The sequence below is a fragment of the Oryx dammah genome, unplaced genomic scaffold (genome assembly GCF_014754425.2).
Source record: "Oryx dammah isolate SB20612 unplaced genomic scaffold, SCBI_Odam_1.1 HiC_scaffold_18, whole genome shotgun sequence".
NCBI classification, from domain to species: domain Eukaryota; kingdom Metazoa; phylum Chordata; class Mammalia; order Artiodactyla; family Bovidae; genus Oryx; species Oryx dammah.
This window is the reverse complement of record NW_024070202.1, coordinates 93,893,699-94,037,877: the sequence shown is the minus strand read 5'-3', so window position 1 is coordinate 94,037,877 and position 144,179 is coordinate 93,893,699. Positions and strand designations below refer to the sequence as shown.

The 144,179-nt window shown below is 41.3% G+C and overlaps 1 protein-coding gene across 4 annotated transcripts; it reads left to right on the top strand.

Moving 5' to 3' along the window:
* Positions 1 to 24,880: 24,880 nt before the first annotated feature.
* Positions 24,881 to 124,914, top strand: UBE2H (ubiquitin conjugating enzyme E2 H). 4 transcript variants are annotated; one of them, XM_040259624.1, is made up of 8 exons: positions 74,758 to 74,772; positions 74,869 to 74,953; positions 80,502 to 80,578; positions 81,348 to 81,422; positions 98,806 to 98,845; positions 100,123 to 100,175; positions 116,329 to 116,457; positions 120,590 to 124,914. In XM_040259624.1, exons 2-8 carry the CDS (start codon positions 74,916 to 74,918, stop codon positions 120,712 to 120,714), a joined length of 537 nt encoding a protein of 178 aa, XP_040115558.1. In that variant the 5' UTR covers positions 74,758 to 74,772; positions 74,869 to 74,915; the 3' UTR covers positions 120,715 to 124,914. The 4 variants fall into 4 exon arrangements, with proteins under 4 accessions (XP_040115556.1, XP_040115558.1, XP_040115557.1 ...); XM_040259622.1 differs by lacking the exons at positions 74,758 to 74,772; positions 74,869 to 74,953 and adding an exon at positions 24,881 to 25,379; XM_040259623.1 differs by lacking the exon at positions 74,758 to 74,772 and having other exon boundaries at positions 74,831 to 74,953.
* Positions 124,915 to 144,179: the final 19,265 nt, after the last annotated feature.

The window sequence follows — 144,179 nt, the reverse complement described above, 5'->3', positions numbered from 1 at the left end:
ATTGCCTGTCGAATTCAGAACTCAATGCAATCTTGTACTCACCAGCCATGTTACAAGCCTTAAACATCAAGGTCTATTTGGGATTCTCTTTTACTGACAGAGAACTCCTGCTTTTCAGAGCTTGACAGCAGCTTGTCTCCTAGACTGGGGAACAAGTTTGTCTGAGACAGAATGTTTGTATAGGAATTTTATATCATATGTGGCCAAGTCTTTGCCAGCTTGTGAACATCAGTTCCATGGTCAGTCAATAGACTTGACCTTCCTGATTCCAGGCAGTTAATAGCCAGTGTCAATAATTTAGCAAATTATTTAGCAAAACTTGAGAACAGTTCCATCTGAGGAAAGCACTGGAAGGCCATTCATGTGCTTGGACAAGTTTTTCGTTTGTTCGTGTGTTTATGTAAGTGTGTTGGAGGGGGCGTTGTTTTGTTTTTGTTGCGCTTTGTTTTGGACTTGCTCCATCAAAACCTTGGCTTCAGGGTGTTAATAAAACAGAACAAATATTAATACTAAACAGTTGAATCAGCAGTGCCCCAGAAACCAAGGTGCCATGGGATGGAATGTTTCCACCTGTGTTGACAAAGAACATAGTAAGCCCAAATGACCACAGCAAGCAGAGTTTTCATTCCAGGAGGTACACAGCCTAAGGAGGGCTCCTTGGCACATTCTTCTTGGCACCTGGGACTCAAGACCTCCACCCTCCCCCTGGAAACAGAGAAGGGCTCCAGAGGCACTTAGTTATCTCAATAACAGGCAAACTGTTATCCCTCAGTGAGAGAAATTTAATTCTGGTGATTTGTGTGTGAGAGCTCAAGGGATACCAATCAAAACCCAGCTGGTTTGAGAGAGTAAGGTATCTAGTAACCAATAAAAAAGTTGGTTATTTCTCCAAAACAAGTCATACCAAAAGTATTTATAGACTCTTTTCTTTTTTCCTTGACTTAATTACTGATCTGGTAGATGCTAAAGCGATGCTAAAGCAGCTGCACTCAGGTTAGACGTGAGGTTGTTGTACCTGGGTGACACCAGGTGGGTGGTTGGGGGTGGAAGCACCAGGGCACCAGCTGGGGGAAGTGGAGGGCTGTTGTGGAAAGGGGCCCATGGGAAACCCGTGCCTGGTGGGGACAATGTGTATCTGCCACACACAGAATCTAAGGAAGGGGATTTCTCTGCTGGTCCAGTGGTTGAGGCTTCACTTTCCAATGGGTGCAAGTTCAGTCCTTGGTCGGGAAGCTAGACATGCCTTTTGGCCAAAAATCCAAAACATAAAACAAATGCAGTGTTGTAATAAATTCAATAAAGGCTTTAAAAATTGTCCCTATCAAAAAAAAATCTTAAAAAAAAAAGAATCCAGCAAGGAGTGCACAGAGCAGAATGGGGAAATGAAGAGGATGGGGGGGAAATGAAGAGGATGGGGGGGAAAAAAAGAGGGGGGGGGGGGGGTCATTGGTGGATTGAATGACTCCCCTCTCTGCTACAGAAATCCCCAAGGGCTTCCTTAGATGGTAAGGAAGTTGAGAAAAATTCTCCGTGTAAACCTGAGCAGTGGCCTCCTGAGAGAACTGGGGAAAAGGGCCTGGTAAAATAAAAAAGAAGGTGAAGGACTCCATCTAAGCATCAGTTAACAACTAATTATTGAGCACATGATTATAAAGGCCAGTGACTCTGCTGGGCACCAAGAACAGATTGTAAGAGAGATCTGGTTACACCCTCATGGAGCTTCCTGTACTGTGAGAGAGCTGGACATCAGTTAATTAATTCCACAGAGACAGTCATGAACTTTGACATTCCACAAATACTAGTCTCCTGGTACTGGCCACTTGCCACCAGCTGCTTTCTTCAACTATGACCAAAGACAGATTCAGCTCAAATGCAACATTCTGAAGATCTCACAGGATATCTCCTTTCTCCTCTCAGCACCCCAGAGAGGCAAACTGTTCATGAACAAAATTAAGCTCATTTGGGATGGAGACGGATGTCAATTATTGGTATAAATGTTATTGCTGGTGGCTGTAAACCAGCCACTTTATTTCTGAAAATCAAGACTCTCCCTGGTGGCTTAGATGGTAAAGAATCTGCCTGTGATGCAAGAGATCCGGGTTTGATCCCTGGGTTGAGAAGATACCCTGGAGAAGGGAATGGCAACCCACTCCAGTGTTCTTGCCTGGGAAATCCCATGGACAGAGGAGCCTATCGGGCTGCAGTCCACAGGATCACAAAAAGCTGGATACTACTGAGCAACTAACACACACACACACAGAGTTTTGCCCAGGGGCTCCACTTTATTTGAAATGTAACTTGAGAAATTCTTAGAAATTAGTTGTATGCATAAGCATGCAGTGCTAATTACAGTTTGTTGTTGCTGTTGTTCGGTGGCTAAGTCATGTCCAACTCTTTGTGACCCCATGAACTGCAGCACGCCAGGCTTCCCTGTCTATCTTCCCAAACATCTCCCAGAGTTTGCTCAAACTCTCATCCATTGAGTCAGTGATGCCATCCAACTATCTCATCCTCTGTTGACCCCTTCTCCTCCTGTCCTCTATCTTTCCCAGCATCAGGGTCTTTTCCAATGAGTTGGCTCTTCACATCAGGTAGCCAAAGTATTGCAGCTTCAGCTTCCAATGAATATTCAGGGTTGACTTCCCTTGGGATTAACTGGTTTGATCTCCTTGATCTCCTTGTTGTAATAATAATAACAACAATAACAAAGCATACAAGTGCCCAGGAACCTCTCAACAGTTAAATGCATCCACATGATGGAATAGTTTGCAACAGCTAAAAACAACCGGAGCTGGTAGTCATGAACGAAGTGAAGTCACTCATTTGTGCCTGACTCTTTGCGACCCCATGGATAGTAGCCTGCACCAAGCTCCTCTGTCCATGGGATTTTCAAGGCAAGAGTACTGGAGTGGGTTGCCATTTCCTTCTCCAGAGAATCTTCCCAACCCAGGGATCGAACCCAGGTCTCTCACATTGTAGACAGACGCTTTACTGTCTGAGCCACCAGGGAAGTAGTCATGAACTAGTAAGTGAAAAAAAAACTGATGCAAACTCTTATATACAATATAATTCAACTATGTAAAAATATGTGAACATAGAAATGAAAATATGGCAAATATTAAGGAAGTTTGCTCTGGGAAGTGAGATTACAGATGACTGCTATTTTTTTCCCCCACGTGTTCTAACCTTTGCCCACTGGGAGGAAATGACTTTTAAAATCAGAAAAGAGTTATTACCAATGAAAAAGAATAATTTCAGGCCTATAAGAAGCTGTAGTTGAATTTGGAAGAAACACAAGCTGGAATCAAGATTGCCGGGAGAAATATCAATAACCTCAGATATGCAGATGACACCACCCTTATGGCAGAAAGTGAGGAGTAGCTAAAAAGCCTCTTGATGAAAGTGAAAGAGGAGAGTGAAAAAGTTGGCTTAAAGCTCAACATTCAGAAAACGAAGATCATGGCATCTGGTCCCATCACTTCATGGGAAATAGATGGGGAAACAGTAGAAACAGTGTCAGACTTTATTTTGGGGGGCTCCAAAATCACTGCAGATGGTGATTGCAGCCATGAAATTAAAGGACACTTACTCCTTGCAAGCAAAGTTATGACCAGCCTAGATAGCATATTCAAAAGCAGAGACATTACTTTGCCGACTAAGGTCCGTCTAGTCAAGGCTATGGTTTTTCCTGTGGTCATGTATGGATGTGAGAGTTGGACTGTGAAGAAGGCTGAGCACCGAAGAATTGATGCTTTTGAACTGTGGTGTTGGAGAAGACTCTTGAGAGTCCCTTGGACTGCAAGGAGATCCAACCAGTCCATTCTGAAGGAGATCAACCCTGGGATTTCTTTGGAAGGAATGATGTTAAAGCTGAAGCTCCAGTACTTTGGCCACCTCATGCGAAGAGTTGACTCTTTGGAAAAGACTCTGATGCTGGGAGGGATTGGGGGCAGGAGGAGAAGGGGACAACCCAGGATGAGATGGCTGGATGGCATCACTGACTCGATGGACGTGAGTCTGAGTGAACTCCGGGAGATGGTGATGGACAGGGAGGCCTGGCGTGCTGCGGTTCATGGGGTCACAAAGAGTCGGACACGACTGAGCGACTGAACTGAACTGAACTGAAGTTTTTCTTAGTTTTCCTGCTGCCTCCCTCTTTGCTTTGTTTCCATCTGAGGAACTAAGGGCCTGCAAGGTAGGGGTGAGTATTTGGTTTAGTAAGTTTTGAGGGGCCTCCTGGCACCCCTGGAAAACAGCCACTACCCAGGGCTTGGCTATCCTCTGAGGGAGGAGAGCAGGTGGCTCCACACCCCACTGGTGGGGGAAGGAGGAGAGGGAAGGGGGGGGGGGAAGGAGGGGGACGGGGGGGGACGGGGCGGGGGGGGGGGGGGGGGGGGAGGGGGGCGGGGCAGCTGGGGCTGGGCAATGAAGTGTCTGGGGTGGGAGAGGCAGAGACTGTTCTGGGGACTTTGCCTAGCACCTTCGTGGCTCAGCCGGTAAAGAATCTGCTTGCAATACGGGAGACCTGGGTTTGATCCCTGGGTTGGGAAGATCTGCTGGAGAAGGGAAAGGCTACCCACTCCAGTATTCTATCCTGGAGAATTCCATGGACTGTATAGTCCATGGGGTCCCAAAGAATTGGACATGACTGAGCGACTTTCACTTTACTTCACTTCCTTACACTAAAGACAAGCATTCCCAGCAGCTACTGACTGTGTTCATTTTCTTCCTTTTCAAGGTGAGAAAGGAACATTTGTGAGTTTGAGGTAAAACCTAGAAATCAGGAATGAAACAAGGGAAGTATCAAGTATGATAGATAAATTCTAGCTGAGTCTGGGCTGGGGGAACTGTTGTACCCAACTGGAGAAAATGTTAGTCTCTCTGTCGTGTCCAACTCTTTGCAACCCCACGGAGCCCGCTAGGTTCCTCTTTTTCATGGAATTCTCCAGGTAAGGATATTGGAATGGGTAGCCATTCCTTTCTCCAGGGGATCTGCCTGCAGTGCAGGAGACCTCGGTTCGATCCCTGGATCAGGAAGATCCCCTGGAGAAAGGAATGGCTACCCACTTCAGTATCCTTACCTGGAGAATTCCATGGGCAGAGTAGCCTGGCAGGCTGCAGTCCATGGGGTCACAAAGTGTCGGAAACGACTGAGCGACTAATAATTTCACTCACATGGTAAGCACTGGTAAACCAGTAACCAGCCTTCTCAGTGGAAGAGGCCAGGCTGGTGATTCTGAGACCTTCAGTGTGTTTCAGAAGCTCCTGGGTACTGGATGAGGGAGCTTTATCCCCTGTTTATGCACTGGTGGAAAATCCTGGGTGAGGAGACACTTTAGACAATGCAGCACATACTGGGATCCTTCCACAGTGCAGGAGTGTTTCCTGTCTTTAATCAGTGCCAGTGAATACCAGAAGGTTTTCTTTTCAGGAGTTCAAAATTCAAGCAGCCCAGGGATGAACTGGGCTGCAAACAAAGGCACAGCCAACCTCTGAGGGGAGGAGGAGGAGAAAGGTGAGCACCAGAGCCTCCTGGGGAAAAGACGCTGGCCTCAGGGGACCAGAAAGTCTACCATTAACTTCAAGGGAGGTGGAGCCAGAGCCTCTATTTGTGTCCAGAGATGCAAATAAGGAAGGAAGGGAAGAGAGATCTCTTAGAGCTGGAGTGGAAAGGCTTGAGGGGGAAACTCCAGACAGCCTTCCCTCCTTCCTCTTGCAGGTCCTCCAGTTCTACCCACCCCACTCCATCACCCTTTTCCAAATCACCTCTCTGTGCAGGTTAATCGGGTTTGTTTCCCCAGAGGGGATCATAGGAAGACACAGGTTGTCTTCATTTTGTGTCACTGCCTCTCTGATTCATTCAGCAATTATTCCTCTGACCTGCTTCTTATATATCAATAATACCCAAACATTTTCAATTAGCAGGCCACTTCAGGAAAGGCAAAATAGCCCCTATGGAAGTGTGATTTATCTCAGTGCTGCCCAGATTTTTCTGCGTCACAGCACATGTCTTGGTAAACTTTAATATTTATATGACAGGAAGGATAAATTGATTGTGTAAGGCTGGAAGCTGTCACCAGGAGCCAGCTGCTCCAGGGTTGCATGAGTTCATCTCCTCTACATGCCTGTAAACCACATCTTGGCACACTATTGGGAACCCCCAGTCTAACACTTGGAGCCTGGCCACTAAAAAATAAAATCTCTAGAATTAATAAATGGAAGACACGTCTGTCAGAGACACAATGACCTAAACTATATGTCTTAGGTATTGGGTATATGTGTGCTCAGTTGTGTCCAACTCTTTGCAACTCCATGAACTGTAGCCCACCAGGCTCCTCTGCCCGTGAGATTCTCCAGAGAAGGATACTGGAATGGATTGCCATTTCCTACTCCAGGGGAATCTTCCCAATCTTGGGATCATACCCAAGTCTTCTGAGTCTCTTGCATTGGCAGGCAGATTCTTCAGTGCTGCGCCACCTGGGCACACATTTTCAATTTATGCCCAAAAGAAAATAAGGACATTTTAATAGGATGCTGAAGTCCCCACCTGTAGGCTACGCCTGGACTGTGTTGGGAGAGCCCTGGTGGTCTAGATGTCTGTTCTAACCTGGGGGGAGAACTAAGGGCTTATCATCATTACTGTAATATCCATAGCAATATCCTTTTAACCACTACTGGTTCTAAACCAAAAGAGAACAAATCTTAGGAATGTGAAAAATTGAAATGAAAATATAACTTTCTTTCTGATAAAGCTAGATTGGAAAAAATGTGGCTGATCCCTCCATTCAAACGGGCTTCCTACTTTTTCCACTCAGATTTAAGCTTACCCACACAAGTCTTCAGCCAAGCAGCTGGATCACCACAGGGCAAACAACCCCCCATCCTTCCTGCCAGGATTGGCTGCTTACCCCATGGAGTGCGGGAGGTCTTGAGAATTCAAGTTATTTTTCCAATACCATTCCCTCCCAGAGAAACCAGCAGAAGTTTCTATTTAATGGGGCAGGATAGGAATGCAGGGTGATGAAAACAGCCCAAAGAGCCCTTTGAGGGTTTATAAACCCTTTACCCTCAAGTACATGCTTAGTGTGGCTTGGCTTCCTGGAAAACAAAGGTTGGGCAGAGCTGAAGGGTTAATGTTTCAGTGCAGAGGTTGTCAGCCCTGAGCAGCAAGAGTGAGGAAGAGAGGTGAGGCCGGAAAGGAAGGGAAGCAAACACAAGGTCATGCGTTATCAAACTGGCAGCAGCCTCACAAGAAAATACCCTGAGCGGCTCACTCCCTCACTTGGGGACAGCTCAGGGATAGGAAGAGTCATTTGGGGAGAAAAAAGCAGGGCAACCAATGGCCAGCCCCTCCTAGTCTCCTCTCCTTTTCTGGTCCAAGTTTACCCCTTGGCTGTTAACTCCCCTCATTTGGGTGGTATAAGCCCTCCGAGCAGCAGCTGGGCAGCCAGAGGTCCTGGTGGCCAGCTGGGTTGGACTTGGACGCTGTCCCCTGGCTCCTTCGGGGCGGCTGAGGTCACACCTGACCAGACAGCAGCTGTGACTGCAGGGCCACAGAAAGAAGCCAGCACTTCTCTGGCTGCAAGGCAGGGCAAGAGGAGACTGAAGGGGAAAAAAGATGGGGCTTAGTCAGTCTGGGAAGGTATATAAACTGGGTCCAGACGGTCCCTTAGGAAAATTCGTTTTGGGCCCCTGATTGTGAATTCTTTCAGGCCCCTGATGCTCTGGGCAGTCAGATGTCTTTTGACGGCAACTTTGGTAAGCACCGGCTGAAACAAAAAGCTGTGCTCTCTCTTCATGATGAAATGATGCAACTGTCTGCAAGGACCCAGAGCCTTGCACATTTGAGCCCACAACAACACAGGAGCCTGGACCGTGGGTCCAACTGCTGACCAGGTAGCCAAAAACATGGCATTGGTATGGCATCATTTCTTTTTAAAGTGGAAGGAGAATCTGCTTTATTGTGTCATCAGAATACGATGATTTTTTTTAGAGGACAATTGCTTTACAGATGCTGTGTTGGTTTCTGCCATAGAGTAGTGTGAATCTGCCAGAACTATACATATGTCCCCCTCTCTCTTGAACCTTCCTCTTCCTCTCCACCATCCCACCCCTCTAGGTTGTTACAGACCCTTAGGTGGAGCTCCTCCTGGTATACAGCAACTTCTCACTGAGTTTAGTTGTCCAGTCATTCCAACTCTTTGCGACCCCGTGGACTGTAGCCCACCAGGCTCCTCTGTCCATGGGATTCTCCAGGCAAGAATACTGGAGTGGGGTGCCATTTCCTTCTCCAGAGGATCTTCCTGACCCAGGGATCAAACTTGCATCTCTCGAATTAGCAGGCAGATTCTTTACCATCTCAGCCACCTGGGCTTCCCAACTACCCATTCGCTATCTATTTTACATATGGGTACAGCATCATTTTAAGTTACTTATTTATTTCAAGCTGTGTATGGTTTATTGTTTTTTTAGATAGAATTCTCATAGTTTAAAATTAATTCTTTTAAAATATACAGTTCAGTTGTTTTAGATCATTCACAAGATTGTGCAACCAGCAACACAATTAATTTTAGAACATTATCATTAACCCCAAAGAAATCCCAAACCCATCAGCCATCCCTTTCCATTTCCCATTCCCCCCAGGAAATCACTAATTGACTTTCTTTCTTTGTGAATTTGCCTATTTTGGACGTCTCATATGAGTAGAATCATACAGTTTGTGGCCTGTTGTGACTGGCTTCTTTATTGAGTCTGTTTTCAGTGTTCATGCATGTTGTGGCATGTATCAGAACTTCAGTACGTTTAATGCCTGATTAATAGTCCATCATGGGCTTCCCAGGTGGTGCAGTGGTAAAGAACCACCTGCCAATGCAGGAGACATAAGAGACACAGGTTTGATCCCTGGGTCAGGAAGATCCCCTGGAGGAGGGCATGGCAACCCACTCCAGTATTCTTGTCTGGAGAGTTCCATGGACAGAGGAGCCTGGCAGGCTCCAGGGAATCATCTCGACCCAGGGATCAAAACTTCGTCTCTTATATCTCCTGCAAGCTTTTTGTGTTTTAATTTCTCTTGGATACATACCTGAAAATGGAACTCCTGGGTCATACACTAACTACATGTTTAATTTTTTGAGGAACTGCCAGACTGTTTTCCAAGTGGTTGCACCATTTTACTTTCCTACTGGCAATCTTCTAATTTCTACATATCCTCACCAACACTTATTGTCTGTCTTCTTTATTATAGCCATCCAAGTGGGTGAGAAGTGTTTGCTGTTGTTGTTCAGTTGCTAAGTCATGTCCGATTCTTTGCAACCCCATGGACTGCACCACACTAGGCTCTTCTGTCCTCTACTATCTCCTGGACTATGCTCAAAATCACGTCCATTTAGTTGGTGTTGCTACCTAACCATCTCATCCTCTGCTGCCCTTTTTTCCTTTTGTCTTCAATATTTTCCAGCATTAGGTCTTTTCCAGTGAGTTGGCTCTTCATATCAAGTGGCCAAAGTATTGGAACTTCAGCTTCAGCATCAGTCCTTCCAATGAATATTCAGAGTTAATTTCCTTTAGGATTGACTGGTTTGATCTCCTTGCAGTCTAAGGGACTCTCAAGAGTCTTCTCCAGCACTACAATTCAAAATCATCAATTCTTTGGTGCTCAGCCTTCTTTATGGTCCAACTCTCACATGTGTACACAACTACTGGAAAAACCATAGCTTTGACTATAGGAAACTTTGTAGGCAAAGTGGTTTCTCTGCTTTTTAATATGCTGTCTAGGTTTGTCATAGCTTTCCTTCCAAGGAGCAAGTGTCTTTTAATTTCAAGGCTGCAATCACCATCTGCAGTGATTTTGGAGCTCAAGAAAATAAAATCTGTCACTGCTTCCATTTTTTCCCCTTCTATTTGCTATGAAGTGATGGGACCAGATGCCATGATCTTTGGTTTTTGAATGTTGAGTTTTAAGCCAGCTTTCTTCACTCTCCTCTTCCACCCTCATCAAGAGGGTCTTTAGTTCCTTTTCAATTTCTGCCATCAGAATGGTATCATCTGCATATCTGAAGTTGTTGATATTTCTCCTGGAAATCTTGATTCCAGCTTGTGATTCATCCAGGGTGGCATTTCACATGATGTAATCTGCATATATGTTAAATAAGCAGGGTGGCAATATACAGCCTTGACATACTCCTTTCCCAATTTTGAACCAGTCTGTTTTTCCATGTCTGGTTCTAAGTGTTGCTTCTTGACCCGCATACAGGTTTCTTCAGTTCAGTTCAGTTCAGTCACTCAGTCATCTATGACTCTTTGTGTCCCCATGGACTGCAGCACGCAAGGCCTCCCCGTCCATCACCAACTCCTAGAGTTTACTCAAACTCATGTTCATTGAGTTGGTGATGCCCTCCAACCATCTCACCCTCTGTCGTCCCCTCTCCTCCCACCTTCAATCTTTCCCATCGTCAGGGTCTTTAAAATGAGCCAGTTCTTCACATCAGGTGGCCAAAGTACTGGGGTTCCAGCTTCAGCATCAGTCCTTCCAAGGAATATTCAGGACCGATTTCCTTTAGGATGGACTGGTTGAATCTCCTTGCAGTCCAAGGGACTCTCAAGAGTCTTCTCCAACTCCACAGTTCTAAACCATCAATTCTTCGGTGTTCAGCTTTCTTTACGGTCCAACTCTTACATCCATACTTGACCACTGGAAAAACCATAGCCTTGACTAGACAGACATTTGTTGGCAAAGTAATGTCTCTGCTTTTCAATATGCTATCCAGGTTGGTCATAACTTTTCTTCCTAGGAGCAAGTGTCTTTTAATTTCATGGCTGCAGTCACCCTCTGCAGTGATTTTGGAGCCCCCTAAAATAAAGTCTGTCACTATTTCCACTGTTTCCCCATCTATTTGCCATGAAGTGATGGGACCAGATACCATGATCTTACTTTTCTGAATGTTGAGTTTTAAGCCAGCTTTCTTCACTCTCCTCTTTCACCCTCATCAAGAGGCTCTTTAGTTCTTCTTTGCTTTCTGCCATAAGGGTGATGTCATCTGCATATCTGAGGTTATTGATATTTCTCCTGGCAATCTTCATTCCAGCTTGTGCTTCATCCAGCCCAGTGCTTCTCATGATGTACTCTGCATAAAAGTTAAATAAGCAGGGTGACAATATACAGACTTAATGAACTCATTTTCCTATTTGGAACCAGTCTGTTGTTCCGTGTCCAGTCCTAACTGTTGCTTCCTGACCTGCATACAGATTTCTCAAGAGACAGGTCAGGTGATCTGATATTCCCATCTCTTGAAGAATTTTCCAGTTTGTTGTGATCCACACAGTCAAAGACTTTGGCATAGTCAATAAAGCAGAAGTAGATGTTTTTCTGGAATTCTCTTACTTTTTTGATGATCCAACAGATATTGACAATTTGGTCTCTGGTTCCTCTGCCTTTTCTAAAGCCAGCTCGAACATCAGGAAGTTCACGGTTCACATGCTGTTGAAGTCTGGCTTGGAGAATTTTGAGCATTACTTTACTAGCGTGTGAGATGAGTGCAGTTGTGCGGTAGTTTGAACTTTTCTTTGGCATTGCCTTTCTTTGGAATTGGAATGAAAACTGACCTTTTCCCGTCCTGTGGCCCCTGCTGAGTTTTCCAAATTTTCTGACATACTGACGTATTCCAGGTCTCTTAGGAGACAGGTAAAGTGGTCTGGTATTCCCACCTTTTTAAGAATTTTCTAGTTTGTTGTGATCCACACAGTCAAAGGCTTTAATGTAGTCAATGAAACAGAGGTAGATGCTTTTCTGGAATTCCCTTACTTTCTCTATGATCCAATGAATGCTGGCAATTTGATCTCTGGTTCCTCTGCCTTTTCTAAGCCCAGCTAGTACATCTGGAAATTCTTGGTTCACATATTGGTGAAGCCTAGTTTGAAGGATTTTGAGCATTACCTTACTAGCATGTGAAGTGAGCGCAATTGTGCAGTAGTTTAAACATTCTTTGGCATTGCCCTTCTTTGGGATTGGGATGAAAACTGACCTTTTCCAGTCCTGTGGCCACTGCTGAGTTTTCCAAATTGGCTGACATATTGAATGCAGCACTTCAACAGCATTATCTTTTAGGCTTTTAGATGACTCAGCTGGAATTCCATGGTAGCTCAGTCAGTAAAGAATTGGCCTGCAATGCAGGAGACATGAGACCCAGTTTCAGTATCTGGGTTGGGAAGATTCCCTTAAGAAGGAAACACCAACCCACTCCAATATTCTTGCCTGGGAAATCCCATGGACAGAGGAGCCTGGTGGTTTACAGTCCATGGGGCCACAAAGAGTCAGTTATGACCTACTGATTAAACCACAGCCACCACCAATTCCACCCTTATGCAAAATTTAAGAAAGGCATTTACATAGATTTTGTCAGATATGTGTTTGCAAATTCTTTCTCCACTCTCTGGATTCTCCTTCTGCTGTCTTGATATGTCCTTTGAAGTACAAAACTTTGAAATTAAAAAATATTTTGAGGCACATCTTTTTATTACTTTATGTATGCATATACCAATGTGTACTGTTTAAAAAAACTCAATTATAATTGACATAAGATTATATTCACTTCAGATGTACAACATAGTGATTTGATATATGTACATATTTCAATATGATCATTTTTAACCAAGAAAAATGTTGATTGAATTAAAGCTATCATCATAAAGTTTGGTAACATTCCCCTCACCTCTATCCCCGCACCCACCCCCCACACCACCATCTGCCTTTATGGGCCAGCCAGCTGAGGGCACCCCTTTGCCACATGACCACTGGAATAAGACCCAAGCAACCAGAGTGCCTGGGGAAAACTAAACTGCCTCTTGAGACATTGGGAGAAAGTCAAAGGAGGAAAATTTAGGAAGGAGAAGGAACCAGGAGTTCTATTTTCTCACTTTTTGCTTTTTCTCTGATCAACTCAGCAGATTCTCACATCTCACTTTTCCCTAAGACAATTCCATTTCTCCTCTTGTATAGCAAAAGCGACTTGGCTGGCATTGAGAGGAATAAGAAAAATTTGGTTAAGTCCTTTCAGACTTAAAATTTTAAAGGTCCTGATTCAAAGTATGTGTAACCTTCCTGGTATTAGGCCATTTCCCCCTAGTCTATCAGGGTCCAGCAGATGAATTCCCAAGGTGCCCTGTGACAGCTGGGACTGGAATTCAGAACCTCAGATTTTGAAACCATCTGCTTCAGGGCGGGGTTTCCCAGGTGGCGCAGTGGTAAAGAATCTACCTGCCAATGTGGGAGACATAGGAGATGTGGGTTTGATCCCTGGGTTGGGAAGATCCCCTGGAGGAGAAAATGGCAACCCACTCTGGTATTCTTGCCTGGAAAATTCCATGTACAGCAGAGCCTGGCGGGCTACAATCCATGAAGTTGCAAAGAGTCAGACGTGACTGAGTGACTGAGCACACACACACACACACATACACAGACACACACACACGCCTCTGAACCAGAGCCTCTTCCTCCCTTCCCAGACAGCCAGGTCAGGGCACTGGGTGTGGAAGCCTTGTCTCCACAAGTCCTGCCTTTTAAGTGCAAATGTCTGTTTTCGGCACAAAACATATAAAGAGGCATAAGACAACTCCTGCTCACAGTACAGTAGGGAAGCTGCACCAGAAACAAGTAGCTATGCCAACCATGTGACACCCACAAGTTAGAAGTGCTGGGCACACACAGAACCTGGCCAGCTGCCTGTGATTCCAGCAGATGGTCTCAGATGGGCAGCTGTGTGTGCCCTTGCAGGGGACCTGTGCCTCCCACAGCCCCACACACTGGAGGAAAGGGTAAGCCCCACATTTGGTGGGATAAAAATGGGGAGTTCTGCCCCAGAGAGGGCAAAGTAGGACATTCAGTGAAGAGAAAAGTTGTGGCTCTTTAAGTAAAGCAGAGAACAGAGGATAGGAGAAGTTGAAAGAGGAGGGAAGAGGATGTTTGGTCAACAGTTGTTTCTGCTGTGACCCAGAGCAACAAGGAAGAGTAGGGTTTTGCTTTTTTTTTTTTTATAGTAATATCTTTGTTGCGCTGTAACTCACATACCGTACCATCCACCCAAAGTGTGAAATTCAATGTTGTTTAGTATATTTACAGAGTTTTACAATTATCACCACATGTTTAGAACATTCTCATCACCTTGAAAAGATACCTCTTCCCATCAGCGGTCATTCCCCCCATTCTTCCTATTTCCCCAAATAGGCAACTATCTAATCTACTTTCCATCTCTGTACATAGTTATATTCTAACATCTGATATAAAAGAAATTTTACAATGTTTTTGTGACTGGCTTATTTCTCTTTGCATCATATCTTCGAGGCTCAACCAGGGCGAGTTAGTGTTTCATTTCTCTTCACTGCTGAATAATATCCCATTGTATGGTTATGCCATTTTACTTATTCATTCATCAGTTGATTGACATTTGGGTTATTCTACCATTAAGAATAATGGTGCTTATAAACATTCATGGACAAGATTTATATGAAAGAGTAGGACTTTTCAGTTAGTCCTTATCAATTATTTATTGACTGCCTCTGTGTATATAGCATAGTGATAGCTGTAGGGGTGAGAGAACAGATGTAGGAGGGTTGAAACCCAAATAACTATTTTTAGTTTACTTATTAAAAAAATTTTTTTTTCTACTCTTTGGCCATGTTATGCTGCATGTGGGATCTTATTTCCCTGACTAGAGATCATACCTGCACCCCCTGCAGTGGAAGTGTGGAGTCTTAACCACTGGACCATCATGGAAATCCCCCAAGAACTATAAATATAAATATAATTCCCCAAATGTCTTCTGACTAAAGAGATATAAAATCAAAATACATCATGTGACTCTTCAATGGATTCTGGCTCAAAAAAAAAAAAAAAAAAGCCGTAGAGGGAACAGTTAGGAACATCTGATTATGAACTGAAAATTAGACGATATTAGAGGCAGTGAATAAAAGCATCCCAAAGAAAAGGAAAAGCAAGAAGGCAAAGTGGTTATCTGAGGAGGCTTTATAAGTAGCGGAAGAAAGAAGAGAACCAAAAGCAAGGGAGAGAGAGAAAGGTACATCACATTAAATGCAGAGTTCCAAAGAATAGCTAGGAGAGACAAAAAGGCCTTCTTTAGTGAACAGCGCTTAATAATAGAAGAAAACAACAAAAGAGGAAAGACTAGAGATCTGTTTAGGAAAATCAGAAACATCAAGGGAGGATTCCACCCCAAAATGGGCACAATAAAGGATAAAAATGGTAGAGACCTAGTAGATGCTGAAAAGATCAAGAAAAGATGGAAAGGATACACAGAAGAACTGTATAAAAAAGATCTTAATGAACCAGATTACTATGATAGTGTGGTTAGTCACCCAGAGCCAGATACTCTGGAGTGTGAAGTCAAGTGGGCCTTAAGAAGTACTGCTGTTAATAAAGCTAGCGGATGCGATGAAATTTCAAATCCCTAAAAGGATGATGCCATCAAGGTGTTGCACTCAATATGTCAGCAAATCTGGAAGGCCCAGCAGTGGTCACAGGACTGGAAAAGGTCAATCCTCATCCCAATTCCCAAGAACAGTAGTACCAAAGAATGTGCTAACCATCGAAGCTGCACTCATCTCCACATCCTAGAAAGGTCATGTTTAAAATCTTGCATGTTAGGCTTCAGTATTATGTGAACCAACAACTTCCAGATGTCCGAGCTGGGCTTAGAAAGGGAAGAGTAGCTAAAGTTCAAATTGCCAACATTCTCTGGATTAGAGAGAAAGCAAGGGAGTTTCAGAAAAACATCTATCTTTGTTTCATTGACTACAATAAAGCCTTTGACTGTGTGGATCATGACAAACTGTGGAAAACTCTTAGAGAGATGGGAATACCAGACCATCTTACCCTTCTCCTGAGAAACCTGTATGAGGGTCAAGAAGCAACAGTTAGAACTCTGTATGGAACACATGATTGGTTTAAGATTGAGAAACCAGTACAACAGGGATGTCTGCTGTAACCTTGATTGTTTAACCTATACCCTTAGCACATCATGAGAAATGGCAGGCTCAAAGAGTTACAAGCTGGAATCAAGATAGGCGGGAGAAACATCAACAATCTCAGATACTCAGATATGCAGATGATACCAGTCTAATGGCAGAAAGCGAAGAGGAACTAAAGAGCCTCTTGATGAGGGTGAAGAAGTAAAGTGAAAGAGCCGGCTTAAGAGTACTGAAAAAAACTGAGATCAAGGCATCTGGCCCCACTACTGCATGGCAAATAGAAGGGGAAAAGGTGGACACAATGACAGATTTCCTCTTCTTAGGCTCTAAAATCACTGCACAAGCTGGAATGAAGATTGCCAGGAGAAATATCAATAACCTCAGATATGCAGATGATACCACCCTTATGCCAGAAAGTGAAGAAGAACTAAAGAGCCTCTTGATGAAAGTGAAAGAGGAGAATGAAAAAGTTGGCTTAAAACTCAACATTCAGAAAAGCAAGTTCATGGCATCTGGTCCCATCACTTCATGGCAAATAGATGGGGAAACAGTGGAAACAGTGACAGACATTATTTTGGGGGGCTCCAAAATCACTGCAAGAGAGTGACTGCATCCATGAAATTAAAAGACCCTTGCTCCTTGGAAGAAAAGTTGTTGCTAGATAGCATATTAAAAAGCAGAGACATTACTTTGCCAACAAAGGTCTGTCTAGTCAAGGCTATGGTTTTTCAGTGGTCATGTATGGATGTGAGAGTTGGACTATAAAGAAAGCTGTCCACCGAAGAACTGATGGTCTTAAACTGTGGTGTTGGAGAAGACTCTTGAGAGTCCCTTGGACTGCAAGGAGATCCAACCAGTCCATCCTAAAGGAAATCATTCCTGAATATTCACTGGAAGGACTGATGCTGAAGCTGAAGATCCAGTATTTTGGTCATCTGATGCTAACAGATGATTCATTAGACATCTCTGATGCTGGGAAAGATTGAGGGCAGAAGGAGAAGGAGATGTCAGAGGATGAGATGTTTGGATGGCATCACCAATGCAATGGACATGAACTTGGGCAAACTCTGGGAGATGGTGAGGGACAGGGAGGCCTGGCGTGCTGCAGTCTATGAGTTGCAAAGAATCGTATATGACTGGGTGACTGAACAACAACAACAGAGACTCGTTGCTTATTTTCTTATGTGTGATAATGATATGGTTATTAAGGAAAATGTCCTTGTTTGCAAGGTATGCATGCTGATGTATGCAGGGCTGAAGTGTCATGGTGTCTGAAGATTATTTTCAAAAAGTTTAGCCAAAAAATGTACATATACATACATGCCTGCTGCTGGTGCTGCTGCTGCTAAGTCACATCAGTCATGTCCAACTCTGTGCAACTCCATAGACGGCAGCCTACCAGGCTCCCCCATCCTTGGGGTTCTCCAGGCAAGAACACTGGAGTGGGCTGCCATTTCCTTCTCCCATGCATGAAAATGAAAAGTGAAAATGAAGTCGCTCAGTCGTGTCCGACTCTTAGCGACCCCATGGACTGCAGCCCACCAGGCTCCTCCATCCATGGGATTCTCCAGTCAAGAGTACTGGAGTGGGGTGCCATTGCCTTCTCCATGCAAGTAAAACAAATATGGCAAAATGTTAACAGTTGTTAAATTTGGATGGCGGGTATTTGGGTGGTCATTGTTGTGTTTTCTCATATTTTCAGCATATTTGAACATTTCCAAAATAAAAATCTAAAATAATTACAAAGCAAAAAATCTAAAGCAAGGTGAGATAAAAGTTAGGGGTGTATCTTTTTTAAATTTATTTTTTATGTATTTGGCTGTGTCATGTCTTAATTGCACCAGACCTTCATTGGGGCATGCAGGCCATGTGGGATCTATCATAGTTCCCTGACCAGGGATAGATAGAACCTGCACACCCAGAACCCATGCCTCCTGCACTGGGAGCGTAGAGTCTTAATCCCTGGACCAGCAGGGAAATCCCAGGGGTATATCTTTTTACAAAAGGGGGTCAGAGAAGGCCTCTCTGAAGACAGACATTGACTAAATGCAGGAAGGAGGGAGCTGGCCACAAGGATCCAGGAAAGGGCATTCCAGTAAGAAGGAACAGCTAGCTCAGAGGCCCTGATGTGGAAACAGGCTTGGTGTGACCCTGGACACAAGCACTGAGAGAGGCTGAGGGCGTGTCATCAAGGCAGGAAATGAGGTTGAAAAGGTAGCCTAAATCCAGATTTATAGCGTCACAGAATTGAGATTTTAGTCTACATTTAAGGATGACCTACTAATGAACCTCATGTGAAGAGCTGACTCATTGGAAAAGACTCTGATGCTGAGAGGGATTGGGGGCAGGAGGAGAAGGGGACGACAGAGGATGAGATGGCTGGACGGCATCACTGACTCGATGGACGTGAGTCTGAGTGAACTGTGGGAGTTGGTGATGGACAGGGAGGCCTGGCGTGCTGCGGTTCATGGGGTCACAAAGAGTCAGACACGACTGAGCGACTGAACTGGACTGAGCTGAACTGAACTAATGAACCATGAGTGAGGAGTTCCTTGCGTCAAGTTATATTTTAAAACATCCCTCTGGCTCCTGGGTGGTGAGTGTGGTGGTCAGAAGGAACAAGAGAGGAAGCAGAGAGGCTGATAAGTAGGATTTATTGCAGAGCTTCCCTGATGGCTTAGATGGTAAAGCATCTATCTACAATGTGGGAGACCTGGGTTCAATCCCTGGGTTGGGAAGATCTCCTGGAGAAGGAAATGGCAACCCACTCCAGTATCCTTGCTTGGAAAAATCCCATGGATGGAGGAACCTGGTAGGCTACAGTCTGTGGGTTCGCAAAGAGTTGGACACGACTGGGCGACTTCACTTCACTTCACATAATGGTGTCTCAGATTAGGTGATGGCACAGGGCAAAGGACTTAGTTTTGCCAAGTATGTCCCAGAAGGGGAGTTCTTATGGAGTTTGCTGATGGGTGTGGGAATGAAGGGAAAAACAGTTAAGGGAGACTCCAAGGACAGTCTGAGCCTCTGGCCAAATGGTGGTGCCGTCTGCTGAGATGGGGAACTCTGGACCGGAGTCACAGACTCTTCCTTTACAGAGAAACATTAGTTGGGCTTAGAATGGCCTGGAAGTCTTCATGGTCATGGAGGAAGTGGAATCGGGGTTGGGCCTTCAGAATAAGGAGTTCATCAATGTCAGCAAATGAAGATTTTCATGTGAGTTAAAAAACAGGGTTGCCCAGCTGATCTGAATCCTGGTGCTGACATTTACTGGCTATGTGACTGTGGGCCAATTACTTACCTTCTTTGAACTCGAGGTTCTTCATCCATAAAATAGGCAAAATCACATCTGTCCTTTCAGGTGTTAGGTTGTAACACACCTTGGCACAGTGCCTGGCACAGAGAAGGTGCTCAACATACAGGGTTTCCTGCTACTCTGTAGAGAGCATTAGGAAGGAGTAACTTTGTGAGCATCCGAAGAACTGCTTTAAGCTGCTTATTTTGGTTGTCTTTTTAGCTAGAGTTGTCCTTTCTTCCTTTTATTTATATGATATTTGAACACTGTGTGCCATATGCAGTTCTAGGCATTGCATGAATTGCAGTGAATGAAACAGACAAAATCCCTGCCTTCTTGCAGCTTACATTCTGGTGGAGGGAGAAGACAAACATAACTAAGTAATAGACAGTGTGTAATGTATATATGAGATGGTGCTAAGTCCTAGGGAGAAAACAAAACAGGGAAGGGGAAGAGGAGACGCTGGGGTAGAGCTGGAACTGCAATTTTAAATAGGATGCCCAGAGAAGACTCTGCTGAGAAGGTGACATCTCTGCAAAGCCCTGAATGAGAGAAGGGAGGAAGCCAAGTTTTTAAACTAAATGTAGAATGTTTGAGACCAAAAGTGGCAACTGCAAAGGCCCTGAGACAGGAGCATACTTGGTAAGTCCGAGGAACAGCTACAAGGCCAGTATGGCTAGAAAAGTGTGAGTGAGGGAAGAAGGCAGGAGCAGCTCCTATATGGCATGGGAAGCCTGCAATGGTTTTGGCTTTAGCATGGAGTTAAATGGGAAGTCCTCAGAGGATTTTGAACAGTGGGGATCTGGTTTAGGGTTTTAAAGGATCACTGGCTTCTATCTGTGTGAATTCAGTGGTTAAAGAGAGGAGGCCTGTTGGGAAGCAATTCTAGCAAGGATGAGGTTTCAGTATTAGAAGAAAGGGTTAAGGATTATAAAGTCCACGGCCTTTGACCTTAGCAGCTGAAAGGATGTATTTAGTTGAACCAAATGAAGTTGCTGATATTTGATTGTTCTTGGCCTTAAAAAGTGACCATTTCACATATCCAACTTAATAACGGCCACTTACTGAGAAGGGAAAAACTGTGTGAGGAGGTGGTGGGGAGGGTATCAGCAGTTTAGTTTTGGACATGAAAAGATGTTGAACAGGCAGCCGTATATACATGTCTGGAGCTCAGGAGCGAGGTCCCAATCAGAAATGTACGTTAGGGAGTCAGAGCACAGAGGGCAGTTACAGCTCTGAGACTGGATGAGGTCACATAGGGATTAAACGTAGACAAAGGAGAACAGAGGCCTCTGCTCCCCAGAGGCCTGGGGAGCAGGCCAGGGGCCTCTAGCATTTCCAGATCGGAGAGATGAGGAAGCAGCAAAGGAAACGCGTGAAGCCATGACTGGCAAAACAAGGGCTCCAGACAGGGAACTGGCCTCATTGAATAATGTCGGTGTGAATAATTTCCAGCCTCGCTCTCTCCTTGAGCCTTGGCATTATGGAGTGCTGTGTGTGTGTGTGTGTGTGTGTGTGTGTGTGTGTGTGTAAGAGGGACATGGTAATGTCTTATCCAAGGCTAGATATTTAGAGATTACAGCATCTCTTCTTCTATTTGATTCAGGCAAGGGTAATGCAGGTGCTATTATCCCATTTTACAGATGAGTAAACTGGGACATAAAGATTAGGTTTCTTGCCCAAATTACATCAAGGTATCTGTCTCCACATTCCACATTCTCATTGAATCATGCTTGTTCGGTGCAGTGGCGGGGGTAGGGTGGGGGTGCTGGTGTTTCCCCAAGGGGCCTGCTGTCAGAGGGAGTATGCAGAGAATCCCAAAGGAATCAGCAGTATAGGAGATGCAGTCTTTCCATCCTGGCCACTGCTGGCTATTTGAGCCCTACTGACTGCTTCTTCAGGGACAAGTTGTAACAGGGTTACACGGAGGAGACTTGAAATGAGTTTTAAAATATTTCCTGGCAGCAAGAAAACTGCTGATATTATTGCCCTCTTGAGGGCTCTGGATCTGTGATCTCTGATACGAAGAGCTCCAGACTAAAAATGAGACTATTTCTCAACAGAAATGGTCAAACAGAATCAGAAGGCCTTACTGGGGGACTTTCACATCTGGTGGGGACAGTGATAAATTCACTTTAGTTTTAGGGCCATTGTGTTAGTAGGGACCTTCCGAGATAGAGAAGCTTCTGGGCTAGGCTCTTTTACACACTCCACCGAATGATGGGTTCATCTTACTCTGTCTGAATGTCTAGCTCAAAGCAGTATATTCTCTGCAAACTTGTTTTCTTGCCTTTGAGAAGCTGCTACTTAGATCAGAGGCTCCTTTGGTCAAGCTTGGCCCTGCCCTGGGGAGAGATAAACAGGCCTGAATACATTTCCCAGATTGCAACACTGGCGAGTCAGTCAGGGCTAAACAGCTGTGCCCTCGTAGCGCCACTGGTTGTCCCTGATAAGGAAGAACACGGTTCATTCTAGCGTACTGGCGTGAGTGCACACATATAAACAGATACTCCCAGGCCCTGGTGTTGTTTTAGAGTAAATTATTGACATTCTGAATAGCTGAAACCTTGGGGGGAAAGGTGAGCACAAACTTACTCTGCTCAAGAGGAGCTCCAGGTCCAGAAGCCAAAAAGATGTCAAACCAGGGCTGTCACTTGGCACCACTTTGGAGCCACCTTTTGAACCTACCTGGTCAAGGGCGGGTTCAGAAGCCCTCTGAAGCTCCAGAAAGAGGAGGGAATGGAGAAGTCGGAAAGGGGGCGGTGGATTTATGAAGGAGCAGATGGCAAAATGCCCAGAGAGAAACTCAGTAAAAATGTAAACATACCTTCGCCTCAAAGATGGACCCTATGACATCCTTAAAAAAATACCAGAAAAGAGAATTCCCTGGCGACCCAGTGGTTAGCACTCCATGCTTCCACTGTAGGGGCCACAGTTTTGATCACTGGTTGGGGAACTAAGATCCTGCATGCCATGCATGACCAAATAAATAAATAAATATTAATAAAATTAAAAATACCCCCTGAAAGTGGATACTTTTCTTCTTATATGACTTACAGCATATAAGGAGTGGGGCAATGGGGGGCTGATATTAATAATAGCACCAGTAATATCGTCACACTTATAATCATGAAAAGCAATTTATAGTTTACAAGGGGCTTTCATATTAATCTTTTCCATTGATTCCACCAACCCACTCAAGTGGGTAGGGCATTATGAGCCACATTTTACAGATGAGAAAACTGAGGCTCAGGGAGGATATAAGCAATTAACTGAGGCATAATTATGGTCTGGGGAGGGGCAGGTTTGTCCTAAGTAACCCAGAGCTAAGATGCTTACTAGGAAGGGTGATTCCTTTTCAAGGATTGCTCAGAGGCAAAATGCATTCTTAGGTAGAGCAACCCCACCTTCCCTAGAGAGATCCAGAGCAAGCCTCTCTAATCACTCCCCTGATGATTTTTGCTTAGTACTTAGATCACAGCAGCATAACATCTGTGAAGATTAAAGCATCAGGGAAAATGTCTAGATCCACCCTATGCCGTTCTTTCTCAAATGTTCTAACCTTGACCAGCTCTTAGGGAAAAATACCTTCGGGTCCTCTATAAGCTTGCTAACTTGCTCTCAGGTGGGGAAGGAAACATCCTTATTTACATAGGACATTATGGAAGCACAGGACCCACCTAGAGGGGTTAGGCAGGTGTTTTGATAGTGCTGATGCCTATTGGAATCTTCCAGCAGTGATTCTCAAACTTTGGCCTGCATCAGCATCATCTGGGGAGATTGTTAAAGACTTGGATGTCCAAGCCCCATCCCAGACCTTTGGAATCAAAATTCCCATGGGTGGGCTCTGGACATTTGTGAGCTTAACAAGCTCCCCAGGTGATTCTGAAGCACACCAAAGCTTGGGAATCACTCAGGTGAAGGGGAACAGGGAGCCAGGCGGGGAGGAGAGGGAGCAGCAACGGGAGCCTGGAGAGTCTAAAGGAGACACAGTCGTGAATAATTCCCTGCTCTGGCCTTATCTCCCTTTAACACAGTGGTCAAATAAAGGGGGTTAGAAATCTGGTCATTCAAACACGTGTTCCTTCTGACAGAACTGCTATGTGCAATAGGAAAGAGCAATACAGCCCTTTTAGAAGCAGTTAAAATAGCCTATATTTGTCAGACAGAATAGAGGTGACCAGGAACTGCAGAGAGTGAGAAATAAGAAATGATTGTTTGATGGGTACAGAGTTTCTGTTTAGAGTGATGAAAAAGTTCTGGAAATAAGTAGTAACGATGATTGTAGAACACTGTGAATGTAGTTAATACCACTGAGTTTTACATTTTAAAATGGTTAAAATGGCAAATTTTGTGTTATGTATAATTAACACACACACACGCAACAATAACGGGTCTTTTGGGGGATGAAATGATAGGCGCAAACAACATTCAATTTTAGGTGATCGCTGCTGCTCCAGGTTCACGTGTGTGTGTGTGTGTGTGTGTGTGTGTGTGCATGCATAGGAGGTTACATAAGGGGACCCAACTCACAGCACGTGGTTTGACAGACTACAAGTGTATTCATGGGGACAAGGGAATAGATAAAATAGATGGCAGTGAAAATGTGATATAAATACAGGAGCTGCCTGGAACACTCCTTCCTGCCCTCTTTGCCTGATTGACTCCTGGATTCCCCATCACTTCTTTTGGAGTGCCTTGTAGAGCAGTGTCTCTCAAACTTTAGTGCACAAAGGAATCACCGGGGGACCTTGTTAAACTGCAAATTCTAATTCGGTAGGTCTGAGGTGAAGCTCTAGCCTGCATTTCTAACAAGTTCCCAGGTGATGCTGACAGTCTAGATCTAGACCACATTGGGAGGGCTGTGTAAATTTAAAGTCTTTCTTAGTTCACCATGATATCCTCATGTCCAGCAGTGATTACCACACAATGGGTGATCAATAAATGCTTACTGAATGAATGATGAAGTTATAGGCCTGCTCTAGACGTTTGGAAGGCAGAACAAACTTTGTCCTAAACAGCAGCATATTTGGGGTACTTCTGCTTCTTTCAGTCATTCACTTTGTGAAATCACCACATACTGTGTAGATTAAAGATGTTACAACTAAATTGCCATCATGCTGTCTCAATTCTAATCCTTGAAAAAATGACCCTATACATATGAAGGATAGCAAACCCTGATTTGCAAGCTTGAAGAAGCCTGGCTATTCTCTCCTTTCAAGGTGGGAGCAGAGGGCAGGGGACCTGCTGGTTTAGGAATTTCTAGATTTTGGTAACTGAGTTAATTTCCACCTTGGCTTCCTTAAATCAAATAAACAGACTTTTTAACAGTGTATGTGGGAAGGAGGTTCATTACCCTAAAACACATGAATATGATGATACTGCCATTATTTAACCATTATCGTTTTTGATGATGACAACGACGCTGACAGTTGAGCGATTAAGTGTGTGAGTGAGTTGGGGGAGGGGGAGCAGAAAGCTGGACGGGCAGGAAAAAGAGGAACTACAACTCCCAGAATCCCCTGCTAAACCCACGCCGCCGCCGCGGCACCCCACCCCTTTTGCCAGCTGGGCCCGCCCCGCCGGTGACGTCACAGAGGTGACGTCACGGCGCCCAGAGCGAGGCTGGGGTAGAGAGGCCGATTGAGCAGGAGTCGTCCGCTTGTCGTGGAGGCGGATTGGGAGCCGGCGAGAGGGTGAGCGGGCGAGCAGGCGAGAGAGCTAGAGCAGGCAGGAGGGAGCGACGCACGGCTCAGAGGAGCGCCGGGTCCGGGCCGCGGCGGAACCCACAGCCGGAGAGGGGCAGCCCGAGCCGTGCGCCGCGGGGTCCCCACCCCCACTCGGCCGGACAGTGCCCGGTGTTCCCCCCCGTGCGGGGGGCGGCGGCGGCGGCTGACGGGACCAAACAGGACCGCGGGGGTGTTGCCACCTCCATCGAGGAGCCGGCGCGGCCGCGGGCTCCTCAGAGCCGGGGCCCGGGGCCCGTGACAGGCGGGCTGAGGAAGGGCGAGAGGCGGCGGCGGCGCAGGCGACGGGGAGGCAGCGGCGACACCATGTCATCCCCTAGTCCGGGCAAGAGGCGGATGGACACGGACGTGGTCAAGCTGTATCCTTCGTGGAGCGGGGCGGGGGTGGGGAATTCGGGTTCTACATGGGGGACGATATGGGGATGCCCGGGGCACCCCCTGAAACCTAATCAGGGGCCCAGGGGCACTCCAGCCCACTGTCCAAGGCTTCCTCCCACCCCTCCCTCCTCCCAGTGCCTACGGAGGCTCTTTGGCACCTCCCAGGAGCCGAGATCCTTCTCAGCTCCCCCTTTATCTGCAGCACCCCGAAATGTGCGTTGTTCACGCTCTTTCCGCACCCCCAGCCCCCGTGACTTTTCTCCACGACATTTGGACTCCCAAATGGCCCCCCCCTTTTTTTTTTTTTGCAGTACCAGCCCTCTCTCTTCACCACCAAGCCCACCTTCTTTTTCCTGTTTGCTCGCTCAGAATTTGGGGATTCGAGATAGAAATTCCCTAGAGCGAAGCCTTCTCCTTTTCTTGAGATGCCTCCATTCCCTCCTCTCACAGTGCTTCTTGAACTGGGGTAACTCAAGTGACCTCCTTTATCCCTAATTCCTTTCTATATTAGGAAGAGAGTAGTCTGCTCATTGCCCCCCTCTTGTATTAAAGAGCTCTGAATATTTTAGATCAGCTACCCCTATTAAGCTTTCTGGTCCTTAGAAGAACCTCACTCTTTTCTTCCTACCGACAAAGCCTATCCCACCCATAGTAAGTGGTGAGGACCCCCAGGCCCTCCAGCAAGCCACCCTCCATATTGTGGCTATGACAGCTGAGGGGGAAGGAGAAAAAGAGGATCTCCTTGACCAAATAGCCCCTGCACTAGCCAGTTAAGCAAACTCCCTGTATGAGAATAAGGTGCTCATAACTGCCCTGTTCTTGCCAAGTGACACCCTTTATTTTCCTACTCCCCCCTCCCAACTTTATGTACTTTGGAGGTAGCAGTGGGAAAGCTCTAACTGATAAGAGTCCTTCAGGCAGTGGTTTTGGTTGGAATCCAGACCGATTATTTCATGACCAGCTAGAGAAATTCGCGAAGGTTCCTGTGACAAATCGAGACATTTTTTGAGGGGTAATTTAGAGAGTGATGAGAGTGAGGAGCCCAGGGTTCCGAAAGACTGAATCCCTGGGGAGAGGGGGAACCCGGGGCTGGAGAGTGGTAGTGTGTGAAACGCAGTTTAAAAAGTCCTGTCTCCTGCTTCTGTTTCTCCTTCACCCCCATCCCCCCACCATTTCCCCCTGTTGCTGGGTTTTGTTTATATAACTCAAGTTGTTTGGCTAGATTCTTCAGGTGAATTCCTTCTTTCTTCCTTTTATTGTTACTGTTTTTGATTGGATGTTTTACCAGTTTGTAGAGATCGATGATTATTGTTGAACACTCACTTAAAGAATTCGCTGAAGTTTTTAAAAAGTAGTTTTTTTCATTTGGTTTAGAAGTGGGGGATGGAAGGGAAGTTGCCTGGGCAAGTGATTCTTCTCCACCCCCCCACCCCATAATCTTTTCAGGAATAAGATGTTTTTCTCTTCACTCAGGAAAACTTGATTAGAAATTAGGAACAGTACATGAACGTCTCAGTTTAGGGTTAGAAGTTTAGAATTTGGGGGAGGTGGGAGTGGGAATTAGAGGAGCAAGTAATAAAGTATATATTATGTACCAAATATACGTTTAGGCACAAGTGAAATTGACTCTTTATGAGCTGTTTGTGGCTGTGATTGTTTTGTAAATGTGTGAATGATACCAGTAATGTTGGCTTTTCATAAGGTGGCAGGAAAACTTGTAACTATGGCTGTGTGTACATTTTACCCAAAGCAGTTTCGGGTTTTATTTTTGTTTAGAAACTAGGAAATGACATGGTGGCAGAATCTTGAGTTATTTTTATCTTGAATTGAGACTTACTGTCACACCTAATGCAAATTTCTACCTAATGTTTAATTGGGATGGGGGTGAGAGAGAATTCCAGCTGTCTTTGATCAATGTCAGATTCTCAAATTATATACTTACATATATTTTTTTAGAAGGCTGAGGATAAAGAGGGTGAGGCCTTACTTGACCTGATGCCTTTTCCATACAGTGCCTTTTGTTCATTTAGTAGTTGTGGCATCTAGAATGATTACCGTATTTAGGAGTCGGGGTGTGGGGGGTGGAGAGGGGGAAGAAAACAGACAAAGAACAGCAGGGTGTCTTTCTTTTTTTTCTTCCCCTAAGTGGCTTATTTCATAGCTTATTTTTAGTAGAAGATGAAGAAAGGCAAAGATGCATTGGCCTTCTGTTCTTTCCCCACCTTCCTCCTTTCTGACAAAAGAAAGCAGAGGCGCTTTAAAATTGTACATGTCTGAGATAGGAGGACAACAGTCTCGGGATTTAAAAGCCAGAGGTTATCTGTTTCATGTTTGTTATTTTCTGGTCTGAGTTAAATTTTTTGTATTTCCTTTTGTTGTGCATGTGTGTTGGGGTGGGTGTGTGTGAGATTTTGTGGCCTCGTTTCTCTGTTGAATTCACATTAGTAGGCCCAAATGGAGACAACAGTTTTTGAGCAAGGTATATTTACCATGAAATGTATATTTACCAGGACACTGCTAAAATGTATTGTGTGAAACAGTCGAGGGTTGAAAATGAAAGATGGTGTGGAGGAAGTAGGAAAGGTCTGGAGGAATGTACTTGCTTTTTGCCCCTCAGTGCCCCCTTGATTTCTTTGGTGTGTAGGCTGATAGCTGGTTTTGTTGAAATCTCCTGTTTCAGCCCATTTTTGGATGTCTCCTGAGCATAATTATGCCACCAGGATTTACAGCCTGGCAGGGAATCTATATAGTAGGAAAGTAGTGCGTGGGGGTAGGGAAAGAAGAGGATGTGTAACTAATTGGCCACTGCCTTCCAGCACCTCGTTAGGTCCTTTCAGAGACACCGTCTCTGGTTGTTTGGAGTCGGTGATATTTCTTTTGTGATGGGTTGGTAGGAGGAGAGCTGACTTCCAAGTTATGGAGGGAGTGAGTGTTTTGCACCAATGCACTTAATAGTCTGCTGGGCGATTATGTTCTGAAACTCTGACTCATTCATTGTTTCTCTTCTGATCCTTTGCTGAGGGTTGTGCAAACCTCTCCAGGAGCCTAGAAACTGATGTACATGACTTGGGCCCTGTAGGAATGTGTCCCAATCAAAAAACTTGCAAAAAGCCCAAATCCTGTGGAATGGTGGTTGAATAATAGTGTTGCCATTTGTTTTGCAAAGTGAGGTGGGTGGGTGATACTGTGCTGTTCTCAGCCTGGCAAGCTTTGAGGTTTCTATCTCAAACCGGCTGATTATTTAGTTTGTCTGAGAACTGGGACTCTGGTGACCTTAAAGCGTGATTTGCCCTAAAGGAATATCGGTTTAAGTTCTCCTGGGTGGAGGAACAAACAAGCTCAGATTACACGGGTTTCCTTGTTGGTGGGGGTTACTCGTCTCACCCTGTTGCACAGCCTGGTGATCCTTTTATCTGTGAACCAGTGGCCCCTGCTGAAGGCTGGAACTGCTTGTTTTGGAAAAGCCTATGCAGGCAAAAGGCCGTAGGCACAGCTCCTCACAGCTTATTGGCTGCTCTGTTACTACCCGGAAAAGGAGGAGGGGCGGAGCTACCAAACAGCTGATGGGAATGTGTGACCAGTGTGTTTATATACAAAAGAAGTTGGGGCTGGGGAGGCCTCGTGAGCGGTGTCACAGGAACAAGTGTATTTTCAAGGGGTAAAAAGAGAAGAGGAAAACCTGACCTGTTAAGAGTACAAGAATTATTCAGGGTTAAATCAGAAAAGTGGATCTGATGCTAACGAGAACTTGGCAAGCACTGTGTTTGTTATTGGTGTGAAATTTTGGAACTTAATTTTATAATACCAAGAGTTTTCAAAGAGTCCCTTTTTCAGAGGGAGTGTGGTAGCTTGAAACCGGATAGCCACCACTTTAAATGTATTTAACTGACTCCTGCAGGGATTCAAAAGTATGGTAGAAAGATAAGCTTCCCTTATAAAAACTTTAAGAGCAGTGATCAGAACGGGCCAGTGTCTTATACTAAATTCGTTATCAGCATTAGTGAATCTTATAGAATCCTAGTTGTCTGCCTTAGGGTTTCAGAAGCTTTCAGTAACAGGTTCATCCCCTCAGTCATTTCTGCACCCTTCTCGTGCCAGGCTTGGGGCTAGATGCTGGGGGTTTCGTAGTGAAAAATTTGGTGTGTGCTTATGTAACTAAAACAAAAAAAATCAAAGTACGTGTTGTGTTATAGCAAGTGAGGACTGTATGTATCAACTTTTTTTTTTAATAACTCATATTTACTTTCAGAATTGACTTTTCAAGGAATAGAAAGTTTAAAGTGAATTTTATGTGATGGGATATATGGGAATCTCTCTTCCTGTTATTTAAAAGATTGATGTTAAAAACTGAAAAATATTAAAATGTGCAGTCATTTGTCTTCAACTTGGATGTTCTGCTGTTGGTCCGTAGTTATTCTATCCCTGAGGTAGTAGTGTTTGTTGCTCTTTTATTTGTGCTGAAAGTGTAGACGGTTCTATTATCTTTTAACTAACTACAGCGTCATTGGGAAAGTGTGGTTTGCCTTTTATTTCCTGTGATCTCTGTTTTAGTGAGATGAAAAGATGGAAGGTGGGACAGTTTTATGGTCTTCAAGCTAAAAGTTAAAGCTTTGGCAACTCTCAGTGTTCTGAATTTGTCTTCTCTGCCTAGATTTTGGTGACAAATATAACATACTGGCACTTATTTTGGTTAAGCAGGAACCTACATGAGTAAGCATTCACAGCTTCAGAACATCTGATTCCTGCACTGCAGTTCTAGTAAATTACACACAAGCCTAAAAATTCAGCTTTTAGGGGAAAACAATCTTTGCAGATGTGGCCCGTAAAAATCCCTTATCTGTTTTCGTGTGTGTGTTAAAGGAACCTGAATTTGTTGGTTTTCTAGTATTGTGCGAAAGTTTCCCCAGCACCTTGACCTGTACATATCTACATATATTATAGATATATAATTATATGTAATTTAGTATCTTGTTTCAATCTTACCAGATTTTAATGGTTCCAAGAATCACTGGATTTTTTTGGCATATGATTCAGACCTGTGAAAGTGCTTATAGTGAAATAGCTTTTTAACTGTAGACCTGCAGTGTACATTTTAGTAAAATACTTAAATGAAAAAACTTTTAATTGGATTATACCAGTAGTAAGATAATTGAGGAAAATATAGGTTACAAAAAGGGAAAGAAAACCATCTCCCATAAGCCTATCCTTTAAATACTGGTTCTCAAGCTTCAGTGTGATCTTAACTACTTGGTGGTGGTGGTGGTTTAGTCACTAGGTCGTGTCTGACTCTTGCGACCCCATGGATTGTAGCCTGCCAGGCTCCTCTGTTCATGGGATTCTCCAGGCAAGAATACGAGTGTGTTGCCATTTCCTTCTCCAGGGGATCTTCCTGACCCAGGAATCAAACCCAGGTCTCCTGCACTGCAGGCAGATTCTTTAACAACTGAGCCATGGGGGAAGCCTACTTGGAGGGTTTGTTAAAATGGGTCCCACCCCTGAAATAGTGTGATTCACTCAATCTAGAGTGGGGCCTGTGAACCTGCATTTCTGAGAAGTTCCCAGATGATGGTGATGCTGTTCTGTCTAGCAACCACAGTTTGAGAACCATTGTCCTGAAATGTTAACATAATGTAGTTTTTTCTTATCAGTGCTCCCCCCCCACCCAAGATATGTTATTTTCAATCTGTTGATTATATTGTACATGCTGTGTTTTTGCTTAATATTTTTGCAGCTGTTTTTCCTATTTATAAATATCAGCTATAATAGCTCATGTAATAAGCTATTACAAGAGCTAAACCATGACCTAAAGCATGCCTGTGCCATTGATTTAATTCTTTGCCTTTTTCCTGTGATAAATAAGATTGAAATTAACATGCATAAGGCTTTTCTTAACATTTTTGGATTATTTCTCTTTTCTAGAAATGATATTCTAGATCAGAGAAGGTAAGCTTTTGAATTAAAATATTTAATTAAAAATCTTGGGGTCCCACACTCAGTGGCACTTTGTTATATTGTGTCTTAGTTGGTGTCATTTCAGCACTGAAGCAGCCAGCCTGGCATAGTAATGAACAATGAGTTCTGATGTCTTTGTTTAAACTTTCATGTTTTTTTTTGTGTGTTTGAAAATAGTGATTCTTACATTAGGGATACTTTTTTACTTCTCAAAGTGCCTTCTCTGAGTTGGTAGGTTGCACATAATATATTCATCAGCTGTCTGATTGGTAAGAGCATTAGAGTTTTACTGACTTGATTATTTTTCCTTTTGTTTTTTATTGAGGTGTAATTGACATAAAAGAACTATACATGTTTAAAGTGATAGATTTGGTAGGTTTTCACATAAGTGTCACTCATGAAGCCTATTGCTACAGTCAAGATAGTGAACATACTCATTTTCCCAAAGTTTCTCTCGTCACTGTAGATTATTTTGCATTTTCTAGAATTTTATATGAATGGAATCATATACTGTATATTCTTTTCTGTGTGAATTCTTTCTTCATATTTTTTAGAGCCCCCCCCCCCTTGTTATCATGTAGTTCTTTTTTTTTTAAACCACTGAGTAGTAGTTAATTGTATGGCTGTACCATAATTTGTTTATGCTTTCACCCCTTTGTGGACATTTGGGTTGTTTTCCGTTTGGGGTTATTACAAGTAAAGCTGCTGTGGACATATGCTTCCTTTTCTTTTGGGTAAATATATTGGAGTGGAATAGCTGGATCATGTGGTAGATACAGATTTAACTTTATAATAGGTTGTTTGAATTTAAAAAGTTAAGTGAGGATGGTTGTGGCATTGAACTCTTGTTTCAGTTGTGTGTTTTAAAGGAGTCCCATTAAATAACATAAGCCTAAACACTGATTTCTTTCTTTTTTTTGTTTTTTTTTTAAACACTGATTTCTAACCTAACTCTGTCAAAGCTAGTTCTGTGGCTGCCCTTCCCTTTCCCCTATTCAAAGTTAGTTAAATTTTCGTTGTGAAATATTTTTGTTTTGTGGCCCTTTGAAATGGTACTTCAAGAAATATGGTTACAAATAAATTTTATTTTTGCATTTGCTAATAAGACTGTATTTTTGTGAGATGGTAAACACCCTCTTTGTTGATGGTACCTTTTTCTTGCTTTTTGTAAAGTATTGATAAGAATTTTTTTAACATTAGTTTTACTTAGCACCTCCAGTTTACAAATAATTATGTAGGACTCTGTTAAGGTCTAAATTATCATATGGACTGTGTGTGCGTTTAGTCGCTCAGTGGCGTCCGACTCTTTGTGGCTGCGTGGACTGTAGCCCACCAGGCTCCTCTGTCCATGAACTTTTCCAGGCAAGAATACTGGAGTGGGTTACCATTTCCTACTCCCGAAGACCTTCTTGAGCCAGGGATCCGAGCCAGGGATCCAACCCGCACCTCCTGCATTGGCAAGTGGATTCTTTACCACTAGCGCCACCTGGGAAGCCCCTTCCCATGGACTAAACTCAGATAAAAAGAAACAACAGGAACCCAGTGGCAGAACTGGAAACAGATTCTAAGAGGGTATCCCTTAATATGTTTTCCTGGAATCTTTTTTAAAAAGTTAGTATTTAGCAAAATAGTGGGGTTTTTTGTTTTGCTTTTTTACTTTTGGCATCCTATATAAGTGATTTGATAATTAATAGACATTGCTATAATAATAAATCAGATGTTGCTTTACTATCACATTTTTATACATTACAAACATTTGAATGTATACTAGTTTATATGCATGTTGCTCAAAAAATTAACAGCTACTGACAACTGGAATTTTTAGCTTGGCTAACAAAAATAAAGACAACCTGTTTTATGTTAGAGTCAGTGACAGTTTATTCACTGGGTGGACTTTGGTTCAGTCCTCAAACATGAGGATGGTGCTCTGAGCATATGTGTTAGTATTATTTCCAGATTGCCAAAGTGTAATTTACGTGCAATGTAGAAATCTTTGGAAACACAGGCAAGTCAGTGTATACTTTTGATAGGCTATTGTTACCTTGGTAATTCTCAGGTGGGGTATGAGAAGAATTGTTATATTTTTATGGGGGTGCTGTGGTTATTATTTCTTCTCTGTACCTCATCGGATCCTTGGGAAGCTGGCAGGTTGTTCACAGGCTGGTGCTTGTGGTGGCACTTGCCCATGCCCGAAAGAACCCAAATCCTTAAGACCCAGGTGGTGGGAAGTCCCACGGGGCAGTTACATGCTCATGAGGGGTGAAGGATCCTTTCTGCCTTAACCCTGCCTTTTGGGTATCAAGGGCATCAAGTGGGTGGTTTGAATAGGTGCTTACTGATCTTTTGACCTGTCCGGCAGAGCAGCCAGGAAGGCGTAGGAAAGCCATGTGATTTGGAGAGGCTTGGCTGCTCTTTGTCAGGACAGGCATGACTGGTGGGTCTGTCTTTGGGCTCTCAAAAGATATCTGGGCTGTTGTACTCGAAGGAACCATATTTAGGGATTCAGAATATTATTTAATTGATAGGAAATGGAATGGCTTTTGTTCAACTTCCTGGTTTCCAACTTGTAAACCAATTTTAAAAAGGCATTATGTATCAGAGTAAGAGATCCTCCTTATATGAGAAATTGTTATTAATATTGTAAATTGTGCATTTTGGTTTTAGTATTAGGCAAAATGTTTCTTATTCTGTGTATTATGTTTTTATCATGCATGCTTTTCAAGGCTTCTTGGATGATAAAATCTTAGTTGATTAGTAATATAAACAGAAAATTAGATACAGTGTGTGCCTGGTTCATGTTGCTTCAGAAGCAATTGGGTTACTACTCAGCTTAGTGAATAAAGATTTAGTTGTTTCATTCAGATGGTTCAGTATAACTTTGGTTATCTGAATTTTGCTTTTTGATCAGTTGACTTTCTGTTGTTTAGACAGTTTTGAAGGATTGATTAATTCAGAGATTTGAGTAAACATCTCCCTTGTAGTGTCTGTCTGTAGAAAGTTGACTTGGTTAGAACTGTGTTCATAAGAGATCACTAGGTATAATATCCACTCCAGTACTCTTGCCTGGAAAATCCCATGGACGGAAGAGCCTGGTAGGCTGCAGTCCGTGGGGTCGCTAAGAGTCGGACACAACTGAGCGACTTCCCTTTCACTTTCCAGTTTCATGCATTGGAGAAGGAAATGGCAACCCACTCCAGTGTTCTTGCCTGGAGAATCCCAGGGACGGGGGAGCCTGTGGGCTGCCGTCTATGGGGTCGCACAGAGTCGGACACGACTGAAGCGACTTAGCAGCGGCAGCAGCAGGTATAATATAGTAAGATACATTGTTTTATGGTTTTACAGACTACTGAATGTTTAATACCCTTTTGCTAATCTATTAATCTAAATCTGTAAATAAATTAATGTCTCCTTGGCAACAAAGCTTGAAACTAGGTCATACTTTTTATTTCATTCCAAAGGAAAGAGACTGAATTTGCTTTTTTTCACCAACAAATGGTCACCTTGAGAGTCCTACAAGTGGGATTTGGAACTTGGGCACATTGTTAATGCAGATTAAGGCTCCTACAATGAAATCATCCCATGAATTTCTTGTACATTTTGGGTCTTTATTACAAACTTACATGAAATGGATAAACCCAGAAGGGAAATGCATTTTAAATGCTTGTGGTGTTTTCTTATGAGAGGAGTTTTAACTGTTTATCTTAATTTGGTGACCCATCTCAATGTTGCTTTTGAGTATATTTAAGTAAGTATATTAAAATGTAGAACATAATGTGTATTTGATAACAGAATCACTGATCTTGACAACTCGATTTTGGCATTATTAGCATCTGCTGATTTTACCAATTAATTCATTCAGTTCACCAGAGCCCCCATCTTGATAATAAGAAAAAAACAAACCCTGTATTTTGCTTTTCTATTCATTTGTATCCTCAGAAATTAAAAAACAAAATACTTTTAAGTCAGGTTTATTTTATGAATGGAAGGAGGAGAGGAAGTAGACCTTTAAGTGTGTTCTTTAGTCTAATTACCTGGATTGCTGCCCATTTCTTCTGGTAGTGAAGAAAGGCCACCCTTGAATGCTGTCTTTGATTATCAAAGACGTATATTTGAATATACCTGTATTGAGTCATTCACCTTCTTGTGAACATTTTCTTGCTTTTTTCTTTCTACAGGCTCTTAAAGTAGAATAGACAGATTCTATCAATCTTTGAGTAATTAATGTGGCTTTTCCTTTGTTTGAGTTTTAGCCAAGAGTTTTATGTTAACAGTGACATATCAGGAAGACTATTGGTGACTCAAAAAGACTAAATTCTTTTCATATATTTCATTCTGTATGTCTGTTTTCTATTAGTGGGCCTCTCTTATACTGTGACTAATTTCTAGAAATCAGACAAGAGAGTTGAATTTACTGGCAGGAAAGTACACAAATAAACCTTTGGAGAGAAGGTATTTCCTTAATTAAAAGTAGAAGTAAAGTCAGATTCTTTTTTCTAGAAGTTGGAAAATCAGAGTATGCTTGGCCTATTTCACTTTGTGCAATTTGGCATTTATTTATCAAACTTGAACTTACTTATGCTAAAAACATATAGTAGTAGTTTACAACTTTGATACCCATTCTCCAAAGGTAAAAATAGGCTGTGCCTTAGATTTGCCCTAACTCTGTTCAGTGAAGTGAGACATGGTGGAACTTGTCACCTGAATCTTGAGTTCTTACACTTTAAAGATCTTCATCTCTATTTTCTTTAAGTCCTCAAGGTAGGGAGTCTAGAGGTCTTCTCTCAGCATCCTCCTGTGCTCTTCAGGCAAGGTAAATGGGAGTCTCCTGCCCCTTGGGAGCTTACTCCCAGGATTAAATTTTAGCCCTTTTACGTTTTTTTCTGTTTTGGCCACACCACACAGACATGCAGGACCTTAGTTCCCCAACCAGGGATCAAACCCATGCCCCACTCAGTGAAAGTATGGAATCCTAACCACTGAACCTCCAGGGGGTTCCCCCCTTTGCATCTTGTAACTCAAAGAATGACTAACAAAATACCATATCTACTTGTGCCTTTCTCCATTTTGGGGGTTGATCTGATCTGTGTGCTTAAGCCTTTGAACTGGATTATCTTAATTGACAGATACATGTCTTATCTTTCTGCTTAATGGGAAATAGAAATCTTTTTTATAGAATCAAAAATTAGTGTATGATTTATGCTTTTAAATTGGGGCTTATTATTTGAAAGAATTGGGTAAAATGTAACAATTTTAGTCTGTCAGTTCTGGCTGTTGTAGTTCTCACATGTCATTCTTAGAGTGTTTTGTCAGCTCTGATGAAGTTCTGATGGCATTTTATTATTTGAAGTTAAATTTTAGTAGATGTTACACTTTCATAGATATTTTAACCTGTTTTTCTACTTTGAGTAAACTTGGAATGCAGATAATAGTATTACAAAGCCCTTTTTAAATATGAGAGCTCCTTGTAATTGAAAATTGAAAGTAATAATTGTATTCTTTTTAGGCAATATCATTTGTGGCCTTAGGTAACACTTTGAGAAATACTAATGCTTGGCTGTACTACTTCAGATTTGGAGAGTAAACGCTGGTAGCTTTGTTTTTGTTATTGATAGAAAAAATAGAAGCCAATGTTGATATAAGGAATCTGCTTTTCATCTGTGACTTATAAAATCAGTTTTGCTACTTATAGTCACATTTATTACATGGAAAATAGATTTAAAGCAGTATATAGCCCAATGCCTCAGTTAATCCTATTTATGAATATATCATAAAGAAAAAATTGACTTAAACAGGTTTTAATGTAAATGTTCTGATATCTCTTTACAACAGTAGATTAGATGGCATTGCATCTGGTATTCTTGAGATGTCTAAATTGTATGTGCCCTGTCAATAATTTTAGAAGAAAGTCAGCCTTGTAAAAAAAGTACCTGATTTATGGAAGCTTTTATCCAGATAGAATAGCAGCATGCTGTTCCTTTCAAAATTTTATGTATTTAATTACCTGAATTATATTTCATGTTTTAAAAGGTAAACTTAAGGAATGCGGGTATAATTGAGTAAAAGAATATGCCCAGCCACAATAGGATCCCATAAGAGTTTGAGACAATTCAGTATTTAAGCATCTAAATATTTTTTTTACCTTTGTCCTTTTTTTTTCAGATCATAGTTTAAATTTTGACATAGAGATATTTCTCTTATAATGCCACAAATGCATTACTGAAATACCTTGCATTCTGCAAAATCGTGAAGTGGAAATAATAGTGCTTAGACACCTTTATGTCTTAATACTCTCCAGGTATTGAAGATAAATCTGTTGAAGAAAATTTAGTTGCCAGCATTTTTATTGATATTTAAACTGAGTGTCTGTAGTGATTCAGTTTTGCTTTGTGTTATGGTAATTTTAATTATTAGTCTTAAGACGGTCAAGGATGTACAAACACTTTAGATGCTTAATTTTTTAAAAGTTGGGGTGGTGATTTTAACGGAAGGCTTGGGATGTAAGCTGCCCTTCTTATTTTCTACTGATTTGCCTTAATGTTTTGATAGCTTTTATTTCAAAGATAAACATAATTTTAGATTTACAGAGAAGTTGCAAAGATCAGAGAGTTCTTATGCCCCACCTAATTCTCGTTACCCCTGTTATTTATACTACTGAGGCACGTGTTTCAAAACTAAGAAATCAATGTTGGTATGTTACTATAAACTCCAGGCTTTATTCAGATTTCACCAGTTTTTCCATGAACATGTTTTTTTCTGTTGCGGGTTTTCCGTATTAGTGGTCATGTCTCCTTAGCCTTCTCTGGTCTGTGACAGTTTCTCTTTGTTTTGCATGACCCTGACTGTTTTGGAGCACTGGTCAGGCAGTTTTTGGAGTGCTCAATTCCAGTCTATCTGATTTTTTCCCCCCTCATGATTAGACCTCATAATAGTGAGGTATTAAAATTTAGCCAAACTTCTTGTGGGTTTTGGAAAGAATACTGCAGAGGTGAAGTGCCCTTTTTATCACAAGTGGGGTGTGTATGGGGGGAGTGCCTATGTCCTCGTGGCCTCACTGGTGATGTTAACTTTGATCCACTTGGCTTAGGTTGCACTTGCCAAGTTTCTCCACTGTGAAGTTACTGTTTTTCCCTTCTGTGTTCTATCCTTCAGAAGCTGGTCACCAAGTGTGAAAGTGAAAGTTGCTCAGCCGTGTCTTGCGACTCCATGGAGTATGCAATCCATGGAAATCTCCAGGCCAGAATACTGGAGTGGGCAGTCTTTCCCTTGTCCAGGGGATCTTCCCAACCCAGGGATCGAACTCAGGTCTCCTGCATTGCAGGTTGATTCTTTACCAGCTGAGCCACAAGGGAAGCCCAAGAATACTGGAGCGGGTAGCCTGTCCCTACTCCAGCTGGTCTTCCCGACCCAGGAATTGAACCAGGGTCTCCTGCATTGCAGGTGGATTCTTTACTAAGTGTTAACTGACTGTCAAGGAGGCCAGAGGAGGTAGGCTTCACCTCCCGGAGGGAGTAATTGTTTTTGACTTCTGATTGTAACACAGTAGTGCATTAATCTTAGTTATTAGTGGATTTTGTACAGAACTTACTCTTGAGTGGAGTGTAAATGGTACTGTCTTTTTAAAAAAATAAAATGGGATGTAGATATATGAGAATGTGGTCTTGGAGCACACAGATTTAGTGGGTTTGGTTATTTAGCAATTTGCATGGCAAATTTATCTTTCAGCATTTGGCTGTTTTTAGATCTCGAATAACATGTGGAAATGAAGATAAACTTAGGATGAGTTGCAAAGGTGTTAGTTAAAAACCTTATAGCTCAAGAAATTCTATCATCTTGAGTTTTAGATCAGAAAGAGAACTTGGGTGTGAGATAGTGATAAAATGTTATTACATTCTGTATCTTTCTGTTATTAACTAGTTATATAGTTAACTTATAACAGAAAAAAATATATTATTACCTGTGAATTCTAGCAAAGGGTCCTTATTTTGACCCATTGAAACATTTTATTCTATCTTAAAGGGGTGTATTTTTCACCATTTCGATATCTTTTTCTCTTGTTTTTGGCAGTTCTATTTGTAGTTTCAATGAAAACTTTGATATAATTATAGTTGGCAGTTTTAACCCAGAAATTCAATTATTATGGAAAGATAAACTGCATAGAACTTCTTGAGAATTTTCCAAACAATTCTTCTTTAATTAAGAGAACTTGTTTACTCTGACAGTTTTTGGTGTATTTTATTTTGGCTGTTTTCCTTTTTTTGCTGTTGTTGCTGTTTTCTCCTTTCTCCCTAGGAATAACACTGATTTTCATATGATAAAAGTCTTAAAGTATTTACAGTACATTGTTTTCTTGAGCAGAATACATTTATAGTTGAGGTTATTGGGTAGGTGACTTCTGAAAAAGTGATAATGATAAATTAAAATTTGACCAAACCCATTTGATTTCTAGGCTCAAAAGTTAAGCTAAAGTATTTAGCTCTCAGAGGCTTCCTTGAAGATAGTGAGGAAGAATGGTAGAAACTGAATGTTAATGGTAAATATCTTGCTAGTTATAAATATTATAATATTTGTAGTGGTAATAAATTATTTTAAGACTAGAGAATAGTCAGAATTTATGTTTTCAACTCATGAGGACACCTGGGTTTTGGTATGTAAGTCAGAAGTGTTTGTAGCCAGCTGTTTATTGTTTTAGTAACTCTGGTGGTGCATTTTTAGACCTTTGACCTTAACGCCAGCACCTGCTTGTCATGTCAGTGCTGAAAGTCAGTGGTGTAGCACTTAGTGACGTCTTACTGGTTTGATGACTCTGGGCAGATGTTCAGCTGGTTCTTTCTTTTGTACTCCTTTTATCTTTGCTCACTTTCTTAAGTTTGAGTACCTTGGAAGGCCTTTTTTTTTTTTTTTTTTAAGTTTGTTTGTTTGTTTATTCATTCATTTTGGTCATGCTGAGTGGCTTGTGGGATCTTAGTTTCCTGACCAGGAATTGAACCCTCACCCTTGGCAGTGAAGGTGCAGAGTCCTAACCACTGGACCAGCAGGGAATTCCCAAGAATATTTTTTTAGAGCAGTTTTAGGTTCACAGCAAAATTGAAGGAAAGGGACAAAGATTTCCTGTATCCCCTTGCCCCACTCATAAACAGCCTCCCCTCTTATCAGTATCCCCTTCCAGAGTGGGGCATTTGTTACAGTTGATTCGCCTACACTGACACATCATTATCACCCAGAGTCCAAAGTTTATACTAGGGTGCACTCAGTGTTGTACATCTGTGGGTTTGGACATGTGTATAACAACATGTATCTGTCGCTGTGGAATCATACAGAGTATTTGCACTGTCCTAAAAATTCTCTGCTCTTCCTGTTCACTCTTCCCTTCCCTATCCCAGCCCCTGGCAAGTCCTAATCTTTTTTACAGTCTTAGTTTTATCTTTTCCAGAATCATACAGTAGGTAGGCTTTTCAGATTGGCTTATTTCACTTAACAATTTGCATTTAAGTTTCCTTTGTGTCTTTTTTTGGCCCAATAACCATTTTTTTTTAGAGGTGAATAATAATCTGTTGTCTAGATGTCCCACAGTTTATCCATTCACCTTGGTGAGCCATTTTTTTGTGACCAGAGCTAATAATAACTCTTAATTGTTTTTCCAGATTTGCTTTTGTACTTAAAAAAAACAAACAAACAAAAAACTCTTAGTAGCAAGTAGCTGAATTTTATATAGCTGCCCTGTTCTATCCTCAGTTCTACCTTTCTTATCCCCTGATATTTGTTTTATAATGTGCTACTTCTCATTCTAGTATATTTCACATTTAGTCTGTTAGAAGCCTTGCATTGAGATGTTATGACCCACTTTTTATGAGCTGCACAGATTGGTTGAGAGTGCTGAGATGATAGCATTAAGTCCTTCTAGTGACAGGTCTGGAGCCTATGAGAGTTTCTCATGCTTTCATCCCTTCTAGCACATATTCAGCTTTGCATATGAAGTAGGTGCTCAGGAAACACCTGTTCAATGAATTCTGATAAATAGTATACCACAGGTTTCCACCAAGCCCTGGTTAGATCAGTTTTAGACTAAGCATTGTTTCTATATAGAAACAATATGGAAACCTCACATGAGAGAGGCAGACCTTTACCTGATGAGGACTGAGGTCCTTTTATGTGCAGGTGCCATCTGCCATTTCTGTGCATTGTTCATCTTTCCACATATAATATGTATTTGTGTTCTGAAATGTCCCAAATGGTAATACTTTAGTTTATTAAATGGCATTTTCAGGGGAGTTCTTTTCAAAGATTCTTTGATTGCTGGTTTTATTTAAGATCAAAGGAAATTTTTAAAATTGGGAAAAGAAACAGCTGAAACTTTGGTTATTCCCATTTGTAAAACTGAATACCTTAAACTTATCATATCATTTAGCTTATTAGTACTCTTATTTTGTACTTTATAAACTGTTTCAAGTTCTCCCTTACAAATTAGTAGTTCTAGAGATGACTTTTACTGTCTTAATATTTGATACTGTGAACTTGTTGGTCTGTTCAGGATTTCGTTGAGGACTTTTATTTTGTATTTACTTTTACCTTTTACCTGTACTCTGTGAGGAAAGAAAAGATTTTAAGAAGTGCTTTAACAGCTCATGCATGCTGTAAAAGTTATACGTGGCTTGTTTTTAGTTAGGGAGACTCATGGAAGAAATACTTTGTAATAGTTGGATTTTAAAAGAATACTTTTTACTGAAGTATAGTTGATTTAAAATGTTGTGTTAGTTTCTGTTATACAGCAGAGTGATTCAGTTACATATGTGTGTGTGTGCACTTTTTCATATTCTTTTCCATTATGGTTTATCCCAAGATCCTGAATATAGTTTTCCATGCTCTACATAGAACCTTGTTGTTTATCCATACTATATATTGACATGGTAGTTTGTATCTGCTAATCCCAAACTCCTAATTTGTCCCTCTCTCACACCCTTTCCCCTTTGGTAACCTTGTTCTCTGTGTCTGTTTCTGTTTTGGAAATAAGTTCGTTTGTGTCATATTTTAGATTCCACCTGTTAAGTGATATCATGTATGAGTACATGTATTAGGATCATTTTTCTTTTGTATAATGATCCCTAGGTCCATCCATGTCATTGCAAATGTCATTCCATTCTTTTTTGTGGCTGAGTAGTATTGTATTGGAGAAGGCAATGGCATCCCACTCTAGTACTCTTGCCTGGAAAATCCCATGGATGGGGGAGCCTGGTGGGCTGCCGTCTTCTGGGATCGCACAGAGTCGGACACGACTGAAGCGACTTAGCAGCAGCAGCAGCAGTATTGTATTATGTATGCCATATCTTCTTTATCCATTCATCTGTCACTGGGCGTTTGCTTCCATGTCTTTGTTGTAGTGAGATATTTAAAATCTCATTTTACGAATGCAGAACTTTAATGATATGTTTAAACTGTATATACACATGAGTATACTTTTTTTCTTTCTGTGTGCACGCACAGTCTCTTAGGGAAGAACATATTTTTGCTCCTTAGTTTTTTGGTAAGTTCTTCAATCATTTGAATTCTCTAACACAGAGGTTCCAGAGTTGCCTGCAGGCCCCTGGGGATCCCCAGGATACTTTCAAGGAGATGATAAAGTGAAAACTTGTTTCATAGTTAATTAATTAATTTTATTAGTTTCATTAATTAATTTTTTTGTCTTTTTCTGTTTTTTTTTCAGTAGTGATGTTTTGTACTGATGATGCAAGGCCAAAACCAATAATGGATTAAACTATGAAAGCCTTGGGACTTCTCTAGGGATCCAGTGGGGCGCAGATTCAGTCCCTGGTGGAGAAACTAAGATCTGGGAGGCCACACGCCACCGGCCCCCCACCCTGCCACAAAATACACCATTGGACCCATAGCACACCAAAACCATATTAGTGGTTGTTATATTTTTTGCCACCATACATCTACAGTTTTAAAAAAAAGTCAGTTTCACTTGAACATGCTTTTGATAAGGAGTAACTTATAAAGACAGGTACTTGAAATTTTGACAATTACTCAGAATTTTAACTCTCAAGTACCTGTCTCCTTACTATATTCTGTGTGTTAAAATGGGGAGCACTTTTCCTGCATACTGAAAGTATGGTGGTGGTTTCCAGAAAAAGCACATAGGTGACTTGCCAGCCAAACTAGCTGCCTTTTTTTTTTCTTTTTAATGGAACACCATTTGAACTTGAAAGTGTGACTGGCTGACAAACTGGTTATTCAGACTTGGCTGTGTGGCAGATGTTTTCTCAGAAAGGAACAAAGTGAGCCCATCACTTTAAGCAAAACTGATAATGTATGTTGCCAGTGATGATAATATAAGCTTTAAAGTGAATGTCAGAATTTGGAAAAACTTGTATCTGCACCACATGCTTGACAGTTGTCTAATACTTAGACATTTCTGATGAGATCAGTAGTGATAGTAACGTGATTTTTTTGTTGTTGTGTGATGAAATGTGTCAGTGTTGGGAAGATTTATAGAAGTCAGTAAACCAGTATTTTCTAAATGGCCAGTGCATGATAGAAAGTCATGTGTTGGGTAAAAGATTTGTTTAAAATACAAGGTAGAGCAGTGAATTTTAATGTAACTATGAAAATTTCATTTGTACTATTTCAGATTCCACATTGCAGGTAGCCTTTAGGAATCTACCACTTGTTAAGTTTCGACGTAATACCAGAAGAATGTTCAGAATTTTCTGAAAAATCTGTTAAACTACTCTTCTTCTAACTACATTTGAAACATATTGTACTAAGTTGAATGCAGAAGCAAATTTGAGAATCCAGCTCACTTCTATTAAGCCAGACATTAAAGAGATTTGCTAAATTTTTTTTTTTGAAATTTTTTTCCATAAACATGTTAACATGCATAAGATTTATTAGTACTTTTAAATGAATTATGTTTAAACATTTTTCAATGATAAATGTCAATAGATATATATACCAAAAAAGCTCTTTGGGGTCATCAGTTTTTTTTAATTAAAAAAAATTTTCAGTTCCTTGCCTGTGCTGAGTCTTTGTTGCTGTACACAGGCTTTTTCGAGTTGCGTTACATGGGCTTCTCCTTGTGGTAGTTTCTCTTGTTGCAGAGCATGGGCTCTGGGGTGCACAGACGTTTGTATTTGCATCAGGCAGGCTCAGTAGTTGTGGCACACAGGCTTAGTTGCTCTGTGGCATGTGAAATTTTCTGGGACCAGGGATCAAACTTGTATCCCCTGCTTTGGCAGGCAGATTCTTGACACTGAACCACCAGTGAAGTCCAGGGTCATTAATTTTATAAGTTAAAAGGGTTCTAAGACCACTGCTGCTCTAACAAACGTGTGTCAATAGAGAAGCTGTCATGTTATTATAAAGCCTAGGATGCGCTTTATTTGTACCTAGCGTAGCGTTGGCAAAATAGTAGGTTCTTTAATAACATATTTGAATCAGATTGAATTGAATTATATAGTAAACCATGTAAATACACATTTACCCAAGAAGGAAAATAGGTGTGTGAAGATGGCAAGTGTTTTTATATTAGTAAAGAATGCCAGGTTTACACCATATTTCATAGATTCTAAGGCATTTTTTTCCCTTTAACATCTTTGAGATGTCTTAGAATTGGTTGTGAGTCAGTTTGTCAGCTCTTTTCTTTCTTGGCGTGTCATAGATGTCATGAAATAAGGTAGTGCTTGTGTGGAGATGAGGAAACATTGGATAGCAGTTTACTTCTTGGGCTTCAGGGTATGATGCATTAAATGTTTTTATCAGGCACTGAGTTGACTATGGGCAGTTGACAATGGGTCCATTGTCAGAATATTCCATTCGCAAAGCAAGTATCTTTATTCCAAGGTGGAAGACTATAATCCTGGAATTCAGGCTTTTAAAATAAAATGTAAGACATGTTAATTTTGTTTTTTATATATAAAGCTTTTTGTTTTTCTATTTAATCATAATGTTGGACCACAGTGGTGAGTATTGAGTTATTTCCATTTCTGTTGTAAAGCAGGCTTTGAAAAGTTTTACTGTGTAGTTCTTAGAAAATGAATGAAGGAGAGTAGCAGAATTAAGGTTTTTTTTTAAATTTTTTCTTTTAATTAAAAAATTTTAATCTATTTACTGAAGCTTGAGGAAATTCACAAGTTTACTTTTGGCATCTTTTTTTTTTTTTTTAATCTATATATTGGTTTATTTATTGGCTATGCTGGGTCTTTGTTGCTGCTTGGGCTTTCTCTAGTTGCTGTGAGCAAAGGCTACTGTCTAGTTGCCATGCACAGACTTCTCATTTCTGTGGCTTCTCTTGCTGCAGAGCACAGGGCACTAGAGCGTGGGCGTCCGTAGTTATGGTGCGTGGACTTAGTTGCTCCTCGGCATGTGGAATTTTCCTGGACCAGGGATTGAACCAGTGTCCCCTGCGTTGCAAGGCAGATTCTTAGCCACCACTGGATCACAAGGGAAGCCCTGGCATCTGTTACTCTGAGTCTGAAGACTGTTAATATGTATTCTGCATGATTTCATGAGGACCTGCGAGGTACAGATGCTTGTTTCTTCATCTTTAGAGCATTTGCTGTTCTGTTTAATAATTCTAGTAAAAGATAAATTACTAGGTTCTATTATTAACCTTGTGCCTCTGTTTGTGGTGGTTTCGTTGCTAAGTTGTGTCTGACTCTGCGACCCCATGGACTGCAGCCTGCCAGACTCTTCTGTCCAAGGGCTTTCTCAGGCAAGAATATTGGAGTAGGTTGCCATTTCCTTCTCCAGTGCCTCTGTTTAATTCTGTGTCTATAAATAATGAATAGGACCATGATATGAAGATATAAAGATATTGTAGAAATAGGTATCCTTAAAAATAAGTTTAAAAAGAGAGTTAGAGCCTGGAAAAGTGAGGAATTAAGTCTGTTAGAGAAGGAGGAAGCTGAATGTCATAGAGACTGGAGGTAAATAAGCAAAAAGGCGGCTGTGGGGATGGCAGGTGGTTGGTGGCTTAGATTGATGAAAGGATCAGAGGCTGTACATTTGTCACTGTAAATATGTATATATTAGAGTGCAATTTGTGTGATCAGGATTATATGAGTTGCTATAAGGTGAATAGGCTGAGCTTTTTTTACCTTTTTATCATCTAATGGACACTATGGAACCAGTAGGGCACACCTGATATTTGCTAGAGGTGTGATCTCTCATCCTTAGTCAACCAAAGAAAGACTCTTGGTAAAAAGAATTTACACACATAGGTTGTTGAAATCTGATCGTGAATTGGCAGGATTTTAATGGTGTTAGTAGAAGGGAATGCATGGATTTTATGGCATGTTGCATGAGAATGATTAAGGTAATGTTTTGAAATGCATATACTTTTCCAGATATGTACTACTTTCAAAAAATTACAGTGGCATGACTGTAAGTTTCAGGGACATACTTGGATTTGCATCTGCATTTGGTTTCCTTATCCAAAAAATGAACAAAATACCACATTATAGAATTGCGTGAAGGATTATTTGAAATAATGTTTGTAAATGCGTTTACTATGTATTTGCTTAGTTAACTCAGGAATTGTAGTTGGCTAAGGTGGCGCTAGTGGTAAAGAACACGCCTGCCAATGCAGGAGACATAAGAGATGCAGGTTCGATCCCTGAGTCTGGAAGATTCCCTGGAGAAGCGCATGGTAACCCACTCCAGTATTCTTGCCTGGAGAATCCCACGGACAGAGGAGCCTGGTAGGCTACATTCCCTACGGTTGCACAGAGTCAGACACGACTAAAGTGATGTTGCACTCATGCACACTAGTAAAAGATCTAAAATAATGTATCTGTAACATAGAGTTAGCAGGTTGGCAGATAAGGACAGGATTGATGTTGGCAAGGACCCAGCTTCCTTCTGTTTTTTACCCCCAACCGTCTTTGTGTGTGGCTCACTTCCTTAAGGAGTCTTTCCTGTCATCACATTAATGTTTCATGCAAGAGGAGGAAGAAAGGAGTAAGGTGAAAGGGATATGAACTAGCTAAGACAGCCCTTCCCCTTCCCTCAACTTCTAAGGAGATTTTCTGAGCATCCTTTCCTACAAATTGCACTTCTTATATTCCAGGCACGAAATGTCAACTGACCAACCTTAGCTGCAAGGGAGGCTTGGAAACATTGCTTTTTGACTACCCTTAATAAAGTCAGAATTTTATTAATAAGAAAGAAGGGGAGAAATAGGTATTGGGTTGGGAAACCAGCAGTGTTTGCCACAGTGAATGCTAAGTTGTTTTGTTTTGTTTTCTTTTCTTTCATACATATTTGAGAGCATTATCATTTTAGGCTTGGTTTTCCATGCCTTGAATTTTGGCTCACAAAAATTGGTCTTTTAACCCTTATTCCATGTCTTCTAGGTTCTGCTTTGTTGGGGGACTGGGATTGTATGATAAATTATTTACTTGGGCATTAAAGGAGAAGGAAAACCGTTCACTTGGCACTTTTCATTTATAATTTAGCTGGTATCTTCAAACTTTAACTCAGAGGACCTAATTTGGGAGTTTGGTCAAGGGAGGTTGGTGGAGGAGAGGCAGCGCATTATTGTGAAGGACTCCCTGAAAGGTTCTTGTCCTTGGCTCAGCTGCTTCTTGCTGTGAAATGTACCTTTCGTGTTCTTCTGGGGTATATCTGTTTCCTCACCTATCAAATAAGGAGTTGGCTTAGACATTTTGAGTCTTTGCAACTTGAATATTTTTATTTTATCTGAAGGCATTTTGTATATAACTCTTAATTGTGTATGTATGTATGTATATATATGTAAAGGAAGTGAAAGACCTTCACAGCCATATGTATACCTGGCATTGCCTTCTAGGGACTAGAGAGTTGAAAATAGCTTTATAGCATAAATTTAAAATCTTATTTTGAATCTTACTATTTTTGCAGATATGGGTAGCAAAAATAAGTACGTTTTTGCAGTTTGGTACTTTCTTGGTATGAATTTTTACTAGGGCTTTTAGAAGTATGAAGTAGGAAATCCTGACATCTTCATTTCTAACTCTGAAATATGGTAGTAAAATGTTGCTTCATATTTAGAAACCTGCATTAATGTTAAGTTTATGTAGGAAAAGCCTGTTAAATGCTCTTTCATTTCTGAAAATGGATCCTTGGAGTTAGTTGAAGTATTATGAAAGTGTAATTATTGTTCAGACTGTCTTCAGTGTTAACTCATCACCTATTTACTTGAGAATACAGGTGCTTTGTTTACCATGTTTAGGTCAAATTTTGACCAACTCTCTGAATGAAGCAGCTGTTATCATTATTGTAGATGATGAGACTGAGGCAAGATGTTATGGTCCTTCACTGATAATGGGGAGCAGCCAAGTTAAGAATACACTCTGATTTTGTCCAGTGGGTATGTCTGTTCATCGTATGTTTTAGGAGAGAGAAGCTTGTGGTTACCTCATGTCTTGTTTCAGTTTTGTTTTTTGTGTAGAGTATGTTTTGAGAGGCAGTATGGTATAGTAGATGGGAGAAGGCCTGTGTTAGAATTTCTTGAAATAATGTAATTTCAATCAGTAAATTTCTTTGATTTTTGTTCTCTGATCCTTGGCATTATGAACAATATTTGAGAATGCAGCCATGTTTTAGAACCAGTCCTATCTAATATAAATCAACTCAGATATCTGTACTTGCTTTAAGGGATATTTTCACTGATAGATGAAACCAAGGTATTAAATTATAGATCCTTTTACCAAATTTTGGCTTATTGGAAATGTTGTGGTTGAGAAAATTGGTTGTCAGTTTTATGATTTTTCTGAATTAACTTCTAATCACATAAAAAGAGTCTAAGCTTGTCCACGCTGCCTTAAATTATGACTGATAATACTATGGAACCAATTCTAGGTTGTCAATAATACTTACTGGTTAAAATATACTGGTATGCCTTGAACTTGGCTACATTGTAAATTTTTTTTCTTTCAGCTATACATTTTTATGAATAAAACTACAAAAGCAGGTAAAACTTCATTATATTCTGGTTGTTAATTGATAAGGGTAATTCAGATAGAATTGCATGATGTTGACAGTATTAAGTTTGCACAGCAGATATTGACCGGAAATTTTTCATTGTAGTTTACTATGAAAAATCTCAGATAAACAAGGGTGGGAAGAATATAAATAAATTCTGTATACCTTCCCACTAGATTCAAAATAAGTGTTTTGCCATATTTGCTTAATTATATATTTATAACTAATAAATATATAATTATATATTTAATATAGATATATAACATTTTATAAAAATATATTTATATATAAATATGTAATTATTGGAGAAGGAAATGGCAACCCATTCCAGTGTTCTTGCCTGGAGAATCCCAAGGACGGGGTCGCCTGGTGGGCTGTCTATGGGGTCCGCACAGAGTCGATCACGACTGAAGCAACAGCAGCAATGGGAGCAGCATGTAATTATATATATTTGGTTGAATCATTTTTAAGTTGCAAAAATAATGGCATTTTAGCTTAACTACTTTTAACATACATCTTCAGAGAGTCAGGACTTTTCCTATATAACCATCGAACCATTATCACATCAAATAATTTTAACAATAATTGCACTTAAATCATGTAACTTCCATGGAGGAAATATTCAAGTGATGAGACTGTTTATTCATTTTCAGAGTAAGAAAGATATTTTCTTTTTTCTTTAAATAATTTAACAGTATTAAAAAGACAAAGTACCAAAAGATTACTTTAAAATCAATGCTATCCTAGTAAGGAAAATACTTCTCACACATTCTAATAATTTATAAATTCAGCATTTAATTTAGAATTTAAATTAGCTGTTACAACTGCTTATCTTCTAAACATTTAGCAATTTACATAGAATGAACTTGACATGTACCTATATTCATTGAATTGATTTTTTAAAGCAAAGCAACCAAATGGAGCCTAGATTCATTTTTTACAAAAAGCTGCAAAGGTAGGATACATTTTAGTAAATTTTCAGTTGTGTATGATTTTGGAGTAGATTCTTTGAATTAACTGAAAGTTGAGCAGAAGGAACCCTTTTGATTTGAATATATATTAAAATCTTTAAAAAATAGATTAATCCATTTTTCTGCCCTCAGAAAATGTGGAATGGTAAGTACAGTTGGCCCCTCAAGATTAAAGACCAGAGGCAGCGATGCAGTCATCCTAATAAAAAATAATAGTGACTGCCACAGAGGCCATTGAATCAGTTAAGTGAGACTGTGTACTTAAGGCTTACTGCAATGTCTGATCTGTAAGCATTCAAATTTAAGGAAAAATGTGGAATGTGTATTGATTTGAAGCTGTAAACACCAGGACATTTACAAGATTGCCTTTTTTTTCCTTTTGATGTATTCTATTTATTTGCTCATTTAAGAATGTTTTTGAAATGATGAAATTTTTTGAGCACCACAGCAAATATGAGGAATAAGAGACTGATAGTAAAAGAGAATCTGTTACCCAGTTTTGTCTGATCTTAACATTTTGCCTTACTGCTTCAGAAGGTTGATTGATTGATATCTTGCGGGTTCTTAGTTTTCCTGACCAGGGATTGAACTTGTGCCCTTGCATTGGAAGCACAGAGTCCTAACCATTGGACCGCCAGGTAATTCCCCAGAAAATTTATTTTTAAAAAAGAAATAAGATCTGATCACTTTCACTCCCCCTTGGAATCCTCCTGGATTTCACTTCCCTCTCTCTCTTCATGAAGTAGAGGTAGCAACTTTCTTGAATTATCTTTCCAATCATTTTAAGACTTTCTAATACATGTGTATGTCCATAAATATGTAGCATTATCTTGCATGTTTAAATGATATCAGTACTTACTACTTTTGAGGTTTGATTTTGACAGGAGTAGATCTACTTCATTTGTAACTCATTTTTTTTCCATTATAATATTTATTACAAATCATCATTCTCATGATTGGTACTTTTACTGCTGTTGCAGTGGTCGGGGAGAGGCATGCATCTTTGGTGGTCTCCGCTAACTCATTTGTAAAAGTTGCATGCATTTACTATATTTTACTTATCCATTTTGTTAATGTACATTTAGGTTATTTCCAGTTTTTCACCACTGTATATAGTGCTGTAAAGAACATTCATGAAAATCTTTTTGACCACATACGTTTCTCTAGGACACTGTTTATCAGGCTTTTTTATCGAACACAATAAGAAATGTACTTTACAATGAGATGCATGTATATAAATAAAATGTATATATGTATACATATATATAAAACAGAAACTTTTGTAATAATAATATTTACCCTGAAAAAGTGATTACTCATAAACTCTTGAGATACCTCTCTTAAAAAATGCTAATCAGGCTCTATATTTGACAGATAATGGCTCAGTGTATATAACTTGAAGCAGAATTGCTGCTCTTAATGGCACATCTTCAGCTTTGATAGACATGAAAAAATTGCTCTTGGAAGTGGTTGTACCAAACTTGTCATTTACAGCAGCCTGTGAGACTTCCTGTTTATTCATACCCACACCAGCACTTGTCTAGCTTTCTAACATTTGCCAGTCTACTGGATGTGAAATGGTATCCCAGGGTTTTCTCAGCCTGTTTTCTAATCAAATATTTTGAGTGCCTTTTCTGTCAGACCCTTTGCAAAGCAGTAGAGATGCTACCAAAAGAAGAGACAAGGCTTCTCTGTTCTAGGAGAGAGAGTTGAACTTTGCCAGCCTACGAGTGGCAGAGGCGTACAGAGGAAGGAGCAGCATGCAGCCCACTGGGTACTGTTGTTGCAGTACAGCAAGTTGCATGGTCTTGAAGAAGTTTGACCTTGGTCTTAAAAGATGAGCAGGCATTTTCAGACAGCACATAAAAGTTGAAGGACATTCCAGGTGGAGAAGAGGGAACTAGGCAAAGACATAGAGGTGTAAAACCAATCATTCAAAGAATTGACTGAGTGTTCATGACTGTGGAGAGTCCCAGGATTGGGTGGCCGAGGGAGAGAAGCTGTGGACATGTGGGCAGGCTGAAGGAGCTGAGCACTGCCTGCATTCACAGGCCTCAGTGAAAATTTTAAGCAGGGTATTAAACAGGAGTTGCTTTTTTTTTTTTTTAGTCTATAATGAATTTTTTGTATTTTAAAAGTTAATCTAGTTTTTTGTTTTTAATTTCAGTTTCAGGCTCATTAGCTTGGCTCTTTATTTATTACTGCCTTTTGAAACAGATGATAGAAAGCGATATTTCTCTCCAAACTGGAATTGGTCATTTGCTTTCCAAAATAGAAATATTTGTAGCCTTGCATGTGATGCATTTGCTCTCATCCACGCTGCTTGGTTTTAAGTGGGACAGCAAACGGTCTTCATGGTATTTTCTTTCTATCGTCAAATGGGTATAGGTTTGCATAGAATTGGTAACTTTAGGAATTTGTGGTTCTGGACAATCTTTCATGGTGATATTTTCAGTCTTCGTCTCTTTCGCTGCTTCATAGCAAATACGAGTGTAGTTGAAAGAACTTCCTTAAGAAAGCTTGAGTGTTTTCTCTCAATCAACTATGTGTGTATAAATGATATGAGAGGTCTTTCTGAGGTCCTATCTGCTTTTGGCATCCCTCAGCTGCCAGTTCTTTTTCATAGGAGCATTTGTGAAAGTTGAGGCCTGCCAGCACCTAATTTAAATAGGACAATTTTAGAGACCAGGTTGGAGAGACCAAATGTATTTTGAAATTCTCCATGCCTTAAAAGAATAAACGTTAAACATCTAGCACAGAACGGTTAGCACTCATAATAAATGCCACACTTGCGTTTGTTTTAAGTAGAGGTATGTTCTTTGAGATGCTGGGTCAACACTGACTACTGCATAGATGTTATTTTTAATTTAGGAAAATCAGATGCAAGTAGATACCTAAAATAACTTTTCTAAACTTTACAGTGCAAAGTCTTTGTTGTTTTTCCTAGCTACTTGATACCCTAAAAATACCCATTTCCCTCCATGAGATCTCTAAAAAAGGCTTTTTATTAGTTTAGGACTTAATCCAGGGAGAGCTCTAACTGAAGGACTCATACCTGGTATTAAAAGAACTAGACAGAAGTTTGTGTTGCCCAGTTATCCTGCCTGTGTCTTTCATCTCAAAACCCCCCCAACAGTGTTGATTCTCTCAGCCTCATCCTCCTATCACCCACCCAGCCTGTAACACACGCGTGCACACACACACACAAATACACACAGTTCAATAGGTGAGGGAAGAGAGGGGTGTGGGGGTCCTCAAGATGGGAGCTGGGCCTGTCCTATTTACTTACTGCCTTTAGCAAGTATAATACATGTTAACACCTTGGCAGCAGAAGTAGGCTGGATCAGTTGGATACAAAGTGACTGTTCTAAAATAAACAAAATGAAACAGTGTAATCTTGAATTTGTGGGCAACATGTGAGACTGAGCAAAGGAGACTTTTGCAGATGGTTTGGCCATTAACTGTAAGCATGCTAGGAGTGTTTTAGGCAAGTGGACAGGATGTTCTCTGTGTGTACTGTATAACCTTGAAATCTCACATCTATTTCCATTTCCCCAGGAATGAAATCTAAAACAGAAAAGCTACTTCCCTGTAGTTTTCAAAACAAAAGTCAGGTTAATAATCTGAACTAGACTATTTGCTTAGTGCTGGAGATGATGGCACTGGTCCTGGGTTTGATTCTGGGGGAGGATTTCTCTTTTTAAAAAATTCTGTTAGAACTTGAGCACAGATAAATGGTTTTGGAAGAATGAGAGGAAAGCCCAGGACTTAATCACTGTGCATATTCTGTAGAAAATGGCTGAGAAATATAAACCAAATCTGTTGAGAGCTGTAAAGGCTGAGCTTGTTGATTTCTGTGTTAGATAAAGCCAGTGCTGTATCTGAAGACTGTTTTCCCATTTTTCTTAGATCCATTTGGAATTGGATATATTTAATGGCAGAGGATTTCTGTGTTAAGCCAGTTATAGTGCCCATTGAAACTTTATGTTTAGAGTATGAGAGTCCTTAAAAAAAAAAAAAGCAGAAGTCATTTGAAGAAAAATGAACAGGTGCAGCACTGTAAGCCATTTGAAAATGTAAAGTGCATCTGAGAAAGCCTTCTGAGAGTCAGAATGCTTTATGGATTTCTTGTCTTGTCATTAATAATTGAACTTGGTGTGAAAGATATATTTTAGCTGGATGGACTTACAAGACTGGTAAAAGACAAGGAATTTTTTAAAATTATAGATTATCTTTGCAGTTCCTTTGATCTGTTTCTGTATCTTGAGCTAATGATCGAAAGAAAAATCTGTAGAACTCAGTATTTTTATGGCTTTTGAGATGGGGTACTGCGTGTTAGGGTGGGGGTTGTTCTGGGCAGGGGTCCTGGCCCACTCATCCTGTGCTTCTGCTCTGGCCACAGGTGCATGCAGACTGTTTTACAAAGAGTTAAAGTTCTGCTTCTAACAGATGCCTTTCCAGTGTTTCTTCCTGGTGCTCTGAAAACCATATGTGGGGGGAAGAGAGTCTTGTTCTGTTTAAAGGTTAAGGGCGTTGCCCTCCTGAAAGCACCAGTAGTATTATTTAATATTTATTTTAAGGTTTGAGGCAAGAGATGAAGAAAACTTCTCGACATGTAACAAAATGGAGCCAAGCCATCGTTTGGGTTTTTTTTTTTTTTGGGGGGGGGGGGAGAGGGTGGGGTGGCAGTGTTTTTTCTATGACTCCTTTAAAGCTATAAAAGTTAATGTCATATCCTCAGGAAAAGATGTTGCCTCCCTTAGAGATCTGTTTTAGGAGGGTTGGAAGCTGACTTGTCATTTGGTAACTTAAAGTGATAAAATGTGGGTTTTTGGTTTGTTTTTTTTTGAGTGTTTACTACATGTCAGACATTGTGCCTTTGGCACTTTTGATATCTTAGTCCTCAAAATAACCCCCAGAAGGAAATCCTATTGTCATTTTTCCTGTTACACAGCTGAGAAACCTAGGTTTAGGCTACAGGCTTCCCTGGCTCAGTGGTGAAGAATCTACGTGCAGTGCAGTAGCTGCAGGTTTGATCCTTTGGAGAAGGAAATCGCAACCCACTCCAGTGTTCTTGCCTAGAGAATCCCACAGACAGAGAAGCCTGGTGGGCTATAGTCCATGGGGTCTCAAAAGAGTCGGACATGATTTAGCGACTATACAGCTTATGCCAAGTTAAGTTGCAGAGCTGGATGATAAACCCAGTCTCTTTGACTCTGAGCCACTCAATTCTATAGTTACCGGTATTACCCCAGACCACATGGAGAGATGGATGGTCTTTAGGGAGTGGACTCAGAAAAGATAAGTAGTTTACTGTCATGAGGCTGGTATTGAAACAAGAATTCAAACCTGGGTCAGTTTAAAGGGAACACCCATGTTCTTTCCATTAAGTGTATTGTATTACTTCTTAGAGTACATTATAATATCTGATTATTATTATTATAATATCTGGTTTACTGAGATCTTTTTATTTCTTGTGTTGGCTGCCCTCAGTTTACACAGAGAGTTGCTTAAAAAGTTCATTTGTGAGATGGTAGTTTGGAACTCAGAGTACATTGTCTTCTGGCAACAAGCGTACCTGGTTGTCGTTCCAAGGCCATAGCCCCTTAGGGCAATTGATACATTTCACCTTCTTATGCCTGTGATACCAACCTGGGTTCTAAGATCTTTGAGTTTCAAGAGAGTAAGAGAAGCAGATAGGTATGTGTTCCTGGTTGTTTCCAGGTTCCGTTTGTCCCTTTACAGATTTTATCTCCTTTGGTGTGGGTAACAAACTAAAAAGAATGGGTTTTAGGATAAGTCCAGAGCCTCTGAGGTCAGACCTGGTTCTGACTGTGGCTGCACTAGTCACCGGTTCCACCCACTCTCCACTAGGTGACTGAGATGAGGCTTTTAACAGTCCTCAGGCTGAGTTTCCTCATCTGTAAGATGGATGGGTACCATCACTGTAGCACTGGAATGAGAGACAAACAGGCATTGAGTGCTAAGCATAATGACTGAACCTGAAAGGTGTTCTGGAAATGATGGCAGTGGTGATGGAGATGGTGGTGCTTTATTCTGCTTCTGTTACCGTCTCTTCTGTTACCAAAGATTTTTGTAGCGGTGAATGCTTCTGGAGTAGACTGTGCTGTAACCTCCTGAAATGGATTTAAGGTACAGTTTGGGATTCCGTTTATTTTGTAGTCATGGGAATCAGTAAATTGCTTTGTAATTTAAATACTGTGTTCTTAAATTATGTGTTGTAAATTTTTATATACTTAAAAACCTTGATTTTAACTGAAAATACATTGGTCGATGAAAGGCTTTGATATTAACAACTTCCATGAGCTTTTTAAGTTTTTGCTGCATTTAAAGACATAATGTACTTTTTTCAAATGGAGAAACTGAGGTAGGAAGTAGGGATGGACTCTTGCTGAAGGGCTATTAACTAAAACAGAGATGGGCCAAATAGTAAATACTCTGTAAAGAACCAAATAGTAAATATTTTAGGCTTTGTCAACCATACAGTCTTTTTTTGCAACTCTGCTCAACTCTGCTGTTGCAGCACAGGAGCCGCCATCAGCTATTTATAAGTGGATAGGCTTGGCATGGTAGAGTCAAATTATATTTGTAGTAACAGATGATGGTTCATGGTTTGTGGACACCTGGACTAAACAAAAAATGCTTGGTTCAGTCTCATTTTAAAGCCCTGTCTTGGTCCTACATCTCTCTTTGTAGGTTGATGTAGATTTTTTAAAGGTTGGTTTTCCTGTGGGCTTGATCCTCATTCTTCTTTTCACATAACTTTCCTTACCATAAAATGATTCATGTATACACACACATTGGGCTTCTCTGGTGGCTCAGCAGTAAAGAATATACCAGTGCAGGAGACATGGGTTCGATCCCTGGGTTGGGAAGATATCCTAAGGAAGAAAGTGGCAACCCACTCCAGTGTTCTTCCCTGGGAAATCCATGCACATGCGCGCACACACACCTGCAGCTGAATTGTTTCCCAAACTCTAGATTAGCATAGCTGCCTGCCTTCCAACTTCTCTCCAAGAACAACTATCCCAACAAGCCCCTTAACATTTCTGATACTGATTTTAGTACTGTATTCTTCAAAGTCAGACGGTAGTCTTTTTATGTGTGGTCAGTCATCTGTTTCCAAGTGGGAAACCGGAATGTTCCCTTAACTCCTCCCTCATCCTGTTTATTCTGCCCTCCTTGAAATCTTTACTCCCCCGCTTCTCCCCATCTGTACCACCACTGCTTTATTCAGCCTCCCATCATCTCCCTGGACTATGGCAAAGCACCTCACTTCAGGGCTCCCTGTGTCTAGCCTCTGTCTCTTCCGGTCTGCCTTTCATTTTGCTGCTAGAGTGATCCTGTTTTTAGTATTACATCTGATCATACCACTTCCTGCTTAAAAAGCCTCGGTGGTTCTTCAGTCCCTGTGGTCTAAAGCCTGCCCTTGGTGTAAAGGTCATTTCAGTAGAGAGGTGTTGCCTTCCTCCTGTGAGAGTCTGAGGTGCAGTGCTGCACCCACTTGGAAGTACACCAGCCTTTGGAGAGGACAGTTCCTAGCTTATCTATGTAGTTCCTTTCTCTTCTTTTGGCTAACTTTGTTTATTCTTTTTTTTTTCTTTGAATTTTTATTGTAATGACTAATCTTTTTTTTTCCCCAGGATTTTTTTCCTCGATATTCTCTCAAAAATGATCCAGTCTATGAATTCTTATATCTTTACTAAAAAGTCCTTTGCTGTCAATTTGCACTTCTCAAGTCTTGCATCATCCTCAAACGCCCCATCTCCATATTTGCCTTAGATGCTTTCCTGCCTTCTGCATTATTTTAATAGCACCCTTTGTGTTCCCCCCAGTCAAGCGGTTACCACTTTATAATCAGTTTGTGCTTGTGTATCCAACTCCCACCTCTTTCACGCTGCTCCTTGGAGAATAGATCCTGAATCTTTTATACCTTTGTCCCCCGCTGCTAGAACTGTACCTGGTACACCTGGGCTTGGACATTTTGAAGAATGGTAAGTGTTCATTAATAAAGAGGTAGGGACACATGTATGTTTTTCTTTCCTTTTTGGGGAGTTTTTATTTCTACTCTTCTAAGGGAATTAAAAGCCTAAGGAAAGTGTCAAAAGGAAAGTTTTGGCTAGGGTCTGTGGTACAAAGAATGCTCAGTGAACAGGCCTGGGGCTTAGAACCATCCCCTTGTATGCTCTTCATGGCCTGGCAGCTCACTCCCTAGAGCAGTGGAGCTTCAAGGAGTGTGGGCACACGTCTGATGAATCCCTGCCACCCACTGTCCCCACGCAGTTATCAGTAGGGGCAGGGGATGTTAATATCCTGGTAATTGTTATTTCTCCCACCTGATACTTTCTCCCTGCTCCTTCCATTTCAGAGTTCTTCATGATGATGATTCTATATCCTACTTCCCTTCTTCTGAGAGAGGGGCTCTAGATACAGTGAGGTTCAAATAATGATGTTAGAATCTTAGTATGGATGCATGTGTACTTTCTAATAGAAATGTTGGTATAGATGAGGATTAACAATTCAAAGTAAAATCATATACTTCAGAGATGAGGTTCAGTTCAGTTCAGTTGCTTAGTTGTGTCTGACTCTTTGTGATCCCATGGACTGCAGCATGTCAGGCTTCCCTGTCCATCATCGTCTCCTGGAGCTTACTCACTCACGTCCATCAAGTTGGTGATGCCATCCATCCATCCATCTCATCCTCTATCGTCTCCTTCTCCTCCCACCTTCAATCTTTCCCAGCATCAAGGTCTTTTCCAATGAGTCAGTTCTTTGCATCAGGTGGCCAGAGTATTAGAGTTTCAGCTTCACCATCAGTCCTTTCAATGAATATTCAGGACTGGTTTCCTTTAAGATGGACCGGTTGGATCTCCTTGCAGTCCAAGGGACTCTCAAGAGTCTTCTCCAACACCACAGTTCAAAAGCATCAATTCTTGTGTGGAGAAAAGGGAACCCTCTTACACTGTTGGTGGGAACGCAAACTAGTACAGCCACTATGGAGAACAGTGTGGAGATTCCTTAAAAAACTGGAAATAGAACTGCCATAAGACCCAGCAATCCCACTGCTGGGCATACACATTGAGGAAACCAGAATCGAAAGAGACACATGTACCCCAGTGTTCATCGCAGCACTGTTTATAATAGCCAGGACATGGAAGCAACCTAGATGTCCATCAGCAGATGAATGGATAAGAAAGCTATGGTACATATACACAATGGAATATTACTCAGCCATTAAAAAGAATACATTTGAATCAGTTCTAATGAGGTGGATGAAACTGGAGCCTATTATATGGAGTGAAGTAAGCCAGAAAGAAAAACACCCCACAGTATACTAACGCATATATATGGAATTTAGAAGGAAGGTAACGATAACCTTGTATGCAAGACAGAGATGTAGTGAACAGTCTTTTGGACTCTGTGGGAGAGGGCAAGGGTGGGATGATTTGGGAGAATGGCATTTAAACATGTGAATTATCATATGTGAAACGAATCGCCAGTCCAGGTTTGATGCATGATACAGGTACTTGGGGCTGGTGCACTGGGATGACCCAGAGGGATGGGAAGGGGAGGGAGGAGGGAGTGGGGTTCAGGATGGGGAACACATGTACACCCATGGTGGATTCAAGTCAGTGTATGGCAAAACCAATACAATATTGTAAAGTAAATAATTTAAAAAAATAAAGAAAAAAAGCATCATTTCTTTAATGCTCAGCTTTCTTTATAGTCCAGCGCTCACATCTGTACATGACTACTAGAAAAACCATAGCTTTGACTAAATGAACCTTTGTTGGCAAAATAATGTCGCTGCTTTTTAATACGCTGTCTAGATTAGTCATACAGCTTTTCTTCCAAGGAGCAAGCATCTTTTCAATTTCATGGCTCCAGTCACCATCTGCAGTGATTTTGGAGCCCAAGAAAATAAAGATGAGTTTAATTGGCTTTTATTTGTGAGACATTAACATTCTTGAGTTTTAAGTAATGAACTAAAGAACTTTTGAAACAAAACTTGTCTGTTCGCTAAGGGCTTGCCTGCTGTGGTGAACATCATCCTTTGTCCTTTGTTGTACCCCACCTCTTTGTGGACCCTGATTGCTTAGCTTTGCAGGTGACCTGGGGGCTCTATGGGGCTTCCCTCATTGCTCAGTTGGTAAAGAATCTGCCTGCAATGCAGGAGACCCCAGTTTGATTCCTGGGTTGGGAAGATCCGCTGGAGAAGGGATTGGCTACCCACTCCAGTATTCTTGGGCTTCCCTTGTGGCTCAGCTGGTAAACAGTCCGTCTGCAATTCGGGAGACCTGGGTTGGGAAGATCCCCTGAAGAAGGGAAAAGCTACCCACTCCAATATTCCGGCCTGGAGAATATCATGGACTGTATAGTCCATGGGGTTGCAAAGAGTCGGACACAACTGAACGACTTTCACTTTCACTAGGGGTTCTATAGAAAGGCAGCCTTTCTTGGGAGGAACTCCAGGTTGGCGCCTGGAAGGTGGGTTGGAAAATAGGAAGGAGGTGCATGTTTGTAGTTTCTGCAGTTAAATCAGAAAGGTTCAAACAATTATTTGCTGTCATATTTAGAGTACACTTTGCTCATTTTGAATGTGAGCCTATGCAGATAGTTAGCTGGAGCCTCTAAAGAAAAAAATCTCTTTATTCCTAAGTGACTGCTTAGTAATCTACATAACAAATGAGCCATTTTGCTTCAGAGATGTGAAATAGGCATCTATAAGTGAATAGTTTTTGGAACTAAAGTTGTTAAGACAAAGTTCATCTTTTCACAGTAGGGTTTCCCCAGAAAACCCTCTGAACTCTATTGAAATGCAACTAGTTTGAACTTGGAAAGCATATTCCAATAATAGGCCCATGCAATTAGCCTCTACTATATTGGAGTGAATGCTGGAATTTTTTGTGTATTATCATCATCAATTGGTGTTAGTCCCAGGGCAACCACATAATAGCTATAAAACCTTGATTGAGATGCAGACAAAGGTTTCTGTCTTACTCATAAGCGTGCTTTAGTTCTTGAAACTAAATAAATGTTAGGCTCTTAAAATCTTAATACTTTTTTGGTAACCATCTGTCGATGGTAAGATTAAGAAATGGTGCTTCAGAACAATGTCATTCTTTTGAATTAGACAAAAGTGTTGAGGGACTCTTCATTTAGCGCCATACTCATACGAGACCTTGTGTGGAATTGACACAGTGGTGTGCTGGTGAATGCCGAACAACCACCCATGGGGGGATAAAGCCCTTATTTGTAGCAGTTACTGATTTTTGAGGCATAAGTACTCCACCATGCCTGATTTTAGACTACAGATGGGAGGTCACTGAACTTGAGAAGAGATGCATGTGATCAGCAGTCTTCAGCACACTGCTGCATTCACCTCAGTCACTAAACATTTGGAGTTTTACAGCCTGTACTTTTAATGCTTGTCTCATTCCTGACTTGGCTATTGTCCTTTGCTTTCCAAAAATTAGCATTGGGGATGTATAATGTATTCATACATACAATAAAATTTGGCAATTTCAAGTGTAGATTTGGTGAGTTTTGACAAATGTATAGCTAGCGAGCTAGTGAATTCGCTCAGTCGTGTCCGACTCTTTGCGACCCTGTGGACTGTAGCCTACCAGGCTCCTCAGTCCATGGAATTTTTCAGGCAAGAGTTCTGGAGTGGGTTGCCATAATGTATAACACACCGCAATCTTGTTACCTTCTACCTCTTCTGCATGCAGTTGCCAGATTGATTTTTCCAAAAATCTTGCTTTGCATCCTCCACCCTAATTTTAAAAAATCTTGCTTTGCATCCACCACCCATCTGTGCATAAAACCACCACTGGCCATATACTGTCCATAGGATAAAGGACAGAACTCCATGGCCTTGTGCTCAGCTGTCTTGCCGCTTGGTGGCTTCTCTGGCCTTGGTTATTACGGCTCGACTACGTGAATCTCTTATTCAAAAAAAAACAGAACCAAACAAAACCTGTTCAGCTGATTCCTGGCACAGTTCCTGCATCCATCCTGTTGCTTATATCTGTACTCTGCTTGTAGCACTGCTGTAACTTCACTTTGCCCCTTGACTGTCTTGCCTTTCCGTAAATCTGGCTTAGTCCCCGTTTTCTTCTTATACAATCAAGTCTTGAGTAATTATGCCCTCATCTGACTGAGTGTACAGCTGTTCGGCCTTTTAACTTTGCAGTCTATATTGAAATCTCAGGTTTTTTATGGAGTAATTTGGTCTTGTCTAGCAAACTTGTTAACTGCAATAGGGTAGAAAATGTTGTACAGCTCAAATTTCAGCACATGGCTTTGCTTTAAAAAAAAAAAAAGACTTAATAAATTGTTCTTGTTGACAGTAAAGTTTTCAGTGCCTCTTCAAAATCGGTCACCAGCTCAGTGACACTGTTGGGGTGAATAGTACTGTGCTGTATTATAGATCTCTTAGGGGATGAAAGTTTGATTGTCATAGTGAAAAAAAAAATGTATAAATGGACAGTCAAGTTTCTCTGAACCAGTGTTAGTCATTAAGATGCACATTGGCGCTTTTATCTCTGCCTCACACGTTCATCCAAAGGTGGTTAGCATCATGGACTTAGAACTCTTGGCAAGACTTAAACATTTAAAGTAGGTCCCAAAAGAAAAGCCTTTGTTCCTTTCAACCAGCCTTATTTCACTTTTTCAAGTCCTAGTAAGAAGTCAGTAGGGTGTATCTCATTGATTTCCTTCCTGTTCCAGGAAGCCATATTATGGTATTCTGAAAGAACTTTTGTGTCTTTTTTAGCGACTTTACTATAAGCAATTTGTTTTACTTTCTCTGTTTAAAAAAAAAAAAAAATTGCAGATGTGCTTGTTGAAATCTGACATTGAAAGATAACCTAACAAATATTTAGGACAATTATAGGTGCCTTTCTCCATTTCACAGCCTACCTTGCAGATTTCTTTTCGTCCATCCTTTAAATAATGGAAGTATTCAGGTTCCTCATCATTTGGTAGTTGGCATGCCTTTCTTGGGTGCTTTCATCTATGATTGCTCAAATACAAATGTCTCCAAATTTAAAAAATTTCGTGTCTCTGGAGTTCCAGTCTTGGATAGCCAAATGCCTACTGGACATCTCCAGTTACCTACCCTTCAGAGACTACAGATTCAACATGTCCTCAATGGTACATCGTCTGTAAGTCTTATGCCCACTCTCATGCTGTTGCTTTCTTGCTGAATGGTATCAACCATCCCCAGATAACTGAAGCCTAAAACCTTGGACTCATCCTTGGCATGTCCCTTTTCCCTCACCTTCCTTATCAGTCAGATCTACCTCAAACATTTTCCTTAAATCCTTTTCCTTAACTCTGTTGAAGATAGGCTAACCTCATGCTTTGTTGGGAGAGTTTTTAATTGGGGGGTGAACTAAGAGCAGATTCATTCCCCTGGCCTCAGACTAACCAAACTCGTGAGTCTGAAATTGGAAAGCTAGTATATAATTTTCAGTGTATTCTCTCCTAGACATAGCTAGAAGCCCATACCATAATTAGTATGTTATCCGAGAAGGAGTCAGAACAAAAGTGATGCGATGAATCAAGTATTTAATGGCTTGTCATGATCAAATGATGCTACCGTCCGTCTCATAACAAACAGGGAGATCCTTTGTGACCAAAAAACTCATCCGTGAGCAAAAGGTCCTCCTCTCCTGCCCACTTACTTCAGTGGCCCCTGCCAGCCTTTCTCTTTTCCATTGTTCTTCAGTGCTTGCAGAGTAGACCCTTGTTGTTAAATACCTAGTTTCTTTCTTTCTTTTTTTAAAAAATATTTACTTATTTACTTGGCCTTGCTGGGTCTTAATTGCAGCATGTGAGATCTAGTTCTTAGACCAGTGGTTGAACTGGGCCCCACTGCTTTGGGAGCGAGGAGTTTTAGCCACCGGACCCCCAGGGAAGTCACTGAATACCTCGTTTCTTTACATATATAAGTACATTCTTTCTGGCTCTGCTTGAATCTTGTTTGCAGCAAACCAGGCTTTCTGTTTTAGATGGCTTGTGCCTCTCTCTCATTAGCCATTATGTGTGGATCTTGAGTTGAACTTTGAGGGCCTTTTTATTTCTTACGTTTAGAGAAAACTTCATTGTAGCTGCCAAGAGCAAAAAGCTCATCTCCCCAAGGGCTCAGCTGGCATCATTACCTGCTGAAAACCCCCGCTCCATTCCCCACCCTCCTGTGCTAAAGCATCCTCTGTACTCCTCTGTGGCACCTCTGGGTAACCCTGACCATAACACTCACTCATTTCACTGCTTGGCAGTCGGTTGCCTATTTCCCCACAAGAACTTGAGCTCTCTGAGAGCAGATCCCACTCTGTAGCCATGGTGCCTGGCACTCACTTTATTTACTTTAACCAGTGTTTATTGAGCACCCACCATACTCCAGACAAAGAATAAGGCAGATACTAGGTTCCCTGCCGTCTTGGAACTTACATTTTCTGGAGGTTAGGGAGAATGAGATTAGACAAAATAGTACTATAGTAAGACCTAGAAGGAAACAGACCTTAGGCTGAAGTAAAGAATAGTTGGGGGTCTCTATACTCCAAGTGATGAGAAAGATTAGTGAGGAAGTGGCATTTAAGACACAACATAAAGGATAAGAAGAAGCAAGCTATCTGTAGAAACAGGGAAGTCAAGGCTAGCCAGAAGCAGCCATTGCAGAGGCGCTGAGAAGGGCAAGAGCTTGTATTGCAGGGAAATGAAAGACCAGCATAGCTCGAAAGGGATCAGAATAGGGCATGAATGTGTCGATTATATTATGAGTTCAGATGAGTAAAATAAGACAATGGTTGGTACGGTGATTCACACAGGTTAAGATTTGTTTGCAGCTGGATTCATCATCATTTGTTAGAACTTGTGATTCTAGATGTTCTTTTTGTGTATTCTTTTCTGGAAAGATAATTTTCACAAATAATGATTGGAAGAGAACTGAGAATTTCAGTCTTCTTTCAGAAGAAGTTCCTTTTTATGCCTAAATTTATCTCCCTAGGAACCTGTAATACAGCCAGTTTAGCCTTCTGTATCATTTTTCACTTAGTCTTACTGACCATCATTATTTTCTGCTGGTCCACCTACTATTTCAGCACCAAGTCTTCTCTCCCCTCACATATAATTTGTCATAAAGTTCATTCAGCTCTTAGTAATCTCTTTGAAACTGGCTTCCTCTCTGTCCTCCTGCTCCCTGTCAGCTCCTCCCTGTTCTTGCTGATCAGATCCCAGCTGGCCTTTGCATCACTGGCTCCAGACAGCTCTGCAGCCTCATTGGAGTTAATCTTCCTAAATCAAGACAAGACAGAGCATATTCCACCCTTCTCCAAAAGCTCTGGTCTATATAGACAGTGTTGAGTGGCTAAGAGTACTGACTTGAACTAGGCTGCCTGGGTTTCAGCCCCAGCTCTACAACTTGCTGGCTGCGTGAGCCTGAGAGGGTTACTTAGCCTGTCTTTGTAATAACAACTTGTCTCCCTGGGCTGTTGTGAGGGTTGTAAGTTAGTACAAAAGGCTTAGAATGGTGCTCAGGGCATGGTTAAGTGTTGAAAGGGCTAGCTGTTAATATTTGTGACTGAAGGGGAAGTAGCAATTTCTTAAATTGGGGAGGGGCTGCACGGGCATAGAAATTGGGCTGAATGCTATCTTTGGAACAAATTATAGGTTAATTATCCCCTTATTAGCAATTGCTAACATCAATATTATTAAGGACCTAGGCATATTAAAGGTAAAAAGTCATTAATGTGCTTAACTCTTCTCAAGATTGAAGAGCTGTAATTTCAGCTTTGTAGGTTAGTAACTAAGGTAGATTAGATGAATAGATGTACCTTGTTAAATCTGAGGTTACTGTCTTGGAAGTATTCATGATAATAGCAAATACTGAGCCTTAACCTTAATCCTACGATATATTTACTGCTGCCTCCTTTGTGCATTGAGGGAAATGAAGGCACGGAGAGGTTAAGTGGCCTGCCCAAGACCCGTGTGGCATCTCAAGATTCACACTAATGAGCCCACTCTCTAACCACTAGAATTCCAGACAGTATTATTGTGAGATCTCTATTCCTGGAAAAGAGCCATATTCCTTTGGGGAACTGGAACTCTACAACCCAGGGATGTGGTGAAACTGAGTGGCAGGGATTGGTACGAATTCTCTGCCCTCCTGTCAGTCTCCAGCCCGTGCCTATGCAGCCCTGGATTTTCCTGTCTGAATAATGCTGATGCTGGATATTGTCTCTTGCTGATAAAGTGATCGTAGTGGTTTTAACAGAAAAATTGTTCATTACACTCAGCAGAGTAGTCAGGTATTGCTCCCTGGGCAGTTTCCTTTCTGTCAGCTGGGATATTCGTGAGTCACCTTCCTTGGCTGTCTAGCCAGCATAGACTTGGGGAACACATGCCACCTGATCAAGCCTGAAGAGTGGGGAAGGTAAGTTTTTGAGGGAAGACATTCAAATGCAGATACTCAGATACTCATCTTGATGAGTTTAAGCATCAAGAGACAATCTGTCACAGTTGAAGGACAAATAATGATAGATACATTTGTTTCTTTGTTTGCTTAGTTTTTTAGGGTGGTGATTATTTCTTTGGGGAAAAAAAAATCCTGAAAAGGAAAAATCTTACAGTACTGTATGGCTTCAGTTCAGTTCAGTCGCTCAGTCATGTCTGACTCTTTGTGGCCCCATGAACCTCAGCACACCAGGCCTCCCTGTCATTAACCAACTCCTAGAGTCCACCCAGACCCATGTCCATCGAGTCGGTGATGCCATCCAACCATCTCATCCTCTGTCATCCCCTTTTCCTCCTGCCCTCAATCTTTCCCAGCATCAGGGTCTTTTCAAATGAGTCAGCTCTTTGCATCAGGTGGCCAAAGTATTGGAGTTTCAGCTTCAACATCAGTCCTTCCAATGAACACCTAGAACTGATCTCCTTTAGAATGGACTGGTTGGATCTCCTTGCAGTCCAAGGGACTCTCAAAGAGTCTTCTCCAACAAAAGCAACAATTCTTTGGTGCTCAGCTTTCTTTATAGTCCAACTCTCACATTCATACATGACTATTGGAAAAACCATAGCCTTGACTAGATGGACCTCGGTTGGCAAAGTAATGTCTGCTTTTGAATATGCTGTCTAGGTTGGTCATAACTTTCCTTCCAAAGAGTAAGCCTCTTTTAATTTCATGGCTGAAGTCACCAACTGCAGTGATTTTGGAGCCCCCAAAAATAGTCAGCCACTGTTTCCACTGTTTCCCCATCTATTTGCCATGAAGTGATGGGACCAGATGCCATGAACTTAGTTTTCTGAATGTTGAGCTTTCAGCCAACTTTTTCACTCTCCTCTTTCACTTTCTTCAAGAGGCTCTTTAGTTCTTCACTTTCTGCCGTAAGGGTGGTGTCACCTGCATATCTGAGGTTATTGATATTTGGGTTAGCAGTGAATAATATTTATATGCCCATTATTACGAGATCTTTCTTTTGTTTTCTGTAGTCAGGGGTAAACTGTGTCTTTTAGTAAGTTGGAGACTAACAGTTCTTTAAATGTTGAATATCTTGTTGAGGGATTCAGTTCTGTAATTCTTTTGTGAGAATTCATTATTTTGTATGCTGTAACAGCAAAAGTAGTTTGGTGTAAGGGGAGCTATTTAAAATATCAGAAGCACCCAAGAAATAAGAAGTTAACATTCTACTTGAGGGGATAAGTAAAAATATAAATGATTTAAGTATTTACAGAAATAAGTAAGATACTACTCCAGTCATTTAACTGAGTGATGATGTCAGACTAAACTTGCCTTGTTTTCAGCTTTTTTTGTCCAACATGGTGGATCCTTTTCCTCTGGGTGACCCAGCCAGGGCCGCACAGAGAAAGAGCACTGGCCAATTTGAAGCGAGATGGCAACTAGGGTAGTTTTTAAAGATTAACTTTGTTTCACTTTAAAAGCTTGAGTGCCAGTTCTGGTGAGAGTATCAGGAAAACAGGTTGGCTCATATGACAGTGTTATAAAATGATTGTATGCAACCTTTCTTGAAGGACATTTAGGCACCATCAAAAGTACAGCAAGATTCATGTACTGAGATGTTCATTATAACATTGCAATAGCAAAATACTAGCAACAACCTACTGTTCACTAATGGATGCTTAGTTATTTAATTTATAGTACAGGGATATTTCACAGGCATTTTTTTAAGGGACCTTAGGTCTATATGTACTAATAAAGATGTTCTCTGTGTATAACCCAAAGAAAGGTGTTTATAGAAGAGTTTACACCTGAGTGTACATGATGATGTTAATGTGTGTATATACACACATTAATATAAGCATTAATATAAACAGTAGTAATATCTGGGCAAGTGGGATTAGAGAGAGGAATGGGGACGCTGCTTTATGGCCCCTGTAACATTTTAAAAGACAATTTTTTAAAAGCCTAAAACTCAGTGCTCCACCGTAAGAGATTATTTAGTCGTACTGTAAGGTGTTCCCAGAAAACTCTCGCTCAGTGGCATCTGACCCTATCAATCTTCCTTGTCCCTGTGGTATAAACACGGGAGCGGGAAACCTAATAGTTTTGTCACCTTTTCAGTGCCAGGTTTTCTTACTATATATACACCCACTGTTGTGTATGTCTGGGTTTATTTTTTGTTGTTTTGCTAAATAACTTGATTTTTTTCCACATTGTTTAATTATTCAGGAAGTAATCCTTGTGAGAACCTTGATTTTTTAAAATTTCCTAGCAATGACTCATAGCAGTACAGCCTTTATTCTATCTACTGTTTGTATATATTTAAATGTCAAACTTCTGTTTAAATTATTATTAAGCTAGCTTCCATATCACTTACTTATCATTCCCATGTCTCTTCATTGTACCCAACAACCCATTTCTTAACTATGCACTAACCATTTCTGTTGGTCTCAAGCTAGCAAGCTCACTAGCATGGCAGGAAAGCTTCCTTTCTCAGCTCTGTCACCTGTTACTTATATGGTGCTTTAAATAGCTGCAGCCTCCCTTGTGGTTGTATCGCATTGCATACCTAGTTTACAGTTCAGTTTCACCTCACATCTCTTGACTTTCCAGGGTTTTCTACTGTTCAATCATATTGGGGTTATTTTCTTAGGTAGGTTGTTTCTCTAAAAGCAGCTCCCCCCAACCCACCCCCACCACCATTTTAAAGTTTCTTTTGCTTATTTTCAGTATGGACTTTTTTTTAAAGCAACAGTCCAGTTTCTGTTGAAATTTTTTATCTGAGTTTTTTTCATTGTAATTATGTATAACGGTAATAAATGAAGGCAGCTTGTAACAGCTACTTGATCATATCAAATAGGACATTTGCTTACTCAGTACCCTTTTATATACTATAGTTTTTAAGCAGAATTTCAGTCGAGAAGACAATGCTATTTTCTATATCACTTTAGATTACTTTTTAATCCTTTTCTTCCCCCATACTTTATGCAGGCCTTTATTAAATTTCCAACAGAGCTATTACCTCTCATAAGTCTTCCAAATGGGTAATGGAGACTGGGCTCAACTGAATGAAGGCACATTCATTTGTTTTGGAATGCAGAGTTCTCTACATGGTGGATTGCACTTTAATTTAGCATCCTATCCAGTGTATTTATCTGTAGTTCTGCCTTTTTCAGTGTAAAATCTTGACAATGATCTTGAACCTGTTACTTACTCCTTTGTACATATATTGCTTTAAAAAGCCTGAGTCTGTGCTGCTCTCTTCCAACTTAACAATTTTTATGAAATCAAGGTTGTTGTTAACACTTGACACCCGCTTTGCCCAGTGAACGTGGTGGAGAAGTAAAGGGAATGGCGGGTGTTGGTCATTCATGTTCTGGGAAAGAACCATGGGATGAGGATGAGGAGGCCCTGAGACTAGAGCTGTAGAGCAGTGATTTGTAAGAGCAAGCAGTTGTTATCTTCCCCTCTTTCATCTGGGTTTATAGGCATTTGTTTTCATTTTAAAGAGCTTGCTTTAAGAAATTTTCCTTGAGATTATTGAAGTCATAAAATTATGATGGGGAAAAATGGTCTCCAGAGACAGAAGCTCGTAATTAGCCAGTGCCTAGAGGGAAGGAAGAAGAGCCATGGCCTGGGTTGCACACCTAGGTCTTTCCATCTGTAGCTCCATGACCTCAAGATGTGTTGACTGTTCTTTTGTTCTTTTTAAGAGGATGACTGACTGTATATTGATACCTAAGATCTTCTCCTTCTCATTTCTATGATCCATTGTTTTTCATTTGTCCATAATCTTCATCTCCTGAATGGGTCCACTGCTCAGTATTTATTAATTTTTGCACATCACTTTGCAGTTGTAATATACTATATGTCATTTGTAGAGTGCAGAGAAAATATTTCCTTTAAAATGTCACTGCTTACTGTGAATGAATATGCCTTGATTATCAAACACATAACTTAATTTTATTTTCATTGATTGACATTGTAGCTATATGTCAGGTGTTAGGGTAAAAACTGCTCTGCTACATTTAAAACCAACAGAGGAAGTAGGTTGTCAAGGATTTTCTGAGAAGAAAAGAATGCTGGAAATATGAATACAAATACACTGCATAGATATGCCGTAGATCCATATTAGCTTCTCACTGAGAAGTTGCTTAATGATGTGCATTGCCCTGCACTGTGGATGGCTTGGTGAAGTAGCGTGCATGACAGAAGAGAGGGTAGTGTGTTTTAAATAGATGTTTCTGTTAAGATTTTGCAGATGACCACTCATGTTTCTTGATCATCTCTGGGGAAATTACACATTGCCTGTGACTCTGACGTTTTCAGGTACTGCTGTCATCTGTCAGGTTGAGATTCACGTGTTTCTTTCCAAGCCTGCTAAATTGGACATTTGACCAGCTGATTTAGTTCTTTGACAGTGAGTGTCCCCTTTTCACAGAAGTAGAGTGTAGTTAAATATATATATAGTCTTCTGATTTTAAAAAAAATGATAAATATTGGATATTAAAAGAAATAATTTCATTCAGATGTTCAGGTGTACACAAAACTAAAGGTTTAATGAATGCCCATTACCCAAATTGCAATTTTGTTAATTATCAGCATTTTCTCCCACATCTGTTTCTCTTCTTTCTGAAATATGTTAAGGCAAATCCCAGACATTGTTACCTGTATCTATCAGTAGGCCCCTCTTAAAAATACTAATATTTTCTTAAATAACCGTAAGAACATTATCACACTAGGACAGTGATTTATTTTTAACATGCTGTGAATCAAGCTGTAACAAACCAAACTATGAAAAATTTTGTGAGTTATTTAAGAGTGATATACTATTAGGTAATACATTATTATTTTGTGTACATGGATTTATACATTTTTAGTTAATAATGAACAATGTGTTGTTGCCATAAAATGGCAAAGCATCAAAATTTGTATATTAAAGTGCTGTTGCAATTTTATCAGTAGCCTTCTAAATATTTTTAGGTGGTTAACCTGAATTTGCACTTTTTAGAAAGTTTCTAGTTTTTAAAGCTTTTTAGAAAATGTAAATCTTATTTCTGTTTTGACATATTTTCTTGGTCTCAAGATGGTATCATTGTTTTTCCGTATTTCCCTTTGCTTTCTCTCACTTCTGCATCTGGGTCATCTCTGACTATTTGACTTTGTAAATCTGCTGTATAAAAAATTTTGTGGAGTTGGAGTGGGGCTTAGATTTCTTATATGTCTTTCTGATACACTTCCTTTTTCTAAAACCCACCTCAAAAAAATTATTTTCCATAACATATGACTCTTAATTCTTCTTTTGAGTTTTTTTCTTTATGTTTGGGAACCTAGTCCATTCTAAAGATCAGTCCTGGGTGTTCTTTGGAAGGAATGATGCTAAAGCTGAAACTCCAGTACTTTGGCCACCTCACGCAAAGAGTTGACTCATTGGAAAAGACTGTGATGCTAGGAGGGATTGGGGGCAGAAGGAGAAGGGGACAACAGAGCATGAGATGGCTGGATGGCATCACTGACTCTATGAACATGAGTTTGAGTGAACTCCGGGAGTTGGTGATGGACAGGGAGGCCTGGCGTGCTGCGATTCATGGGGTCGCAAAGAGTCAGACACGACTGAGTGACTGAACTGAACTGAATTGAGTAGCAGAATAATGCTTCTAGGGAAAAGCTAAGTTATAATGATTTTCCCATTTAAAAAAATAACATTTACTTAGGTCTTGCCAGTGTTTGCTTTGGTGTCTGACATGGAAGCTTTAAGTAAAAGCATAAACTTGAGAAGAAAAAATTACCCACACACAGAAAAACTCCAAAGGATAGTGTGTAATTTATAGACTGCTGCTGCTGCTGCTGCTAAGTCACGTCAGTGGTGTCCGACTCTGTGTGACCCCATAGACGGCAGCCCACCAGGCTACCCTGTCCCTGGGATTCTCCAGGCAAGAACACTGGAGTGGGTTGCCATTTCCTTCTCCAGTGCAGGAAAGTGAAAAGTGAAAGTGAAGTCCCCTCAGTCGTGTCTGACTCTAAGCAACCCCATGGACTGCAGCCTACCAGGCTCCTCCGTCCATGGGATTTTCCAGGCAAGAGTACTGGATTTTAACTTAATTTTTGGACTATCTTTGTTAAATTTAAGAAATCATGCATGCTACTTTTTACCACTTAGATAATGAGGCTTTCAGTGTTCAGTATATCATAGTAAGTTGTCAAATTTTTTGCTGTACTTACTTCCAGACAATACATATTTACTTTGAAGAAGGTGTTTTTATTTTATTTTTTTTTATTTTGGCTGTACCATGTGCCTTGTGGGATCTTAGTTCCCTAACCAGGGGATCAAACTTGTGCCCCCTGCACAGGAAACACCAAGACCTAACCACTGGGCTGCCGGGGAATTCCCTGAAGAGACTATTTTAAAATAAGCCATGTCCCCTCTGATACCACACATTGGGCTTCCCAAGTGGCACTAATGGTAAACAACCCACCTGTCAATGCAGGAGACACAAGAGATGTGGATTCAATCCCTGAATTGAGAAGATCTCCTGGAGAAAGGAATGGCAACCCACTCCAGTGTTCTTGCCTATAAAATCCCGTGGGCTGAGGAGCTTGGTGGGCTCCAGTCCGGGGGGTTGTAAAGAGTCAGACACAACTGAGCACATACTTCCTTCCAGAGTTAAACCTGAAAACATACAGCTAAAAATTATGTACTGGAGAATGTCTTACTTAGAATTACTTACCCTTTTTTAAAAAATAAAATTTCATGAACTTTGGTTATCTGATTTTTGTAACCTACCATAGATCCATCTTAAGGAATGGTAGCCCAGTGACAGTTCTGAAACGTGGCTAAAGAGAAACTAGGAGAAGAACATGCCAATCTCTTCAGCCTAAGAGTGTGGGAAATTTCTATTTCAGGAAAGAGGTATATTTCTTAAAGGGCATCACTGTATTTTGTAGTACTGTATAGCAGCAATCCTGCCTTTGCATAGCAAACCATCTCTCTCTCTCTCTACCTAGCTGTACTCAAACACTTTATGCAAACTTTTTTTGCATTTACTTATACAGATCTTACGTTCTTTTGCTAAAATTTAAGCTTCTTGAAGGCAGATTCAGTTTCAGAGTGGTTTTTGTTTGCCTTGTAGTATGTGTGTGGGAAATGTGTAACATAACTTTCTGTAGAAATTTAAGCCTGTGATCTTTGTGAATTTAATAGATGCTAACATTATACTCTGCATAGCCCAGTTTATAAATTACTGTTAAGTCATGTAGAAAGCATAAATATTTCATGGGGGGTGGGAAATACAAGGAATAAAATTGCTGAGCACAAATATATTGTTTTGGTGATTCCTCTTGACATTGTATTACACACTGTATTATACATTGTGTGTGTATATTTCCCTCTTACTACCTTTCATCTTTTTTTGCCCTATGCTTATTCTCAGTAGCTTTTATTTCTGCTATTTCTATTATTTCTCCTTTGAATAGAAGTCTCCCTTCCTCTTAATACAAAGAACACAAACATTAAAAAACTTTTAAAAAAAAATTTAAACTTTCATCTCAACAAGGAGCCTTTGATATTACACATGACCAGTTTTTTTCTTATAATTTAAGCAAAGCCATGTCTATAATTATTTTGCCCAGAGGCTATTTGTCATGAATATGCAAAAGCCATGCTCATCTTCCTTCATTGCGGTTAGATTTTTCTTAGACATCCTTTTGAATCCACTTAAATTTGATTCTTCTAGAATTTGTCTATCTTGGCACAGTATTCTTCTCTTTCAATATGAAGTCCTTCTTAAGTACTAGATCACTTGCTAAATTTTTTGTTTTTGGGCCACACCACACGGCACTCAGGATCTTAGTTCCTTGACCAGGGATCCAGCCTGTGCTCCCTGCAATGGAAGCATGGAAACCTAACCACTGGACTACCAGGGACCTGGACTACCACTGGACCTGATCATTTGCTAATTTTTTTCTTCCTCAAACTAAATATTGGACCTCAGGAAAATGTTGAATTATTTTGTAAGCCCTTAAGAGAGCTACAGTAGCTAAGTTCTTCTAAATTGTCGTGCTTGTTAAATACTAAAGTTCTGATAATTGACTACATTAACTTTTCAGAACTTACAACAAAATTTCAAACGAGAGAGAACGCATAATGAACCCCCATGTACTCATCATCAGATTCAGTAATTGTTGACTCAAGGTCAGTGTCTGTCCTTCTGTACCTCTCTCTCCTGGATGAGTTATTTTGAAGTAAATCCTACACATACATTTTAATAAATATTTCAGTTTATATCTCTAAAGGAGAAGGATTATTTGTAAACATAACCCCCAAAGTATTATCTTTGTTATTTTTGAACCTTACTGGATTAATAGACATACCATATTTTTATCAAGAAAGCTAGGGAGAGAAGGTTGCCTAGTTTCTTCAACTTTCGTAATGTAGTTAGTCGCAAGGAGAGTTGGAAGCAGACTGATCTGAACATGTAGATAGAAAGCCATGCAATAGCTTTTACCTTCTTCACAGAAGAAGCCCATTCTTTATCCTGGTCACTTACTGCCATGGACGCAGCTCAGGGAGGTCACCATCTTTTATCTTAATAAAATTTAGGAAACCATGCTGTCTGAATCCTTGACCTGTTTAACAGACTTGGCCCTTGACTTGCTTTCTGGAAAATCCCAGAACTACATAAAAATCATTTCTAAAATCCCAATAGACACGTTTTGCCAAGAATGTCAGTTGTCTCTTGACAGTTTGGCATTAACCTTTAAATATTAGATTGTGTAATCATAGTGCCATTCAGGGAAAATAAAGTGGTAGGTGGCTGGCATTTTAAAAGTGAAATGAACTTGGGTTCCTGGGAATGTTGATCATTATTCTACTGAAAATGCTGATATTCCTTAATAGTGAAACACTAAGTAAAAAGCAGTATTTTACAAATAACTTAGAAGTGAGTAAAATGCGAGTTTTATGGATTTAACATATTTTTACCAGAACAGTATCTGAAGGGTGTCTTATATTTTCAAACTTTGAAAGTGAGACAGTAATGAAGGAACCTTCTAGTGAGTTCCCGCCAGGCTACTAGTCTGACCAGCACATATCCAAAATAGATCATTATTTTTGTCATTGTAACCTGCCTTCTCATTTGCCTTCCTCGCCCTTGACTTTACAGCAGAGAGCAGAAAGAAACTCATGGCCTGTACCGTAAATACACATGGTAACAGTAGTCAAGTAATTTTATGGTTTTTTGGGGCAAGTCATTCATTCATGGTGATGGAATGACTTATTTTTAATTCAGTGTTTTTCTTTCAAATAAACTTTAAAAAAATTTTTTTTTCCATCTGATTTAGTGTCTGTACCATTGGAAGGCAGCATAAATTTAGCACAGCTTCTTCATTTTACCAACTTTGTCCAAGTGTTTAAAGGTTTCTTTCAGTTTACTTTTAGCTTTTCATATGAAATGGACTATAAGAACTCATATTAAAGACAGACCCAGTGTATCTGGAATGTGGGTTATACCCAGGATCCTGGGAAAGAGGAGATTTGGAGCATTAATTTCTAATCTCATTTTAACATGATGTTTTCGAAAGGAGAATGTTCTTTGGAAAATAGATAAAAGCATGGACTAATCCCAGACAGATCACAAAATGAAAGAAACTCACATTTACTGCATCCACCTAAAGGATAGAAAAGAGATCTTCAGTTTTCTAGAGGGGACATTCATATAGATAACTTATACTTTTAAATGATTAACTAATTGCTATAGATCAATGTCATTCATAGCAAATTAGGTCTGATAGGGAATGCTGCTTCTACGGATTTTTATATTGTAAAATTAGTTTGACGTTTGTTAAACTCATTTAATCCTCTACCTTACTCCATTATTATCCTTGCAGTTTTTTGAGTGGAATATCTGAGATATCTTATGTGGCACTACAGTATATTCATCTTGACTACTTCTGGATACCTCCCAATTAAACAGAAACATATATTAGAGGAGCTCTAGATGGTGAGAAGGCACTAGTATACACTAATGAACACTAATAACAGCCTGTTGTATAAATGGCTTATAATTCTTTCAACCAGTTTCCGAGTGATAAATACTTAAATTATGGACTTCCCTGGCAGTCCAGTGGTTAGAACTCTGCTTTCACTGCTGAAGGCCTGGGTTCAGTCCCTGGTTGGGGAACTGAGATCCCACAAGCCACGTGGCATGGCCAAAAGAAAAATTCAAGACAAAAAAATACTCAAAATACTCAAATTATTTTCATTTTTAAAATTTATGGTAAAAAAATTATGCATGCTTCAGATAGTCTTACTTTTAGTAAACTTTTTAATTAAATAGATATACAGAAAGTGCATAAAACATTTTTGTAGCTCACTGATAAATGGAAGTGTAAACGTGTAATCCGCACTCTGGAAGTCCCCCCTTTACAATGACCACAGTCCCCGCTAGGGGGTAACTGTCCTAATTTCCAGCATCTTTATTCATTTAGCCTGTTTGAACTGTGTGTAAATGGAATCATACTGTATGTGCTCTTTGGTATCTGGCTTCTTTTACTTAACTGTAATGTCTGTGAGAGTTCATCCGTTTACTTGTAGTGGTTGTTATTGTTTTTGCTTTTGTTTTTTTCTGACTATACTGTAGAGCATGTGGAATCTTAGTTCCCCCAGCGGGGATCAACCCCTCACCCCCTACGTTGGAAGTATAGAGTCTTAGCCACCGGACCACCAGGGAAGTTCCAGGTTCATTTTTTATTGCTATGTAATACTCTGTTGGGTGACTGTACCATTGTTGTTTAGTCGCTAAGGCGTATCTGATTCCTTTGTGACCCCATGGACTGTAAGCCACCAGGCTCCTCTGTCCCTGGGGATTTCCCAGGCAAGAATACTGGAGTGGGTTGCTGTTTCCTTCTCCAGGGGATATTCCTGACCCAGAGATCGAACCCAGGTCTCCTTCATTCACAGGCAGATTCTCTCCCACTGAGCCACCAGAGAACCCCAGCTGTACCATAGTTTATTCTTTATATTGTTGATGAACTTTTGGGTTGTGACCTGACTTTTGGATATTATAAATAGTGCTATATGAACGTTCTTTATATATATATATATATATATATATAAGTTTATTTATTTTAATTGGAGGTTAATTACTTTACAATATTGTATTGATTTTGCCATGCATCAACATGAATCTGCCACAGATATACATGTGTTCCCCATCCTGAACCCCCCATGAACATTCTTTTTTAAATTTTTTAAATTTATTGGCTGGGCTGGGTATTTACTGCCTCACAGCTTTTCTCTAGTTGTGGCAAGTAGGGACTCCTCTCCAGTTGCAGTGCAAGGGCTTCTCACTGTTGCTGAGCACAGGCTCCAGGACGCTCGGGCTTCAGTAGCTTTGGTTCCTAGGCTCTAGAGCACAGGCTCAGTGATCTTGGTGCATGGGCTTAGTTGCCCTGAGGCATGTGGGATCTTCTGTACCAGAGATGGAACCTCTGTCTCCTGCATTGACAGGCAGATTCTCTACCTTTGACTAAGCCACCAGGGAGGCCTTTTATGCACATTCTTAAACATGTATTTTGGTGAACATAGCTCTTCCTGTCTACTAGCAATAGTGCTGATGGATATAGGGCATATGTGTGTGCAGCTTACCGTGCCAACCGTGTTCAAGTGGTTGAAACTGTATCACACTCCTGCCAGCAGTGTTGTGTTCTGTTTTGTTTTTTAAATAACTTCAAAGAAGTGAAATTTGAGTAAAAGAGTAAATTCATTTTTAGACCATAGTGCTTAAATTTGGTCTCAGGAATGCTAATTTATACTCCACTGAACACTGGGTTTTATCTAGCTCCTTCATCTCTATCAATTAATAATGGAAAATATCTCATTTTTAAACTACTTTAATGAGTTGGGCTTTTTATAGCTTAATTTCAGTTTTCTTAACTTGGCTGTTCTGGCCTTTTCTTCCTAGTTTATGCTTTCTCCTTTGTTTTTTATAATGAAGAAGTTTTAAATGTGTATGTGTGCTTGCATCTGCTAATTTTTCCCTGTGTGGTTTCTGCCTTTGGTGTCATTCTTAAACCTTTTTTATCTCCAAAATTTTTTTGTTTGTTTTCTTTGAGAACTTAATTGTTGTATTTAATTTTGTTTATTGTAACTAGATTTGACTTGTTCTTTCACTAATGCAAGGGAGCTTTTTGGGTTGTTTTTGTTTTAAAACAAGCACTTACTTTAACTTAACTACATTAGCATTAGCTTTGGAATATTTGTAGAGGGGTGTCAGAGTGTGACTGGCCAGGAAGGAGTTAGTACACCAAAACTTATATTCATGTGTCATCTGACCAAGAGAAATGAAGCCAATTTTCCAATGTGGTTGCTATTTGAATCCTTTCAATGTGCATGTTTTTAAAAGTAGTTTTTGTTTAGAAAAGAATGAGATCGAATAGACTACATTATCTTACTTAATATCTCTAGTTGCTCTTAAGCAAGGACTTTGCCAAAAATACACCTGACCTCTGTTCTGTGACCTACAGGACAGAGGATTTGGAGAGTCAAATTTCAAGCCTTAAAAAATAACATTTTTCTCTATTTAAGAGATCACTTAAATTTTATTTGGCATTTTTCTTTTTGTATAATAGCACACATAATTAAAATGTAATTTGTACTTCTGATTGAGAAAGATGAGGCCAGTCTGTCATATCTTCTCATGGTGGGTTTTTTTTTAATGTTCCAGTGGGATTTGAGAGTTCTCCAAAGCCCCCACCACCTAAAATTTTTATCACTAAAGTCGTTATTGGGTTAGACCACAAAGCAGAGACAAAACAGAAATTAGACCAGAAGCCCTATCATCTGGAAATGGGTTGTTTTGGTTTCTGTAATTGAATCTTAGTACCTTAAAAGAATGAGTCTCAGGACACATAAAATTGACGAGGAAGAGAACACAGAAGTGCCAGTGCTCTGTAATTCAAGCCCCCAAACACATACAGAACTAGAGGCCAGCCTAAGGAGGATAGAGGTTTGTGAGTGAGGAAGAGTAGCTGAAAATAAATACTACAGACAAAGTTTAAAAATATATATATATTTTTTTTTGGGGGGGGGGGGCTGTTTTTTTGCATTGGGCAGTGCTGTTTTTACAGCACAGTTGTATCACTAGTCATTTCATTATCTAAGCCAGGAGAAAATTATCAGGACTTCCTTAGAAAATCTGTAATTTTAGGCATGCATTTCCAGTTCAAGAAAATCAGTGTTTTACTGAATGCTTGAATTTGACTAGAGGGAACACTGGATTTATGTTAAAGGATCACTGGGGAGAGGTTGGGGTGGAGAGAGAACAGAGGGGAGAAAAGCTAAAATTAAGTTCCTGTTTTTCATTTACTTACATACACAATGCAGTCTTACACATATTACATATTTAACCCATTTATTCTTCACAGAGGTCTGTAAAATGGTGTTTTCCTGATTTGCCAAGAACAAAAGGCTCAGGGAGTGAGTTTACATTGTTTTGTCTAGGCTCAAACCCACCAAATGGCAGTCCTGGGATTTGAGCACCAATCTCCCTGAATCTAAAGTTCATTCATATTCTTTTCACAGGAGTACATATTACCTTTTAAACTACCAGAATTATCATATTTTATATTTTATTGGTTTCTTGTAAAATATTGGTAACACTTTCATTGGCATATCTTGGGGGTACCATCTTTAGTTCTGGGTAACATAAAGCTTGTGTAATTTCCTTTACCTTCCACCTTAGTATTGAGAGTAAGCATGAGGTTACTATCCTAGGAGGACTCAATGAATTTGTAGTGAAGTTTTATGGACCACAAGGAAGTAAGTATATGTGTTGGTATGTGTTTTTCTATTTTACTTATATTTCTTAATAGACAATGTGAATATCAAGATAGATGGTGATATGTATAGTTCTTGAAAAGCAAATTTAATTGAATTCTAGAACCAGTAAGGAAATCTTGCTGTTAGGATAAATATTCTATATGCTTTTTCTCTTATCTCTGTTAGTGTGACTTAGTCACTTAGTCATGTCCAACTCTTTGCAACCTTATGGACTGTAACCTGCCAGGCTCCTCTGTCCGTGGAATTCTCTAGGCAAGAATGCTGGAGTGGGTAGCCATTCCCTTCTATAGGGGTCTTCCCAACCCAGGGATCAAACCCGGGTCTCCTGCATTGCAGGTGGATCTTTACCATCTGAGCCACTAGGGAAGCCCTGTGAGACAGTATTAAACATAAATTGTGAATTCTGGGTTTTGTAGAAATGTTTTTGTTGTTGGGGGGAGGGGTGGGTTAGGCACAGGATAGACTGAGATAGTAAGCTATTACTTACCAAATAATTGAACAGTGTTTGAAGAATCAGGTAAATTTGAAAGAGAAAATGAATCTATGCTAATTCTAGATTTTTTTTTTTAAGGAAAGTATTACATTTGAACATAGAGTACCTACTAGTTATAAGAGTTCCCTGACTTTTGAAGCAGTTAATTTGCAAGATTCTCAAAAGAGATTAGAATTTAATGTTTAACTTACAGTCAGATTCTGTTTTCTAATTTGGAGACAGTTCTAATGTTTTAACATTTTTGCTTTATTTCAGCACCGTATGAAGGCGGAGTATGGAAAGTTAGAGTGGATCTTCCTGATAAATACCCTTTCAAATCTCCTTCTATAGGTATGTAACTACCCAGTTTCTTTCCTTAGAGAATTTTGAAATGGAGGGGAAAAAAAAAAAACAAGCCTACATTTTATGGGAGTTAATTCCAGAAGTATTTGCTCTACTGAATTTTCCCCCTTTTTTTGGCTTAGGTTATTTAGTAATTTTACGGAGGGACTTCCATAGTGTGATAAAAGGTGTTTAAATATATCCTTTGCATGCTTGTAATGACTGTAACTCTAGATTTTTCTGTCTTTTAGGGTCAGATTAAATAATTTTAAGACCCACTGTCCATTCAGGCTATTAGCAGTAAATTAATAAACATCTTAAATCTCATTTTAAATGCCAGATTGTTGAAATGAATATTATATAGTGCCTATTCTGGTTCTGTCATTTAACCTTATACCCTACTTTTGCTTTTGTTCACTCCAACTCTATGTACCTTTTTCCATTCTTTCCACTCCAAATCTTTTTAACCCTCTAAACGGCTAAAGAAAGTAGAATAGAAACAAACCTCAGTAGGGTTACATAAAATACCCTCAGTGGGGTATTTTTTCCTCACCTTCATCTTCTGCCCTAATTGGTGATATTAACTTATCACCCCCATTAAGGCATTTAGTGATAGTTTAGGTATTAGCATCAGATGCTGCGGGGGTATATTTTGGTTGAGCTTGATACCTTTAAATATTTTGAGACTGTAGAATGGTAGTAACTTAGCTAACTTAAGCCAGCTTTTAAAATTTTCATTCTGTAGGTGATTTTTAGATGTTACAAAGAATGGGCCAATTTTAAGAAGGAGGAAAAAAATAAAATTGGAATATGTTTAGAGCGTTCTCTGTCACAGTGAATCACTTATTCAGAATTGTCAGAGCTAATGCTAAAACTCTTGGAATTTACACTTCTCCCTTGCCCCCGAAAAAGGGTTTTTCAAAAGAGGTGAACCAAAGACATTCCGAGCTTTGTGTTTTAATTCTAAGCCCCCATATTTCTGTCCGGGATAAATAATGTGAAAATGTGAGTAACTCCCAATCAAATGCAGTGACTTGTCCCCCTAACATCTAGGTACTTTATAGGTTTTACAATTTAAGGCTATAAAAATACTATAGAGCATCTATAATTCCTTTATAGTCTGGGAACTCTTAATGTTCGTTTTAAGAATAAACTGGTAGTTTCCTCTGAAGGGCCCTTAGCTGAGTTTTAAACTTGATAATTAACAAGATGGGCTTGCCTCCCAGGTGGCTCAGTGGTAGAGAATCTACCTGCCAATGAAGGAGACGCAGGTTCAGTCCCTGGGTCGGGAAGATTCCCTGGAGAAGGAAATGGCAATGCACAGCAGTATTCATACCTGGAAAATCCCATGGACAGAGAAGTCTGGCGGGCTGCAGTCCATGGGGTCGCAAAAGAATCAAAGATGACTTAGCAACTAAACAACAGTTGAGGAGATACTTTATGGATATTGAATTGGAAATCTCCCATTGCTATCAGAAGCTGCAAACTGTAGAGTTATCAGATGGTGATATAGGAAGGGTGCTCTGAGGTGTTGAATCTTCGAGACAATTCCTGAGTGTATCTGACTTAATACCTTAGCACAGGTGGGACAGCAGCTGTTTCTCAGTTCCTAGTGTGGTGGAATGTAGATAGAATCTTTAAACCTTTATAAACAGAATATCCAAACCATATAAATTCATTCAGGTAGATTTCATAAGTAACTATTTACCTATAGAACTAAAAATTTGCTTGCTAAACCTAGATTCCTAGTCAGAAAGGAAACAGTATAGCTTGATGAAACTAACAATGAACCAAGAAGTACAATTACATATCCTACAGAAATGTAGTCATTTCTCAAATCTTAGCATGTTTCCAGGTAACAATTATTTCATCATAACTTTCAAAGTAAAACTATCTGAACTTCAGACATTGTTTGTTAACTAATGATGCAACAGAAGCCTCTGTACTTTCTTAAGTTAATGATGTAACATGAAATTGGTTAGGACAAATGACTAGGCTAACTTAACTTCTTGATAATGTTTCCTTTCCCTTTCTGTGTGCTTTTAGAACTTGATAATACCTACAAATGTGTATGTACCATCTTCTCTTAGGGAAGTAGATATAGTTGAAATATTTTACAAGCTGTCCTGTTTCCTCCAGCAGAAGATTGGGTAAGAGTTTTAATCAGTTGTGTGGGGTGACCCATTTTCAGGTCATCAACAACGTAATTACTGTTGCAGTGTGCTTTAAACATTTTGAGAGGTAGCTGCTCCTGCAGAGTAGGCAAGGGTTTGTTTTTGAATTGTAATAGATAGCTGCAGAACTATACAGAAGAGGAAATAAGATAAATCCAGCCTCACTGTTCTTTTTAAACCCTGCCTCGATAGTATGTAAGCAAGCATACCCTTCTTTCCGAGCCAAATTTTGATCTCTTAAATATTAAGATGTGTAAATTTAGATTAAGTGTTTTGATGATTAGGTCTTGGGGTTTTAAAATATATATCTATGTATACTTTTTTGTTTAATGTTGCTATGTATATTTTTAATTGTATAAATGCTCCTTATCCATAGGAGTGTAAGAAGGTCCAGGTGAGCAAAACTAAAGAAAAATTAAAATGTCTTATAATCCTGTCCCTCAGTGGATATTATTATTTACATAAAGTACGTAAAAATGTACTTTAAAACATTTTTCTTTAAATATTTAAGTGTATATGCAATGTACTTTTACAGGTAAACTATAAATTCCAAACACAGTTTAAGGGAGTTTTCAATAGTAACCTGACTGCTTGACATGTAACTGAAAAAGTCCTTTTAAAAACAATTTTCATCTTTAAGTAAGTAAATTAACTCCTTAATTTATAGATCTTAATTCCTCTTTGGAAAGAGAAGGAATATTAACAGCCTCCTGGGGAAGTTACCAGCTTATTCTTACAAAGCCATCATTGTTCCAGACATCTTAATAAGCTCATCTTTTGGAATTTTACATTCTCTTTGAATATCATGAGTGATGGCGAGTCTTGATGCTTTGAAGCTGGATATAAATTTTTGAAATGGCTAAAGGTCATTTAATTCCAGAGAATAAGATGAATTGAAAAACTGAGTAACATCAGTTGAAGTCTTTAATGATACATGATTATGAAACTGACTGAAGTTTAAGAGTTATGATTTACTTTTTAAACTGGCCCTTCGGGCTCTTTCAGAAAGAAATCCTAAAACTCCTTTAATCAGTTGTAACATCATTGAAATACTTGCATCGTATTCCAGAGAGACTGCTTTGATATAAATCATATTTGAATCTCTAAGGTCTAATTTATTTGAAGGTCCAGACTTTTCTCTCCCCTTTCTCTCCCCATTCAGAAACTAGAATGAGAGCAATGCTGCTAGGTGTGTCACCGCGTAGTTAGGAGGGTCTGATTGGTCAGTGGACTAGTTATCGGGAAAGAATGGTTCTGGCCCCAGTTCTCCTTGACTCTGATGATATTTACCTGAATTGTTTCCTCTTCTAGAAAATGAGATAATGTAGTTAAATGGACTGTGTACATGTTTGGTATTGACCAGTGTATTAAATATTTAGGATATATGATATATGGCATTCCACCGGATACTTAGGAAGGCTGTAAAAGGCTTTCACCAGTTGGAAGGAAAAAAATATCAGTGTATTTAAAATATTGCATTTGCTCTAGTGACAGCATTTCATTGCTTTTTAGGAGAAGTGTGACTCAGCACCTCAATTGAGGAAGAGAATATATGGAGGAGATAGATGTTTACACGAATTGTATCTCATGTTTGAGAATAGAGTCTTTACAAAGCTTCAGAGAGGTGAAGGTGAACATAAGGACTTTATAAATACTCTTTCAAAACCCCAAGTAATGCCCCAGTCTATGAGGATTTTGTGCTATGCAAAGAAGTCGCTGCGGAGACTGTCATATTCCGTACTTCTCTAGATTCACACTTTTCGGTCATTACACGTGTGCCCAGCTAAGAAAAAGCTTTTACCCATCTAAGGAAACAGACTTGCAGTTGCTGCCTGGGGGGAAATAAAGATGAGTGATCCCATATATAAAGAGGTCACATAGAGCAGTTTTTTTCCTAAAAATGAAAAATGATCAATTAGCATAGAACAAAATAGTTTTGTATCCAATACAAAGAATGCAAAGATTAAAAAATAAGAAAATATATGACTTTCTAAATTGGCAAGTTAAACATTGTTGGCAAAGGTATTATGATACAGCCAACCTAGCAGTATATGTTGATAAAATTTTATATCCTTTGAATGATTTTACTTAAAATAAGGAAATATTCAGACCTGTACACTAAGATTAATGCACAAGAGTATGTAAATTGCAGTGTTATTTTTAAAACTTAAAAGTTGGAAGCAACCTAACGACTCAGTTGATAAATAAAGTAGTTAAATTATGGTTCCTTTTATGCCCCACATTTCTTACGCCACATAGCATGTAGGACCTTTAGTTCCCCAACAAAGGATAGAACCTATGCTCCCTGCAGTGGAAGCATGGAATCTTAACCACTGGATACTGCCAGGAATGTCCAAATTACAGTACATACTAATGGACAAAATGTTTTACAGCCATTACTCATATTTTAATATTTTAACACCATGTTTATTTTTTTATTGAAGGATAATTGCTTTATAGAATTTTGTCATCTTCTGTCAAACCTCAACATGAATCAGCCATAGGTATACATATATTCCCTCCCTTTGGAACCTCCCCTACCATCTCCCTCCCCATCCCACCCCTCTAGGTTGATACAGAGCCCCTGTTTGAGTTTCCTGAGCCATACAGCAAATTCCCATTGGCTGTCTATTTTACATATGGTAATGTAAGTTTCCAGGTTACTCTTTCCATACATCTCACCCTCTCCTCCCCTCTCCCCATGTCCATAAATCTATTCTCTGTCTGTTTCTCCATTGCTGCCCTGTAAGTGAATTCTTCAGTACCATTTTTCTAGATTCCGTATATGTGTTAGAATACACTATTTATCTTTCTCTTTCTGACTGACTTCACTCTGTATAATAGGTTCTAGGTTCATCCACTTATTAGGACTCAGATGCATTCCTTTTTATGGCTGATAAATATTCCATTGTATTTCTGTACCACAACTTCTTTATCCATTCATCTGTCAATGGACATCTGGTTGCTTCCATGTTCTAGGTATTGTAAATAGTTAACACCATCTTTAATAAAAGAACACACAAGAGGGAATCCTCTGGTGGTCCAGTGGTTAGGACTTGGTACTCTCACTGCCAGGGGCCTAGGTCAGGGAACTAAGATCCTGCAAGTTGCACACAGCACAACCAAAAAAAAAAAAAGATAGTGTAACTATAATTTTTTTCTATACAAATACCAAGTTTGAATGCCAAATTTTGGCTATAGTTATCCATGGCTGTTAAAGGAATTAAAGCCATTTTCCTCTAATTGCCAAATAGTCTATAGGAAGTTCCCTTTTATTATAAAAGTAAGTATTTAAGAAACTTACGGCAAGTGTGTATCTTTCAGATGTCCTGTCTGCATCTTTGTCTGAGTCTATGCTTTTCCTGTCTGTTGTTACAGAAAGCCATCAGTTGGTCAGAATTCTCAGTTTGCTAAGGGCCTGCTGGCCCTCATGTTTCCCACCACTCCCCTTAATTTTTTTCCTTCAGTTTTAATTACTTGTGCATGTAAGTGTGACACAACTGAAGTGACTTAGCAGCAGCAGCAGCGTGTAAGTGTATACACTGTGTCCTTTGTCTCTCTGCCTACAGTCTGGTTTACTCCATCTTGGAGCATCTTTGCACCTTTACATGTAACCATTCTCCACTCCTCTCTTCTCCTTTTCCTTTCTCCTGTCCTGTTACTTTGAGCAATTCTTACCTGCTCTTTTCAGTCTGACTCTTTCACTTGTTCTCCTTTGTTCCTTTTTTCTCTTCATGTGAACCAAAAAGACCCCTTTGTAGCTATTAATAACAGAAATCCTTTTGATAAACCTAACCCAAGGGGTAAAAATTGTATCTTTAATAAAATATGAGATAAAATATTGGATTTAAGGCTTTCAGCCTCTAAAGGTCTTGAAAAGGTCGCTTCAAGATCTGCAGTAGTATCCATCAGATCTACCTATGTTACTTGAACAATAGCATCCAAGAGAATATTTTAAAGTTGTCATTGAACCTTATTTTTAAATGACTACTGGCTAATATATTAAGAGACATGCATTCTACTGATTTCAGATAGAACTATAGAGTATTACAGAATCTTTTGTAAGTAACCTTAAGACAAGCTCAAGAACTCTGTCACCATTGATACTTTCTTAAAATGGAAAACTGTGTTATAAGAGCCAGCTAACAAGTCTAGAAACTAACTACAAAGTACTACACGTGTGTATCTCCATGTGAACAGTGAGGAGCACCTACTCCCAAGAGCAGGCTATACGCACTGTGTGTCTGGACTGTAATTTGCTAATATGAAAGCTGACTGCATAAAAGGAGTGGTTGGTTGAGAGCAAGATTCTGGAGAGACCACATCATGGTTTGCCAAGCGTTGATAGAATGGCTAGGGGAAAACCAAGCTCATTCCACAGTATAATTGATGTCAATAGCATATGGCAGGAGGTAGTCAAATCCATTTAAGTAAATAGAAACAAAATGAAAGTCATGGGCAATAACAAAAATTAGAATGCTATTTTGAGCCATACCAGTGCCCTTTACTAGTTCAGACTATCATAAATAGAATGGTTTTAGGTCATTCTGTTCCAAAAGGAAACTAGACTAGATAACCTCAGACTTCGTTCTGAAATTCCCAGTCTGCTGCCAGGTCTTAATTAAAAAGGTATTCTGATGATCAGTGTACCGTATTCCTTTTACTTGTGCCAGTGGTTAAGGGAAATGGTTTCACCTTTTTCATTGACAGATTTAGCAGACTCTTCTGGCATAATACACTTTTTATTTCACCATGGCCAGAAATGACCTCACAGTATTTTTGGAATGGAGTGCTATAATATGGTGTATGACTAACTCTAGAGCTTAGAATACTTACCATTTTCCTTTGCGTCTTCCTGGTTGGGAATGTTGTATAGTTACTCCCTCAGGAACTAGTGTGAGTGACTTTGAGTGAGTGATGTTTAGTCAGAAGTGGACCAGGATTTGGAATAGAGAGGAGTTGTCATTCATGAGAGGTTTGGGGTCAGTCATTTAACAAAGACTGATTTGAACCATTGTATTTCCACAAATGGAATGAATTCTTAGACTGAGGAAGCTAAAGTCCATTAAGATCACCAATATACTTCTCTACTTTTGTAACTTTGGGTTTGAATGTAGTTCCTTTTTAAAAATACTTAAGTGCTACTGTGTAATGAACTATATTTTTTGAATTCCGATAGAGAGAAACAAGGTTCTAGTAGAAGAGTTTGGAGAAGGCAGTGGTACCCTACTCCAGTACTCTTGCCTGGAAAATCCCATGGACGGAGGAGCCTGGTAGGCTACAGTCCATGGGGTCGCTAAGGGTTGGACACGACTGAGCAACTTCACTTTCACTTTTCACTTTCATGCATTGGAGAAGGAAATGGCAACCCACTCTAGTGTTCTTGCCTGGAGAGTCCCAGGTCTGGGAGAGCCTGGTGGGCTGCCGTCTATGGGGTCGCACAGAGTCGGACACGACTGAAGAACTTAGCAGCAGCAGCAGCAGTAGCAGTAGAAGAGTGTCCTTAAAAAAAAAAAAGTTAAGATAATGTTATGAGACCATAAGCCATTGTTAAAAGCTCTCTTTTTACTGGTGTTCTGAAAATGAAATTTTTGGGGATATGATTTTGAAAAGATTATGTTTGGCATCTGAGGTAGAACCTACTTTCTCGTAAAATGGATACAGCTTATATTATTTCTTCAAATCAGCTCCACAAATTTATCAGCTACCAGCTATGTGCAGGGCATTAGTCTAGGTGCTAGTGACACAGAAGTGAGCAGATTGGTCTCTTGACCCTTAAATCCTTTTGGGGTAAATGAAGATGGGGGGCTGATAAAGCAAAAATTTTAATGTCTTGATAGGTTTATTCAGAGAATTGATGTAATAGAATTAACAATCCTGATAGCTGTCTTAGATTAGATGTTCAGGAAGGGGATCTTTGACAAAATAAATTTAAGCTGGGGTTTAAATGAAAAGGGAAAAAAGGCCAGCCCTGATCTTCCAAGGTCAAGGATAAGAGCATTTTAGGCAGAAAAACTGTGAAGACAAAGACACCAAGGCAGGAACTTAGCTGGCATGCTCAGGGAAGAGAGATGAGGCTGGAAGGCTGGGTAGAGAGTGAGATATGAGAAAGGGTCCAAATGGTAGGCAGGGCAAGGCCCTATTAGGGCTTTGTAGACCAGGTTAAAGGGTTGAGTTATATTTTTAATGCAATGGAAAAGATCATTGCAGTGTTTTAAACAGGTTCAGTGACCACTCTGCTGTTGTGGGGAAATAGTAGAGATACTAATGGGTTGGATCAAGGTGCCAAGGTTGAAAATCTGTGGTGTAGATCCACGTTACTTTGAAGAAATCTGTCTGTATTAAGGAGCGCATACAAAGGAGGCTAATACCTAGAGGAAGATAAAAGGAAGGCTTTGCTTTCTATTTCTTGGAGATTTCAAAGGATGTTTATATGCTCATTGTAGGGAGTTGTCTAGAAGAAAGGGAAAGCTTGGTGATGTTTGAGGTCAGGAGGAGGATGAAGGAGTGGTGCCTTCGACATTGTAGGAAGGGACAAGATAGAACTGGTACTTGAGAGGACCATGAACATATGAGCAGCTGTTCAGACAGGAGAAATTAGCATGGGGGGGATTGTTGGGGACAATGAGGGGTCCTGCTGATTAGCACCCATTTTCGCATGAAAAATATACAGGGCTATTAAGTCCTATTAAGTGAGAAATGGAGGACCAAAGGGAAGGAGAGATTTGCAGCATACTGGTAAAATATACAAGTCATTGGAGAATGGGGGAGCAAGCTACTACAGAAAGGAGAGAGGAAAATTATAGGGAATGTTGAGTCCACAAAAGATTATAGAGCATATTTTTAAAAACTGGTACATTTGTTTACTTAATATCTCTTTTCCCTGCTAACCCAATAGATACAAACTCCATGAAGACAGTCCCTGGGTATGGTTCACTAAAAATCTATCTCCCCAACTCAGGACTTGGTGCATTGCCTGTTCTGCAGAAGAATATTGTTTGAGTCAGTGAGTGAATGCCTATTTATTGGCATCCTCAAGTCCAAGTATAGAGAATTGTGAATGATTGGTGTCCTTCCATTGTAGATGGGCATTTTGGAGGGGAGAGGGCCGGGAATTACTAGAGTGCTAGAGAATGATGATGGTGATAGCTCTTAGACTTAGTATGGAGAAGGAGTGAAAGTAGGGTGGTAGGTAGGAAGAAGGCTACAATCCATAGGGTTGCAAAGAGTCGGAGACGACTGAGCGCATGTGCATGAGCGCACATACACAGGCAGAAAAAGGGGAGGGCCACTGGATTAGAGCTCACAGGCCAAAGAATTGCTCGTGGGGGTGGGAAGCACTTTGACAAGGATAGGAGACTGTCATCGGAGAGGGGATGTCTGAATTTGTGATTTTGAAAGTGAAGCCGTCTGTAGAGATGACAGACTTCAAAAGCATGTCCTGGGAGTGTGAATGAAATAGAACTGAGGAAAGATCATTGAGGAGAAGCTGAGATAACTGAAAGGCTAGGGTGAAGAGGATGGTCTGTATAGGCAGTCATGTCACTAAAAATGACAGGAGTTGATGGGGGAGAAACTTAGGGGCAAAGTGCTGAAGCTCTCAGTGATGAAAGAAGTCAGTTGCCAAATTGGCCCTTTCATTGAAAAACCTGTTGTTCACAGTTTGTAATATCTAAGTCCACTTAGCTTCATCTTGCTGTATAGCCAGAGTGAAAATAGTAGTCAGTTTCATTTCCCTTCCCCATATCACCTCTGAGGGGTAGCTTTGCTTTTATTCATGCTTGCTTCTGTGAGAAGATTCACCCATTTCCTTCCTGAAGCTGGCTGATGTCAGTTTTAATTCTGCCTTTGGCAATTTATGATTATACAGTCTTTCCATTTGCTGCATAGAAATCCTACCTCACTCACTGTTTAGGTTAGTTCCTACTTTAACTATAGTAGATAACCTCTAGCTTTAGAGCTGATTAGTTATTCTGGCGTTTTCTGGGCATAAAATTCACTTTCCCTTTAGGACTGGTGGTCTAATGAAAACATATATTCTTAGCTTCATTTTTCTTTAGTTAAATGAAATTCAGTTAAAACTTTAAAAACTAAATAATATCTTAGTTCCCTTGGAAGAACTTGTTCACGCAGTTGAAGATTTTGTTCATATTCTTGTGAATAGCATGGTTGGTGAAAACCATATTCCTAGAAGGAGCTTTGGTGTTTTATACCATCCAGTTCCTTTATTTGAAAGATGATAAAAATGAGACCTAGGAAGGCAGAGATACAGAACTGCTGACTAGTTGCAGAGTCTGCCTTCTAGCTTCCATTCCAGTGTTTTGTTCATATGCCAATGCAATCAGAACAGTCTTTTTAATAATAAATGTTAGAGTAGCTGTATTTTCCATTTCCAGTGTGATAGGGTTATTAAAAAAAAAAAAAAACTAATATCCCATAATCAAAATACCTTCTAATGCACTTGACAATTCCTGAAGGATTAAGAGAAGGTTATATTGGGGCAGATATTTTCCTTTTTAGGATGAGGAAAGTGATGTGAAATTACGTGCCTGAACTCTATCAGCTAATAGTAACATTACTGAGTACTTACTGTGTGCCAGTTACTGGTCATATGCTCTGCATATATTCGTTAAATCTTGGTGACACGCCTGTGATATGTGGATACTCTTACTTAACCCAGCTTTATGAACAAGGAGACAGAAAAGAGATTCAGTAGGCCTAAGTGGAACTTAGGCAGCCTGAATGGAGCCTGATTTTTTAACCCCAACTTTGTATAGTAAGTGGCAGAGACTTGAAATTAAGTCTCGAAATTTCACGTCCAGGGTGTTCTGCTCATACTCCCCTGTCTCTGACCATGAAAATAAATCCTGCCTGATTGAGTCATTGTGGTTATATGAGTGACCAGGAGAGTGAAAGATAAACTGTGGAGACAGGAAAGAGAAGGCGATCTTCCAAAAAATGGAACTGCCAGAGAGTGGGTTTTGGTAATCTACTAGGCTGGTAGAAGAGTTGTACTGTTGAAGGATAACACTTCACCTTTTCTTAGTTATAAATAAACTTTTCTTATCCATCCAGCCCATTCCTCAGATTCCATATTATCAGAGAGAAAGGAAGAAACAGGAAAGAGGACCCCTTGTTGAGTTTAGATCTCCTGAACACACCCAAGATCAGTGCAGAAGTTCCCATGACACAGGGCAGTGAGTGAGCTCCTTGCTTGGTTCCTCACCCAAGAAGAGACCGGCCCAGGTCCATCTCTCCTGAGTAGGAAAGGCTCAGCTCTCGGAAGAGACTTCTACCCGGGTGCAGGCTGCCATGGGCTGGGCCTGGCTGTCTGAGGTAAGATGAAGAATCTATCTGAGGACGCACTGGTGCACAAAGCTGGCAGCAGAGCTGTCGCCGTGAAGCTGGCAGCATCCACCCCCCTTTTTCAGCTAGAGCATCCTAATTCCATTCACCTCCTGCACACTAGGAATGAAGACCCAAGTTATTGCCCTTAAAAATTTATAGTCTGAGACACTGCTAGGGAAGATAGGATTTAATCTTTAATAAATATATTTAAAATAATTCTGTCTACTTTAAAAATAGAGAATTGATCATTTTTATTCTGAATGGTCTACTTTATATGAGTATTTGTCCTGAAGATGGAACACGAGAGTAATTTAATACTTTCTCACAGAGATTCATAAGCTTATAATTAAATTGTATCAGCCACAGCTGCCCCAACCATCTGAAGTCCAGGTTCATTTCTTCTCTAGGATAAAGTTCTCATTTCTGCCTTTCATGCATTTCACTCATATACCTTAGGGTGGATTTATCTTGTTTCATGAGTCACCTTGTTTGACCTCTCATTTCTTCAAATTATTTTGGATGCAATTTCTGGATAGGTGATTGGCCCTTGGTATTTCATTCTATCCACAAATTTGATCACTAAAAATATCCCCACGAATAAAAGGAACAAAGATGGAAAGTATGGTTAATTTCTGCTTCCTTTATTTATTTATATATTGATCCAGTATCAGTTATTCGAAAGTGTGTACACTTTGTACAGATCCCCTCCTGGGATTGGATACAGAAACAGTCTGAAATTTAAAAAAAAAAAACAAGAAAAAAAAAACAGTTTTCAGCATGACTCGGCACGGTATTATTTACTTTCTCTGCTTATTAGCCTGTGGGTCAAGAGATTTGTTACTCTAGAGCAGTTGAGTGTTGGAGTGAGTGAAACAAGTGAAAGCATGGCATATTTTTCTGTTTTAATAATCTGTGCTTTTATTTCTAAGATGTGTAGTTTTGCATCAGCTTAACATGGTTTGGATTCCTCCTCCAGAATTACAAATCTCCTGATTTCCTTCTGATAAATGATAGAGGACAGAGGGGGTAAGCTGTCCAGCTAAATGTTTGTACCTGTTGTCCCCCTTTTTATAAGTGCTTGAGCCATACCAGAGAATAACTGTCCAAAAAATTGTAACGAGTTCTGAATTTTATCTGAACAAATCACTGAAATGTACCATTAGAACATGTCTGGTAGTGAATAAAATCTTATGTGGATTAAAAATGACTTGCTGCTTCCACTTGTCATGTTTCCATAAAAGCAGTTTTCAAAACATGTTCTCTTAAAATATCTTCAAAATAGTTCCTGGTCAAATGGAAACAAGTGTTGGGAAAATTCTGTTGTTGCAGACAAATTCATTAGGGTGGTGATAGCTTTGCCAAAAGGAAAGAAAACGTGCCAGGGCAAACACGCTCAGTCCTGAGAACGTTCCTTCCCTGAATTCCTAGCTTATTCTTTATCCGTCTCCTCCCCTCCTCGTGCAGAAGTTCCACTGTTGCCATCATTATCCAGAATGTAAATAGCTTTGCCAGAAATGCTTCCCACAGCTTGTCCAAGAACAAATGTAAAGGATGTGTGTGTATATATATGTGTGTGTGTGTGTGTATATAGACACACACACATACCCCTTTCCATTTATTTGCATCGGGTAATTTTTCTAACAATAGAAAAAAACTGGTGTAGGAAGAGATGACTGTACTGTGGAAATTGTTTTTTTGGTAGAATTGGTCTGGCTGTGCTTGTTTCTCAGTGGCAAGGTTATAAACTCCATTTCTGCCTACTTTGGAATAGTCAGCAGATTTTTGTATCACTTTGTGGTATTTTAGCATGTTAGCAGCTTTGTATTACATTCTCCAGAATACTTCTGTACCCTAAAAATGTGCCCTCACAGAATTAATTTCCTTAATGGACTTAACCATTGGCCATTTCTCCTTAAGTTCTCTGTTCTCAGAGCTCTGGCCATTGTTATTAAATCCTAGATTTTAGAACTGATCGTCCTTTTACAAACAGAATAAGAGTAGGGGGTTTGGAGATCATGTCGTCCAGCTTTCTCTCTTTGCAGGTAAAGAAACAGGCCCACAGAAGTGTAGTGACCTGATCAAGGCCTGCAGTTAAAAGGCAGAGTTGGGACTAGAAGCCAAGCCCCGATTAGCATTTTGACCCTTCCAGGCAGGTTCTGCTCTCCACCTCACAGCTAGATGGGGTTCAGCAGGGACAATGGGGACTGGGCTCCAACCCATTTGTTACTAAAGAATATGTTTACTGAGCCCTTTTTGGCTCTCTTTTTTAGTAGTTTTGGACTCAACCAAGCCAAAATCTAGATTTAATTGAAAACAGTGTGGAAACTGTATTGGTGCCAAATGTAATCTCCAGACCTTGTACAAGGAGTCAGGCACCTTATTCTTTCAGAGACAGTTTTGATAAACATTTCAGGCTTGTTTCACCATGGCTGTTTCCTTGGCTTATACTTTTGAGGTCCCCTGTGACATCACATTATTGAAGCTTCGTTCTTTTATTTTTATTATGGAAATATAGTTAATTTACAATGTGGTGTTAATTTCTACTGTACCAAATGATTCAGTTATACATTTCTTTTTTTAGTATTCTTTTCCATTGTGGCTTATCATAGGATATTGAATATAATTTCCTATCCTGTACAATAGGACCTTGTTGCTATCCATCCTGTGTATAAAAGCTTACATCTGCTAAGCCCAGCCTCTCTTTGGCAACCACCCATCTGTTCTCTACATCCATGATTCTGTTTCTGCTTCATAGATGGACTCATTTGTTCATATTTTAGATTTCACACATAAGGGATATCATGTGGTATATATTTGTCTTTCTCTTTCTGCCTTACCTCACTTAATATGATAATCTCAAGTTGCATCCATGTTGCTACAAATGGCATTGTTTTGTTCTTTTTTATGGCTGAGTAGTATTCCGTCATATATACACCGCATCTTCTTTATTGCTTCATCTGTCAGTGGACATTTAGGTTGTCTGCATGTCTTGACTGTTGTGAATAGTGCTGCTGTGGACCTGGGGGAGCTTGTGTCTTTTTGAATTAATAGTTTTGTCTGGGTATAAGCCAGGAGTGGGGTTCCTGGATTAAACGGTGAAGCTCTATTTCATTTTCTGAAGGTTCATTCCTTCTAGCCCATTTCCATTGCTGCGGTCCTGCTTCTGGTACAGAGGTGGAGGTGGTTTTTCTTTTTTCTTTTTAGTTTTAATTGGAGGATAATTGCTTACGGTGTTGTGTTGGTTTCTGCCATATAACAGCAGGAGTTAGCCTGAAGTGTACATATGTCCCCTCCCTCTGAAGTCTCCCTCCCACTCCCCATCCCACCCCACACCCTCTGGTTTGTCATTAGCTAGCTGTTTTACTCTCTCAATTTGTCCCACCCTCTTCTGTCCTCTGCTGTGTCCACAAGTCTGTTGTCTATGTCTGCATGTCTATTCCTGCCCCACTAATAGGTTTATCAGTACCACTTTTCTAGATTTCATATATATGTGTTAATATATGATATTTTCCTCTTTCTGACTCACTCTGTGTAACAGGCTCTGGGTGCGTCCACCTCACTAGAACTTGTGGAGAAAATATCCTCACCACTGAGAATGAAGCACTGTTAATATTTGTACATTTTTGTTTCCAGTTTTTTTTATCTGTGTGCACACTTTTAAAAAAAGGCAAATAATATGTAAGCACATTACCTCTTTTTAGTATATGTGCTGCCAAAGCAAGCACCATCTCTTTTTTAAAGGAGTATAATTCTGTAAATTAAATTCATCCATAATCACTGTTCCCCATTCCCACCATGACCTTGACCCTGCACCCTCACTAAAATAATCACTCTTGTAAATGTGGTATACGCTGGTCCAGTAGAGTTTTCTGTTGTTGTTACCACAGAGAGTATGCAGTGTTGCTTTGTCTTCATTTATCTGAACGCTGTCATGATGCATATATATATCATCCTGCAGTTTTTTTGCTTCCCCTCAGCCTTGGCTCTATTCTGCTGCTGCTGCTAAGTCGCTTCAGTTGTGTCCGACTCTGTGTGACCCCATAGACGGCAGCCCACCAGGCTCCCCCTAATTGGTACATACTGACCTAGTTCACTACCTCAGCTGTACAGGACTCCCAGTACAAGGATGTGCAGCATCTCCCCAGTCCCTTGGTGATGGGGTTGAACTTAGTTCTTGGTTTTTATAAACACCACAGCAACAGGTATCCTCACGGGTCTTGTTGAATACATGTATTAGTGTTTTTCTAGGGTTAGGTAGAATTTCTATCCTGCCTTTTCTTCTCTTAGCATTAAGGCATGAATGTTTCCATTGGCTTACTGTAATCTCCTTATAAACACATACCTTGTGAATCTAGACTTTGAGACATCTTTAATGAAAAATTAATATGGCATAGTAATTGGACACAAATCCTTCTGCATCATAGTAATTTAAAGATTGCATGGACTTTCTTAATAGTAAGTAGATAAAACATTAAGCTATTTTAACACCAAAGATTAAAGAACAAAAATCGGAACCATGATTAGTACTTGGAGTGGCTTGAGCAAGTAAGGGTTGGAATGCTTGGGACTTCATATAGTCTAATCCCCAATTTGTGAGTCTAGAGAAATTTCTTAGATTTTTGGAGCTGACCTCTGTCGCTCCTCATCCTTGAGAATCCTCCTTTGATGCCACTTGTCTGCCTCTTTCCTGAAACCTTCCTCTCCTCATGCATGCTTCCCTGCCACCTCTTTGTGCATCTTGCGATTATTTTTCGTGTCTCCTGTCCCATTGCTCCTGTCTCGTGACCTCCTCAAGAATAGTGTACTGTCTTTATTTGGTTTTGTACCCTAAATAAGCACAGTGCCTGATACACAGATGTTGAACAAATATATTTTGAATGAATGAAAGAGGTGAATGTGAGCTATGAGTGTGAGGGAGGGTGGGATTGGGACGTGATGCTCACCTTAATAAGGAACTTCAATTTATTGAAACTAGGGAACTGAATAAGGAAGTCTTAAAAGGAAGTTAGGCAGTAAAGATGACAAAATGACAGCTTTGACATTGGATCTCTGCTTTAGAGGACTGTCATTTGCTTGTATACAAATTGATTAAATCACGGGTTTTGTGTTAGAAAATAATTTCTTTTCAGAAGTTAAATACCAATACATTTGTTTAAAAGTCTATACCTACTTGTTTTTCTAGGAATAAATCAAAAAGCTTGAATCCCCGACAAATATAGCCATCTTACAGAATTTTTTTAAACACCTTGCCCAATTTCTTAGTTGCCCCAATTTTAATCAAAACTGGGTTTCCTGGAATGAGTAGACTAAAGTTAAAGGAAATATTTTGGTCACTGTTCTTATGAAATCCTTTGTGGTTTGGAAGCGGTACTCCTTCAGTGTTTCAACAGCTTCATTCATGTTCCGCACAGAGTGTAGCACAATGATGCCAGTAACTGAGCTTCAGAAGGAGAAGTTCAAATGCAGAACCTCCACATTTAGAAATTGAACAATAAAATTTGGGGGGAGAAAAGTCAGAGTAGCTTTCTTAACTTTTATCATGGCACTAGTTATAAACCATTTAATACTATAAATTTTCTTGGCAAGTACCATCATAACTCAGAAAATAATTATTTTAATGATTGTCAGAAGCTTCAATAATCTAATGACTATTAGAAGCTTCATTGCTCTCAAAGTTTGCCCATTTGATTAATAGAACGCTGATATATTTTAAGTAATTGACACTGTCAGGAGAATATAGTCTAATTAGTAACTAAAGATCTAAGATTGGAAGTAATGAGTTATCCTAACACTGAAATTATTTCCAATACTGAAATACTTTAATTGTTCTCTGGATACTTTGTGCTGCTAATTAACATCTCTTTTTACAGGATTCATGAATAAAATTTTCCATCCCAACATTGATGAAGCGTAAGTATTTTAAAATGTTTAAATCTTAGCAGCAGCTGCCCTTGATTAGAGTTTATGTATTGTAAAAAGTCTCAATTATCTTTTTGGATTTTATCAACAGATAGGACTGTAAGAAAGGTCACTGACACTACAGAATCCAAGAATACGATATTCTAAACCACTTAGTTCAAAGTCTGCTATTGGACAACTTGGGTTTTCCCATTGTCACGAACGAGTCCTTCATTTCCCTTGATATCCAGCTAACATTTATACTATTCCACATCTCCGTCTCTTTGTATAGACACAGTCCAGAGATCGGTCTTCAGTGTACAGAGTGTATTATTTTCAGCCCGTGAAGTATTTAAGCAAACAATTAATCAATCACAATTACCCCTTTCTTTCCAATATTTTCTTAATGGTATTTTAAAATGTGCTAAAAGTGCCTCCTATTTTGTACTTCAGGGCAGTTTAGAATACTATTTGTCCCACAGGTTTTCCTTGTCATAGCATTAAATTTTGATATTACATATATACACACATGTGTGTACATATGAAGTATTCTGAACTCTGAGAGGTTGTATGTATATGTGTGTGTGTGCGTCTGTATCATGCCCCACTGTCTTTTAAAACTGTCCGTCATCCTGATAAGGATGTCTCTTGTGTAACTCCAGTATAGTCATAAGATTCAGGAATATGAATATTAATGCAGTACTTTTTCATCTACTGCCATATCTGGTAATGTACTTTTTAGCACTTTTTTCATTCATTAAAGGATCCAGTCTAGTAACATCTACTGCATTTAGTTTTCATGTTTCTTTAAAGTAGTTCCATCTGAAACCATTCCTCAGATTTTGTACAGAATTGACATTTTAGAAGAATAAAGATCAGTTATGTCATAGACTATCCCTCAACTTGCGATTGTCTGATTTTCCCTTATTAGGTTCAGAGTATGCTCTTAAGACCAGAAAACCGAAAGATAAGATTGTGTCCTCCCCAGGGTATTCCATTTGGAGGCACACAAGTCTGTCTACCCTGATTACAGTGTTAATTCTCATCACCTGGTTATGGTGTTGTTTGGTTTCTCCATTGTATAGTTACTGGTTTTCCCTTTCAGTCTGCAGAGATTCTTAAGACTTTGTGTATATTCTGCTCCTCCATTGTGTTTTTACCAATTGGGATTCTTTGGAGTTTTTTTTTCCCAATGATCTATTAAAAATATTTCTGATGATAAAATTGTCTGATACATGCAACTAACTTCCTGATTTTTTTTAAAATGCCATTCTTTCCATCTGTTTCAGGTCAGGAACTGTGTGTCTAGATGTAATTAATCAAACTTGGACAGCTCTCTATGGTGAGTTTGGCCATGGAATATTTTTTAGAGATGTTGAGACAATGCCTAAAAAAATGTTGTTTGGATTTTCTTCTCTGGTTTAAGATGTTTTGTTGGGAATGTGAAGGGATTTTGAAGGCCTGGTGGGAAAGTTTAATCAGTGAAAAAACATATTTTCTCATGAGTACAGACTGGTTTAGCAGTGAAAGTTTGAAATAATCTTTAAGATTCTGAAATGAAGATATACTGATACTCACATGCAGACACACAAATACAAAGAGAAACATGTGTTATTCTGAACCACATTGTATACATGTGTATCTGTAATGCCTTTTAGTTTTGGAAAAACTCTTAGGAATGTCCCTTTGAAATGAAATGATGTAATTAGGAGGTTTGGGAGATCATCTGTTTCAAAAATCAAAACTTTGTTATGAAGCAAATAATCATTTAGCCTTACCCTTCATTGCTGAAACTGACATCTCTTACAGTGAATCTGCACGTAAATTGAGGTCACAGAGAGAGAGTATCAGGTCTTATTTCCCTGAGCTTGTAACTTGGTTGGGGAGCTAAAAATATTTTTAAATATATTTAAAGCTAATTAGGGACACAACAAATCAGTCTGTGTGTTCTCCCCACATGTCCAAGTTCTCAGGCTTCCCAGAGTCTCCCTGTTCTCATGCCCCCACTTCATCAGCATCCCCTGATGCTCCAGCTGGAAGTAATCTCTGGACATGGCTCAATTTTACAGCTCTTTTTTCGTGGAGGGTGGGGTGCGGTGGCTTTTGCTTTCTACTTAATGTTTGTTGTCTGTCCCTACATTGTCTGTGCTACTGGATTATTTGCTGCCCTAAGGGCTGGCGGGGCACCCGTCCGATGGGTCTTTTAAGTCCTGGCATGCCTAGCATGGTGCCTCGCACCAGTGTGTTTGTAAGAACGAATGGTCCAGACAGCAAACAGTTGCTGAGAGGTGCAGAGAGGGAAAGATCACATCAGGCAGGGGTTAAGCAGAGACGGCCACCTCTTGTTATGAGACCTTCGGGTGGTCTGAAGGTACACAAGACCCCTTATTCCAGCCTCCGTCTGCGAGTCACCTTGCACTGACCTGGTGATAAGAACCACAGAGGCTGGTCATCAGCAGCACAGTTAATCCTTCTTTTTCCCTCCTCCCAATTCTTTCAGAAATAATTTCTTCTGCCTGGAGTTGTCCTCCCTGATCTCTGTGTAGTTGGCACCTTCTTTTCTCATCTCAAACATGCTCCCTTAGAGAAGCCTCCTTTCCTGGCCACTTCATCTAAAATAACGTCCCCCAATAGCACAGCACCCTCTATTTTAAAAACCTTAAAATTTATTTATTGTTCGTCTTTGTCCTATCAGATTGTAAGCTCCACAAGACCAGGGACTTTGTCTCGTGTGTGTATGCACATAGGTACAAGTGCCTAAGGCAGTACCTTGTGTACAGTAAGGGTTCAAATATTTGTTGAATTAGTAAGTGACTTAACCATGCCCAGTACTGTTTAACATGAGAGTTTAGGGAAACGGCAGCTTTTAAGGAGATGAGGCAACAGGAAAGAACATATACTCTGAGGTTTATTAAATGAATTCCCTTCAAGATGGTTTTTTTGGTAAAAATGTCTCGTGGCAGGCTGCCTGGAATATCTGATGTAATGATGTGTTGTCTTAAACTGCATTCACATTTTAGAAATGTACATAACTAAATATTGCAAGCTGGTTCCAATTACAATAAAGTAAATTGGACTTCAGTTTGACTAATTCTTTTACTGTTGACCAGAGGAGCTTTGGGGAAGAGGTTCGCTGATTCTCAAGCATCTCACATCTCAGAACAGATTTTTTTAAATGACTGTTTTATTGAACTTTAACTCACATACATAAAATATACACATTTAAAGTGTATAATTTGATAGTTTTTAGTATATTCACAATTATTCACTACACCATTGCCACATTTTTATCATAAAATATTTCCATCACTTCAAAAGGCAGTCCTGTAACCCTTTAGCTATCACCCCCTCATCTCCCAGCCCCTCCCCCAGCCCTAGGCAACAACTAACCTACTTATTGTTGGTATGGATTTGCCTATTCTGGACATTTCTTAAAAATGGAATTATATTAATATATGTTGTTTTGTGACTGGCTTTTTCACTTCTTGCAGTGTTTTCAGGATTCATCTATATTGGAGCATGTGTCAGTATTTCATTCCTTTTTATGGCCAAGTAATATTCTACAGCACAGATACCATTTTTATTTGTCAGATGATAGACATTTTAGTTGTTTATGCTCTTTAGCTATTATGAATAATGCCTCTGTAGGTATTTGTCCACCCATAGTCTCTGTGGAGATGTTTTCCTTTCTCTTGGGTATGTACCTAGGGTGATATAGTAACTTTGTTTAACCATTTGAGGAACTATTTTCCAAAATAGTACCATGTTAGATTCCCACCAACAGTCATAATATATGAGGTTAATGATAGACTTTCAAGCATAAGGCCAATATGACTAAGGTTTCATCACATCTATAAAATTTTAGAATATGTTCTTGTATAACCTTGCAAAGCACTTAGTAACAAGAATTAAACCACATTGATCAAAGCAAATTTTGATTTCCCAATTACATGTGTATGAGTTACCTTTAAGTGTTCCATAATACAAGAATGTGAACACATAGGTAAGTGTAGGAAACCAGGAAGAAAATATTTTTAGAGTACAGTCAAAATGATACTCATCATGGGAGAATTGTTTTGACATTTTGCTCAAATCCAAACTATTCCTCAAGAAAATTCAGCATTTCTTCTATGAAAAGTCTTATTAGGAGCAGGTAACTACAATTTATATATTTAATAATAAAAGTACTGGTAGAAAGGATTGGTTCAGGTGACCTTGAAGTTTCTTTTAGACTTACCTGATCTTGAGATCTGAACTGAATTTTTACTACAAACTGCTAAACCCTCTGGCTGAAGGTTAGTTCATAATCGGTAAATTCTGAATCACTGAGTCTCCTGTTGTGATTCTTATTCTAGTTCGATTAATAGGAGAAAGTTGGCAAGTTAACATGGATATTCAACTGAAAAGCAAAAGGCTTAGCTTGGTAACCAAAACTTATTTCAGCATCTCTACTATATAATATGGTAAGGAGCAGGGAGGTACTTGTGAAATTTCCTGCAATTAACTTTGCCTCGGGTATGTACTGTGCAATATGTATACATATTTTTATTGTAATGGCAGTTCCTAGTTGAAATTTCAGATTTATACTTATCATTACCTGATAATAAACAGTGTTTATGTTTGTAGCAAATTTAGTCCTTTATTCCTCTACCACCCTGTCACCCGCAACCCTGCAAAAGAAAATTGATTTCTGGCAGCCCATTTGATGTACTGCCTCTGTTCTCCTCCTGCTTTTCCTTTACTGAGTGTACATGCAGTTTGTTCATTCAGAAGCTCAAAATTGGTATAATTGTAGTTGAATCACCTAGTAATTTTAAATTTTATGTACCTTACCAGAGAACGAATTATAGTAGGTAATATGGTTAATTTTATAAAGATGCTGCTTGTCATCAATATGAAGTTACTGTTGAGTTTGGAGTTACTGTTGTCACTGTTTGCAGCAGCAAAAGGAAAGTAGCAGATGCCATCACGAGATTGATTTCATTTTGGCTTCCTGTATGATAGCATCCTTTTTTTACATCCCTTTCTGCTCTTGCAGGCAGCAGTGATAAAAGCTTGGAAAACTTACAATTCAGCCAAGAGAATCTGGATTTCAGTTTCAAAAACAACTGTAATTTTAAAGACTGGTGAAAGGAAAGTTCATTAAGCCATAGATAGCTTTCTTAGCTCCTTTTCTGTTTTCCAGTCTTCCTTTTTACTCCAAAATATATTTTATCCATCGTATTTTCATCCCACACTCCTGGAAGGTCAGGTACCTTCACTGCATTATACAACTTGAGTTTCTCTCTCACTCTTCCGGGCCGTGTATACCTGACCCTCGCAAATTATGTTTCAGTCTCTAGCCTTCCTTTTACTCATTTTTCGACTGACTTGATAAATTACTTATTTGTGGATTAAGTGTGAACAAGTAACGTAGAAGACAGTTTTCTTATAAAATTGGGCAGTTTATAATTTTATTCTCACCCTTAGAGTTGCTAGCCAATGGACTGGATACTCCTCTTATTTTGCTGGTGAGAAAAATCAACATTTGGGAAATTACTTCCCCTGGAGTCATTTGGAGAGTCAATAACAGACAAATGAAGTTGACTATAATGAAAGGAGTATTTCGGGGACTGAGATTAGAATTAGGCAGAAGAAACAATGCTTCTTTTACTAGGCATTTAGAAAAAATTTAAGTCATAAATTTACTTAATAGTACGGTGCTATAACTTAATGACTTTAAGCTGCTAATTGAATTTAAGCCTTTGCATATTGGACATACATTGTTATTACACCCCTGTTTTCAATCAGGTAGTCTGTGAATCTTTCCAAACAACTCAGATTGTACCTGAGGGTAACTGTATCTTGCAATAATGCTTTAGGCTGCTTTAGAGTTTTGCTTGGTATATTTCTAGACATTTTAGTGTAGTTGTAGAGATAAGAGATGCATTTATCTGTCTGCATGGATGATTGACTCGCCAACAACTACTGTTTGAACAGGCTTGAGAGCTCAGTATTGATCCATGTTAGAATCAAAAATGTCATCCTGCTTTTGGAGCAGCTGGATTTCATTATGAGTCTCCTAGACTGAAGCCAGGTAGAACAGTTTAGTTTCTCGGCCTAAGGGAGAGATGTCACCTGCAACAGATATAAAAAGAAATATGCTGGAGTTTGGGATTTGATGGTTTCTACAGTGCTAGCTTCATGATCCACCTCCTTTGTTTGCTTGTAGATATTTAGATTTGGTGTTGGCCTGTGGCCCAAGAATTTAATTAGCTATGCACAGAAAAATGGGGCCTTCTTGGGTTGAACAACTTAGCAGAAATTCATTAAAAACACCACATTCACATTCACTGACAGTCAGCATTAGAATCATGGAGTAGTCCAGGCTTTGTGGTTCGTGGGACATGAACCAGGCTGTGGTCCTAAAAGACAGCCACAGCCATGTTCTTCTTTCTTTGGGGCTATAACTGCAAAGAAAGTGATTGTGACTTTATAGATTTGTTTTCTCTTTGTTTGCTTGTGATCACTGTGTCTAGGTAAAATGTTTCCCCATCCATGGCCACTTATCTTATAATTCCATGAAGTTATTTTGTTCTTTTTTGACATTAAAGACAAACTAAATTGTTGCCTAGTAATTTAAAAATGAGTTTTAGTATGACTGTAAGAATATCCAACTAGCTGCTGCTGCTAAGTCGCTTCAGTCATGTCCGACTCTGTGCGACCCCATAGATGGCAGCCCACTAGGCTCCTCTGTCCCTGGGATTCTCCAGGCAAGAATACTGGAGTGGGTTGACGTTTCCTTCTCCAATGCGTGAAAGTGAAGCCGTTCAGTCGTGCCCTACTCTTAGTGACCCCATGGACTGCAACCTACCAGGCTCCTCCATCCATGGGATTTTCCAGGCAAGAGTACTGGAGTGGGTTGCCATTGCCTTCTCCAATCCAACTAGCTAATTATATATTAACTGCCCTCATTTCTAGAAGGCTAATAACAAATCCTATTACCATGTTTTAGCTTGCAATCTTTTAAGGTAAGCAGGGTCATGCCAGGTTTAAACTAGGATGAATGACCTCTAAAGAACACCTAAGTAAAGTGGAAAGTGTTTCGAGATTGATATGACAACAAGGAAAATGTTTTTGTTGAACGAGGGTCTCTCTTCTTCCTTCTGATCTGTGTAGTAGCATTCATTTCATTCTGCACATCTCTGCAGTTTAAAGACATTATTGGGAGGGGGCTGCAATTAGGCAGTGGATGAAAGATGATTTTCTAAGATGGCAGAATGCTTTAAAACATTCCATGTTATAAAGCTACACCTCTGATCAGTGACCTGGTGATCTGACACTTGGCAGAATGTATCTAGTATTCCTCCAGGTTTTAATTAGCACCCTATGTCTTTGACATTGCTCTTTCCCACATATGACAGGAATACTTGTTTTTAGCTTGGAATACTTAAAAGTGTAATGCTTTCAATAGTGAGATTAAGTATATCATGAATATTGCTAAAATTCTTCAAGTGTTTACTAATTCTTACTAGTTCCTACTAATTCTGTGTAGAAAGTGTGATGAGGGAAGAGTTGCTTTTCTGTCTTTAAATATCCCCATGGACTAACATGGGCTTCCCTGGTAGCTTAGCTGGTAAAGAATCTGCCTGCAGTACAGGAGACTCCGGTTTGGGAAGATTCCCAGGAGAAGGGAACAGCTACCCACTCCAGTATTGTGGCCTGGAGAATTCCATGGACAGAGGAGCCTGGTGGGCTGCAGTCCATGGGGTTGCAAAGAGTCGGACATGACTGAGCGACTTTTATTTTCATGGTCTAACACGAGAACACGTGTAAATCTAATGAGTTCAGACCTTTCTTATATTTATCCACACAGAAGACCCTCTCAGTAAAGTGATTGGATACATTTTTGAGTATGTCATCTAGCATTTTGGTGTGCCGGATATATTAATCCATTAAAGCATGTTAGCATTTGGTAAACTAAATACAAACCCTGTGGCCAGCTGGTTCTGTATCACGGTACCACAGCAAGTCTTCGTAGTAATCTGCTTCAGTTTGCCACATGTGTGCCCTCAAACAGCTATAGAAATAGGCTTTCCATATTAAGTTAGGTTCATGTTAGTTAGAGAATATTTCATCTCAAAGCCACTTCTTTTTTTCAAGTCCTCCTACCTATCTGAGGGCATTCCTCCTGATTGGCTTTAGTATTCATAGACTGTAAGCAGAAGAAAATTAAAGTTTAAAAAAACTCAAATCCATCATTAGTAGTACAGCTTCTTAGGAGCTGACAAGAGTAGAAAAGTAAAGATCTATTAATTAACCCCAAATTCTTAAGTAACCTGAGGAAACCTGGGAATTGTATTTGCCCTGTTTCAATCTTACAAACATTGACTACATGTATGTCAGTGTGTTTTTATACATACAGATACCACCCACCTCCCCTCCCCCCCCAAAAAAAAAAAAACTTGAGTAAGCAAAATGGAATTTTATGGTTGGCTTTATTTTGAACATATAACTGTAAATCCATAGCTTACTTAGCAATATGTTGAATTAATTCTTCATAAGATGAGCAGAGTCAATCATTGGGTTTTAAAAGGTCAGCTGCTGATTTTTTCTGGCAAATCAAGGATAGAAAGTGAAAGAAAGTGAAGTTGCCCAATCGTGTCCGACTCTTTGTGACCCCATGGACTGTAGCCCACCAGGCTCTTCTGTCCATGGGATTCTCCAGGCAAGAGTACTGGAGTGGGTTGCTGTTTCCTTCTCCAGGGGATCTTCCCAACCCAGGGATCAAACCCGGGTCTCCCTCATTGTAGGCAGACACTTTTACCGTCTGAGCCACCAGGGAATGCTAAATCAAGGATAACATAGTTTTAATTCCCCGGTGATCTCAACTTATTTAGCCATCAGCTTCAACTATAATGGCCTAAAGCCATGGAAAGAGGAGGTCACAGAGTCAAGAGTCCTAAGCCACCGGAATCTACTCCCTGTGACTTTTGCCCATCTTTTTACCTCTCTGATTGTAAGGAGTACTTTTCCTTTTTTACTCTTCTTTTAGCCCTGCTTCCTATTGAATTACAAAACAGTTAAACACGTTAGGGAGTTGTGGCTAACTCAGTGACTCTCAGCTTGGGAAGCCAGCGGTCCTTCTCTTTGGAGGGAGAGGGTCAGTAAAATATAAGTTTGTTTGGATAACATGCTTATGGAATACAAAGTACTGTAGGAAAAATGAGAGGAACTTGCTCTTGATGGGAAATAACCTGAGTGATTGTTTTAAGGACATGTTCTCTGGTTCCAAAGACTAGCGTTTGGAGACTGGAAGGTTGAAGCCAGAGATGATTGTCCTGATGCAGATCTAGAAAGATAGACTGGGAGACTTCCCTGGGGGTCTAGTGGTTAGGACTTGGCGCTTTCACTGCTATGGCCCAGGTTCAATCCCTGATAAGGGAATTAAGATCCCGAAACTGCGTGGTGTGGCCAGAAAGATATATTGGACTTGATATAGTTACATGCCACGGGAAATAGAAGAGGAACTAAAGGCATTTCACTAAGGTAAATAGTGAGTCTGGAAAATTGATTGAGTACATGGAATAAAGGAGGAAAGCCTAACCAAGGTCCTTCCAGAGGTTTAGAGCAGTCAACATAGGTGTTAGGAGAAAGGAGTATTCAGGGAAATAATTGTAGGCCATGTCGAGTTTAAGACCAGAAATGTAAAAGACTGGTTTGGTAGTTATCATCATAGACTTATTTTCTTTAAAATTGTAAGATGATGAACTTCCTGGAATAAGAGTGTAAAATACACTCTTTATATTAATACAAAGACCACAGAATTCGCATTGCTGTGCAGGTGGCTGATGTCTTTCCAAACAAGTTTTTGTGTATGTTGTTTGTTTAGCTTTAATAAGAAGGAACCCAGGGCCTTGGGCATCTGAAGGATGGTGAGAAAAGCGGGCATGAGAGGTGGCATTGGAGAATGGAGGAGGGCTCTTACAGTTGGTGGTACCTGTCCATGACTGTGCTGGACAGTGGTGGTATTTTCTGAGTCACAGCATTTTGGATGTTAAATATGAAAAACGAAGATTATGACGTTTAGATCTCTAAGAGGACTGCCTGCTTGGTAGTTGTGGTTCCTGGTGGGGCTGACCACATCAAGCACAAGGTCCACAAGGTTTTAACCTGAAGATAGCAGCATGCTTTACAAAAGTTTCCATTTTAATGTTCAAAGGAAATAGAGGAAGAAGAAATAACTTACAGCCACTGGTTCATAAACAGCCAAGAATAAAACATGAGATAACGTGATTCATCCTCTCCTATGTGTCGTCTCCCTTAAGCCACGTACCCATCTTTTTGTGAGTCACCTGGAGTAGGGTGGTTTTACTTTAAGAATTGGTACATTTTTGTGCGTGTGATTCATTTTAATTTTTAATACATATCACTTGAGGGATGCAGGTAACTGAAATTTCTTCTGAGAAGATGGCATATTTGTATTAATATTTTAGTCTAAATATTTTGGTTCAGTTCAAAGACTGTTTTACAATCATTTCTAGAGATGTATATTTCTTGTAAGGAATTGTGGTATTATACTTCTCTTTTTGTAGATGAAGAAATTGAGATGTAGAGAGGAAGAGACCTGCCTTTCCTACTTATAGTTTGGAATGCTTCCACTTGGAGTAAGTGACGGTGATAGCAGTGTGCAGGAGAAAAAAAATGATGAAAGGGCCAGGGAGTGCCCCTAAATTAGAGCCTCTGCAGCAGCTTAGCTGCCAAGACGTAAATGTTTTCTTGAGCTAAAGAACCCACCAGCACATAACTCTTCTCATTTGGTCGTTGTGGGTAGGGTAGGTGGTGCATTTCTGTACACATATCACACGCATGCTGAGGCCAACCAATCCTAAATCAGAATCTCTAGGGTACATAGGAAAAACTCCATGGGTAATTCTGATGGATGAACATCCAGGACCTAAACTCGCTGAAGAACCATTGCTCTAGACCGAGTTGGGTAACTGCTGCTTTTGGTAAGAGATCAGTATGATTTGAGTGTTTTTAATAATTCAGTTCAGTCACTCAGTCATGTCTGACTCTTTTCGACCCCATGGACTGCAGCACGCCAGGCTTCCCTGTTCATCCCAACTCCCAGAGAGCTTGCTCAAACTCAAGTCTGTCCTTCAAGTCGGTGATGCACTCCAACCATCTCATCCTCTGTCATCCCCTTCTCCTCCCGCCTTCAGTCTTTCCCAGCATCAAGGTCATTTCCAATGAGTCAGTTCTTCGCATCAAGTGGCTAAAGTATTGGAGCTTCAGCTTCAGCATCAGTTCTTCCAATGAATATTCAGGACTGATCTCCTTTAGGATGGACTGGTTTGATCTCCATGCAGTCCAAGGGACTCTCAAGAGTCTTCTCCAACACCACAGTTCAAAAGCATCAATTCTTCGGCACTCAGCTTTTTTTATCGTCCAACTCTCACATCCATACGACTACTGGAAAAACCATAGCTTTGACTAGATGGACCTTTGTCGGCAAAGTAATGTCTCTGCTTTTTAATATACTGTCTAGGTTGGTCATAGCTTTTCTTCCAAGGAGCAAGCATCTTTTAATTTCATGGCTGCAGTCACCATCTATAGTGATTTTGGATCCAAGAAAATAAAGTCTGTTACTGTTTCCATTGTTCTATCTATTTGCCATGTAGTGATGGGACCAGATGCCATGATCTTAGTTTTCTGAATGTTGAGTTTTAAGCCAGCTGTTTTTCTCTCTTTCACTTTCAAGAGGCTCTTTAGTTCTTTTTCACTTTCTTCCACAAGGGTGATGTCATCTGCATATCTGAGGTTATTGATATTTCTCCCAGCAATCTTGATTCCAGCTTGTGCTTCATCCAGCCTGGCATTTCTCATGATATACTCTGCATATAAGTTAAATAAGCAGGGTGACAATATACAACCTTGACGTACTCCTTTCCCTATTTGGAACCAGTCTGTTGTTCCATGTCCAGTTTTTTTTTTTTTTTTTTTTACCTTTGTCTCGACCATCTGTGCCTTAGCACCATGTCCGGTTTTAACTGTTGCTTCTTGGCCTGCATACAGATTTCTCAGGAGGCAGATAAGGTGGTCTGGTATTCCCATCTCCTGAAGAATTTTCCACAGTTTGTTGTGATCCACACAGTCAAAGGCTTTGGTGTAGTCAATAAAGCAGAAGTAGAATGTTTTTCTAGATCTCTCTTTCTTATAATTAAATATGGATATAAACCATTAGTTTATATGCCTAAACTGAGCTATATGGCTTCCCTGGTGACTCAGATGGTAAAGAATCTGCCTGCAGTAGAGGAGACCTGGGTTCAGTCCCTGGATCAGGAACATCCCCTGGAAAAGGGAATGGCTACGCACTCCAGTATTCTTGCATCAACTTAACGGACATGAGTTTGAGCAAATTCCTAGAGATGGTGAAAGACAGGGAAGCCTCGTGTGCTCCAGTCCATGGGGTCACCAAGAGTCGGACACAACTAAGCGACTGAACAACAGAACTGAGCTATAAGTGTAGTAATATTGTTAACATTAATACTGTAAGATCAGGCTGAAGACTCAGTCCTAATGGACTGCATTTTGTTAAGTGCTGATTTAGTTCAAGGGAAAAGGAAAGCTGTTTGCTCATCATAAACCATACTTCTCAGGGATCTTGGGACTTGCTTTAAGGTATCCAGTAATGGAGCCAGCTGACTGTAATCTCTAGATTGGTTGATCCATGTCTGGCTCTCTCCCTTTCAAAAAGTGAAAGGTCGGTGTTTTTTAAAAGACTTTGGAACTGATCAAAGTTTTTTATTATTAACAGTTCTAGGGGAAAAAAATTTTATTGTGATGGATTTTTCCAAAGATGAGTATCTTTATTTGATACTTGGTTTATGGTTTATGTCTCTCCTGCCAAAATGTTTATCTTGAAAGAAGATACTGTGCACATCTGCCTGTTTGAGAGATGTTTCTTTGGGGAGGGCCCTCTCAGTGGCCAGCCGCTCTGTCAGCCACTCTCAGGAGCACTTTGCTGCTTTGCAGTGGCCGTGGCCGCAGCATCTTGGCCTCTAGAAGCGGCCGTCTTCCCCGAAACTGGGCTGCATACTTTTCTTTTCTGTTCTGTCTTTAGAGGCGTGACTTAGCACCTCTGTAAAATGGATCAAAAGTATATTAATAGAGGAAGACAACGAACACAAGAGGGAAAAAGCAATAATTGAGGGTTCTTTTATTTGTTTGGAACAAATACATAGGCAAAGCCATCTATTGATAGCTTGAAAAACTTAAAAGTAGTGGGGAAATGTATAAAGTCTTTTCCTGGAACATATGAAACACCTAGTTATGAGACCTGGTGTCTGCAGTATTTCTCAAGTCCTGAAACACTTTTGAACTTACAAAGAGTAAAATCTTCAAGGTTTTGTTTTTGTTTTTTTTTTTCCATTTGATAGGAACATTCAGCTGTCAATCTTCTGGGGGCAGCGCCTGGAATGCTCATGTGGCAGGAGAGGCCCCAGTTTACTATGCATGTGTATCTGTGAATGGCCTTAGCTCCTTCCTGGGGCTGGGCTACGTGAAGAAACATCTGACAGTTCAACCAAGAAACTCCTGAACATTCTCTGCTTAGAGACCATCCTGTTGGCCTTGAACATACGAGAAGGAAAACCTTCGGGGAGGGGGATATCCAGAGATGTAGGGATCTTGTGCCATCATGGTTGAAAACAGTGGTCCTTTAATCCACTAACAGAAGCGGCATAGTGCAAAAGCCCAGGTTTGAAACCCAGTCCCATGGCCCCTAACCCTCTCTCTACCTCATTTCCCCCATATGTAAAATGGAGATGGTAATGGTGCCTACCTCATTGGCTGTAGTGTAATGAAGAGTATGTATGTGAGGTGTTTACAGGGCCTGGCTTGTAGTAAGGGCTGTTTAAGTGTAAACTCTTACTGCCAGTACTATTACCATTACTATCATTAGTGTTATTGTAACTCTTCTCTGTTCTGGGATCTTGTTTAAGCTGTAAAACTCGGGGTTCACACCCCTTGTTTTTTTCCTCAATTTGCTTGGTGCTAAGTCACTTCAGTTGTGTCCGACTCTGTACGACCCTATGGGCTGCAGCCTGCCTGACTCCTCTTGTCAATGGGATTCTCCAGGCAAGAATATGGAGTAGGTGCCCTCCCTCCAGGGCATCTTCCTGACCCAGGGATCAAACTCTCATCTCTTATGTCTACCTGCATTGGCAGGTGGGTTCTTTATCATGAGTGCCTCCTGGGAAGCCCAGTCCAGGGGATCTTCCCAACCCACCACATTGCAGGCAGATTCTTTACCATCTGAGCCACCAGGGAAGCCCATGAATACTGGAGTGGGTAGCCTATCCCTTCTCCAGGGAATCTTCCCATTCCAAGAATCAAATCGGGGTCTCCTGCATTGCAGGCGGATTCTTTACCAGCTGAGCTACCCACAAAGTCCCTTAATTTGCTTACCTTTTAACATTTTCTACCATTTCCTTGATAACCCACCTACTAAAAGATAAAGAGAGGAAAAATTTTTTCAGACTTGTCATGTTTTATTAAATGTTTCAAACATATGTTAAAGTAGAAAGTACATATTTATAGGCAAATGGCTATTTTTAAAGGTTAAAAAAAAGGTAAAGTGTTATTTGAAGTGTGAAAAGTAGAAATTACAAGCCTGTTGTAATTTGACATAACTTTAAAAATATTCTTATGCATCATACTGTGTACATCATCATAACTCTAGAGAACATAATATTCTACAGACTTTCTCTATTCAGTATTAGAACATAAGCATTTTTCTCTGTCCCTTAGCTTTACAAATAGTTTTCAATGATTTCGTACCATCAGTTGGTTTAATGTTGCTTCCTTTAAAAAAAAATAAAACAGCAGTGAAAAGTCCTGCTGGACGGTTGGGGCTATCTTGGAGGGTCATTTTTGTTTTTTTTTTTGATTAACATACCACATTTGTTTTCTGGTATGTGAGAATTTTACTGTAATGTGGTTCTGTGCTAGGGGTTTCCCTGGTGGCTCAGATGGTAAAGAATCTGCCTGCAGTGCAGGAGACCCCAAGTTCAATCCCTGGGTGGGGAAGATGCCCTGGAGAAGGGGATGAATGGCTACCCACTCCAGAATTCTTGCCTGGAGAATTCCATGGACAGAGGAGCCTGGTGGGCACGGTCCATGAGGTCGCAAAGAGTTGGACACGACTGTGTGACTAACACACTTGGCCATTGTGGGATTCTCCGTAGATCACTCTCCAGACCTGAATTGTCCAATATGGGATCTACTAGCCACATGTTATTTAAATTAAGGAGAATTAAATAAAATGAAAAACTAAGTCCTCACAGTCAAACCAGCTATATTCCACGTGCTCAGTAGCCACATGTTTCTAGTGGCCACCATATTAGTAGTGGATCCAGAACATTGTCATCGTCGCAGAAAGTTCTGCTGAATAGAGCAGTTATAGGCTTTGTTTTGTTTTTCTGCTTCTTGTTTTATTGAAGTATAATTGATCTATGACATTATTTCAGATGTACAGCATGATTTAATGTTTTTATACATGTTGAGAAATGATCACTGCGTTAAGCCTAGTTAATGTCTGCCACCATACATACTAAATGAAAACATTTTTTTTCCTTGTGATGAGAACTTCTAAGATCTCCTCTCTCAGCAACTTTCAAACATGCAGTCCAGTTATTAACTGTAGTCACCATGCTGTACATTAGATTCCCAGGAGTTATTTATTCACTGAAAATGTATGCCTTTTACATCCTTCGCCGTTTTGCCTGCCTCAACTCCACTATCTCTGGCAGCCACCAGTCTGTTTGCTATTTGTTTCTTCCTTTTTTTTTTTTTAAGATTCCACATGTGAGATCATACCGTATTTGTCTGAATTATTTCACTTAACTTAATGCCGTTCCTGATCATCCATGATGTCATAGAGTTTTTTGAGTGCTCAGCTTTTTAACCTTATAGCGACAAGGACAGTCTGCTTCTTGTAGGATTTTTCTAGAGCAGAGGTCAGCAAACTTTGGCTGCCTGATTTTGTATGTCAAGGTTTATTGGCACACAGCCACACCCATTTGTTTATCAGTTATCTATGGCTTCTTTTGTGCTACATGGCAGAGCTGAGTGTTGAGTAGCTGTGACCGACTAAATATGGCCCACCAAGCCTAAATTAGTGTTTGCTCTGGCCCTTTACGAAAGTTTGCTGACCCCTTTTATCTAGACCAGCGTGTTTCACTGTGGACATTTTGGTCCCAGATAATTATCATGGAGGGCTGCCTGGGCACTGTATTGTAAGATGTTTCAGCAGCATCCCAGCCTCTGTCCACTAGATGCTAGTGGCACCCCAGCCTCCCCTACTTCTTCCTCCACACAGTTGTGACAACCAAAGATTTCTCTAGACCTTGCTAAAGTGGCCACAGGGAAGCAAAATCACCCCTGGCTGGGTGGGAATCACTAAAGTGACGTGGCTTGACAAAACATTCACTTATAATACTGCATGAAAGTGCCCACTCTAAAACAAAATCCATGAAAAGAGCAGAATAAATTGAAAAGTAGTTCTTATGCTACTATTCTTCAGCATTCCCTCCAGAAACAGAAATGTTTTTTTTATAAAACATGGTGAGTAACTTAGAGTGGGCAAAGAGATGGAAGCACTGAGGTTCCACAGTTCACTGTCTGCTAACTGAGCAGCAAATAGGATGGAAGTTAGAGCATCTCTAAAGTTATGTGGCTGTGTTAAGAAGTTTTCAAGGCCTACTTCCTTCATAAAATGCTAGGTAACTGCAGGGTTTTGTTGTTTTTTCTGTGTATGTAGATGTCATCTGTGTACACTCAGCACCTTATGCTGAATCTGGCAAGGAGGGAGTTAATAATGTTTATTTAAATGAGTATTAATAAAAGGAGTAAGTTGGTACTTATCTGTTTTACAATGGTTTATGATTTTAAATGGTCCATATAGGTTCCTACCCTCATTGCCCAGAATAATTGAAAAACTGATTATATTTACCTCCATTAGAAGTTAGGAGAATTGAATTAAGTGTCAAGGCCCATAAAATTGTATTTGGTTCTCATGAGACCTGGGGCTTGAATACTTTTCAGAATGGGGATTTCCAAAATCATAGAAAATGTCGATGCTAAGAAATTAACTGCTCACTTTGTAAGAATGTAGAGTGCTTATACAGTGTTGGGGCACAAGTTTTAATAAACCTTGTAGTATTTCTGAATTCACAGTTTACAGAGTGGAGTGAATTAGAATTGGGACAGTTGCCTTTCATAGAGAATATCAAGTGTACCTTTATCTGTTTCTTCAAATTAAAATTAAATTTTAAAATTGGTGTTGAAATGATCTGTGATATATGTCACATGTAATAGACCACAGTTTTATGGAAAAATACCCATGTAGTTAAATATGTTGGAAGGTGAGAAGCTTTGACTACTGAAGTCAATGAACTTTAGGTGAACTTGACGCACTTGACGCACGTGACATACTTCTGTTTGTTTTTCAGATCTTACCAATATATTTGAGTCCTTCCTGCCCCAGTTGTTGGCCTATCCCAACCCCATAGATCCTCTCAATGGTGATGCTGCAGCTATGTACCTCCATCGACCAGAAGAATACAAGCAGAAAATTAAAGGTAAGGCAAATGGCTTAGCCTGGAGACAAAAGAACTTAAGTCTGTTAGGTGTTTATCATTTAAAACCCTTCTCAGTTACTCGTAATTTTTCTCAGGCCTAAAAAGGGACAGCTCTGGGCTGAAGCAGAGCTTGCTAGCCTCTATAGGTTCAAGGGCCAGAGACACCTTTAGAAAGCTGAAGGTTTCAACAAAGAGGAGAAAGCAAAATAACAAAGGATGAGGAAATGGAGACTTGTGAGTTGGGTAGAAGCAGACGTAACCCTGCCAGAAATCCCTGTGACCCCCTATCAGAAAGAACTTTTGCCTTCACTTGCTTCCTCTTGTCTTGTAATTTAGAAAATTTACTTGATGGTAAAGTATTAATTGAAAGGCATAATGTCACATTTTTTAAATACATGAAATCATCTTGGCCTTTCAGGACATCAGTTAACTTTGAGAGTTGGGGAATAATTATTTTGAATTCACCATTAGATTTTTTTTTAATTATATCATTTTACCTGTTGATTAAAAATTACCCAACTACCCAAGAACTCTTTTCTTGTTCCCATATTGGCTTGCTTGCATTTGGGGAAGCTTACATCTAAGGTACTTTTCTCTTGTGCTGCAGGTATTTGTCCCAGTGCTTTGGGGCTGTGGATTTTTCTATTAAAGCTTGAAAATGTGCTGTTGAAGCTGAGATATGTGGCACTAGTTAGCTCACCCTTTAGGATTTAGAATCCCGTTTTCCTGTTCTTAGGCGTACGTGCGAATGGGACACGAATCTCATTAAAATGAAAGTGGGGTTGTGAAAGGGCCGCTAAAGCTACACACAGGGTTACTGGCAGTCATCACCCTCTTTTACCTCTGTAGATGTTTGAGAACTGTCATGGTGGAAGGTCTAGATACATAAAGTTGACAAGAAAGGAGAGGCGTTCAAAGTCCATGAAAACAGGCTCTTCTTAACAAACGTCAGGCATTGGTTTTTACCCAGTTTTTAGCTTGACTTGTTCATCTGCAGAGCTGCTCAGAATAGGAGCTTCTGCAAAGTGGCCAGCCCCTCCAAGTACATTTGCAAGAGATGGCAGTAGAAATAATTTGAGAGCCCAGAATGCATGGGTCTTCGCTCTCAAATGTCAAAGTATGAGACAGATGGGGTCATCTGGGGCTGTCTGTTGAACAGTATTTTTCCTTTGTTTTCTCATTCTACCCTAGTCTCTTAGGGTATTTGGTACTTTGTGTTGAAATAAAATACAAATAAATCTACTCTAATTACCTTACCTAAGTCTCAAGTGCTTTGCCAATTAATATCTAATTTATGTAGCCAGAATATTGACATAGCCAAAGAAACATATATTTCAAGAAAACATGTATTTCCTTTCAACCAGATAAAATTCTGTTACGAGACTGTATTATTTTGACATAAGAATCACTTAGTGTCTACAGTCATTATGCCTCTTTTTAGCACTTTTCCTGTTTTAGTACATATCTGCTGTAGGAGCCTAACCTCCGTTTTTATCTTCAAGCAGCGAGCTCCAGCTTAGGGGGCTCTAGATCCAAAACATTAGTTTCACTTTGTGTTCCTTAGTAACCTGAGAAGATCATGACTAGCAGACCTGAGTGCACCCCAGCTTCCTGCTGTACCTTTATACATATATATATATTTAAAGGTATATATATATATATGTATGTATATGAATATACCTTTATATTTATATCCCCATCTTTTCTGGTTCCTCCTATAGGAAATAGGAGATCCTGTCTTATTTCTCAGACCCAGTCCCCCACCAACATGGTCTTACTCTCCATTTATCCCTTTCCTCTTGGCATTGTTAGTCCTCCCCCTCCTCTTCCTGGTTCCCCACCATCCCAGACTATCAGAGGTCTCCCCATGTCAAAAGCCTTCATCTGCTCCTGTGGACTCCTTTAGAGTCCTGCTGTTTATTTCCCTAAATTTTCAAACTTCTCTGTTCCTTCCCTGAAACTCATGGAGTCTAGCTTCTTTTCCCCTCTTCTGCTGAATCCGTGACCTCCTCTCTTCTTCATTTGGGTTTTTCTCAAGACCCATTTTCCTCCCTGCAGCTGTGGTATTTTTACCCCTTGCCTTTCTGAGAACTTTTCCTGTCCCAGACTTCGGTTCGGTCTCTCCCTTCACTGCCCCACTCCACCTACCCGTTAGGAAGCTAATTCACCCCTTACTGATTCAGTGTCCGCGTAGGTAAGTGTACCCTTTCTCACCGTGCGCATGATTCATAGTTGGTTGGTGCTGTTTTATCTTGTAGATATTGAACTGTCTGTAGGACGGGTGCCACTGGAGCTTTCCAAAGAGTTTGAGATACCCAACGGTATCTGCTGCCTTAGTTGGTCAGGGAGCGTTTTCAACCAGGCAGAAAAGCAGAATAACTTAACTATGTACCCACTATCCAACTGTAGCAAACCTGTACCTTTTGGCTTTTTTGCTTCAGATTTTTTAAAAGAAAAACGTAATTCTATCTGAATGTGTCTCAACATCCCAGCCACTTCCTCCTCCCCAGTGCTTGGGGCGGGGCTGTCTAGGCCTTTCCCCTGGGGTGGCATCTCCTGTGCTGCTTCAAGGAGCTGCTTGAAGGTTCAGGGCAGAACTGCCTTCCTGGCTCTCCAGGACCACAGTCCCTTCCTCCCGCATCCCTTTGCCTGGCACTTAACCCCCTAACTGCTTTTTTGTGTGTCACCTGCTCATCCGTGACCTTGCTCTTCATTTCTCTGTCTCCTGAAAAGCCGCCTCCCAGTAAGCCCTTACTATAGGATGGTCTCCTTGAATGCACTGATAGTGTGGAATTACAGCGTGTCCCAAAGAAACAAAGTAGCCGGCCCATCAGAGAGTAAAAATAAAATTTCCAAGACTTCAGTAAACATTTCTCTCACACTAAGAATTAAGGCAGATTCCTACCTAGCCAGGGGCTTTTGAAATCCTGTTTTCAGCATGAAATTTCATGATAATGAGTCTGCAGGAGTATAAGTCAGAAGCCTGCAGACTTTTTCTGTTAAGGCCCAGATTTGGTCACATATGCTCTCTGTCACATACTCTTCTTTCTTTTCTTTTTTTTAAAAACAATCCTTTGAAAATATAAAAAATACTTTTCCCTGGCCCTGCACCGAATCATTCAGACTTGGCCCATTTACCTTCTCTTCTCATCGCCACTACTCCAGAGGGGGAACAACCAGCATACGGACATAAGGATGTGTTTTTCTGGGTGGGAGTCTGTCCTGTCCTTTCATATTATGCGTAGGCTGTTTACTTGAAAACTGTCGGCACCTGGAGCTTTTAGGAAAAGTTTGTTTATTCAGCAGTTCTTAACATTTTTTGAACCAGCAGATGCAGCCTAGGCTACAACAGTGTAAATCTTCAGGTAAATAAATGAATAGGTGGTGAAGTCACACTCAGGCTCTCTGTGTCCCCAGATAGCAGCTCATTCCTGAGCAGATCGAGAGACTGTTTTCACCCACTGCTTCAAAACCTGACAGGCAGGATCTGTTTAGACTAAAACCTACTTCTAAAATAATAGATTTGGGCTGACTGTAATTACATAACTGTAACCCTAAAAAATGATGGGAGATTTCCTTATACATGACTATGAAATCATAATTAGCCCTGTTCTGTCTGGGGAGGGGGAGAGCGGTGAATAGTTTATGAATATAGGAAGTAAAAAGAAAGTGTGGAGTTTGCGTTTCCCTGGTCCATCAAGTTTGGAGGAGTGCAGCCATATCAGTAGACAGCAGGGAGAGAGGGGGAGAGCACCTTGGCTGGAGGACAGGGGCCCAGATGTGTGCCAGCTGTCCTGAGCCTTGCTGCCGATGCCAGGGGTGGTCAGCTATCTCATACATGCCCCCGGGAGACTTGAGGATGGTGGTGCAGTGTCTGTTCCCCTGCCAATCAAGTGTTCAGCTCTGCCTCTCTTACCAAGGGGGCAAAATGCATAACATCCAAAGACATCTCCCTGTGCAACTTGCCCCTTTGCTTATAGTCTAGTGACTAGAATAACTGTCGTCTGTCAGTCTGTCCCCCACCCCTGCAGCGCGGGGAGAGCGTGAAGCTCCCTTGGACTTGGCAGCTTTGGGGGCCACTGAAGCACATGCCTGCCGCTTACTGTGTTTTCTCTTCCCCACCCCCCTGCAGAGTACATCCAGAAATATGCAACGGAGGAGGCACTGAAAGAGCAGGAAGAGGGCACTGGAGACAGCTCGTCGGAGAGTTCTATGTCTGACTTTTCAGAAGACGAGGCCCAGGATATGGAGTTGTAGTAGAAAAAGCACCTGCTTTTCAGAAAGACTATTATTTCCTAACCATGAGAAGCAGACTATAATATTCATATTTAAACAAAGCAATTTTTTTTATTACTAAACAAGGTTTTTATGAATAATAGCATTGATATATATATATTATATATCACCCTTTAGATCTTGATTTCTTGGTCATTTCTCAACCTGAGGTGCATAGCATATTCCCACATTCCATTTTGGTAGCAATATGCGGTCCGAATGCATGCATTGATAAGTCCATTTGGCCAAGTCAGCCTGTGTGCTACTGAACTGTCAAAAGGAATAGCCGCTCTGATAGATAGGCCTGAGTCAAAATAACAGGGAAAAGTCGCTTCTTTTATTGATGGTTCCAAAGAAACAAACCAAAACCAACCAGCTCTTGGACGTGAAGATAGAATAGTGCTTTTTCAAAACGGAAAGGAAAAAATTGGGGAGGAAAAGGCCTGCTGTGGGAGCGTTTAGAGCCAGCCACATCAGGATCAGAGCTGCTCCTTCCTGTGCACCCCAGGTGGCCCCACTTCTGTGGAGTAACAATATAAAACAGGGAGCTCATTGGAGTATTGAAACTTAAAACGATTTTTTTCGACTTGGATTTTAAGTACATTTTTATATGTAGATTTCTGCCCTTCTTGCTACCAGGCCCTGCAGCCACAAGTGTTTTGTTTTTTTTTTTTTTTTTTTTTGCTTTGGAGAACCTTTTGGAAATGGTTTTGCTGAATCTGATTCTTTTTTCTTGGGGTTAGAACTTATATTCCAGACCATTTTTTGAGAGGACAGGACAGGAGGAGAAAAGTGACTGGGAAGAAGTTTGCTCTCACGCGGCAGAGTCCGCCCTCATCGTGCTGTTGGCCACTGTGAGACCGCTGCCCTGGACTAAGAGCTTTAACTTTGAGGGTGCTCGTGGGGGTTTTTGTTTCAAGGTTTCGGGTTGATGGTGGTGGGTTTTTTTTTTTTAATTTTGGTGTGTGTGCGTGTGTGTGTATATCGTGCTTAGGTTGCACATTTAATCTTCACCTTCCAAGAGATGGCCTCCCCCTTGGACAGCCGCTCAGCGGACCGTTAGACTCGGGAAGAAGACCCTGCTGGCGGCTGTGCCTCCTGGGTCCTCTCACTCACGTTTTGATCGTGTGTTCCCTTCTGCTGGCGTTCTTGACAGCAGCCTGGTCATCATCTGCCTGTGGAAATGGGAAATGGGTATTGTAGACCCAACACACATTCTAAATTTATAATGAGTAATAATTGGAACAAATAAAGGTTCTTGTACCCAAAGTGACTCTCCATGGGAAAAACAGCTTTTTTTTTTTTTTCCTGAGTGAGACTGAATAGGAGGAAAGGATTCAGAAATACGATGTAGAACAGGTTTTGAAGGAAGAGAATTTTCTCTCCTGTATATGTTAAAAGGAAATCAGACAGTTTCAATGCCTGCTAATCAAATGTTTACTCAGCTAACCATGTGTCCAGGTTGCTGGCAGAGTTTCTTTCAGATCTGAGTGTTGCCTGCTGAATTTGGAGAACTTCAGACAGTAGTTCTGTGGAGTTTTGTTTTTTGCCACAACCAATAGGACAATAGCAGAATTAGCCAATCCTAAAATCTTCTAAAGATGACTTTTGAATGTCCTACTGGGAGAATTTAATCTTTCTTTTTGATGTGTGTTTTTAGTTTAGAAGTGCTATATTCCATAAGATATGAGTCATTGAGGTTGGAAGATACCCTATCTTTTTTATTCAGAAAGCACAATCAATCTTTTCTTTGAAAATCTATATAAAGTACAACCTGCTTTTAGCATGATTATTTTCCTAAATAAAAAGCAAATAATTTACTTATGTTAATTACGGGCATGAAGCAAAAGGTTTTCTTTTTAAAAAAAAAAGTGCAGTTAAGTAGGGCTGTGGTTAGTTCATGTACTGAGTTCTCTCTCTAGCATTTGTAGCTTGTTGGAAGGGTAGTATGAACTATTTAACATGTAATGGTGTACTTTAACTCTTATCTAGCACGTTGTCTTCTCATTACTTGGGGGAGGGAGGGTCTCTGCTGGCACTGTCTTAACTTGCTTACCTGCTGAATTAGCAGTTTGCTTGTGCTAAAACCGTAATCTGTAGGTGCGACTTAGGGTAGGCTTAAAGTGCTGGGTGGTGATTTGAGTTCAAACAATAAAAAATTGTATTTTTTCAATATTGTATAAATAATAGTGTTCTAATTACCTTTCAAAAAAAAAATAATGTCCAGATAAAAATTGCTTTTAATCTTGTCAGAAAACAAACAAAGAAAACTAGTAGAAGCAAGTTTAGGGAAGGTTCGTGAGCAGTGCCACAGCTCTACTCCCCAGCTTAAATGCATGTTGATCCAACAGAAAGACACCAGCTCGCCTGCACTCGTGAGCACCGGCGCTAGGAGTCTGGTGGTGCAGAATTTCCCAGTTGGAGATTCGTTGGGGGCGGTTGCCGGGGTTCAGAAGCTGATACGAGTGTGGCTGCAGTGTGTGTGTGCACGTGTGTGTGCGCGCCCACCCAAGTCTGTGGTGACGGTGCCTTTAGGCTTCTCTGTGAGCACTAGAAGCTCCTGGAATAGCTGCCCGCATCACGTGGAACCCACCCCCCCACACACGTTCTGTTCAAGCCTGTGCTTTCTGGGCACTAACCTTGGTCCTGTGCATGTGCTAGGCTCTGTGTGGAGCTTTTCCTTTCCATGGGGAAACTGCTTTTTGGTAAGCTGAACAGACTCCCTTTTTACACTAACTTTTGTCCCTTCTCTGTGCCTGAGAGAGGTAGGAGAGGAAGCTGGAAGAGGGCCACGCTGTGATTCTGAGGACTCTAGGCCCCCAATAACAGATGGTTGAGTGAGTCTGGAGCAAAGGGTGGTATGACACCAAAAGCTATTTTCCACGTTGTCCCATCACAACACTCTTAAGAAGCATCCAGAGCCCCTCAGAAAGGCTGCGTATTTTTAAAGGTGGTAGTGGTAGATCAGAGCTGCTTCCGGCAGTCTCCCTTCCCTGCTTTAGTACCCCTCACTTTTGAAATCCTACCTTGTGGTTTATCAGCACAAAGCATTCTTTGCCCCTGTTCAAATGACCGAGCTCCATCTCTCACCAAACACAACAAACGAGATGGCTGCACCACGGCCCACTGGCCTCCAACCTCCCCAGCACCGGGGCCTCATGGGTTGCTTTTTATGGTAGCCAACCTAGACACTGGCATTTATGCGTTTTTGTCTTCAATTGTATCACCCTCCTTGAGGTTACTATGGAGGTTACCAGCGTTTCATATTAGTGAGATAATTATCAGAAGTTGCCATATATCTCTCCAGTACCTAACATTTTTCTTCCACTCCAAAAGCGGTTCTAATTGCCAACAGGCTGATCTAAGCTCCAGAAGAGTGTCTCCCTCTGAAGGAATCTTTCTTTCCCCCTCACAAGGCTCCGAGAAGCCCTAGTTGGCCTTGACCTGACACTTGCTTTTTATTAGGCATCCTGTTGGGATGGCTGAGAATCATGAAAGACATCCTCTGCTAGCCTCCATGGGGAAGGTGTTAGACACCAACTTTCTGGGAACTAGTGTTGGATTTTTAAATGGCATGTGACCCTTCTGTGTTCCAGGGACTCAATCAGAAAAGTGAAAGCCATTAACAAAAGTTAGTAGGAGTTTTATTCATCTCATAACTTCCTGCCTGGGTTCACGGCCTTACCGACTGAAATCAAGTCATTTCTGATTGGACGCAGACCTGCGTTTCTTTGGACTTCTGAATCCATGTTCATATTTTCTCTGGCCACTGAACACCTTGGAGATTCCATTAGGGACTGGATGGAGTGGAGGCCCATCGGGGAAGGGGTGCAGCTTCTCCACTCACCTGAGGAAGGGCCAGGACTCTCTCAAGTCAGCAAATAATCGTCTTGGCTGTGGGCTTGGGAAGAAATGGCCGTTATTTACTGATTGTATTTGGTACATATTGTGTGATACTTGAAGAGATAAAAGGGATTTACCAGCCCTTAATTGAAATCTAAGCTTTTTATCACTTATTTTTCCCTTGCCCCCGGTCCTCCCTTCCACCTTTCTCCTTGCATTGTGATGATCTAGTGGGCACTTCTGTCAACAGGACAAATGCCTCTCCTGACTATAACCTCTTAATAGTTGTGTATAATGAAAACTGTAAACTTTTTTTAAATAAAATGTGTATATACCTTGGCAAATGGCTGGAGCTTGATCAATAAGATAGTAGCCCCTGTAATTACTGATCCCAATTTTTTTAAAAAAAAACACTTGCCCTGTTCATCTGGCTCCTTTGAGCAGCAGACATTGACCTTTTTTTTTTTTTTTAAACTGAGAATTTCTTACAAGGCAGATGACTGGGTTAGTTTGGGAAGGGAGGGTCATGCGTAGGCAGTAGAAAATGCCTACAGAGCTCTGTCTCTACGCCTGGAGTGGCAGGTGACTGCCGGCTATAAACAGGGCTGTCTTTGCAGTTTCTCTACTAACGACTTGAAAAACCATCTGTTTTGTAGGCTGGAGGACCCGGCCTAACCCCATGTGATTCAGCAGGCGTGGCTCCTGTGTTGATCTTCAACCCAAACCTCTAGACCCTGTTAACTAATGCTGAGCAAAAGGCACCCCCTTGGCCTGGGGCTTACAGGCAGTACAGCTTCCTGCCAGGGCTCATCTGCCTCAACAAGGAAGGGAGGAAGCAGTGGCTGTTGGGTGGGAAGCTGATCACTGGATTAGCACATTTCAACTCTTTTCCTAAAGCATTTGTCCACATCGGCCAGCAGGTGGCGATGTTTCCTCATTAGTTCGAAGACCCTTCAGACAAAGGGAAGAGCTTTCCTTTGGTGACATGCCCTCATCCCCCCAACTCTTGCTGTTTTCTCCTTACTCATCTCCCCCACACTTCTTTTTTTCCTCACTGCATCCCAGTGCATTCGACCGTAGGCACAGCTTTTTATCTACCAGAGAGGAGGGCAGGATCACCTAGGAACCCTGCTCTGGTGCCAGCAAGCATCTCCAGCTCCCCTGGCGGCCCACAGTGCTCAGAGTCAAAACAGTCGACAGCAGGCTCTGACAGCTCGCTAACTTCTCAGCCAGGGTAGTAGGGGACTGAAGAACTGGACCAGCACTGTGGGTCCTGGTCCCATCTCGTCAGTTGAAACCAGCTGTGTGGCCTTGAGCTCCGTGGACCTCAGGTTCATCTGTAACATCGAGTCCCTAAACTAATAGGCTTTGACTGACAATTTATGACTCAGAACTCCATCTGGGCTCTGAAATGATATATCTTAGTATCCTGAGAGAAGAAGATGTATCAGCCTGAGAAAACACCAAGGTTTCAAGACCAGAGGTTAGAGGTTTTGGACCTAAAGACCTTCAGGAGTTTAGAGCACCCATTTTCGAGCTGAAAGAATTAAGGGTCATGTGAACCAGCATCCTGTTGATAACCACACAAGGCAGCTGCTGTAAAAAACCCCACGAGGAGTCTCAGTGCGTCCAGTGCTAGGGTCCCTCGCCCACCATAATCTCACCCAGCATCACTTACCTCTCAGCCTCCGTCCAGATGCTTCCTGAGTGGCAGGGGGCTCTTGCTGCCTGCCCGAGGCACTGCCCCTTTCCCGAGAAGGAAATGCGGGGTTTCTGCAGTATATTGTCCTGGAACAGAAAGTTATGGGCTCAGAGCCCCTTATGCTTACTTTAAACTCTTATCTCCGTAGGCTGCTCTGCCTCATGGAATAGATTTCTGAGACACTGGATCCTGGTGTCTTCTGCTCCCTCCTTGTGCCACGGCAAAGGGCATTTGGCTTCCACAGTCCTTGGGTCTGCAAGGTCCTGCTGTCCCGGGAGCCACTTGACAGACCAAGCAGCCTCGTTTAGGGGGAGCTCGCAGGCTTCTCAGGGATTCAGACACCCCAGTGAGCCTGGGACAGTCTACCTGGGGCCAAGCCTGCCCCCCAGTGCCTCACTTTATAGGGTTTGTGCACTCAGAACTGCGTAGAACTGCAGTTATACATACTAGGGATTTGTTAGAAGGTAAAAGGAGCCAGAGCATGTCGCCTCTCACTTTGTGTGTGGGGTGTGTGTGTAGACCCATATAATGAAGGATGTTTATTTTTCAAAAGGGCCGGGGCCCTTCTGTGAACCTGGGCTCCTCAGAGCACTTTGGGGCTCAAACTTGGCTTCTAGTGTCAAATGACTAGGGTGGCAGGAACAGACTTGACCTCCCTAAAAGAAAAAAATCGGCCCTTCTGGCCGCCCCATCATTGATGATTAACCTGGGAAGGGGTGGCTGGACTGCTGGTGGGTTCTGGCCTTCCTATCTCACTCAGCTCCCCTTCCCTCGATTCCTATCACCCAGGTCAGCCAGCGCTGAGCAAGCAGCTCACTTTGAGAAGCTTCAGGACAAGTTCAGTTCTCACCAGCTCTGTAAACAGTGGGTCAGGTGCCTGCGAATGCGCATGTAAAAGTGTACATTAAAGTAAAGCTAAGCTTTTGAAAGATGTGCTTCTACAGATTTCCTCCAAAGAATTCTGTGCTGCTAACAAAAGGACATTCCAGAGACCCATGAAGGTCTTCCACAGGGCTCTCTTGCAGAGAGAACCACCATGAGCCATGACCCCTGGGGGCTTCCGCATGCCATCCTCACTCACACTGGCCCTAGAAGCCCCTCAGAAAGTAACCCAGGCCTTGGCCCCACTTTGCACTAACTCCTTGTGAGGTGCCAAGAGACCTGGGCACACAGTGTGTGGCATGACCCATGCTGGACCTACACCTTCAGGTCATAGACAAGTAAGTGTTCTTTCTGTGCTCGACTGGGTCTGTGGGCACCTGGGTCTCTGTGAGCCTCATCCTGCCACCTGGGGCTCCTTCAGGATGCCTCCTGGTTAACCTGGTGAGGCTAGCTGACCTGTCCAGAGACCCCGTGAGCTTGATCCGTGAGGATCAGGGCCTTTCCCCACATACATCCCCATTTCCACTGATAACAGTGTCCCCAACCTCTGGGCCCTGCAGTGGAGTCAGGAAACTCAGATTGAAACCTAGAGCAGAAATATAAAAATAGAATACCATCTACGTCAATAATTTAAAATTTTCTAGTAGCCACATTTCTTAAAAAAAAAAAAGTAATGTTTTATTTAACTCGATATATCCAAAATATTATTTCAGTGTGTAATGACTATTTAAAAATACATGAGATATTTTGCATTCTTATTACGATGCTCTTTGAAATACAGTGGGTGTTTTACACAGCACATCTCAATCTGGACGCTTACATTTGCAACATTAAAAAAAGAGTCCTGCCTGGGTTACAGAAAAATGTACCCTGCCGGTTTTGAAATAGTTAATTACAATCAAATAAGATGAAAAATTCCGTTTCTCAGTCACCATCTAGCACAGGCTCAAGAGCCACAGGTGGCTGGTTGGCGCCCACTGGACCGCGCAGCCCTGGACGGCTCGGGATGGAGCAGGAATTTTTAGGACAAGAGAACAAATCACAAGAGAGACTTCACGGGGCGCAGAACCCAGCCCCGGATGGTGCGGACCCCGCAGCGGGATCGTGGGCGAATCATAGCAGCGGCCGGGGTCGAAGTCGGGCCCGCGGCCACGCGCTGCTGGCTGGAGCCCGCCACCCCAAGCTACAGTCACTCCGGGGGCTCGCGGGTGTCCCCTGCGGGGACGGAAGTGGTTCCTCCCTCCTCCTGGAGTCTGGGCACTCTGCCGCGGGCCGCTGGGGGCGGGGGTCCGAGGCCGGCGCGGAGGGGCGCGGCCCACCCCTGGCCATTTTAGCGGGCCCCGCCTCCGGCACTAGAGGGCGCGCGAGCCTTGCGCTGCGGCCTCGGCTCCGGACGGACCCGCCCTTCAGACCCTGTGCCCGCCCAGCCGCCCGGGGTGGGACCAGGAGACCCGCGGTGCCACCGGGAGACCCGCGGTGCCCTGCGATTGCCAGGAAGAAAAGCAGTGAGGTCACCAAATATGAGCCTGGAATATGGCCCTCCCCACCCCCCGGTGTCCCCCGTTGGTGCCACAGAGGCCGCCCCCCGGCTCCCCTTCCCTGGCCTGGACCGTCCCTGCCCATCTCAGTAGGAGCCAGAGCCTCGCAGCCTGACTGTCGCCTTAGCCGTGGCTCCTGGTGGCCAGCGACAGATGAGACTGCTTAAGTAAGCAGCGGCTTGTTGGAAGGTCAAGGCAGGGCCCCAGAATTCTCTGTCTGGGGGCGGGGGCGGGTGGGGGGACCTGTATGACCAGGCTTGGGATATGAAAGGAGCTGAGGGACTTTGGAGAACCGGCCTCAAGAGCAACCCGGCCAGAACAAGTCCACCCTAACAAAAGGCCCGGCCACGCGACCTGAATCTAACCATCTCTCCTCTCTGCATCACCCGCTGAAAACAGAAAAGCCCCGGCGGAAGTCAGGACCCTGTGCTGTGGGTGGGGGCCCAGAGGTGGGGATATAAACCTCTTCAAACGGGTCCCTTTAGGGAAAGAGCCCCCCGAGGAGCCTGGGAATTCAGCACAGCAGGGCCAAAGGCCAGGTACGTACTCTACCACCGTGCCAGCCACTCTCCAAACCCTCTGCTGCTCCCGGCCTCCCCAGCTGGCCTTTGGGGCAGGGAGGAATAAAGCTCTCCAAAGAACCACAAACCACAAAGAGGGGACTTCCTGGAAGAGAGGATTTGATCCAGCCTGGCTGGATGGGGAGGGATTGTATAAAGAGAGAAAGGCCCAGGGCGGCCCAGGTAAGGAGTGACCAGGGGTGTCTAAGGAGATGGGAATAGATATGGGGGAGGATAGAGGTGTCTCAGAGCTCTGACTGGCCTTGTGGTATGGAGAGAAAGGAGACTGAATGGTGGCTTGGGGCCAAGTCAGCCATCAGAGGCACAAAACAAAAGTACAGAGGAGACAGAGAACAGTGGACAGGGGCCTGAAGAATTCCCAGCAGCAAGAGGACTGGGCAAGGAGGGGCAGTGAGGCAGGCTGCAGGGGCAGGTGGAGCTGGAGGGTAAGACAGGCTTGAGGCTGTTACTTCCGAGACTGAGTGGGAGACCACAGCCTCCACCTTGAGTGCCCTGTCTTGCTCTGTCTTTCCATCTTGGCCCTCTTGCTCTGGAGGAGCGGGGAGTCCGCTCAGGTGTTTTGAGCTGCCCGATGGAGAGACTCACGTGGCTGGGAATTGAAGCCCTAAACCAGAGGCTCCTCCAGACCCAGTCAAGCTAGGAATGACTGCAGCCCAGGCCTCATAATCCCAGGTTCCTGACCCTCAGAAACTGAAACACAGAAGCAGTGTTTGTAGTTTTAAACTTCTAAGTTTGGGGTATAAGTAGTTACACAGCCATCCATATCTAATACTCTGGGACCTTGTGGAACCACTGTGTTAGCACTGGACTGCTTGTCTCAAGACTTACGTTACATAAGAGAGAAAAGTAATTTTTATCATATTTAACCCATTGCTTTAAAATTTTTTGTTTTGTTTCTATGTTTTACAACTGAACCTAATGTTAATTACACGATAATAAAGACTAAGAATAACAGTGAAGTGGGTTCCTCCTCTCTTCTCTGTCATCCTCACTTTGGCTTCCACTTTTCATATGTCACCTCATAGTCCAAGATAGCTGCTGGAGCTCCAGAAGTCACATCCCAAGTTCTAGGCAGTAGGAAGAAGGAACGAGAGAAGGAAAAAAGGTCTTTATCTCCCACCTGACAACTCTTTGAACAATCTTAGGGACTTCCTTGGTGGTCCAGTGGTTAAGAATCCACCTTGCAATGCAAGGGACGCTGGCTTGATCCTTAGTCCAAGAAGATCCCACATGCCTGAAGGCAACTAAGCCCAAGTGCCACAACTACTGAGCCCACGGGCTGCAACTAGAGCGTGTACTCTGCAGCAAGAGAAGCCACTGCAGTGAGAAGCACGTGCACGAGGACGAAGAGTAGCCCCCGCCTGCTGCAACTAGAGAAAGCCCACACACAGCAACAGAGACCCACCGCAGCCAAAAATAAATAAGTAAATCTTTTAAAGAAAAAAATTATGAGACAATTGGGGAAACTTGAACAATGAGTGATCATATTCAGTTCAGTTCAGCTGCTCAGTCATATCTGACACTATGCAACCCCATGGACTGCAGCACGCCAGGCTTCCCTGTCCATGACCAACTCCCAGAGCTTGCTCAAACTCATGCCCATTGCATCAGTGATGCCATCCAACCATCTCATCCTCTGTCATCCCCTTCTCCTCCTGCCTTCAATCTTTCCCAGCATCAGGGTCCTTTCAGATGAGTGGCCAAAGTATTGGAATTTCAGCTTCAGCATCAGTCCTTCCAATGAATATTCAGGACTAATTTCCTTTAGGATGGACTGGTTGGGTCTCCTTGCAGTTCAAAGGACTCTCAAGAGTCTTCTCCAACACTACAGTTCAAAAGCATCAATTCTTTGGCACTCAGCTTTCTTTATGGTTCAGTTCTCACATCCATACATGACTACTGGAAAAACCATAGGTTTGACTAAACAGACCTTTGTCAGCAAAATAATGTCTCTGCTTCTTAATATGCTATCTAGTTTAGTCATAGCTTTTCTTCCAAGGAGCAAGTGTCTTTTAATTTAATGGCTGCAGTCACCCTCTGCAGTGATTTTGGAGCCCTCCCAAAATAGAGTCTGTCACTATTTCCCCATCTATTGTCTATGAAGTGATGGGACCAGATGCCATGATCTTAGTTTTCTGAATGTTGAGTTTTAAGCCAGCTTTTTCACTCTCCTCTTTCACTTTCTTCTAGAGGCTCTTTAGTTCTTTTTCACTTTCTGCCATAAGGGTGATGTTGTTTCCACATCTGAGGTTATTGATATTTCTCTTGGCAATCTTGATTCTAGCTTGTGCTTCATCCAGACCAGCATTTCGCATGATGTACTCTGCATATAAGTTAAATAAGCAGAGTGACAATATACAGCCTTGACGTACTCCTTTCCCAATTTGGAACCAGTCCGTTGTTCCATGTCTGGTTCTGTTGCTTCTTGACCTGCATACAGATTTCTCAGGAGGCAGATAAGGTGGTCTGGTATTCCCATCTCTTTAATTTTCCACAGTTTGTTGGGATCCACACAAGTCAAAGGCTTTGGCATAGTCAATAAAGCAGAAGTAGATGTTTTTCTGGAACTCTCTTGCTTTTTCTATGATCCAATGGATGTTGGCAATTTGATCTCTGGTTCCTCTGCCTTTTCTAAATCCATCTTGAACATCTGCAAGTTCTCATTTCACGTACTGTTGGAGCCTTGCCTGGAGAATTTTGAGCATTACTTTACTAGCATGAGATGAGTGCAATTGTGTGGTAGTTTGAGCATTCTTTGGCATTGTCTTTCTTTGGGATTGGAATGAAAACTGACCTTTTCCAGTCCTGTGACCACTGCTGAGTTCCAAATTTGCTGGCATATTGAATGCAGCACTTTCACAGCATCATCTTTTAGGATTTGAAATAGCTCAGCTAGAATCCCATCACCTCCACTAGCTTTGTGTTCATAGTGATGCTTCCTAAGGCCCACTTGACTTCACACTCCAGGATGTCTGACTCTAGGTGAGTGATCACACCATCATGATTATATGGGTCATGAAGATCTTTTTCATATAGTTCTTCTGTGTATTCTTGCCACCTCTTCTTAATATCTTCTGCTTCTCTTAGGTCCCTACCATTTCTCTCCTTTACTGAGCCCTTTACATGAAATGTTTTCTTGGTATCTCTAATTTTCTTGAAGAGATCTCTAGTCTTTCCCAGTCTATTGCTTTCCTCTATTTCTTTGCATTGGTCACTGAGGAAGACTTTCTTATCTCTCCTTGCCATTCTTTGGAACTCTGCATTCAGATGGGCATATCTTTCCTTTTTTTCCTTTGCCTTTAGCTTCTCTTCTTTTCTCAGCTTTTTGTAAGGCCTACTCAGACAACCATTTCCCCTTTTTACATTTCTTTTTTCTTGGGGCTTGTCTTGATCACCGCCTCCTGTACAATGTTACAAACCTCCACCCATAGTTCTTCAGGCACTTTGCCTATCAGATGTAATCCTTTGAATCTGTTTGTCACTTCCACTGTATAATCATAAGGGATTTGATTTAGGTTATACCTGAATGGTCTAGTGGTTTTCCCTACTTTCTTCAATTTAAGTCTGAATTTGGCAATAAGGAGTTCATGATCTGAGCCACAGTCAGCTCCTGGTCTTGTTTTTGCTGACTGTATGGAGCTTCTCCAACTTTGACTGCAAAGAATATAATTAATCTGATTTCAGTATTGACCACCTGGTGATGTCATATTGGGAAATTATTATTATTTTTTATAGGTGAGAAATGTATTGTTTAATATTGTGTGTATATATTTGTTAAAAGACTACCTACCTTTTAAAAATACATGTTGAATTTATGGGTGAAAGAATATGATTTTTTAATTTGTTTTAGAATAACCCAATCATGGGAGGGCATGTAGTAGATGAAACATAATTAGCCCTTTGTTAACAACTTCTGAAGCTAAGCTGAGTGATTGGTACATGGAAATTCATTAGACCATCCTCTCTACTTTTAGAAAAGTCACTCAGTCATGCCCAGCTCTTTGTGACCCCATAGATATACAGTCCATGGAATTCTCCAGGCCAGAATACTGGAGTAGGTAGTTGTTCCGTTCTCCAAGGGATCTTCCCAACCCAGGGATTGAACCCAGGTCTCCCGCATTGCAGGCAGATTCTTTACCAGCTGAGCCACCAGGGAAACCCAAGAATACTGGAGTGTGTAGCCTATACTTTCTCCAGGGGATCTTCCCGACCCAGGAATCAACTGGGTCTCCTGCATTGCAGGTGGATTCTTTACCAGCTGAGCTACAAGGGAAGCCCTCTCTACTTTTAAGTAGGTTATAAATGTTTCATAATAGAAGTCCCTTCAAAGTTCCGGGACTTCCCTGCATGTCCAGTAGCTAAGACACCGAGCTCTCAGTACAAGGCTTTGATCATGAGTTTGACCCCTAGTCAGGGATTTAGATGGCACATGCCACAACTGAAGATCCTGTGTGCCATAACTAAGGCCCGGACAGCCAAATAAATAAATTTTTAAAAAAGAAATTTCTTTAAAGTTTTGCTATTAGGTAAAAGCATTGATATTAATCTTTTAAAAATTTGGGTTCTAAAACTTTGGCGCTCTATTAGTAAGGAACAGGTCTGCGGACACACAGCTTAGCTCAGTTCCCAGCACATCTTATGCTCTGATGTCCCTCCAGGCATGACACCTGCTAGGCACTTCCATTGCCTGGGACTTACTGGATCTTTCTGTGTGCCTAGATTTGTATTGTGGGTCAGGGAGGATAGGAGTGTCACTGAAAGCATATGAGACCTAGGCCCCGGTCTCAACAGTTTGTGATTCATTTGAGCAGACAATGCCAACTGCAGCAGCCCACACTGGACATAGTCACACCAATATAGGAGATGGATATACAAACTGTTCCGCGTGTGTTCCTTTGGCAAGAAGCATGAGGCCGAGGTGTGCGGGAGGGCTGAGTAGATGAGGAGAGGGGGATGAACTGGCCCTTGACTTGACTCAATAAGGAGAGGAGGCCCATCTGACAAGAGGAGCATGAGGTCTGGAAATGGATCATGGCAATGATTGCAGAGGATGAGATGGCTGGATGGCATTACCGACTTGATGGATGTGAGTTTGTGCAAACTCCAGGAGTTGGTGAAGGACAAGCAAGCCTGACATCGGACAAGACTGAGCGACTGAACTGAACCAAACTGATGGTTTCACAACTTTGTGAATGTACTTAATACTACTGCATAGAACACTTCAAAATTGTTTAAATGGTATATTTTATATGTATCTTAACCAGAAAAACAAATAAAATATGTAAAAAGAAAGAAAGAAAAGGTAGACACCTGATAAACACACAAGGAAAAGTATATATACAGGTGGCTCAGATGGCAAAGAATCTGCTTGCAATGCAGGAGACCCAAGTTTGATCCCTGCATCAGGAAGATCCCCTGACGGAGGAGGAGGGCATGGCAACGCACTCCAGTATTCTTGCCTGGAGAATTCCATGGACAGAGGAGCCTGGTGAGCTACAGTCTGTGGGTTTGCAAAGAGTCAGACATGACTGAGCCACTGACATTTTCACTTTTAACACTCTCATATACTCCATACCCTAGTGGAAAAGACAGACCCAGGACTGCACAGTTATAAACTCTGCAGAAGGGGCTGTGATAGAGAAACAGCTAGGGTGGCCTGGGCCATGGTAATCAGGGAGGACTCCTTGGAGGAGGAAGAGTTGAGCTACATCTTTTGAGCTGAGTGACAGCTGAGGAGGCTGAGGGTGGGGGCGATGTTCCGGGCTGAGGAAGAGGCATTTATTTAGGCCTGGAGAAGCATTTATTGATCCTGCTGTGTGTGGCAGGGTGGGGGTGGGCAGGAAGGGGTTGGAGGAGGGGTGAAAGGCCTGGAGTGGAGGTACAGGTGGGACCACCGGGGATGGGGCAAACCCAGGTAGGAAGCAGGATTTGATCCTAAAATGTGGGAATGCAGAATTCGCCTGAAGCTGGGGAGGATATAAGCAATTGAGTTCAGGGCAAACAGCGCCGTTCTGCAGGCCGGAGTCCAGCCAGGAGCTGTCAGAGGTTTCAGGATGGTGTTGACTTGGACCAAAGTGGAGTCCAGGCAGATGGATCTCATAAAAAGCAGTTTCTGCGATGGAACTGGAAAGACTTGATGATGTGAGACAGAGGAGAGGGAGTGAGTGACTGAAAATCGTTCAGTCGAGTCCAACTCTTTGCGACCCCATGGACTGTAGCCAGCTAGGCTCCTCTGTCCATGGAATTCTCCAGGCAAGAATACTGGAGTGGGTTGCCATTCACTTCTCCAGGGGATCTTCCCATCCCAGGGATCAAGCCCAGACTTCCCCCATTGCAGACAGATTCTTTACCTGTCTGAGCCCCCAAGGACGGAGGAAAGGGAGATAACAGAGGCAGCTCTTGCAGGGTCACAGCTGTGGGGAAAGCAGGGCTGGAGAAGCAGGTTTCAACCTGGTGAGGGGGCCGATGAGACCTCAGGGATGTGGAGGAGCTCTGGGAAGCCCAGGTGGAGGGCTGAGGGGCTGGCAGTTGGCCTCCCACAAGGAATCAAAATACCCGGCATTGCTGAATTATTCAGCAGCTGCCTCTCAGCCGTGACTGTGCCCCCTCCAGGGCCGTGGTTGGTGCTGCAAAGCCAGGTTGCTCTGGGCTGCCTGGGAAGTTGGGGACAAGAGTGCCCTGAGTCTCCAGGGAGAGCCCACCTCCCCTGCTGCCAGGCCTCTGAGCCTGGCCGGGCTGGGGCATTGTCTCTCTGACACCCTCCCTCCTGCCCAGGGGCCTGGTGTCCTGGGTGGACCAACGAGAGCCGAGCTCTGAGGGTGGGTTGTGTCGCACCTTGGCCCAGGGCCTCAGGCCCCACCATCCGTCTGCTGATCACTCTAGTTCTGCCATCAGGACCCCCAGGCCCAGGGTGGTAGCATTTAGGTAAGCTCTAGGTAAGGTGGGCACAGGGGCAAAGCCGGGCAGGTGCCACAGCCTCTGACCCCCAGAGCCTGGTGTTGGGCAGCTGATTGAAACTCTGGAATTTTGTGAAAGCTCCAACCAGAAAAGACTGCTCTGGTCATCCTGCCCTGACACCCTGTCTCTGCCCCCGGCCTCCGCCCTAGTGGACCCATCCATCAGCCTCTGCACGTGGAGGCAGCTCTGTTTGGAGCAGTCTAGAGATACACCCTGGGCCATGGGTGGGTGAGCAGAGGTGGACTGACGAGGGTCATGGTGGCATTAAGGTCGCAAAGCTGGTCCCCTACAGAGCCTGGGCTGGCCCCGCCCTCCCGCTTCCTTCTTGCCTGCACTTTCTCAGTCTTTGGGCTGCCCGAGCCCCGACTTGCCCACCCCTCCCCCAAAGTTTCCCCTTCCTACGCAGGCCTACCCATCCCTCACTGATGGCCTCCTTCCTGGAGGTGTTCTTTCCCCCAGTGTGGTGTGTTCAGGTAAGGTCAGACATGACCTAGCAACTGAACAGCAACAATAACAACAGCAATGCCTGGTCTCCCACGGGAGAACTAAAGGACTCCTAGAAGAGGCATTTCAGAGTGGCCAGAACCTCCCCCACCCAAGGACAGCTGTCAGAGCCAGGCCATGGGCCCAAGGACAGAGCTGGGGATCCGTGGGGACACCCCCGAGCAGCTGTGGGGGTGAAGGGTGGTGCGGGGGGAAAGGCAGGGCAGAACTTTGGCCCTGGGAATGGAGGAGGCCCTTTCTGCAGGCCCAGGGTGAGAGGAGCGCCCCCAAAGCTTCCTCGCTCCCTCCTGGGCCAGAGGACAGTTGGGGTGTGAGCAGTATCTCCTGGACCCGGCCACTCTCCTTGAATCTTACCACCCTCCAGACCTACTTGGTCTAGGACGCCCTCTCAGGAGCCCCCACAGCTGGGCTGCTGCTGCCCTTTGGCACACATACTTAGCCTGCTGTGGTCTGACGGTGGCCCTGCTGTGTCCCCACCACCCACTGTGACCCTCATTAGGGCAGGAACCAAGTCCCAGGGTCCCTGGAAGCCCAGCCTCAGAACCGAGATGAACACTGAACAGTCCACGTGAGGAAACTGAGGTCCAGGCCGGGGAGGACTTGCACCGGAGCTGAGGTGCCCCTAAGAGGCCTCCCAGGTCACCTCCTAACTCTTCCATCTTGGAGAAGCCTCTGAAAGAAGCAACAATGTGAATACGGAACATTCAGGATGTCAGAGGAAAAATAACGTCTTTGCTTTCCACTCTGATGCGGAGATCGAGGACCAGGAAAAGAAGAGGTGTCCGATAACCCCACCACAGGGAGGAGTCTGGAAATCAGGGGGCCCCTGGGCTCCAGTTACTGTCCCCTTCTGGAAACAGGGCGTGGGGCCAGCAGGATCAGTGGCCATTACTAATGCATGTGCTGGCGGCCAAGCGGCCGTCTCAGCCTCTCCAGCTGGGCCCGGGGAGCCTGCGGGGTGGGTTCAGGAGCTTGTGTTCACCCGGCTCTGGCCCCAGAGACAGCCTTGGGGAAATGCCAGACTGGTCTGTGAAAACAGCCAGCCCCCATGTCCTGAGAGCTCAGACAGGCAAAAAAGAGGGTAGAGTCCCTGAGCAGTGTGGTCATGTGACAGCGTGTCCACACCTGTCCCCACCGCCTCCCAGACACATCTGTGCCCAGCTGTCTTCCCTAGACTGATACAACCTGAGATTTGAATTCCATTTTGCAAGGGAAATAACCTGCGTTCCTGCCAGGGCCTCCACCCTGGACAGTCCTAGCTCTTCCCAGGGTGCCTGGCACCCCACAGGCCACTTTGTCCCACAGAGCACCCCCGACACTCCAGGCAGCTCTCTTCCCCTAGAGCCAGGGTCAAGATGTTGCCAGGGGGACTTCCCTGGTGGTCTAGCAGTTAAGGTGCCACACTTCCACTGCAGGGGCATGGGTTTGATCCCTGGTCCGGGAACTAAGATCACACATGGAATCCATGTGACCAAAATAAATAAACAAACAACAATTAAAAAAAGAAAGCTGCTCCTGGGATCCTTGGGCTGGGCCTCACTGTCCACCCTGCATGCCAATGCCTTGGGTTTTATTGGTCTGTTCGTTTATACCCTGCCTTGTTGCAGAAAGGATTTTAGGTACCTAGTAAACCCACTCGGTCCTGAGAGACGCAAAAGGTGGATTCCTGCTCTGTGGGACGTGAGCAGCCACTGATGCTTCAGCTCAGAGTTTAAATGACTTGCTTAAGGCTAAGCAGAACCCATCCAGTGTTACACACCAGCCTCCTTATAGATGGCCCAGTGTTCTTTCCACTGGGCTCTATGCCTTCCCATGAATAATTTGTGCCCGGCTGGCAGGACAGTCACCAGCCACATCCCTCTTCTCACTTTTCTGGAACATCAACACTGGCCTCTCTGATCTCCCTCTGGCAGCTCCCCATCCACACCTGGGAGCTGGAGGACCTGTGTGTTCAAAATTCTTAACCAATTCCTTCTCCTTCAAATACTGTCTCCTTCCTTCTCAGGCGAACATCTCATCTCCTGAAGCTGCCTTTTGTCATCCTGATAAGAATCTCATTCATAAAATCATTCATTTGGTTCTGGCCCCTGCAAATATGAGACATTCACACACACACACACACACACACACACACACACTCCATCAATCACTTTGCAGCAGCACCTACCATAAAGCATTTCTAATTCATAATTTGATACTTGCGAAAACAAGAATTAAGAGGAAATGTACCTTTATACCCTACATGCAACAAAGCGTTGCGTAAATAAGTAGCATAATTGAAGGCGAGGGTGGGGGGCAAAGCCTTATTTAATATCCTGTGAGAATTACACACACAAGGTTCTTCAAGGTTGCCTTTAGAGTTCAGGGCAGGGAGACTGGCTGACTGGAGACTGTCTCCTCAGCTGATCCTTGGGTCCTGAGACTCCTCTGACGGAACAAATCCCAAGGCCATTTGGGTACAGCTGGAGCACTGTCACCTTCTTCCATGTGTGCTAAAAGAATTCCTTTCTGAAACAGAGGCTCCGATTGGATCCTTGATCACCTTCAAAGTGGAGAGCCCCAGCTGGGCCACCAGGGAAGCCCAATGTGTCTCCAGAACTCCTCAAATGTTCTTGGCTTCCCTGAGGTCTAGTCTGTGGTTCAATGGGTGGCTCAAGCCTCTATCCTTGGCCCTGGATGGGCTAGTGAGGGGAACTTCTCTGAGATCTGGGTCATGTTCTGGAAAGAGTGCCTGGTGGCTTCTACAGAACAGGGCCAAGGGTACAGAACCTCTATAATACCAGACTCGACTCTTCCCAGGTGCCTCAGAAACAGACCTGACAACTATTTGTAATGGCAAAACACTGGCCACCACAAAGGAGCAGTGGAATAAACCATAATATATTTACATATTGCAATGGTTACAAAATAAAGGCATGAAAAAATGTCTCTACATCCATGAATGGATATAGAGTGACCTCCCAGATATATTAAATAAAATTTAAAAAAATTTTAAGGTAGAGCTCTTCTTCTTACTCTTACTTCTTTTTCTTCCCTTTCTGAACAATTCATTCCCAAAGCCATGAAGTGGGCTGAATGAGGTAAGCATGCTGAGTCAGGTAAGCCCAAACAGGGTGAGAGAGACAGTCCCATGGGAGGCCCACCCATCATGGAGTGTCAGAGATCAAGGGGAATGGGAGGGTGGACTAGAGTGCTGTCTCCGACTAGTAGATACCCCACTCTAGGGATAGAGCTTCCGTTCCACTAAGAGGACCTGTAGGGGAGAAGAGACTGCAGTTTGAGATTGGTGGCAAAGAGGAACTGATCAAATAAGTCAACATTTTAAGAGATTAACAGGAACCAGACTTCTCACCTTTGGAGGAGAAGGTACAAATATGGAAAGAGGGAAAGCTAGGAGAAGCTATGGAGTTCGAGAACTTGTGGTGTTTTCTCATGTGTACCTCAGTGTAGAAATATGGTTCTAGATAAATATATTTTTGCATCTATAGATCCAAGAGTAAATATAAATGTAGACATATTTCCTAGCACTCTCCACTAAGAGGGCGTGGGATCAGTGATAACAGTGATAGCAAAGGTTATTTTGCACCTTTGATGTGCCTACGATATTCCTAGGTTGAGCAGTGGCCATCCTCAGGGCCCAGACTGGTTCTAAGTAACATTTTCCACTAAAAGGAACTGGGACTCCTTGGAGCAATGGTTGATTTTTAGTCCAAGGGCAAGTTACGAATGGGACTTCCCTGGTTGTAGTCAAGACTCCATGCTTCCAGTTCAAGGGGCACAGGTTTGAACCCTGGTCAGGAAACTAAGATCCCACAAGCTGCACGGTACAGCCAAAAAAAAATTTTTTTTAAAGAAATGTACAAATGAGTCTGAGACACCTTGCACCAAAAAACAAGGAAGTGCTCAAAGAAAATAGGGATGTGTCAAAAGGACCCAGAAGTCCTCTTGAAAGGGCTCCCACTGGCCAAATCTAAGACAGTGAGCATCAAAATAATGATAGTAAAGTAAAAGATTATAATCCATTAAATAAAATATCAATCTGTGACTCTACTGATATAAACACACAAATTGAAAGTTTGATGAGGGACAGGGTACTTAGTTTCCCAGTGGCTCAGCAGTAAAGAATCTGCTTGCAATGCAGGAGACCTAGGTTCAATTCCTGGGTCAGGAAGCTCCCCCGGAGAAGGGCATGGCAACCCACTCCAGTGTTCTTGCCTGGAAAATTCAATGGCCAGAGGAACCTGGCAGGCTACAGTCCATAGTGTTGCAAAGAGCAGCCACAACTGAACAACTTAGCACACACACACACACACACACGTACACACACACAGGATATTCACATAGGCTCAAAGCATCTCCTGCAAAATACTTATTAATAACAAAGGGGATGAGAGTAAGTTCATGGGGTGGGAGAGGGAGCCCTGCAGACAAGATCTAAGTGAACATCATCAGTACTGGAGCAAAGAATGTTGCACCTCCTGATGCAATGAAAAGGACACAGAGCTACTTTTGAGATATTTAGGCAGAAGACGCGTCACCTGAGGGATCCAATCATGAGGAACCATCATCAGACAAAACCCACCTGAGAGCCATTCTGCAAAGTCGTGGGCACGAAATTTTCAAAATTGTCAAGGTCATGAAAGTTAAGGAAGGACTAAATAACTCTTTTGGATTAAAGGAGACCAAAGAGATTTGAAAAGTAAATATGATGCAGGAGTGTGAGCTAGAGCCTTTTTTAATGAATATAAGGGACTCCACTGAGACAACTGATAAAACTGAGTGGGGTTTGAGGATTTAGTGACTATCAACCATAGTTTCTCGATTTTAATGTTTGTATTCTGGCTATGTAGAAGAATGGTCTTTCTATAGAAAATACAAAAAAGTATTCAGAGGTGATGCGGTATTCACCATGAGAATATCCATTATTCTCAAATGGAAACAAATGTTCTTTTTACTGTACTGAAAACTTTTCTGTAAGTGTGTAATTATTTCACATGTTTTAAAAAATTTAAATCAAGGTAGAGACAAGTGTGTGTTGTATGCTTCATTTATCTAAGAAAGGGAAATATGAGTGCATATATGCACATGCTTCCACTTTAAAAAAATGAAAGAAAAACCCATACAAAATTTTTAAATGGTTATTTACAGGGGCAGAGTGGTTATATAGGGTGGAGAGAATGGACACCAGATTTAATGATTTTTTTGTGTGTAGATTTGGCTATGGAACTGTGTAAATATTTTACAAAATTATAAAACAAATTAAATGTAAACCATTTGTAATAGCTCAAAACAACTAAAATGTCAATCAGTAGTGAACTGGTTAAGACAATTTTGCTACATTCATAAAATGGATTCTATGCAGCTGTAAAAATAAATGAAGGTGACTTTTAGTTACTTTATGGCATGACACTGTGCTGAACAATGTATAGATAAATCATAGTTATATAATAATGAATGTAATCATATTCATATTTGCCTACATTTCAACAAACTCTCAAAGGATACTCACGATACCAATAAAAATGGTTGGAAAGGGGAAAATGAAAAAGAGGTTGGAAGATTTTTCGTTATCTTTTTTTGTTGTCTTGGATTTGACTATATGAATGTATTCTCTCTTTAATCTTTATTTTTAAAATTTTTAATCATATATTTATTTACTTATTTTGGCCGTGCTCCAGAGCGTGCATGTGGGATCTTAGTTCCCCAGCCAGGGATTGAACCTGAGACCCCTGCTGTGCTAAGTCTTAACCACTGAACCACCAGAGAAGTTGTTTTTTTTTTTTATTGTGTGTGTCCTCTTAAAAAAAAATTAGTTAAAATGCCATTTAAAAATGAAATGTTAAAAAAAAAAGAAATTCCTAAAAATCAAAAATGGACTAAAACAAAGGAGTCTTTATATCTAGTTAAAGGGCATACCCACAATGAACGACTTTAAATCACAACACATAATTTGACTTTATCGTCCTTGCAGAAAATACTCAATAGACTAAAGAACTGAAAACACTTAAATTGAGCAATCACGCTGTTGGTGGTGGGGTTGGCTTTGTCGCTCTGAGCTGTGCTGTGTGTGGACTGTAGAATAAAACATGAGCGATTATGTTGGTGTCACTGAGAACCCACATGGTGTTGGCACGGAAGGAAGCAGACAGATGATCGATAGGGTTAATTAAAATATGCTTGGGTCTTATATTTGAACAGACAATTTTTAAGAATTTATTTTTTTTTAAATTGTTCTTCAAAATGTGGGACTTTCTTGATGGTCTGGCGACTAAGACTCCATGCTCCCAAATCAGGGGGCCTGGGTTCAATCCCTGGTTGGGGAACTAGATCCCACATGCCGCAACTAAAGAGTCTGCATTGCTGCAATGAAGATCAAAGATCCTGAGTGTGGCAACTAAGACCCAGTACAGCCAAATAAATGTATTTTAAAAAAAAAAACTGTTCTTTAAGACAAATAATATTTCCAAGTTCAGCGACTGGAAAGGACCGGAAATAATGACCAGTCCAGTTGCAATGAGATCCCTGACACCCAGATTCTAGGCTCTGAATATTATATCCCACTGAAAAGAAACAGGTATCTGTGGAGGAAATTGATTGATTCCAGGTCTGGGGGTAAGAGTGAGGGGGGTCCAGAAAATGTCCAAGGTGAATCCAGAACACATCATACCAGTAAGTAAAGATGCTCTCAAGAACAACAGGTCACTGAGTCAAAACAACTCAGGAGCTAGCCTGAATAAGCTGTTTGGCATCATTAGTTACCAAGGAAATGCAAATTGAAACCACAGGTGAGCCGATGTGAATGTCATTAAGGATGATAGATACCTGAAGCTCACATGCCCTGGAGCCCTGCTTCATAATCAGAGAAGTTACGGGCAGTGAGAAGCCCGCACTCCACAACTAGAGAGGAGTCCCCTCTCACTGCAACTAGAGAAAGCCCAAACAACAATGAAGACCCAGCACAGCCAAAAAAACAGCCAATAACATTATTTTTTTAAAAAAGAAAATGAAGGGGATTCTGTCTTGGGATCGATTTAGAAGAGATAAGACACATACCAACCAAGAACTAGGTGTGGATCGCCTATGGATCCCAGTTCAAACAGAGGGAGTGTTATGGACAGAATGTATGTGTCCCCTCACCCCACCCCCAAATTCAAATACTGAAGCCTGCATCCTTAATGTCATATATTTGGAGGTGGGGCATTTGGGAGGTAATTAGGTTTAGATGAATCTTAGGTTAAGAACCTCCCTGTGATGTAGGAGACTGGGGTTCTATCCCTGGATCGGGAAGATTCCCCTGGAGAAGGAAATAGCAACCCACTCCAATATTCTTGCCTGAAGAATTCCATGAACAGAGAAGCCTGGTGGGCTACAGTCCATAGGGTCTCAAAGAGTCAGACACGACTGAGCGACTGACATACTTTCTAGGTTTAGATGAGAGCG

Coding starts and splice junctions, on each gene's coding strand:
- UBE2H (XM_040259622.1), top strand. CDS start 25,327: ATGTCATCCCCTAGTCCGGGCAAGAGGCGGATGGACACGGACGTGGTC. Junction 98,846..100,122: donor CATCCCAACATTGATGAAGC/GTAAGTATTTTA, acceptor CATCTGTTTCAG/GTCAGGAACTGTGTGTCTAG. Junction 100,176..116,328: donor AACTTGGACAGCTCTCTATG/GTGAGTTTGGCC, acceptor TTTGTTTTTCAG/ATCTTACCAATATATTTGAG.